Genomic DNA, 144,179 nt, shown 5'->3' with positions numbered 1-144,179 from the left:
ATTTCCTTTAAACAGTATGAAAAGTAATTTTTTTCTGCCTCTTTTAAGTGATAAAAATCTAAAGACAATATGTCCAGTATAATAAGCATTTGGATGTTACTTTTTCCCTGGTTAAGAGAATAAACAACTCCTTAACAAGGTGCTGTTAAATCAAACTACTAACACCAGTGAAATTTGAAACTCAGTAATAATAATAATTGAAATAATGTTACGTTTCCTGGTATTTTTCTGGGCTTCTTTGGTGATTGGAAATTTTATTGCAAAATGAAAGCCTGAATAATAGAATTTTAAAATAGAATAAAATTTATTTAACCAAAACACCTTATTATATACAAAGGAATAAGCTGAAACCCAGAGAGTTTACATTATTTACCCAAAGACACAAAGCTAGTTAATGAAAGACCTGATTTCATAGTTTCTTTTTAATAGTATAAAAATGGCTATTTACTGTCAGCATTGGCTTATGTTGTAAATGTTTATGTTCAGGCAAAACATAAGAAAGAATTTTGCAAACATTGCACACACTACTATGAATATGTACTAAGCCCAGTCTACTTTTTTTGTCACCATTTTTTCACAGCTCCCAAATCCTCTCCTGTTGCTAAAGATAAGAAAGGAAAAGAGAGGTGAGAGTTATAAAGCAAATACAGTGTTAAAGCCTGCATTTAAAAGACAAGTGCCGGGAATCTGTCCAGAAAACAAAACAGGCGTTCTATTTGTAGAGACTCTAAAAGGTCCCATGCTGTTGATCTGATAGATTTGGTGTTTCACACTATCAAACTAGGAGCATTTGAATTCATTCCACCTTCACATCCACAAGTTGCACTTTTTATAGCAGCAGAAGCATTGGTCTCCTTACCAAAGATGGATATTCAATTAAAACCCAAAAGAATCCAAGACTAAGGTAAGGAACAAACGATGATGATAAAAATGGAATGTTACAATGACTATAACAAGCGTGATGACATTTATTTGAGGACATTGTTCTCCAGGGATAGAGATCCATGAATCCTTCCCTTGATATGCCCTCCCCCAATTGAATTGAGTAGTTCCCTAGCGTCCAATGCGTATTTTTTGATTATAGAATGCGGTGTCAGACACCTGTTGTGCGCCACTTCAAATCCTTTCAGCCTCACCTCTTACTCCTGCCGCTGCTGCCGCTATCTGTCCAATAGCTGCTTCAGCCAGTTTTGCACAGGAGGAAACTGATGTTTTTTTTCCTGTGTGCCTCTTACTTCCTGCCTTGCCTGGAGCTTCTCAGATGAGGAACACCTATGGAAACCTGCCCAATACTTGTATCACTCAGGGTTCAATCAGAGAAGCAGAGCCATCAGGAGGTTTTATAGGTACTTATATCTGTTCCAAGGGTTTGACCTTACATGATGGTAGATGCTGGTTGTGCCGTCATCGTAAGGCTGTTGTTGTCCTCAAGTCAGTGGTGGTGTTCTACTGTTCTCTTTCTTCCTCACTAGGCTGTAAGCTCAACAAAGGCAAGATCTTCATCATATTTTTGCTATATTCATTAATGTACCCCCCTCCCCCCACCAAGAAAGGTGTCTGGTAAATAAATAGTTGTTAATTAAATACATTAAAATGTTTGAATTGATAAACTGGTCTAAAGATCACAACCTAGAGTGGAAATAAACACTAACTTAAAAAGTGTATAAACAGTGGTTTTTACAAAGACAAAAGCTGGAAATGCTCTCCCTTGTCATTTTAGGATAAAAATGTTAAGGCTGTGTATGCAAGAAAATCAGCCCTATTTTTCCTCAGGGACAGATGCCAGATGGTGCAATAGAGAAAAATAGTCCAGATATGAAGGATCACTGATCATCAGGGAGGGACACAGAGTTGATCTAGACTGTCCAAACAGACATCATTCTAGTGTATTTTTCTGCCAGAAAGGCAAAATGAATGCTAAACTTGGTTAGGAAGGAAGTAGGAAACCATGATGTCCTTGATAGGTTACTTGAATTGTTCTGCTTTCTCGCCAGAACAAAAGCTTAGTCACTGAGTAGTGGGCTACTAGATACCATTTTCCAGGCCTTGTGGTGCCCTCAGCAGAGAGGTGTGCTTGGCCAGAGAATAAGTCTTCAGATATGGACAGACCTGATTATTGCAGTCTCTTGCATCATCTATATGCTGACTCACCCTCTCTGGGTGATGATCATATATAGTACCTCATTTATGATGTATTTGAAGCAACTTTACCTTGAATTAGGGTGGTCAGGAAAGAGCCTTACAGTTTTCTGTATCGGATATGAATAGACATGACCACTGGCTGAACATAGACATGGGCATAGACATGACCACTGGCTGAAAATTGCCTAGGTGATGACGAAGAAGAAAGAGAAAGAGAATATGGAGGAGGAAGAGGAAGGGGAGGGGAAGGAGAAATTTTACATTTATTGAGTTCTTTCTAGGTGCCGGGAACTATGCTAAAAACTTAACATTTATTATTTCATATTGTTCTCTATGAAGTGAATATGCTATTCTACCCAGTTTACAGATGCAGGAGGTAGAGCTTGGAGGGCTAAAGAAACTTGACTAAGGTGACTCACTGATAATTACGGATCAGAGATTCAAGCACAAGCAGGCTAATTCCAAAACCTCTTTTCTTCAACATTGATCTTTTCTAATATTAAAAGTTTAAAAATTAAATTAAAATATATATTGGTAAAGCAGATGCCTATATGCCACCCCCCACAGTGAAAATGTATTAGTTCATCACATTTGGAAAATTTTAGGCTTCTCTTTCATCAGATATCTTTTGTGTCCCTTTGTCTCTCTCCTCCCTTTCTGGGACACCAATTACACACATGTAAGACCATCTGATATTAGCTCACAATTCCTGATACTTTGTTCGTTTTCTAAAATCACTTTACCTCTCTTCTTCAGTCTAGATAATTTCTATTAACTTTTTTAAAAAAATTCACTATTTTTTTTCTGCAGTGATCTATCTGTTGTTAAACATGTCCAATGAAATTTTAATTTCAAATGTTACACTTTTCAGTTCTAGAAATTCTAGGGATTTGTTTTTGTTTTGAAGTTCACTTGTGATTAGTTCAACTTACATCCTCCTGTGCCTCTCTCTTTTTTATTTTATTGGTAGTTGAGCTGGCAGTCAATGGTGCTGAATTTTAAGATATATTTGGTTCACTTTTTGGACAAAATTGGGCAGATCCCTGGAATCTAATTACCGCAAGAATGCCAAGGACTACACTTTCACCCCCTCAACACCCACTGTGTTCTCAGCCCAAATTCAGAGTGGGGTTATAGAGGACTGTCAGACATAGCAATTTGCTTTGGATATGGGGCTTTTCCAGATGTCATTCTGTTTCATTAGTGCATTCTGTTATTTAAGGCAAAGGCTGAGCTGATTTATCCTCATTCATGCTGTTTCTCCACCTATGACAAGCCAGCTCTTCCGTCTATCTGGACACAGAACAGGCACCTCCTCCACCACCCAGGTATGGAGGCAGCCACAGCTCCCTGACCACACAGGTGTGGCCCATATTGCCCAGTAACTTAGTTCTTAAAGGCTTCCTTATGCCCCTCTTTCTTGTCTAGCCCCATAAAAAAAGTGTGATTTTTTAATTTTGCTTGGGTTTTTTCCTTGTTGTTACTGTAGGAGTGGAGTTCTTTCACATCTACCTATAGTCTAACTGGAAGTGGAAATCTCCATAGAAAGTTTCCTAACACTACATTCTCAGCAGCTACTACAGATTGCTCTTGGCTGGAGCTTGAGATTAAATCCATTTGCCATCTCAGACACCTGTGTGAGAATTGGGACTATAATTCAGAACACTTCCAAGGCACTGATATCAGTAGGTACTGAAAACTTCTCACATAAATTTTTTATCCTACGAACTAATTGAGGCATCTGACTGTTTATTTGTATATATTCAATCTTGTTTCAGAAAGTATATAAGATATTAACATAGTAATAATAATTGCTACCGTTTACTGAATGCGTCAGGCACTTCAACAAGTTTCTTTATAAATTTTTAAGTTTATGTAATCCTTATAACAATTGTTAGAAAAAATATAATAACTATAATATAAAATATATTGTGTCATTTTATATTATTATAGTAGTATTATAACCATTTTACAGATGAGAAAAAAATTTTAATAGATTTCAATGAACTTCTGTAGGCCACACAGAACTCAGATTTTAACTTCCATCTGTTTTAATCACCATGATATTCTAACTCCTAAAACTTTGGAGATTACAGTCGTGTTTTTCCCAGATCACTTCTTCAGGGCTTAAACATGCATCCTCCAGCTGCTGGAACCATCAGCTACTGATGGCTCATAACTGCATCTCTCCCTGGATACTGTCTTGCTCAGGAGTATGTCCCTGAGGGAGCAACCAACAGCCAATGACTACCCCTTTGCCTTAGTTCACTATATCTCTGAAGGTCTATCCCAGCTCCAACATCTCCTTGTCAGATAGGTTGAGGCCTCAGTTGCAACCTCATTCCTGGTCAGTTTCTACTTCTGCCCAGTCCTGACTTTTCATTTTCTTATATCTTCTGAGAACATTCCTCAATAAACCCTCTGCACGGAGCCTGTTATAGACGGAATGTTTGTCTCTCCTCAAAATTCATATGTTGAAGCCCTAACCCCCAATGTGGTAGTATTTGGAGATGGGGACTTTGGGAGATAATTAGGTTTAGACAAGGTCATGAAGGTGGGGCCCTCATAATGGAATTAGTGTCCTTATATAAGACAAGGCACCAGAGAGCTTGCTCTCTCTCTCTCTCTCTCTCTCTGCCGTGTAGAAGGTGGCCATCTGCAAGCCAGGAAGAGAGCTCTCACCGGAAGCTGACACGCTGTCACCCTGATCTTGGACTGCCAGACTCCAGAACTGTGAGAATATAAATTTCATGCCCTGCCCTCTTGGTCCTTTTTAAAAAATCACTGCCATCCTCTTTCTCCCTTCATTAAAAAAACCCAAAAACTTTATGATGTAATATTTGATATGTACAAAAGAAATTATGTCACTCTTACTTAGATTGTAAAGCAAAATAATAAAACAAGCACCTATCAATCCATTACCCAAGCTCATAACCTCAATATCACTGATGTCGTTGAAGCTACTTGTTTGTTCCTTCTTGATCCTATTGATCTGACTCTTCCTTCCCTACAGTCAACCACCATCGTGAGGCTTCTGGTTACTTATAGGCTTTCTATGGTTTCACCGTGAAATAAACAATGTCTATTTTTGTTTTCGAAGTTCATAAAAGTAAACTCTTATTCACAGATTCGTATCACACTATATGAATCACTATCAGCATATCTTCACTAGAATGTTGTCTCTCCACAAGAGCAAGGATTTTCACCTGTTTTGTTCAACATTGTATCCGAAGTGGCGACAACAGGGTCTGGCACCTGGGAGAAGCTCAGAAAATATGTGTAAACTGACTGAATGAAAATCTGAGACTTCTCAATAGTTTTTGTCCTTCTCTTCATATCTGAAGTTTGGCAGTTAAGTGTAGTTGCTTAACTGATTGAGGGCTGATTGTCAGGTGCTATTATTTGTAGCTTTCTATCCTACCTGATATAGATATTTCACGGGCCTAGGCATGAACTAAGCTATTGTAAATAAACCCATTACAGTAAGTATGGATTTCCTTCCTGCTTATCTCCACTGTCTCATTATAACTATCCCAAGCCAGAAATAATTCTGCAATACAATGACTTTTGCCCCAGTCATAAAAGTCCTAGGATAAGACAAAAAAGTGGATTTTCTTCCTTCTGCTGCTAAATCTCAGATTCTTCTATGCAAGAATGCTTATTTAACCCAACAGCTCAGTTGTTCATAGGTCTCACCAATTACTAGAATTATTATGGTCTTGTAATATATATGCTGTTTTTCTCTGTACCATCATTGGCATACTTTATACATCTTTTATGTTTACACTGCATCATTTCCTTGAATCAAATGTTTTGCATACACAGAGAGCTCCTTCAGAGATCATTTATTTATTTTTTACTAATGTGTGTTTTGTGTTTACTATTTCCTTAGTTATTTATTATACATATATCTTTTCTTCTCTATTCTTGGCATAGAATCTTTGTTAGAAGTCCTGTGTGATTAAACTTCCAAGATAGGGAATGTTACTAACATTTGCTAAAGCGTTTAGTTCTAGAGACATTTGGATGCAATGCAAAGTTTTTTCATGAGAGGAAGAGTTGTGCAGTGGAGGAGAAAAGGCTGTTTTGTGATTACAGTGGTTCCTTGACCAAAATGGGAGAGAGAATCGCTGGTGTTTCTGCAGTGTTGCCATGGATTTCTATTCACTGACAAGGCATTCCTCCACATTCTGTTTTGCAAAACTGGAAATTCCCTGAGAAATCTCCAGGAAAGCTGAGTGCCATGTGAAAGAAAAGAAAACTGAAACCAGGGAGCATAATATATGGGGCAAGAACTCAACAAAGTAGAACTGTGCCATTTTCTAAAGGTTAGCATGAATTTGAGAGATATCACAATGTTCACTCGTGGACATAAACATACATATATTTTTTGTCCTCAGTGTTGCTTTTTCTTAGTCTATAATCAATGAGCAAGTATCTATTGAATACCCGTATACACCTAGCATGGCTTAGGACACTGTGGGGTTTCTGAAGAATAATCTATAGAGTCCCTGCCCTTCAAGAGCCTACAGTTGAGTAGGAGGAATAAAATTAACACACTTAAGCCACAAGGCAAAGCAAGATGGTACTTAATTACTATAAGCACTAAATTATGAGGTACAGACTATTAGTTCTGTAAAATTGATTGAGAAGGGACACATAGGAGCAGGGGTGAGCCCCCAGGGTTCCAGAATGTTCTATGTCCCATCTGAGTGGTGGCAACCTGGGTGTTCTCTTTATAACCATGTGTAAAACTGTACACATAAGTTTATCTCCCTTTGTTTATAATTCACAATAAAAATAATAGAGGAGAGAGAGGGAAGGAGATTAATAAAGACTGGAATATTTAGGACAAAAATCCGTGGGGGAAATAGGACTTAAGGGTGGCCTACAGAATTGGCCCAGAGGAGAGAGGAGATCATACACGTGCAAATGTAGCATGGTCGTGAGTGGGTGGGGATGCAGGTGGGCTTCAGGGAGGAAGGGTGCCGACAAGAGTAGACCTGGAGTTGGAAGGGAGGTGAGTAGATGGGCGGTGCAGCAGCTAAAATAAAGCTGGACAGTTTGAGGGATTAGAGGGGTTGAAGAAGGACCTTGAAATGGAGGCAGAAGAGTTTAGCTTCTGATGCAGTAGAACATCAACACATTGTAAGTTTTAAACTAGGTGACATACTGATAACAGAGGATCTTAAGGAAAATTAGTATGGCTGTGGTCTGCCTTTTGGATTAAAATGGGATAGAAGCTGGAGTAAGGAAGGGAAGCAGAAATAAAATCACGTGGCCAGTGAAGGCCATTTGTCAGCATCACTGGAGAGGAAGAAGTAGACATGAGAAACACTACAGAGGAGAAATGTGCATGACTGGGTAGCTGACCGGATAGGGGGAATGAGCAGGATAAATTAAGCCCATATTTTATAAGCCTGAGGGAATAATGGTGTCAATGATAGAGCAATTGGTAGAAGAAGTTGGTTAAGAAAAGAAGGTAATTTTGGTCTTTCAAATGTAGGATTTGAGGTGACAATGACAACTAAGCAGTAGCAATATGGGGACAGAGAAAAAGCACATAGAGAAATGTTAATGAACATTTTCTAATATAAGATATCACAACCAGAAATGAATCGTCATCTCATGCTATATGACATATAAAGTACCTAAGCAATGCTTCTCTCACAACAAGGATAAGGCTAAAACTCAAGGCAATTTCCCATCCTTAAATGTAGTAGCAAAACCTACCACTATTCCTGCCCTATTCCATTTCTGACATTTCTGTGAATACCTTAGTTCAAAAGCAAGACCTGTGTATTTTATTGGAGGAAAAAGCAGACATTCCAGTTGATGGTGATTTCTGTGCAAGATAAACCATCCTTACCACTTTTTAAATCTTTTTGATTTTGTGTCTTTTTAACAAATTTGGAGAATTATACTATAGAAATGCAAATCTATAAAACTCCAAAGGGCAGATAAAACCAAGGAGGCAGATTTTGATTCAGTTTAAAAAAGCACTTTCTAAAAATATGAACTACCCATAAATGGAAAAAGCTAATTATATTCCCTCTTCGGGAAATATTTTAGCAAAAGCTTGACTCTCTGTAGAGATTCTATATATAGGATTTTTACTTTGAGTCAGTGATTGGACTAAAAGACCTCTACAACACTTTTTATACTTATTCTCTTCCTGTCATGTAATGAGGGTAGGTGAGGAAAGGTTTGAATAATATCAGTGAATTTGTTCATTTATTCATCCAAGCAGTTTTTGTACTTTTCCAACGAGCCAGGTACTGGGTCAGGCACTGGGGACGCAACAGTGAAATAGACACTGACCCTGACCTCAGTGAGCTTGTAGTGTAATAAGGGATATAGTGAACAGAGTGTTAAGTGCTATCATAGAATAAATACCTGGAATTCTGGAAAGGCAGGGCTCACTCTTGAGGGGTCAAAGAAGACTTTAGGAAGTAAAGAACATATTATTTAAAGCATCGCATATTATACCAAACCAGGTTATTGAAGACGGAAGAGGCTTATGTTACTTCCGTGAGTTTACTTGCCCAATATTCACTGAACACAAAAATTCTATAGTAAAGTCTACTGACAGAAAAGAAAGCCTAAAAGAATGAAATTCAATATGCCAGCATGAACTGCTGTCTCAGAAATGTACTTTGGGTTTCCAGAAAACCCAGATCCAATGGAGATTGAAGTATTTTAAAATATAAATAAAATCCCTGTCATAGGATGATACAGTGAAGTATTTCCTCTACCGGAACCTCCCCTATCCAGGCCACTAGACTGGATTGTTCCATTGTCCCAAGAAACAGGGTGAGGAAGAAGGGAAGGGGAGGAAGTTGCAGCACAAACCAAAAAATAAAGATATCAAGTTCTTGGCTTTTCAATTAAAAATGCCCAGTTATATGATACAAGGATTAAATCAAGTATTTCCTGGGCATGTTCCCTTCCCAGAGGAGACAGTTTAAATTTTTTTCTGAGGTAAGGAAAGAAAGTGTTTGAATGGGGATGGGAAACAAGATTGTTAAGACCTTGGTGAAGATCTCTAGGAAGGGTTCCCAGACCCTACTTCCTCTTACCTTCCTCAAAATAATTAGCTCCTTAGAGAGGGAAAAGCAATAGAACCCTTAGATAGGTCAGGGTCCTGAGGGCAAGTTGAAACTCTGTCTTGTATCTCAGGGATGAGTGCTTTGCAAATTTTAATGTGTATACGAATCACCTGGAGTTTTTGTGAAAATGAACTTCTGATTGAGTAGTTCTAGAATGGGATCCAAGATTCTGCATTTCTAACAAGTTCCCAAGTGATCCCGATGCTACTGGTCTACAGTCCACACTTTGAATAGCAAGATCATAGAGGATTCTTGAAAGCGACATTGTCCCCAGGAATCCTTTCTACTGTCATGGAGCAGGTTCAGTAGCAGAGGTGGTTGTGGAAATGGATGGGGGCAGTTAGAGCCTGAGATGGTCCTATGGAGCTTCCTGAAGCCCAATAGCAATGTAGGAGAGGAGATAATTTTCTTATGCCCTAGAAAAGGGTGCAGAAACTAGCCAGGAAATTGGTGAGGAACTCACAGTCATAATGAAGAGGATTTGTAATGAGAGGAAAACAGCTGGGATCACACCACTATGGTACAGGAGGGAGCAGGGACATCTCCGCGGATGCCAACATGGAGGGCTGTGCATGGCTCAAAGGGCTATTGCAACTCCGTGGAAACCAATATGAATGACAGCTGTCAATCATGGGCCAGATACCCTTCAACCATCCCCATCTGCTCCCACAATATCACGAGCCTCCGGAAATCAAATTCTACATCAGAGAAAAGATAAATGAGAAAAGACCCTAACTGGACTGGTTTACTCAGAATTGACAAGATTATTTTATTGGCTACTGAGAAAAAAGGGGATTTTTGAGACAGAAACTAAGTTGTTTCAGAAAAATATTTTCTTAAATTCTCAGATTTGTGACCTGAGAACTTCATAGTCACTACTCAATATATATAAGAAATGTGATGGTTAATGCTCCCAAATAGTAATTTACATGAAGGTTATAAATTACAGGTTTGTTTTGAGGGGAAAACTGATGTGTTGTAGAGTTTTATATTCTATATAGGGCCTAGCACTGTCCTTAAAGGAAGCAGGAGGATTCAAAACTATTTCAAGTTCTTTTGGAAAACAAAAATGCAAAATGCTGTGAAAAAGATGGGTCAAAGTCAATTAGAGTTTTCTTTCAACCCTTTAAAGAAATAAAGTAATGCAGAAAAATACAAAATGAGGGAAATCAGTTCATGGAGGGAAGGAACTAGAGTAATATATTTTGATCACTTACTATGTGCCAAGCATTATAATGGGAACACAGCCTATAACTGCCCTAATCCTCTCAATGACCCTGTAAGGTAGATTAAGGACCTTTTTGCAGATGAGCAAATAAAGCCTGAGGAGATCAAGTGGTAGAGCCAAGGTTTAAATTCAGGTTTATGTGATTACAGAGTCAAGGTTTTCTTGTAAATGAACATGAAAGATCCAGAGAATAATAGACGCCTTGAGATCAAAGTTGTGGGATTAACAATGCCAAAAAGTTATTCATAATACAATAATAAGAATAGCAGTTGTCAGAAAGAGACATGAGGTGAAGGACATGGTAGGTCAGGGGAGAAAAAGGGAAGAGGGAAACTAGTATTATTGACGTCTACCATGTGTCAGGAGCTGAACTAGAGCTTAAACATTCATTTAACCCGCACAGCGGTAAGACCCTCCTTGAGCAATCATTCTGTGCAGATCATTTTGGAGTAAAAGTTTTGCAAAATATCTACACACAAAGTGTTAAAATACAAGGCTCCATTTTAACATATCTGTTCTGAACAATAATAACTAATACTAATTGAATGCTTATTATGTGTTGGGTACTGTTTTGAATACTTATATGTATTAATTCATTAATGCTCACAAAAATTTTATGAGGTGAATATAATTATTATCCACAGTTAATGATTGATTGAGAAGCCGGGACTCAGAGAGTTTATATCATTTGCTCAGGGTCACACAGATACGGATTAATGGAGCCAGGATAAGTCTGTAAGCAACTGGCTTCAGAGTCTAGATGCATCGCTGATGCCCACAGCCCCTTTCACTCATGCATCCAAGTATCGATTATCTACTATATTCACAGACCTGCAGTAGGCCCTCTGAGGCATACGGTAAAGCACAAGGTATATTCTCTGCTCCAGCTCATAAATTAAACTACTATATTGGTTTAGTTTACCTTTAAAATATGTGTGTGTATTTGTGTGTGTGTGTGTAATCATTCTGATGTCTGAAAATTCTATTGTTGTGATTACCTAAGACCATTTTAATGATGTTCATGAGATAAGACCAGTGTAGATCCCAACATATGGCTGAATTCATCAGTTATAGCAACTGAGGTGAACTGAATTATTTATTTTGGACTTATTCAATATGATCTTATAAAAAGAATCATGCTAATTACAATAAATGGTTAAACATTTACCTATACTTACAAGTAAACATATTAATGAATAGACACTTGAAAAATAATATTTTCTAAATATTATAAAGTAATAGCAAAGAAAACAATGAGGATGTAACCAGATTCACCAGTCTAACTGCTCTTAATGATAATATATTAAGGGACTTTGGGTACATATTAACTAATCCATTTAAAATGAGTTTTGAAGAATCACTGAGAACTGGGGATAATGCAGATGACTAGAAAAAGTAGTACAGCTTCCTAAAAAAGAAAGAAGATGTCCTTGGTAATTACTATTCTTCCATGGATGATATCGTGTTTGGGATACATCATTGAAAACAAAAACAAATTTAAGCAGCTGACTGGGATGGAAAACATGAACAACACAAGCAAAGTATATCTTTTAAAGCACGTGTCAAAGGATGGTCTAATGGCCTCAGTGTTTTCCAAAAAAAGAGAAAGGGAAATTCTTTTCTGTTACTGAGTGGAGAAGAAATAAACTGAAGGCTTGGGTAGAAAAATGAAGCTACTGGACAGTTTCCAAGGAAAAAAAGAGTAAGACAGCTAATTCTAGCTTCGATAAGAAATAATTTGGTAAGCAGTGCTCAGCGAGCTTACAAAACATAAACTTACAGAGGGGATGACTGTATGATTGGGAAACATTTTTCCTTTAGAATTTAGCTGCCTGAATAGAATAGCAGCAGAAATATTTTTTAAGGTTTCCAAGGTTGGGGCTTTTTCAGGTAGGGTGGGTTCATGGTAAAGAGGCAGAGGAGTTGCATGAGCTATTAAGACTATATTTTAAATAATTAATGATAGACTGAGTATGAAAGATCAAGAGAAAATGGGTAGAATGCAATACAATTGGGGGAGCCTTAAAGACCTGGAAGATGCTATGAAGTCAAACAATAATTCTCTTACCTTTTATTCTTTTCACAGATCAAACATAGAGGTCAAATAAGTTACCTCTAGTACAAAAACTCACCAATGCCTTTCGATATCAAATCAAATTCCTGCCACAAATTACCATAATTTGTAATGGATGCTAAATGAGCTTATCAAAATGGGAATTTATATACAATTCAATAAAACCTTTGATACATAGAGTATCCAGCAAAATTACAGAAATGATCTGGTTAAGGTTCCCATACAAAAAGTACCTAAGTGGGAAAAAAAAACCTGTGAAAGAAAGAAAGTAGAGAATTTCTCTAATTATGGAGAAAAGTGTCTCAGTATGCCATTCCCTACCCCCTCACCCATATCTGGCAGAAAAAGGCTGATCCTTAAAGTCAAATAGAACTCAGCTTAAGTCCCCATAACATTCTGTGCTGGAAACAGTGACCATCAGCCAGTTTCTTCACTCTTTAAGCATAAGTAACCTTATAGGAGTATACAAAGCAATGTTTGTTGAGCATTTTATCTAGTGCCTGTCATATGTTAAGCTCAATAAATATTTTACTTTACTTTATTCCTACTTTAATCTGGCAAAGGAAACTTGATCATAAACTATTCTAGTCACTGAAAAATAAATAAATCACAAGTCCTTCTACACAATTAACAATTTTTTTATTTTAAAATTATGAATTACAAGATAAAAGAATGGAGGAGATGCTGATCACCAAACTTAGTAATCAAATAGTGCCTCTTAAGACTTTTCTTGCATAGTTTGCATGAGTATGTATATAAGAAAATAAAGCCATTCCAGTGGCAGGCTTAGTAAGTGGGATATTTTAAGGACATAACTCAGATATTAAAGTCTAATTTTCTTTCTTTTTCAGTTCCTTCATTCTGCCAGGTGATAAAACAATAGATTAGTCAGAGCCAAGCAAACTTAGAAACTTTGGGTTTAAATTCAAACAACTTATTGTTTTTTGCTTTTCCAAATACTCCTTGGGATAACATCAAATTTCTGAGAAAAAAAAATGTATAAGCTATACCTCCTTTAATCTATTCTTCTGATGACTAACATTCTAGAATTTTCTAAAGTTATATATCTCAGCCTTTTATTCATGAGACAATCCAACTTAATCATGGTGTATCTAATATTTGTTTAGAATTCTTAAATCTACATTCATAAGTAAAATTGGCGAGTAATTATTTTCCTCATATAATCCTTGTCTGGTCATTATCATGGTTATTATTGGACTCGCAGAATATGGTAGGGAATGTTCCCTCTTTTTTCTGTTTTTCTGAAAGAGTTTGCAAAAGATTAGAATAAACATCTTGCAAATTTTGTAGAACACATAAATAAAACCATCTGAGACTGGTGTTTTCTTTATAGGAAGATGTTTAACTACTTTGTTGGTGTTTTTAATAGTTGTTGAACTCCTTTTAAAAGTTTGTATATTTTTTCTAGATTTTCAAATTTATTGGCATAAAATTAACCAAAATATTATTTTATTATGTTTTATAAATTTTGCTGGATATTAAGTTATTTTCCTTTTCCATTGCTAACATTATTTATTTGTGCCATCTCTACCTTTCTTTATCAATCTTGCTAGTGGTTTGTCTCTTAATAGTCTTTTCAAAGAACCAACTTTTGATTTTATAGATCCTATTTATTATATTTTCTATTTTCTAAATCATTAATTTTGCTTTTAACTTATTCTTTCTTAATTTTTTCTGTTCTTTTTCTAATTTTTTAGGTCGCATGTACAGCTCATTTATTCTTTTCTAAAACAAGCATTGAAGGCTATATACTTTTTTCTAAAAACTACTTTTGCTGTTTCCCTCAAGTTTCGATATGTAATATTTTAAATATTTTTGGTTATAAATATTTGTACTATACAATTTAATTACTCCTTTCCAAGTATACAAGAAGTTTTCTGCTTGTCTTTTATTGTTGACTTTTAATTTTAAGTTGTGTTTAGAGAACATGTTTTGTGTGAGAACAGTTTGAAATTTGTCAAGCTTTGTTTCAAGGCCCAGATTGTAGTCAGTTTTTGTAAATAAGCATTGGTAAGTATTTAAACAGATATGTTCAGCAAAGTATAGACTTTTAATATAAAAGTTAAGGTTACTTTACCCTCTAGTAAAGGAAGACAGAGCTAGATAAAATAGACAGGTAAAATATATGGTATAGCAGATACCAATGTCCTAAGGAGAAATATAAAGCAGAGTAAGGGAACAGCAGGATGAAGGATAGCCTCACTGGTAAGATAAACTGAGCAAAGAAGGGATGCCAGCCGTGCCAGTATCTGGGGGAAGAAGGGCCTTCCAGGGAGAGGAAAGAGCCAGGGTCGGAGATAAGAGTCTGCTTGGTGTGTTCAAAGGACAGCCCAGATCCTGTGCTGCTGCAGCAGGGTGAGTGAGGCATGGAAGGGTAGGTCATGAGGTCAGGGAGGGAGGGTGGGACCAGGTTATTTTTGGACTTGTAGGTTGCTCTGAGGACTTTGCCTTTTATTTTGAGTGAGCCAGGAAACCACTGGAGAGCTGTGAGAAGAATTGTGATATGACTGATTTAACTTTTTAAAAGCTCCTTCTGTTAAGGTCATGGTCAAAGATTTGATGAAACAAAAGTGAGAATGCTGCATTTAGTTCATTTAGTTTCATTTGTTGAATTTAGTAAGTGATTATTAGGTGTTAGGAACTGTGCTAGCTATTGTGCACACATTATTTCTTTCAACTTGCTCTATAAGGCAGATATAATAATAATAATATTAATAATGATAGTTAACATTTATTGACCAGTTACAATGTACCAGGCACTATTCTATGCTCTTTAATCATTTAATCCACCCCAAAACCAATGAGATACAAGACATTATTGTCCCCATTTTACAAATGAAGGAAACTGAAAGAGTTTGCAGAAGATTAAGATAATCTTTTCCTTGTAAATCTGAGAGATTAAATAATTTGCCCAAGGTCACCTGGTTGAATCCAGGCAGCCTAGCTGCAAACCTTCACCTCTTAGGCACTTCACAACATTGCCTCCCTTGCAATAAGCTTTATTTTGAGGATAAAGAAATTTGGGTTCAATGAGGTTAAAAAACTTGCCAAGTTCACATCTTACTCAGTGATGGATATGTAATGTGAACGAGGTCTATCTGACTCCTGAGCCCAGGTCTTCTGGTGGCTGATGGTACCAGCCGATATTCTCTCTCCAGAGCCCTGTTGGTCATGAGGGGTCAGAGTGAGAGATGGTCAGTGGCTTCATCTTAGGACAGAAAGGCCAGAACCTTATGTAGGTTGTGTGTTTCTTCCTTTTGTTCCACTCTACCCTTCAGATGAAGCTATTTTACTCTCTGTAACACTTGATATACTTGTCTCTTTCCGTTCCTTGAGAACAAGGACCATTTCTTACCCTTCTTTGTATCTCAAGCGCCTAGCACGGTGCTAGGTAGTAGGTGATTAATCAATGTTTGTGGAATGCTAAATGATTTCTTAAACTCTTTCCAGGAGAGGAAGAACCAAATACATCAGGGCTTAACCTAGTGCATGTATAAGAGAGATGTTAACTCGCCTAGTGTCATGTAGGGTGCTCCGTCCTAGCCGACATGTTTCATCATGACTGATAAAGTGAGAAAGTATGTGATCAAAATATACCAATTGCTTGAAACAAGGCTCAGAGAAAAAATAAATAAATGCTGAGTTTTAACTGATCTTTCATAAATATTTAAACAAAGGTGTCAAAAATGTTATTTTTTAGAAACAACTTTTTGATAATAGGGCAACGTTAGCATGGTTAATGGCAAGTGGTAGGTAAATATGACTGAAACAAAGAGAATAAACCCAACTTTTCATGGGATATACATTTATATCAATAATGCTATATGCAAATTCATCAGATCTAGCAACTGTCCAGTTCTGTCCTCGTCCCCTCTACACCCACTGCAGAAAAAGACAAAAAACAAAAAAAACACAGGCCCTAAAATATTTTAATTGTTGGAGGGAGGGAAATAAAGAGTATGGTTGACAGCTATTTAAGATGAGGGAAACAATGGGGCATTTTGCGTTGGTGGTTCTGACTGAAAGGACCTGTCATATTTTGCACTTAATCTGTAACTGCAGTCATGTCAGGAACCACATCACTGCCAAGAATGTGTAGTGAGCTGGGTGTGCAGCAGGAGTCAAATTACAAAGGAAAATCTCCACTCTCTTCAGAGAATCTCTTGAGGTTTTAGATAACCTCTTTCTCAACCCTCATGTCTCCATTTCAACCAAAGGTGGAGGCACGGGGGAACGTGGAATGTTTCCTTGGTAGAAGTCATTTTAGTCCCTTTTCAGAACTCAAGACTGTCCCACGGGGGGTTGGAGGCTGAGGGCAAATCACACCCTGTGCCCTGTTCCCTCTCCAGTTTCTTTTCCCTCTCCACAGGCTGTCCTGAGCCCATTTGGATAAACAGGACAATTAGATTTAAGTAAGCCTTAAGAAGAATCCTGAAAGAGAAAAATCACAGCAGAGTTTATAATTATAGCATCAATTACATGCATTTCTAATGAACATCAGGTGGTTCTTTTTCAGCATTACCTCCATTTAGTCCCACCCTTCCTCTTTGAGTTCCTAGTATCTTTGGCCTTCTCAAAAGGTAGGGAAATTACAAAGCCCTGCTCAGGGCAGTGGTTTTCATTAACCATAGCCTGAGTAGGATATAAAATACTAGTGAAGAATATGAGCTTTGGAGTCGATGGACCCAGCTTTGAATCCTGTTCTTTTAGTGTGTGGCCTTGAACAAATCACTTAATCTCCCTGAGCTATAGATTCTTTATCAGTAAATTAAATTGCCTATCTCACAGGGTTGTTTGAGAGTATTAAATAAGAGTATTCTGGCACTTCCCTGGTGGCACAGTGGTTAAGAATCCGCCTGCCAATGCAGGGGACACGGGTTCAAGCCCTGGTCCAGGAAGATCTCACATGCCACGGAGCAGCTAAGCCCGTGCGCCACAACTACTGAGCCTGCGCTCTAGAGCCCATGAGCCACAACTACTGAGCCCACGTGCCACAACTACTGAAGCCCGCTCGCCTAGAGCCCATGCTCCGCAACAAGAGAAGCCACCGCAATAAGAAGCCCACACACCACAACGAGGAGTAGCTCCCGCTCGCTGCAACTAGAGAAAGCCCACGCACAGCAGCAAAGACCCAATGCAGCCATAAATAAATAATTAAATAAATAAATAAATAAATAAAAGAGTATTCTGCAAAGGCTGATCCATGCTACATTAGAAACGATCAAGAAACTGTAGATGTTGATGTTATTATTACTATGACACTTTATTCATTTAATAAAAGTTATTAATTATTTTAATCCAGAAGCTATACTGACTAGACTCATTTTAAATTTGTGACTACAAATCTCAGATGGCTCATAACACTATCTGAGAATTCTATCTCATTTCCATGGTGACTTCACTCTCCCTCTCTGCAAGTTAGCTATCTCATAACATCCTCCCTTCTCAAATCTCCAGTATCTCTCTCTCTCCCACACACACACACACACACACACACATTCACACTCACACTCAGCTGATACACTCAGACCTTAGTTCATAAAGACGATAAATTCAGTCAGATGGGCACTACCCTTCTTCCCGTTACCAAATCCACTCACCTGCCTATATACCTATTCATGAACTTTACCTTCCCTCCTTTTCCAGTGGAAGAAGTGTTGCTGCCCCTCAGCCGACCCTCCCCTCAGTTTGGAGCACATCCTCTCTGGCCTTCCCAAGGACCTCATTCTTGTCTCATGTGTTGGCTACTTTTCCTCTAACAGGACTTCCAATGCTGGAGTGTCCAAGGGCTCTGCCTGGCCCTCTTTTCTTCTCTACATTACCCACCTGAATGATTTCACCCAGTCTTATGGCTTTAAATGTCATCTATGCTCTAATAACTAATCCCCAGTATTCTTCATCTCAGTAAGTATTACCAACATCCACCTCATTGCTCAGGCCCCAAACTTAAGAGCCCACATCCAATCTGTCTACAAATCCTGTACAGCTTTCTGCCTACCTCCAAATATATCTTATCCTGTACAGCTTACTGCCTACCTCCAAATGTATCTTAAGTCTAAGTACTTCTTAAAACCTCCATTGCTACCACCTGGGTCAAACCACCACCATTTCTAAATCAGAGTTTCTCAACCTTGGCACTACTGATACTTTGCCCAAAAAATTCTTTGTCATGGGGACTGTCCTGTGCATTGTAGGCTGTTTAACAGCATCCCTGGCCTCTACCCACTACAAGCCAGTAGCACTCCCACTCCGCAGTTGTGGAGGGGGTTTAGGGAGTACAAAATCACCCCCCACTGAGACCTTTGGTCTATTATTGACATCAATCTCTTCTTTAGTCTTCCAGCTCCACCACTGTCCTTCTAAAATCTACACCCCACACAGCAGCCAGAGTAATATTATTAAGGACATAAATCATATCCTCTCCAGCCCTGGTTTAAAACATTTCAGTGGCTCCTTTGCACTTAGAAATCAGCTCAAGCTCCTGACATCATTTCCTTCTGCTCTCACCATCAGTCACTGCCCTACAGTCATTCCGACATTCTTATTGTCCCTCAAACTTGCCAAGTTAATTCCCATCTCAGGGTCTTTGCCTTTGATGTTTCCTGCTTGAAACTCTCTTCTTATAGATCATACATGGTTACATCTCATCATTCAAGCCACATCTCATATGTCTCCTCCAGCTTTCCCTGAACCCCCCAGCCAAAGAAGTCCCCTAAACTGCTCTCCACAAAATTACTCCATTTTATCTTCTTTATCAGTACCAAAATTATACTATTTATTTTTACCTATTTATTGACTTCCTGCTACAATGTTAATTACATGAGAGAAGGAACTTTCTTTGGTCTTGTTCACCACTGAGTCCTTAATTTCTTGAAAAGTGGCAGATCAAAATAAGCTTTCGGAAAATATTAACTAACAAATTGTTAACTGACTAATTGGCTGATTAAATACATATGTGATCCAGGTACTGGGTTTTGGGCTGTGGCTAGAAAAATGAATAATGAGTCACGGTTCCTGCCCTCAAGGAGCTTGGTCCAATGGAGGTGTCAGAGAAGCAAAAAAGTAATTCAATACAAAATGTAAATGCTATAACAGGAAGAAGCTCAAAGGCTGTAATAGTATTAATGTCAGAGGCCTTTAACTCAGACCTGGGGCAGCCAGAGAAGACTTTTCAGAGAGGGTGGCATGAAAGAATGAGTTGAAAGGGGTGAGTCAAAATTAGCTCTGTGAGTGGGTGTTATGGACTGAATTGTGTCCTCCCTGAAATTCATATGGTGAAACCCTAACCCCTAGTAGCTCTGAATGTGATTGTATTTGGAGTTAGGGCCTTTAAAGAGGTAATCAAGTTAAAATGAGGCCATTTGGTTAAGCCTTAATCCAATCTGACTGATGTCCTTACAAGAAAGAAGAGAAAATTTGGACACTCAGAGAGACACCAGGAATGCACGTGCACAGAGGGAAGATCATGTGAGAACACAGTGAGAAGACGGCCATCTGCAAGCCAAGGAGAGAAGCTTCAGAAGAAACAACCCTGCCAACACCTTGATCTCTGGCTTCTAGCCTCTGGAACTGTGATAAAATATATTTCTGTTGTTCAAGCCACCCGGTCTGCGGTACTTTGTTATGGCTGCCTAAACAAACTGATACTATGAGGTGGAAGAGTGAAGTGCGCCTATATGGGAAGAAAAGCATCTGAGTGTGGAGCGCAAGCTGGGTGGCCACAAGACAAGAGGCTGGAGACATAAGCAGGGGTGAGCTCCTGGAACCCAGCTGAGAATTTTGAGCTTTATGGGGAAGGGTCTTGGGAACACTGAAAAGTATAGGCAGCAGAATAAGGTGATCAACTTTGCTTCTGAGAGAGAGAACTTTGGTGATACCATAATGAATAGAGTTTCGAAGGGCAATCCTGGAGACCCTAAGAGCAACAAGAAGGCATATGGCTTTGGAGTCCAACAGACCAATGCTCTGATCCTGGTTCTGCCATGGAAAAGCCTTGTGACCTTGGGCAAGTTTGTCCTCTCCCTTTGCTTCTATTTCCTCATTTGTAATTTTAGGCATAATCATTCTTACCCCGAGGGGCGATATGAGGATTAACTGAAACAGCTATGTAAAACACTGACAGAGTACCTGATCCATCGTAAACAATGAATAGTTGGTAGCTATTAAAATGTCTAAGGCAATAATAGTAAAACTGGAAAAAAGGGATGAGCTTGAGCAATCTTAAAGATAGATACTCTGGAAAATTCAGCAGTTATTGATATTTTTATGTCTGGGGGTAAGGGAGAAGACGAAATCAAAAAGAGCTTCCAGACCTTTGATTTGGGAAGCTTTGGATTGTAGTGTCATTCATCCAAATGGGGAACATAAGAGAAGAAGCAGAGAGGGGAAGAGAATAAATTTAATTTGGGATATATTGAGTTTGCGGGATCCCTGGTATACTTAAGAAGAATTGTGGCATATATAGTTGAATATAGGGACTTAAGATCAGGAAAGAGTCTTGGGCTAGAGACGTAAACTAGATTGATGAGAGACTATCCAGAGAAAGTATGCAGAGTGAGAGAGAAGTATAGGGTAGGTAAAACTTCAGGGACCCATCCAAAGGCAGAAGAGGAACTAGGATAGGAGGCTGAAAAGGAACCAAAGAGATATAAGAAAAAGAAAGAGACCAAGGAGGAAAGAAGTTTTAAAAAGAGAGTAGTCAACAGTACAAAAGCCAAAGAGAAATCAAACAAGGTAAGGACCGAGACACAGTCATTGGTTAATGTCCTGCCTGGACAGCAGGCATGACTTGGGAAAGGATGGTTTCATGGAATGACAGGGGTACAAACCCTACTGTAATGAGGCAAAGAACAGATGAGAGGCTAGGAAGTGAATAATATGAGCTTTCTTAAGGAAAAGAGAGAGAGAAGACCACCTGTAGAAGGAAACTCCTTTTGCTCCCTCTTCCTTTATAATTCCCTATTTTCCATCATGCTAACTTCCCTTTTATCCAGAGGTTCTCAACCTTGGGTCCATAGACCCTGTCAAGTGGTTCATGAATAGAATTTAAGGGGTCTATGTATTTAGAAAGGAGAAACAAATTACAGCTCTAATTTTACTAGCCTGAAACTTAGCATTTTCATCAACTTTGCCTACTTTATGAATGTAGGTAAAAACTGCAAAAGATTAGCAGTGCCTGTGACTGTCAAAAATATATTTTCATATCATATCACAGTTGTCACAGATTTCTCAAAACATCATTTACACTCATCGCTTTTATGAAATTATGGTAGTTATCAAACTTAACTGCTAAATCTTAATAAGTTGTTTAAACCTATTTTGAAAACTGTATTTATATGTAATTAATTTTCTTTGTAATCTTATGTATTTTATTTTATGTTCTTTAAAAACACTTTTCTAAGAAGGGATCTGTAGGCTTCCCCAGATGTCAAAGAATTTTTGGTACTAAACAGTTAGGACTTCCTGGTAGTCCATTACATAAGCCATGTACTACTCCATTATCCCCAATTTTTGGTTTTTATATGCTGCTGCCCTTATTTCAATAAGCCACAATTGTCCTAAACATTCCTCCAGGGAAAATAGCCACGTGCCTCTATGTGCTTTTCTATTGATCTGATTGCCTATTGGTCCTTCCACTTTTCACCTGGTCATTGAAAAGCCACATGTTTGGAAATGGCAAAATCCATTCAAGTATTCATTCACTTATTTGCTTACCATCAACAAACATTATTGAGCACAAGGTTCTACGTTACAACTTGGAGATGCAGCACTGGTACCTCCTAGGAATTTATAATTTGGGGAGTGGTCAAAAGAGAAGAGAGACAGACATACATAAACAGTTATAAGACAATGTGGAGGTTGCTTTACATAGAACATAGAACATTTTATGGTATATGAGATACCAGAGGAAGGCTTCATGCAAGAGGTGACATTGAGAATAAACAGAATGCCATTAAAGGACTGAGTTTGCCAAAACTAGGCAAGTAATGTTCATGAAGCTGTTACTCTGTTTTCTAAAAACCTTTGAAACGTTAAACATAATGGAATAAGAGAGATTTCAAATCTTGATATATAGATTTAATTACCATCCTTGATTAGAACTAAGAAAAAAAATGAGGAAAAGATTGAATATTTCAAACATCCTCCTTCCTTTAAGCATTTATATAGAGAAACAATGTTCATAATCATTACAGATGAAAATATTAGGCAAATATTAAGAAAGCATTTTGATACAAAGAGTTGTCAGTTTTTCACAGATGAGTGCATGACACCTGCTGGCCAAATTATATAATTTCCCTCTCCAAAGGAATGGTGAGTAATAAAGCTGTTATTAATACTGTTCTCCTACCTAGGAATTATATATTAGATTTCCTTTAATCTAATCAGCAGGAGGGAGATTTTTTGGAATGGTGAATCTGGTCCTTTTTTTGTTTTTGTTTCTGTTTTTTTGGCTTGAGAAGTTCAAGAAGGTTTAAATAATTTAGATATTTAATGCAATTTCTTTAACAGTACCTTAACTGAGATTTGGAGAGAAGTAATTCTCACTCAGGATCACACACAAGTGGGTTGGCCAGCTAACACTAGTACCCTGGTTTCTCCTACATTCCCAGACCAGGCTAAGTATTCCAAGGCAAGGTTCAGGCTGTTAACTTCTCTATCTCTTGTTATTTGACTCAACTATTCATAAATTTTTATGAAATTATTAATACTTTGTGTCCAATGTCTTTCAATTTTTTAAAAAGTCTGGTTTACTGAGGTAAAATTTACATAAAATAAATGTCACCAATTTTAAGTTTGTAGTTTTATGAGTTTTGATAAATGTATATAGTCACATTAACACCACCACAATCAAGATCTAGAATATTTTTCCTATATCTCCTCCGCCTACCCCCAGGCTCTGGCACCCACTGATCTGTTTTGTCTCTATGGTTTTGCCTTTTCCAGAATGTTATACACATGGAATCATATGGTATGTAGCCTTGTGTCCGTCTTCTTTTATTTGGCTTAATGATTTGATATTCCGCCATGGTGTTGCATGTGTCAGTAGTTGGTTCCCATTTATTGCTGAGTAGCATTCTATCGCATGGATAAACCACAATATATTTATCCTTTAACTAGATGATGGAAATTTGAGTTGTTTTCGGTTTTTGATGATTATGAATAAAGTTTTGATAAACATTTTTTATGCATGTCTTTGTGTGGGTATACATATATTTTCACATTTCTTGGGTAAATGTCCAGGCATGAAATTGCTAGGTTATATGGTAAGTGCACATTTAATTTTATTAAAAAACTGGCTTTTGCTTTTTAAAAGTGGTTTTACACATATCTCTTTATTTTTCCTTATTTTAGCCTAATTCTAGTTGTGTCCCATACCATTGTTGTAGAAGTCTTTTGTACAAAATATAGCTTGAACTCCAAGTGTGACAAAAATGCAACAAGAGGCCTCTTTAATACAGGGTCATGAAATAGCAGTTTTAGAGGAGCAGAATATTGCATAAAGGAAAGAATATAGCCTTGGAACCATCTGAGTTCTGTCACTTTGACTTTCTGCGTAACTTTTCTTTATTAGGCAAATTACCTGACCTCTCTGAACATCTGTTATTGAATCATCAAAGGTGGGTGATACAAGTATCCACGTTGTAGGCTGTTACAAATTCCCCACATCATAGAGGTTGCTGTTACTGCCATTAGATTAACAACTTTTGCTACAAGCAAAGGCTACATTCTAGAAGACATGGTATCACACTCTAGATATTTTAGGGATTCATTAGGAATTAATGTGTTTCTTCAGGGGCTGTAAATATGTCACCCAGAGACAAATGAGTTTCCTTTGGCTCTAGTGTCTGTGATGTGTGAGTTTTTAAAATACCGTTATTCTTACACTTTACCCCAGATTAGCATTTTGTACTTAAGGTCATGTCTTTTATATGTCACTGAGAAATGCTGTTGTCACATAAATTATGATGATAATAACAATGTGTTATAACTTATGTAATATGATTTACCTAGGCAAGGGCCCATTTTAACTTAATAACTTCTGAAGGATTGATTTTTTTCTATAGCTCCACTTAAGATATTCTTAATCAAACACATTGACAGTAGATTTTTTAACTGCTATTTTAAGACTCTTTTCACTCAGTTTACTGGCAGGTATTTAATCTGTTAAAAAAAAAAAGTGTTACTCAGTTAATTAGGTTGCACTGACATCTGCTGGTAAAATAGAAAATTCCATTAAAATCGTGTTTTATAAATTTCAATAGAATCAAATAGTTTAATTCAGTCTTTAAAACTTGTATTTGCATTCTGGGTTTAACAAATTAGCGGCTTTACCTAATAATTTCTGATTCATAGTTCAATTTGATTCAAGTGGTTTTTTAGCCTGTTGCAACTTTTTTGGGGATCTTCCTAAAGGCCAGTGGCAACAGACGCTTGGTTAAGAAGTAAAATATCTTTTATTTTTTAATTAAAAAAATTTTTTTTGTGTGTTGGAGAATAGCCGACTAACAATGTTGTGATAGCTTCAGGTGCACAGCAAAGTGACTCAGCCATACATGTATATATATATCCATTCTCCCCCAGACTCCCCTCCCATCCAGGCTGCCACATAACACTGAGCAGAGCTCCCTGTGCTATACAGTAGGTCCTTGTTGGTTATCCTTTTAAAATATAGCAATGTGTACATGTCAATCCCAAACTCCCTAACTATCCCTTTCCTTCACCCTTCCCTCCTGGTAACCGTAAGTTCATTCTCTAAGTCTGAGTCCGTTTCTGTAAAACATCTTTTAAATCATAACCTCTTCTAGTCAGTGTTTACCACTGAAGGATGATATCATCAACTTCTTTTTTATCCCATCATCATGATTATGTCTTTTGGTCCTAAAGCAGTACAACAGTAGTGATGTTTATTAAGTTAGTTTTCACTTTGAGAAAGGATTCCTGGAAAGATAGGCTTAGGGTGTAGGGAAGGTTGTAAGCTCCAGCAGAGCTAAACTCTAGGGGATATTTTTTTCTTGTCAGGAAGTATAACATGGCTCCTTTAAAACCTACCAATTCAACACTGATTTAGGGTCACAGAATTTTACAAATGGAAAGAAAGTTACTAATCATTTAGTTTACCCCTCTCCTTTGTAGATGTAGAAACTGAGACCTAGATAAACTTACATAACTCATTACCTAGCTGATACAAGAAAAATGTCTCTTAATTCTCTCATTCCAGGATTCTTTCCTATATAAATTGTCTTCACTGGCTGTTTATTAAGTTTATTGTTTAAACCAAAAATACTTGACCATACATAAATATGATTATTTGAAAATTTGTACTTAGTTTACTTTAACTTAACCATCCTGACTTTCTCTAACTAGAGATGTGTTATGAAAATACACACTATATTATGTAATATTGCTCTGTAGTTCTTCAGAAATATATGTTTATTCATAGGTCCTTCCCAGAAACTGAAGCTCCATTGTCTATTTCTTCAGATGGGAAAATAGAAAAAGGCAAGTGGATCAGAAAAAAAAAAAAAAAATGTCAGAAATAAACCTTAACCAGGGATATTTCTGGCTCTTTGATCAGATTTTGGGTCACAGAATTATGCACCAGATGTCTTAATAGTAATATAAACATGTTTCCCCCCCCCTTAATTTTGTTCCTATAGGCACTGTTATATAAGATAAAACTTTAGGAATGCAACTGGCAGTGTCATAAAGTGTTGGTTATATAGATAAATTACCAATCAAATATTCTATAATATGTCATGCACGTTTTTTCTCAGCTTCAGCACTACTGACATTTTGGGACAGTTAATTGGGGGCAGCAGTGCTGCAGCATCCTCCTTGTATGCCAGTAGACTGCTCCCATTTGTAACAACCAGAAATGTGTCTTCAGACATTGCTGATGACCCCTGGGAGGAAAATCAGCCCAAGTGAAGAACCACTGCTGTAAATTAAAGCTGCTTCCTTCAGATTTATTTTTTTTTAAACCTACTTAAGTATTCTGACCAAAAATTTTGTCCTTTTTCTTTTCAAATAAAAAAAATATTGACATATGGAAAGAGAAAGAGCCTTGAGTCATCTCTAGTTTAAATACTTCATTTAAATATTTCACTCTGAGCCAGAGCTAATAAAGTGGGTTCCTTAAATTGTTTTCAGTACTTGCATATTTATTCTCACTTCTTTTTATGCGCTAAGGTATAATTTTGACACAGCTACTAATTCACAACCAAGTTCTTTTCACTCTCAGCTGAGCTGCTCTTTATTTGTAATGGCTTTTAAAAAATTCTTTCACTTTCCTGATACTGTAAAGTTCTTCCTACACGTTGTGCCCTTTGAAACCAAAAACAACCAGTGAAATTTTAGGGCAGGTATTTTCAACCCCACTCAGCAGATGAGGAAATTTAGTGGAGCCAGGACTCAGTGCATGTTTCCAATGAATCAAATGCTCTTTGTGTTTCATCCACAATAAGTATATTTTTGAAAATATTTGGGTTTTATATCGAGAGAGCCTTCATGAATGGAGAGGAGGTGGAAGGGGGGAGAGAGAGAAAGTTGGAGGAACCTAGCAGAAAAATAAAAACTGGCTTATGAAATAGCATGGGGTAGAGGATGATCAGATCTCACCATTTATGTCCTCGTAGCTACCAATGAGATTTAGCACCTCTGTCTTCCTCTTCCATCACAGCACTTTCCTCCACTCCATCCCCTTCCTTCCCACTCCCTCTACCTCCTACCCTCCCCACTGCCACCACACGTGCACGTAGGCATGCGCGCGCACACACACACACACACACACACACACACATTCACTAATCCACTCCTGACTTTGTGGTCAAGGCCCTAGGTCTTTTTCAGAGGAACCATTGTGAGCATTTTTTGTTGCTTCCAAGTTATTTTTTCCTGGGACCAGCAAAGAGCCAACAATTCATTGCCTACACTCAAGCCTGGGAGAAAAGAATTTCTGGAAGCACTTCAAAAGATTCCTGAAGCTTACACTGTCCTGGAATCTTTCATTTGACAGTTGATTGCCTGCTTTTTCAGCCTTCTCAACATGGAGTTCTGAACACAGCCAGAGTCCTTCCAAATTCTGCAGCGTTTGAGTATTTTGTGCATGGAAAAAGAAATAAAGAAAATTTAAAATAATATGCAATGTTGAGAAGTCTGATGAGAAACAGGTGCTCTCAGATGTGGTAATACTATAGCTATGGCAATGCTTCTTGGGGATATATAGCAATATGTATTAAAAACCCTAAAAATACGAAGACTAGATAGATCCAGGCATTGGACATCCTGGACTTGATTTTAAAGAAATCATTATAGGTAGGCTCGAAGAGATCTGCTCAAGGCAAGGACACTTACCCAAATGTTGTTACAATAATAAGAAATTATCAAACAGAATAGCAATATCATTGATTATATAAACTATGGTTTACCCATCCAATGAAATACCAAACAAATCATGCTTTTAAAATATATGCCTAGAAAAGTCAGGAGGAATAGACACAAAAATGTTTAGCCATTGTTAATGTGGTTGGGGGCTTTTCAATTCTTCTTTGTACTGGTCTGAATATGCCAAAATTGCTAGAATGAATATGTACTGTTTTAACAAGAAAAAGGGCATTTGAAATAAAGCAAATGAGATGAAAATTGCCATAATTATGCAGAAACACTGTTATGTAGAAACATTTGTTACGTGGAAACAATTTCCCAAATATCGCACCTGGTGTGTCCGAGGGCCTTTCTGATGCTTGAGTGGTGAGTTGAGTAGAATTAACTGCCTTTATTGTCAATGACACTCCCCAACATCTTTCCTTTATTGACCATTTAAAATGGGCAAGGCACTGTGTTCATACTTATACAAGCTATCTCCTTTATTCCTTAAAACAAACCCCTACGTAGATATTATTCTCATTTTTGCAGACGAGGAAGTTGAAGCTCCAAGAGGTGAAATAAATATGAGATGCAGGAAGGATTTGAGCCCAGGGACTCCACTGGCACATTTAACCCCTGAGCTATGTTGCTTTTCTGACGTAGCTCTAAGCCTGAGCATCCTCTCTTCTCCAGATCATTTGGAGCAAGAATAAGAGGGTGCAGGGGAAAAGAGTTCTAGTATACGTCTAGCCTCAATCAGTGCAAGAGTTTTTGTAACACAGACTGAACTTCACTTTGCTTTCATATTTGCTCTACAAGGTCTGAAAAATATGATATGAGCAACTTAAGTGATGCTGAAGATAAGTTTAAGAATACAAGATGAGGGCTTCCCTGGTGGCGCAGTGGTTAAGAATCCGCCTGCCGATGCAGGGGACACGGGTTCGAGCCCTGGTCCGGGAAGATCCCACATGCCATGGAGCAACTAAGCCCGTGAGCCACAACTACTGAGCCTGCGCGTCTGGAGCCTGTGCTCCGCAACGGGAGAGGCCGCGACAGTGAGAGGCCCGCGCACCGCGATGAAGAGTGGCCCCCACTTGCCGCAACTAGAGAAAGCCCTCGCACAGAAACGAAGACTCAACACAGCCATAAATCAAAAAAAAAAAAAAAAAAAAAAAGAATACAAGATGAGAAATAAAACCTGAGAATATTTTCCCACTGGAAAGTTTTTGCATGGGCAATGTAGCTAATACCTCTAATCTTACTCTGAACAAAATATGAGAGTATTTGAAAATCTGTGTAAATACCGACCACGAAAGCATGAGTCTGCTTAATTAACATAGAACATCTGGATGGTAAAAGTTTATTTTATTTATCTGCCAATCTGAAGAGGCAAAAAGTCACTACCAAGGTTGGACAAAGCAGGTGATTAACATTATAAATTTTTAGTGAGGCTGCGAGTTCTATTGGTTTTCTCTGATGGCATTAAGATACATACACATGCCCATGTAAAGGAACAATATACACTGAGCTAATTGCACAGAGACCTCATTGTTGGAACATTAACCATGATTATTTTCATAGCTTTGCAATTTTGAGAATATAACGGCATAATGGGAGCAGGAGGGGGCATAGGAAGAGGAGAAGGTGGCAAAAAGAGGCCTGAGTATTCCTTTCCACCAATAGTGAACAAGGACCAAACACAGACACCGTGTGGAACAGATACTAATTCACATAACAGAAAGTGGGCAACTTAACAATCAACTGATGCAGACTCCCTGTGGAATTCCTCTACTATGACTCAGGTCTCTAATTTTTTCCTGTATCTATGTAATTGAAATGATCTCTGGATCTTTTGCGGGTTGGAGGGAAGAAGCTCTGAATGCAAGAGATTGACTTAGTGCGTAATACACACGTTTTAGTATCCAGGAGATAACCTATGCTTTTATAACAATAAAGATCATTTGATAGTAAGGGTTGTAATTTCTGCCAGTTCCTACTTAATCACTCTTTCAAAAGAGTTATTTTATACATGTTCCTTAAACAATACGTACTTTATGTAAAATCTAAGAATTAATGTGCAATCTCAAAGTCAGATTCAGTGACAAAATGCACAACATGAATCTAGTAACACATTTACTCCTCACTGCATATAAGTTGCATATAAGAAACAGAGGCTGCACGTTTTTGTGATCCATGCAGTAAATGTTCACAAAAATCAAGTGAACAACTAGACATCCTTTACCTACTAAAATTAACCCTCCCAGTCACAACAGATAGCCACAGAAATAAAAGCACTGATGGTTGCACTGAAACCATGCTGGGATAAGTTAGTCCTGGAAAGGGCTGGTTGGGAGGACCACAAGGGAAGTACTGATAGTCACAAATTTCCCACTTGTTTTTTTTTTTTAAACATCTTTATTGAAGTATAATTGCTTTACAATGGTGTGTTAGTTTCTGCTTTATAACAAAGTGAATCAGTTATACATATACATATGTTCCCATATCTCTTCCCTCTTGCATCTCCCTCCCTCCCACCCTCCCTATCCCACCCCTCTAGGTGGTCACAAAGCACCGAGCTGATCTCCCTGTGCTATGCGGCTGCTTCCCACTAGCTGAGACTATTCTCTCCTCACATGGCTTTTCCCTATACCACAGGCTTTTGTTGAAGAGGCATTTCAGGCTTCAAATGAAAATAATCATCCTTTAATGAAAAAGCTGAGAAATACTTGTCTTGAGTTTCTGATCCTGCAAACAGTTTGCTACAGGTCCTTAAGGCAAGTGACAGGAGTCAAAAAAAATCGTAGAACATTATCAAAACACTGTAAATCAACTATACTTCAATTTAAAAAAATTTTTTTAAATTGTAGAACAGTCTCAGAATGTAAACAATAAAATTGTTGACCAAGGAATTTTATCTGTGGATGAAAACTTCTCACAAGAAGACCTATCTGGGTAATATCAGCTTCTTGGGTTTTGAAGTGCCTGTAAATTTTATATGCTAGAAGCCCTAAGCACTTTTTCCCCCTTGTAGAGACTTCTGGAGTAGAAAAAAGTTCATGATGTGCTTAAAAATAAATAAATAAATAAACCGACCATAGCATGAAGAAGCTACTCAAATACCAAGCAGTTTTGAGGTTTGTTTTCCTTTCACATTTTACTTTTGTGGTTGGCATATGGAAAACCAAACTGAGAAATCATAATGTTGGAGTATTTTAAGGGCATGCTGTCATAGATGTTAACAAGCTTATTTATACAATAAGACCTCTGCAGAAAGTGCTCAGCTCGATGCCACATTCCAGAATAGCCACCATTGGTTTCTTTTTCTAAATTGTCTATGTTTACAGGTTTCACAAATACCCCCGAAGTCTTCCCAGTGTGCTTGGCAATGATAAAATTCATGGCAATATCATCACAGTTTTGCGTTTCATCTAACAAAGCATGGACAGCTGCAGGTTGCCTCTGAAAGAGTTCAAGGTATTTGCTATGGAAGAATGAGGCTCCAATCAGCACCAGAGAGTAATGGTCACCATTTCCAAACCCCGGTGTTTGCAGTTCAAAACCTCCATAACTGTAGACACCAGAGGAAGTAGACACATGCTTTCTTGGAACAAATCCTACAATTTGATCAGGAAATTGCTGAAAAGATGGAAAAAGAACAATTAAGTGTGGCATTTCTTTAAAGCTGACATGGTGAAAAGGCAATGATTTACTACAGAAAGAATTAAACTGATTTGTCAATGTTATTTTACACCTGGCTTCTACATCTCAATTTCCTTTAACTCCAGACAAATTCATAAATCTATGTCCTGATAAGTTTAAAGGTCAATTCATCATAACCCAAATCTCTAACAAAATTTCTAACCTCACAAATATTCTCCTAATTTACACATTATCCAATATTAATAAATTCGAGTTACCAAAGAGTCTGTTTTTTCAGAGTTTGCTATAAGAGAAGTTGACTGTATGAATGATATTTATTATAGGAGATAAGAAGACATAATGTGATTATTTTGAAAAATTGTTTTAATCTCTTAGGCGTATATAAAATTATGGATTTACATGTATAATTTTACTGTTTTTCCATGTTGATTTCAATGTTTTTGAAAGTCACCATTGATTTTAAACGATGTTATATTTTTATCCCTTTTCAGCTTGGGTGTCTCTTTTTTAAAAACATAAGAAAAAAATATATATATATACACACATATATACACAACACACACATATACAGTCGAGCCTTAAACAATGCAGGGGTTAGAGGCACTGACCCCCCGAGCGTAGTAGAAAACTCGTCTATAACTTTACAGTCAGACCTCCGTATCCACGAATCTGCATCTCCAGATTCAGCCAACCACTGATCATGTAGTACTGTGGTTTGTATTTATTGAAAAAATCCGAGTATAAATGGACCTGTACAGTTCAAACCCATGTTGCTCAAAGATATATATATAGATAGATAGATGGATAGATAGATATAGACATATATATAGATATATGATGAGATGTGTCAGGATCTTTGAAGGATAGTATTAAAACAATAATAGTAGGATGAGAGTGATTAAAAATAAAACAAAAATCAGCAAAGAAAAGCAGTGAATCATGGAAAAGAAGCATGAACTTATAGAATTAAAAGGTTTAGTTCAATCTCACAAATAACTTGAGTTTCATTCATTTACGGAACAGACACTAAACTAGGGACACACGCACACAAGTCAGGCTGGGTTAAATCCCGTTTCAAAGAACGCATAGTCTAGAGAGGGTATGATACAGATATGTGAACCAGGAATTACCACACTGTGAGAAAGCTGTAAATGCAGCTGTGCAATTCTCAGGGGGGCACCGAGGACAGGATGACAACTGTGCTGCTGGGAAGCAAAGGGGAATGTCAAGGGTTGGGGGTAAAGGCTGGGAGGCTTCAGAGAAGATGTGCCGCTTACACAATCTACGCGATGAAAGAGATTTCACGGATGACTGGAGGTGGAAAAGGAAAAGCACGGCAAGTGGAGGTGATGGGTGAGTGCAAAGGCACAGATACCTGTCTGCTCTAATCTTGCTTCTCTCTAGGCCCCAGATCACTACACTATGCAGGGCACTGATGGGACAAAACTTTAGGAGTCAGATTATCTTGCGCAATGGATTGAAACTGTTCTTGACGGTTTTATGAATAAAACCTAAAGTCATATTTATCCATCTTTAATTATGGTTTACTTGGATTGTTCTAATTAACCGCAGCTCTCATATTTCCCCCCACCCTGATATTTTCAGTAAATTGATTTTTTACCTGAAATAGAAATCTCACAGCTGGAGTATTACATTAGAACTTTTTGCCTAGGAAGCTTTTATTTACAGGGCTGGAAAAACTGCTGATATGGAAAAAATCTGTTGATCAGTACACTAGGCATGAAGCTGAAAACTGAAGTTTTGAGAATGATGATATCTGCAGAGTACTGTGACCACTTACCATTAATACCTAATGTTGTTACATCCCAAGTCGCTAATTAAGGAGAGTTACTATAGTGCAAATTAGACCATTTATTGGGTAGCACAGTGTTTAATTACTGGACAGGGCTTCAGAGTATTTGTATGCAGTTCTGGTTTCAGGTACTTGTAGTGCAACTTGTAAAAGCTGTCTACTATTAACACATATTCAGTAGGAAAAAGAAGTTTTTATAGAATACCAGGCAATTTATGCCTGTTTATCCCAGCTTGGGATTTAAGCGGGAAACTGCCACCACAATTGTGCATGCAGAATTATTATTAGTATTATTAATTTTTAAACAACGGTCTCAGAATCAGAATTAAATTTTATGGATGTAATAAATTGTTTCTTTCAAAGGAAGTTCTGTGCAATATTAATACAGAAATACACTTCTCATTTGAGATACAGGCGAAAGTGCCTCTGGATTTTAGTCTTTGCTCTATCATATACCAGATCATTTCCTCATTGTTCTTTGGAAGTCAGTTCTAGCTCTTATTTCCAATATACCAAATATAAATCAAATATAGATAAAAGATATTATAACTTTCAGATTAGCTTAACTGAGCTCAGGAAATCTGATTATGACAAATTCATCTACCTTTTAGATAAAAACTGTCTATGCTGGTTTGGGTGACTCTCACATTAAACCATGCTGCTCTGGTTAAACACTAGATCAGACTTTATACTGATGATTTCATAAAGGATGTAGCAACATTACCTGCCACACGGAGAAAGCAAAAACAAGGTCTTGGGTGCTAATTAGCATGTCATCATCTACCATTAACACCGCTGAAATGAAAGGAAAAAAATTTAAATCAAACAGTTTGGAAATGAAGGCAGAAGTTATAAGATACAGTGGTGTTTTTATAAGTCATTCAAATGAAGTATTTTCTGAATGAAATTCAGTAAATAAAAAATGTATTCTTGGAGAGATCTGTCTAGCAGAAAAAGTTTTTACTTGAAATGTAATTGATTTTTATAATTTCCTGAGGGGGAAATTATCATGTATTTATCATCCATTATCCTAGAAACTAATGAACCTATAAATAAATAAAACCAAGGTTCTTTTAAGCAAATTACAATCTCATGTAACTGCTGTGAGTGGGAGGAAAAGGAGGCGGCAAAAAATACATTAAGCATAAGTTAAATGGCATTTTAATAACTTCTGTGATGCAGTAATACGTAATCATAGCATATCTTCTTTCACAATATTAACCTCTTTGTCATTGTTGCAAGATATATGCGATTTCTTCCCCAGGAGACTGCTTCTTGACATCCTGGAAACTGCCCCTTAAGTTTTTCAAAATGCTTTCTTATGATTAAATTTCCCTATTTTCTCCAAACAATTAAGACAAGTAGAAGGCCCAAAAGCCGCGCACCCACCCCCAGCTCTGGTTAGCTGCAGCCCTGCCAGACTAAGAACCCAGCTGCAACTCACCACTGGTTTCCAGTTCAGGAAAGACCTGGAGTCGATTTCTCATCCTGTTTGTTGTCTGTACTTTGAAGATCACAGGGACAGGGTGAGGCCCTAGGGAGTTCCATAACTCATCTGGTCCCTTCTCCCCAACATTGTTCCACACCACAATCACTTTGTGCAGATATGGTACTGCCTGATAATGATTTAAAAGTCTCAATAAGAGATCTGTTCTGTTGTACGTCTGCATTATGAGAGTAAAGGAATCCTGGGTGGACTTGCCCAGGGATTTTATTTCCCTACGCAAAGTGAGCATCTTGTCTTCTTTGATATTAGGAAGTAAAGTGGTCAAAGCTCCAGCTACCAGCAGTAACACAAGGATTACCACCAAAGAGAAACGAAGTACTCGAATCCCCATCACTCTTCCAGGGAGTTTGCAGATGTGGCAACACCTGGAGTAGAAATGGAAATAAAATGCAGAATCTTAGCATTCTTACTAGTTACCATGTTTTTGTTTTTGCTTTTTTGAGGAGAGAGGTTAATCGTCTTTTAGTGGATTCAAGTTCAGTTCACGCTGCCTCTTTGATAAGGTGACTTGGCCTAAGATAAAAACTACAGTGAATAAACCTTTCCTTCTGGGCCTGCTCGCTTTGCAGCTGCAGACAAAGGGTCATCTACACCCCGAACAGGAAGAATTAAGCAGTGCATTTTATAATTTGCCCTCATTTCACTACTAAACGTTTGGAACTGAGATTATTTTTTTCAGATAGGATTATATTTCCCTTAGTAGTATACTAATTCTTTAAGCAGCTTTATTGAGATATCGTTGACACATAAAAGTTGTATATATGTAAGGTGTACAACTTGATGCTCTGATATATGTATATTTCAATACACTAACTTTAAACTTACATTTTGGTAGCAAACTTTTTTCCAAGTGAAATCATATGCAGAACCCTAATATATGAAATAAATAATAGTAATAGCAGCAGCAGCAAACAATTATAGTGGGTTTATTACATTCTAGGCCCTGTACTACGTGCTTTGCATGTCATAGTACGTGCTTATTTACTCAGTAAATCAAACAAATAATCACTGAGCACTTACTGTACCACGCACTGTTTTAGATTCTGTGAATATAGCAATGAATAAGATAGACAAGGTTTCTGCTGTTAGTAGCAGAGGAAATAGTAGGGCCAAACAGATAACAAAGTAAATAAACTCAAAGCTAATTCAGCATGGTGGTAATGAAGAGAATAAATCAGAATGACATGATAAGCAAGGGCCAGATTACGGGGGATCTTTTTGGCCTGAGTAAGGAGTATGGATTTTATTCTAAGTGAGATGGGAAGCCATTGGAGGGTTTTGATCAGGGGAGTAACAGAATCTTGTTTATATTTTACTATTATTATTATTCCCATTTAATAGTATTTGGATGCTTACAGAGGTTAAATAACTTTCTCAAGGTTACTAAACAACTGAAGTAATGGATCTAGGATTTTTATCCAGGAAAAAACTGCTGCCAGAGCCCAGGCTGTTCATCATCATGGGCTGGGGAGTGTACTGCCAGATTCAAATCCGGGTTGTACTGAGGTAGGGCTCTTGAGCTTCCAAAGCACCCTCTGTCACAGAACATGAGGATCACCAGGTATTGTAATCAGCTCTGGACTCTCCTATTCCTCACTATACCTACAGGATCTGCCTGAGATGGCTACAGAAGAGTAGGTGAACAAAAACCGAGGAATGTGGCCTGGAGATTTATTGGTCAAAATTTTTTGTCTGATCAAAACTCAGTCACAAATGTAAGGAAAGGTTAAATCTCATACTGTTTTACAGATACCCAGAACTCTGATTTCTTGGCTTCCAATACAGTTTCGTTATCACCTCTACTGCCTCGTTTTGGAGCACTGTTGGCTTTCAATTGCTGCTGTTTTTTGATTCTTCTGCTATTTCTGCTTTTGATTTACTTACTTTACTTACTCCTCCACAAGCCTCCACAAGGTTTTGAGGAATGTCCTCGTTTTCTATTCTGGCAGCTGAGCCTTCAAATACATCTCAGCACTTTTCCTAGATCTATTCTACTACTCTATTCAAGTACAAAAGCCTGAAATGAGGAAAAAGCAAGCTTACAGAAATTTACTTATAAAAAGACTGAAAACAAAAATCAACCAGGAGTTTCTAGACATATAAAAAGTATCTTTAAGAAAAAAAAAATAGATCTCTCAGAACCAGAAAGAATGAGATATTATTATTCTTGATGACTTTAATTGACCCATGGTCTATCCACTCTTACTACTTTTAATACAATATTTCCTCTCAGGCTATACAATAAACAGATACTCTTATCTATTCCTTATTACAGATAAATAATAGCAAGTTGGAAAAGACTTCTCACTGCTAACTCACACCTGCGGTGTGCTAACTGTACAAGCCACTGTCACTGTTCTTCCTTGTATAACACTGCTTCTGTACAGTTTATTTTGGTTTCCTTCATGAAAAAGTGCCCTGTGTCTGTATCTAAGCTCTTGATTTTGCACCTTGTGGTTTCAGTTGGGCATCTGCAGCCAGGCCACCATTCTACAGACAATCCTAAGACTGTAGTCTAAATCTTCCTGTCTAACAGATTAGGTTCCAAATGAAATCTCACTTTGCTATTCAAATGATGTCCCATCAGTCTTCTGTTTTTCATCGAGGAAACTTGGCAGTGGTGGAGTTAAAGTGACAGTCACATTCCCCTGATCTTGTTTCATGTTATGAGGTGTGTTTTGTAACTGTAGCAACAGTTTTTCTCTATACAGTTCAGCAAGGACATAGAGAGGCCATATAGACCATGCCTTTAACATCTCTCTTTAAAGTTCACAGAAGTGGGGACTGGAGAATTCCAAGGTTTATAGGGGAACACACCCCATGATGTGATAATGCGCTGAGGCCTGTGCAAGCAAAGGAAGAACTTATTCATAAGGATAAGGGAATGGTCATTGTCATTCAGCGACCCTCACTTTTCAAAAGTCCAGATTTGAAAAGAAATGTTCCCTTGCAGTAATCTTTCTGGAGAGCTTTCAAGGATATTCTCTCCTGGACTTTCTCTGCAGCCTGTTCTGTTAAGAAAAGAAATTTTGTGTTTCTCCTTTTATCATAGCCTCACTCTAAGATACGAATGAAATGAATTATTTTTGAAGTAATTTCAGCTTTACCATGATTACTTTTCAAGGATGGTAATTTAAGGTTTGAGAGCACAAATGTTTTCACTGTATACACCCTTTTACTAAAACAACATATACTGTTAATGTGGTAAACCAAAGAGAAACCATTATGAATTAATAATCTTGGTTCAAAGGCCTTGATAATCCTTCTAATACTGACTCAAAAGCAGGTCTCAGAAAACATATTTTCAGTTCTGCATAAAAATGGCTGGTTATAAGCACTCAGAGTTAAGAATGCCCTGACAACTGCATTAAAGTATACCCTGATTAACATCTTTATGTTCATTTTCTTCAGCTGAGTAGGAATAACATACTGTAAAACCTACATAGCAGTGTCTCTAGTCTCTAAAACAGACACTGATAGCTACCTGGCAGTTTTAGTGGAGAAAAAGTAATGAAGATTCATCTCTATAGCCTACTATAAATATACATTGTCAAAGATAATCGTGAACGACTGTTTCACTTTTATCTATACTTTTAAGTGGAAGTTACCCTCCATATCTGTCATAGAAATTTCCTCTTTCAGATAGCTTCTAATCCCCTATTTTACTTGCATCAAAACTGTTTTGAGAGATATAATTTATATCTTTGGAAAGACAATGTAAATATTTCATGTAGTATTTATTAAATGATATAGCCCGATAAAATTATGTTACATTTGTAGTCTACATAGAAAAGCAAGAAGAACAAAAACTTTATAGACTGCAGTACAAGTGGCATCTCTGTACTTTGAGAATAGCTGAAGCCTGGAACTTTATGGTAGGCCCACTGGAAACAGCCTTAGAACAGTTTGGAGAGTGATGATGACTTCCTAGCTATCTGGATTTCAGTTTATAGCTTTCTTCTGTTCTTTGTCCAGAGAAGAATCTATCACCTAAATCACAGCTTTGAGTTTTGAATGGGGGGATATGAAAGAGAATACATCTGGATAACCTACGTCTTACTTAGAAAAAACCAAGAATTAAAATTATTCAATTTAAAATTATATCTATTGATATATATATTTCCTGGCACCCTGCCTCATTCCAAAAAGGATCTTACAGTTCTTAGTCTATCCCCTTTCTGCCCTTCTCCCATCTATGACTATAGTAGATTAAATGTGACTTCGATAAACACAGTAAATGTCAGCAAAACAAAAATCCTTCTTTTTCTCCTAATCATCTGCAAAATCAAAGATGCCCAGATGATACTTTTTTGCACATATGTTAACTTATTTAGTTCCTCATGAGTAGAGAGCACATCCTTTTAGTTATTTTGATATGGTTACATAGCATCTCCTAGACCAGGGGTTTTCAACCAGGGACGATTTTGCTCTCTAGGGGACATGGGGCAAAGTCGGGAGGCATTTTTGACTGTTGTGACTGGGGCTAGGAGATGGATGTTATTGCTCTCTGGTGGGTAGATGGCAGTGCTGCTGCTAAACATCCTACAATGGACAGGACAGGCCCCACAGCAAGGAATTATCCAGCCTAACATGCCAGTGATGCCAAGGTGGAGAAGCCCTGCTCTACATATATTTTACCTTGAAAACGACCGGGGAGGGACTGCTAGCCAGGTGGCCCCTGAAATCCCTACTGCTATTTATTACGCTCAAACAATGAAGGATAAAGCAATGTCTCCAAAACTGCCCCAATATCTATATGCCTTATGATACAAACACATCATAAACTCAGAAAACTGAAAGAGACCTCAGAGCCCTCCTAAGCCAGCTTCCTTGTTTCATAGATAAAGAACCCAAGGTCCAGGCATAAGGAATTTGCCTGAACTGATGCAGCTGCATACAGTTAACCAGCAGCAGAGCCAGGCCTAGAATCCATATCTCTGAGGGCACAGTCCACGACTCTTTCCACTGTGTTATGGTAAATTCTGCAAGGATGTGTCATAAATTAGTATATGAGACTGTCCCTAAGGTACCTGTAAGATAATATGAATATTAATATTGGTATGTTGGGTTTTTTACAACTTTATTAAGATTTATTTCACATACCATAAATTTCACCTATTTAAAGTATACAGTTCAGTAGCTTTTAGTGTATTCGCAGAATTGTGCAACCAAGTCTAATTCTACAACATTTTTAATACTCTAAAAAGAAACCCCAGACCCATTCGTTAGCAGTCAACTCCTCATTCCCATTTCCTCTCTTTCTCCACCCCAGCACCAGGCAAACACTAATCTACTTTCTATCTCCGTAGACTTGCCTATCCTGGACATTTCATATAAATGGAATCATACAATATATGGCCTTTGTGTCTGGCTTTTTTCACTTAGAATAATGTTTTCAAGGTTCACCCATGTCATAGTATATATCAGTACTTAATTCTTTTTTTTTAATTGCCAAATAACATTCTATTGTATAGATATACCACATTTTGTTTATCTGTTCATCAGTTGCTGGACATTTGGGTTGCTTCCACATTTTGCTATTATGAATAACACTGTTATGAACATTCAAGTACAAATTTTTATGTGAACATGTTTTCATTTCTCTTGGGTATATACCTGGGAGTGGAATGGCTGGGTCATTATATCAGAATTTTTAAATATTTGAGAATTGAGGTAGCTTTTGGAAAAGCATTATTTGAAATGTTAAGAAATTTTCTTAAATGTGGACATAAGATAGAGTAGGAAAGTAAATAATACAATGAAGCAACAGTTACTAATTCTCTAATGTTTGTCTTTAAATGAACGAGGCAATTTGAATTTTCAAAGACCCACTCTGCAGTTATTTACTACATCTATCAAAGTTCCTTAGAAGGAACACTATTGAATGAAGAATTCTTTTCTCCAGGCTAGTTCCTTTGGACTGAAAGCAATAATTATCCAGACAAAAGCTGAAAACAAATAGCCAGAGCATAGCATGAACAAAGATTAGTTATGTCCTCTGACTCATAAGGTAGAAAAGCAATGAACAGCTTCACGTCATACATTGAGAAGCTGTCATTTTCCTTTTAATGCCACCGATGGTGGAAGAATAACTATTCTACCATTTGATTACGAGATTTGCCTCATATTGTATTCTTCTCTGGCTCAGCCTCCAAAATGTGTACTTGCCTAAAAACTGATGATTATAGAAGACAGATGCTCAAAAAGGTGCCCTCAGCTGCCACGAGATAAAAGCATTCCAAGGTGGAACACAGAGGCTAATTCAGAACCTGGGCTTCCCTTCTATGAACATGCAAGAAGAGTCAGAACAGACAGTATACACCTGACGAGCAGTTTCTGGCCAGGTTTATGGCATGTAGATGACAAACACTGTTCCAACTGAGGCAAAGGCACATGTGGTACCCAATTCCAAAAGGACTTTCCTCTTACGATACCTACAGCCAACGTGCTGACCCATGACTCCAAGTGTTGGTACATGCTATCTTCTCTACTACAAAACCCATCCCTCTCTCCACCTGGCACACCCCTGCTCCTTGCCCTCCTACCCCCAAGTCTCTTTCAAACATCCCCTCCCCTGTGGATGTTTCTCTCACCACTCTCCGTCCTCAGTGCTCCTGGGAACTGGGAACACAGGGCTACTAGACTTTGTGTCCAGGTATTACAACTACTGACCCTGCCTCCAGCTCCTTTTTGACTCTGGCTGTACCTTGAGGGCCGTTTCTGTTAGGCTTTGTAATCTAGAACAGTGCCTGGTCAATTTTTGAGTAAGTGCTCACAACTCTCTGTGGCTGAAAGGAGTGAGGGAATCTATGTTTAAATGGTCTTAAATTTCGCCATGAATAAGAAATGCCTGAAATTTTAAAAGAATAAACTCAAATTAAATGCAAATTAAGGCCCAGTTAAGACTCAAGAAACCTTTCCCTCTTTAAAAGACCTGCATTATCCCCCATCTGGGGACCAGGACAACAAGTCATGAGATGTGGTCTCTAGCTCAGGCCACATGAGTCACCTTTCTACCTTTAGTTCTGTGGCCAAACTACTTAATAAAAGATGTCTTAGAACGCTGATTTTTTCCAAGATATTCTGCTCTTGGAGAATAAGCTGATTTGCCTTGGGAGAAAACCATCACTTGTTAGATAATCCCATCCTTGTGATTTCTGGTTAACAATAACCAGAAGCTATATTCTTAATTCGGAAGCATATGTGATTTAAACAAACAGACAATAAAGTCTTGTCTAGGTGAGAAATGAAAATTTAGTTTGGGTTTAGAAACTGACAAAAGCCTATAGAAACCTCAGGACAATTGGGAGAAACAGAAAACTAAGTCAGAACACCGCCCAAGTCAGTTCACTACTGCTTAGAGTAAGCCTCTTCCATTAAAATTTTAACCAGCACACGCTAGAATCTACTTCAGTGCAAAATCCAGAATGCCAGAGATAGTACATGAAAGGTCACTGTTCTTTATTATGAGTCTTTTCCAGGTGCTAAAGAGTATTCTAAGAGTTTTTGCCTTTGTATTTTCCTATATTCAGGAAATTCATTCTTTTCACTGTTATTTTAGAAGTGCCATACAGTTTTTCTCATTTGCAACCAATGCTATCCTCTCCTTTCTAAACGATTTCCCGTCACTTTTCCTTCTAAGGAGCCCATCCATGTTTTATGGTTCTTCTCAACTCCCATTACAAGTCTAAATACATCAAAATAAGTTATCTGTGTTAACAATATTATTTATTTAGGAATAAGAAAGGCAGGAATTGGAATAGACTTAAAATAATAAATAATAAAAGGGCCCACATCGCGTCACAGATTCACCTAGTGATCTCGCTGTGTTTACAACTAATTGTATAGTGATCCAAACAGATCATTTAGATGACTACAATCTGGATCCACAGTGTCATGGACCAGCTCTTAGGGTTAAAGTGATTTTCTATTGACAGTATAACTGGCTACAACAAATACATGATCATCGATAGCCAATCTAAGTCCTGTCATTTAGAAAGCTTAGGACTATAGACTGCATTTTGAGTCTATAGTTCTGAAACAGAGTTGCTAAAACATATTGATAAATAGCTGAATTTCCTACAGTATCACATTTGAAAAACAGAAGTTGCTGCAACAGGTCATTTCTCACTGCAAGCTGTTAAGGAAAGAATTTCTGCACTGGTCACATTAAATTAGAGCAAGTTCTTCTCCTGGCAGCAAGATTGAGTGAGCCATTCCCTTACAGGTAAATCAGGTTCAAATAAACACCGAAGACAGCATTTAAAACAGACAGCAGATACCAAGTACCTGTGTCTCTCCCTAATCTCACCCTGTTATCAGTAGCAAAGGCTGCCTGTCAGTCCTGGCATTTTTTTTTTCCCCCTCCTAAGCATCCTGTACAAAGCATCAAATTGCTTCTCAATACTTCTTCAGGCAGCTACTATCAATTAATTAGATTTGCTTTCTCATCATTGATTTAAGAGGAAATAACATAAATATTATGTATAAAGGCTTCTTAAAGCACTGCGTCCTTCAATCCAGCCATTTGTTACTGAGGCAGTGAGGCCTTCTCTACCCTCAAAGTGCACAGGTCTGAATTATGCTAGATGAAAGTTCCTTCTCGTCTTGCATCTTTCTCCAGGAATTGCCAATTAATTGTATGATAATGATGATGGTGGTGTTTGGAGATGACCAAACTTATGGGCATATATCAGGGCAGGAGAAGGAATGGCCTTATTCTTAAGAGGAACATCCACGACTTATAAGGATCCAAGGAGTCAATGCATCCTAAGAAGAAAGCCTAGAAATAGAAAAACATTTTTAGCTCAGTACAGTGCCATGCAAAATCAGTTCCAGAAATGGGTCAAAAAGAAGCCAAGTACATCTGCAAATACATTACTTTTACCATTCCAGGATACTGAAGCTTTTCACTTGAACTTCTCTCTGTTTTAGTCACAGGAAGATGGAGGGGAGGCAAGATTGCTGGGCAACAGAAACCTGGAATATTCTATGGAACCCTCTCCCTTTTATACAACACTGGTTTTCAGCAATAAACTCACACTGCAAAATCGTTTCTCTAAGAGAAACAGATTTCATACATATGAATTATGATTTGTAAATAGCTTTAGATATTAAACCTAACAAAGACGTAATCCTAATTCATATGAGCTTCCTAACTTTATTAGAGGAAGGTCAGAATATCCATAGTAGTTATGTCAGTCCATAAACATTCCTAGGTGCTTACCATGCACGAGCCCAGCAGTGTCAGGCACTAGGGATGGTAATGAGCAAGACCATCAATTCCTGCCCTCACAGAGCTTAGCAATAGTAATGAAAGTTGTCAGACCTCTTCCCTCTTTATGTTACCTAACAACTCAAATCAGTAATGTTTCAAACCTTCAGAGACACAGGAATTAAAATATATCCACCCCATTTTGTAGATGGGCTAGCTGAGACTGAGAATATTAAATGATGTTTCCTGAGCCACAGAAAGAGTGGTGGGTCCAAACAAACTCCCGACTCTCACACTTGACCTGCTTTGTATTTTCAGTGTCTTTCAAGTAGTCTCTGTTTTCAGCTTTGTTCTAGTCTACAAGAATATTTCAACTTTGTAGGTATTGACTTTATACTATAATCTGGAATACTATTTCAATGGATAAGATCTAAAACAGGCACTACAGTATTTTCTAACAGACCCTGGCTCAAGTAAAAACTCTTATTTCCAAGGAAACAAAAACACCTCTATAGGAAACAATTTTTCTCAGATAAAAATACTGATATTTCACTTATGTCCATAGCAGCATTATTCACAATAGTCAAAAGATGGAAGCAACCCAAATGTCCATTGACAGATGAATGGATAAACAAAACGTGGTATAGACATACAATGGAATATTATTCAGGCTTTAAAAGGAAGGAAATTCTGACACATGCTACAACATGGATGAAACTTCAGGACATCATGCTCAGTGAAATAAGCCAGCACAAAAGGACAAATACTCTATGATTTCACTTACATGAGGAATATAGAGTAGTCAAATTCATAGAAACAGAAAGTAGAATGGTGGTTGCCATGGGCCCGGGGAACAGAGAAATGGAGAGTTGTTGTTTAATGGTTATAGAGTTTCAGTTTTGCAGGTTGAAAAAGTTCTTGAGATTGGCTGCTTAACAATGTCAATACACTTAACACTACTGAGCTGTACACTTAAAAATGGTTAAGATGGCAAATATTATGTGTATTTTACCACAATTTTTAAAAAGTAAAAAAAAAAAAAATACTGGTACTTACCTCATTATGGTAAAGTTTTAATTTTTTAAAAAAATTTTCCTTATGGCTTCAGTAATTGATAGGAACAGGTTCTCTTGGCACTATTAAGGGAAATCAAAGAATTTTCTGTGATGATTTTGTCAATCAGCAGGAAATTTTTTTAAAATGCTTTTTAATGCTATCGTCCATAGGCTTTGAATTATTTTTAGAAATTAAAATTTGCTATACTGTGTTCTAAAAACTACATTTAGGCAATTAGGTAGGTGCTACCTGTTAGGTTGGTGTTAACATTGCCATATTTTTGTTTTCATCTTTCTCTTAGGTATCCAGAAGCAGAATAAACTCACATCATCCTGATGATCTAATGTGTTTACACTTTTGAAACCAGAACATATATGCCATGGAGCAAGACCTCTGAATGCATTAGCAACTTGTATTCAATTTGCACTTGTATTCAATTTCTAGATTTTTAAGTATCTGTAGTTTTATCTACCATCAAAACTCCTTTTTTCACTAAAGGTTCATAGGGCATTCAATTTGAAGTACTAAAAAAACTCAGGGTCTAAAATAGGGTTGCAGGTAAATGTCAGGGTTGATTACTGAGGAATGACAGATGGCATCCTTCCTATTCCTTACTATTGCCCAAAAGGAGCTGGAACCTTGGCTGGAGATGAGCTTCTGCCCCTTAATCTTCTCGGCTTTCATTTCTCACAGTCCTTAATCACATGTCTAAGAAGTTAGGGTTTTTTTCCCCCATATAGTCTGCACAGTTAACCTAATGCAATTAATTAGTAGATGATCTAAACAAATATTTAAAAGTTCAGGGTAGAAATCCATTTATTGGTTTAAAATGTTCATTAATATGTCTACCTATTTTATAATCTTATAAATCCATAACATATGAAGGAATTCAGAACTGATTGGAGACCCACAAGATACTGCATCTGTAATGACCACCTGAATAGACCTGAAGAATCATTTTTGATTTTCCAAACTCATATTCTTTCATGATACAAGTTACTGAAGGGGTAAAGGGATGGCTTAGCATGTATCTGGACTCATCAGGTGACAGTTGTTCCTCCTCGCTACACCAAAAGCACCTCTTGTGCACATCTTAAACATCATTTAGTTCTAAAATCCTGAACTGATTTGCCCTCTCCTCACATCCCGCTTCTTCTTCCCAAAAAATTCCTCCAGGGAAAGAACTTTATCAGGCTTTTTAACCTACCTCCCTTCCCCAACCCCGTGCCCAGCACAGAGCCTAGCACATAGTAGACACTCATTAAATGATTGTGTTTTGTTTTTTTTGTTTTTATTTTTTAACATCTTTATTGGAGTATAATTGTTTTACAATGGTGTGTCAGTTTCTGCTTTATAACAAAGTGAATCAGTTATACATATACATATGTCCCCGTATCTCTTCCCTCTTGCATCTCCCTCCCTCCCTCCCTATCCCACCCCTCTAGGTGGTCGCAAAGTAAATGATTGTTGAATGAATGAAACTAACTTTAATTTTGATATGGCAACATATACTGGTTAACATATATGGGACAAGCATTATTTCAAGATGACAAATCAAGTGAGACATGTCAAACATTTTCCTCTCATAGCACTTTTCCTGATTTAGTGTCCAATTTATATTTCTAATAAAATATTCAGTATTGAAGTCAGTAATTATGTCGTCTAAGAATGAAAGATGTGAAGTGACATTGTCACTTTTTGAAAGAAGGCCCTCACCGGAATAGCTATCTTATCTTCTGGCGAGTGAGCAGTGGGGAATTTAGGAGTTCCAGGACCACTGTAACTGAAATTAAACTTCAATTTCTCCAACTTATTTCAAAACTATTTGAAAAAGGGTATTGCAGATTTCTCCATAACCCAGTTGAACAATTTCTCATCTGCAGCAATATAGGGCAAAATGTAGAATTTATTTTCAAAGGCAGAATTCAAAAACACAGGCTCAAATCGCAGCTGTCCTGGATGAGTTAAGAGAACGCTGGAAATCAGTTGCTGAAATTTAGTTATTTCCATTTATGCACACCCCACCCCCACCCCCAGTTACATCATACTGAAATAAAGCAGCTTTGGAGAAACACTCAATCGCTGTGGAAATATTTATCTTCAACCTAGTTTGTACCCACTTAACGTTTCCCCAGCAGTGCAGTACAGTAAAACTCAGTCTATGGCTAATATAAAAGCTTCCTAAAAATATAAGTAAATGCTACTAATTGAAAATATTTCTATATTTAAATTAAAATAATGAAATATACGCCAAGAAAGACAAAGACAAAATACCCTTTCCAGAACTTAATTTCTGAAATCTAGCTGTTTTTGCACAGCAGTTTAATTAACACGAACATTAAAAAAAAATTGTAGAATAAGTAAATTTTATTTTCAAAAATAAAACCACAGAATCACTACCCCACACACAAAGTTCCAAGAAGGAGTGCAAAACACATATATTCTCACTGCAAAAAGACTTTTAACACGAGAGCATTTTCCTATTTCCTTACCTCGAGTGCAGAAGACTGCAGTGGGACCTAGCCGATTTATTTGCTTCCAGCTTGGTTACGATGAAACGAAAGGGGGGTCTCGCTTGCTCATTTTTCGTTTTTTTCCCCAAACCCAGCAGCGTGCATCACCCGGCATTACTCGCTGGATTGACAACCTGGATGAAACGCTGCCCACAAAAAGAGAGCCTGAAGCAGAGGGCAGTCCCGGGTGGCCGCCCCTCCCTTTAGGTGACGCTCCACTTCCTGTTAGACTAAAAGGCTGTTCCCAAGAAGCTCGGTTTTGTAGTTTCTAGCCCACCTCCAAAAGCCAGTCCTCCTTTGCCCCATTTCTCCCCCAGGGTAACAACTTTTAATCATTCAGGTGATGGACCACCTGACCTTACCCAAACAATTTCCCGGAGAGGCGTTGGAAGAGGAATTCCAACGACCGTGGGTGCCCAGCACTGGCCCGCCGGGCTCGCCCCTGGCGCTCCGCACGCCCTCGCGTCCCACCAACGAGTCAGTTTTCCCTGCACTTCCCTGAAACGGGCTATGGGGTTCTCACGAGAATTAGAGCCACGGCGGCGGCCTCCGGGATGACCTGGAAGTGAAGGGGACGTGTAGGAACTCGAGTTTTGGGTTATCAACGGATTGAGATTGTCGGGGAAGTAATGCCTTAACCAAACCTCAATTTCAACACGGTCTCGTAGGAGCTCCTTTTCAAAGCCTCTTTTAAATACCCTTAACATTCTTTCGGAAGACATTTATTGATTGCCTCCTGCGTGGCAGTACAGAAAGGTCAGGCGCTGTTTTCGGGGGCGGGGTGGATTACTAGGATTTGGGCGCCCATGGAGTTCACCCAGCAAAACCATCATTTGCGCTTCCTGCGGACTGGCGGCGAGAGAATATGTCGCCGCCTGGATTCTTAAGCACTGCTCTCTAATGCACCAGGATTTAATGCTAATAGGGGCAATGGTGAAAGGGCAGGCGCTGGACGCCAGCGCATCCGGGAACAAGAGTGGTAGGCAGTCGGAGTGGGCGTGAGCGGCCTCTCAACCTCCCAGCCAGCCCAGTCTGTGGGTGGCCATCTCAGGATTTTCTTCCTGAGTCCAGGTGGCGGGACTCCACTCCAAGTCAGCCCTTTAGACCACCTAGTAGTTGCCAACTCTTTTTGCCCCCAGCAGAACTCGCGCCAACCGACCCTCGTCGTAAGCCCCGCCCCACCGCGCAAGTCCCGCCCCCGGCCCCGCCTTCCTCCTTTCCCGTCCCAGGACGCGTTGCGCGGCTCGGGCCGGAAGTCGGCGGGTTCTCGGGTGTGTTTCTGAGTCTGTCTGTGTCTCGAAGCGGCGCGCGGCCCGGGGCAAGCGGGATTCCCAGATTCCCATCTGAGGCGTCACCACTGTCACTACCATCACCCACGGAGCCACTACTAGAGGGGAGTAGACCCGGCCCTTCGCCGGGCAGAGAAGATGTTGCCCCTGTCCATCAAGGACGATGAATACAAACCACCTAAGTTCAATCTGTTCGGCAAGATCTCAGGCTGGTTTAGGTGCGGGGTGCCGTATTTGCGGGAAGGGGGTGTCCGGCAGAAGGGGAAAAGGCCCAGACCTAAGGATGGCCCGAGGTCCAGGGAGGGAGCGTCAGGGACACCCTCGTTCGTGTGAGGACAGGAACGGGTGGACTGGGAGGGTCCTGAAAGGGGAACCCAACCTCCTGGTCCGGCACTCCTCTGACTTTCCCGGCTATTCCCTACTTGTGTCATGCTTAGGTCTATCCTGTCGGACAAGACGTCTCGGAACTTGTTTTTCTTCCTGTGCCTGAACCTCTCTTTCGCTTTTGTTGAACTACTCTACGGCATCTGGAGCAACTGGTAATCAAAGGGGAAAAGGGTTGGGGCGGAAGCAGCGGGTGGGGGAGACGAAGTACTGTTTGCTTAGTGCCACGTAGCTCCTCACCAGGAGCTTCAGCTCTTGCCTTTGCCACCACCTCTGCTGCTGAGTTGCTTTCTCATATCCACACCAGTGTGGCACGGTTGCATTTCTTAAGAGCCGAGGCCATCACGTGCAGCAGTTAAGATTTAGGTCCCCTCTTCCTTTTCCCACCGCCCCCCACTCCGTCAAACCGGAGTGACAAGTCCCCTCCTCATTTTGACAGATGGAGAGAGTCTTTTGTCTTTACACACCTTAGCTTTGTCCACTTTCTTGGAATTGGGAGAAACGCGTTTCCTGCCACTCTGTGGGGGAGTGGCATTTGGGATTCACCCTTAAAATTCCGAGAGGGAATATCTGAGATGTTCTACTTAATTTGTTATTAGGTCTTGAAACCAGGAAGAGGTTTGTAAAGGGGATATCCAAAGAAACATGTTTTCATTCTCTTTTAACTTTATGCTGAAACTATCATGATTTTCCTTTGGTCTTGACTGCGGTGGAAGATCCCATATAGTTTTCTAAAAGCCTTACATCTCTTGAGTTGATGGTTTTTGGTGTCACCTTTGGTTGTTTTTGTTTTTGTTTTTAACTGCAATGGAAAGAGGTCTATCCAGTGTAACTGTGAAGATGCAGTACTGTTATCCAGGTGTTTGCTGTTGAATAACTTAAGGTCTTGTAAAATTGTTCAGCTAACGATAAGATCATCTCACTTCTAGGTGTACTGATTCCTCTTTAAATGTCATACTCACTTGAGAATCTCAGCCAACACTTCAAAATTTTATATAAAACTTAAGTTTTTTCTTGGGTTTCTTGAAATAGGTCTTAGACCCCAAAATAAGAACCTATACCATCTATGCTTTATTTCCTATTAATTATATAGACTAAGTCTCTGTCCTTTAAGGTCCATTTTCAGAGAGAATTGCTGTTCTTGATTTTTATCTCTATTGAGATTGAACAATGACATTAGATGATACCACCAGTTTTTGTGACATGTATACTTTCATATGAAAAGGTGGACTTTTAAATTCAAATGTCAATTCAGTTTTATCAAAAATACTCAGCAGATTATGACGGTTATTGGTTTAGTCACCACTTAAGTGTAAAAGGCATATTGAAACAATAAAATATCAATATATGTAATAACCATTTTTAATCCTCTGGGAATCCGATATATGTGTCCTGTAATATTAACACCCTTCGATATATTGTACATGTTAAAAGCACTCTATTGTCTTAGCTTGTACTGAAATAATCATACTTCATTATAAATATGTAATATTTATACTATATTTTATATTTTCTTCTTCCTAAATTATGCCATATTGTGGCATATATGCTGGCTGTATCAAGGCTGTATCTTGGTTTGCCTATGTACAGTTTTGCTACAATGACTTTATATTACAATACATTATATTTCACTATGCTTTCCATTGCATAAATTACTATGTGAAATGTCTTGTTCAAGTGATTCATATTTGAAGCGCCTAAATCATCTCTTTATGGAAAGTAATTCTTTTGATCTGTAGAGATCCATTGAGGAAATTACTAAAACCATTGTTTTCTAAGCCATTAGTCAATATTCATCAGTACATAAGGAAAACATCAGTGATGCATGACTTGTTCTGCCCTCAGGTGGCTTGTTCTTTTAATTTTAGGCCTTTTCTCCTCCAGTTTACTCCCTTTCTTTGTGTTGTATCTTACAGATTTGCAGTCTAGCTCTGAACCACTGTCTGTCATGCCTAGATTAATTAGCAGGTATACATTTTTATGTTAACATCCATGTCCACAATCACTTTTCCCCCAATATTAATTTTTATCAGCTAATTGGGAGTACAAATGTGTTCCTGTTGAAGCATTGGCAGACTTGGAAATTGCTTGGGCCTTTTCATAATCTGGCTTTTTGTCTTATTTAGACACAACAAATTTTGGGCCCCTTTGTTGACTGATCAGCAGTTTCTTTATATGACTAGATTATCTCTGTTCCTGAAGGTTCAATTAGATTTTAAGTTCCTTGAGTAAATTTGTTACCAAAACTTTTTTTTTGTTTTTGTCATAGTCATTTCTGTGTTTCTTTGCATTCTGTAAAAGTTAAGCTTCAAGATGTTATGAAACGTCAAGAGTTTTTTTCCATTATGGAATTAAAAGATAGATAAAACATTCTTTCTCTTCATGAATAAAGGTTCCTAGAAACATTTGATCTAGTTGCAACAAATGTTAAATAGTTTTGGTTCTTATTCAACACCTTCTTTTTAAATAAGAACTTAATTATACTTGGTTTATATTTTTGTTGGTGACAATGTGTCATTAGTGGAGAATAGCTAAGCTCTTTGTATATTTTCCCTCATTAAATATCCAGTGCCATTTACCTTTCTACCAGAATGTAAACTTTATTAAAGTGGTATCTCTTCTGTCTTATTCAGGCACCTTAGTACTTGGTGCATAGTATGCTTAATACATGTTTACAGAATGAAAGAATGAAGGAATAACGAATATATGGAATTAACCTCCCTATACTAACCATGCTAACTACCCCATTTGGGGCAGGGTGAGGGAGACATTAAACCCCTCCTTTCTCTTATTCTTAGTAGGAAAATGGTAGGAATACCATATGTGATCTTTCCTTCTAGGGTTCTTTTCCTTCTAGCATTTTATTTTCATTTACTTATTTATCGTTGAGTGACTAATCTCAAGGTAGAATGGTATATATAAACAATGTGTTTTGTACCATCTAGGATTAAGTTCTTTCTCAAGTTTTAGAAAAACCCCAAATTAGTGATTGCCTAAACAAGATAAAACTTTATTTCCAAAGTGGCTATTAGAGTTCCAGCCATCCCTAGCAGCAAAATGTCCAGAATGAAAAGGTATGCACAGTGTCTTTTAAGGAGATTTATCTGGATGCTAACACACAACACTTTTCACTGATATTTCAGTGGCTAAACCTTTGTCACATGTTCATGTCCAATTGCAAATGCCATATTTGCTCCAGTCAACCAGGTATTCTGCTGAAAGTCAAGGATTTTTCACTAATGAAGAAAGGGAATACATAGGCTCTTAAGGTGAGACTAGAAAGAGAAATAAGCCAGTCGGACCTCTTCTACATGTGGAAAAGTATAGGAGGTCCAGGGAGTTTTTTACTTTCCAGAGTAGCAGAAGAGCCTAGAAGTACCTGTTATCCAAGTATTTTCTACTGTACAGTGATTTTTTCCCTAGTATCTTAATATAGTTTGCTTTTTTTGTTTTTATGCTCTTCTATTTTATGTTTACTTCACTGTCTTAAAATTTTTAATTTCAGTGATATTTTCTACCAAAGCTGTTACAACCATTTTCCCCCTTAGACATAGAGGAAACTCATTTAACTCTAAAGGTAAATGTCTTTGTATTAGCAAAGTAATTATGTGTTAAAGAAATGTTTTAGGCCATACCAGTCACTCATTTGGTCCTACTTCTTATAAAGTATGTCATAGCATATGTTTGTAAAGTACTTCCTTGGTAAAGAAAAAGGCTTCCATTAGTTACGTATTTTTCTATAGCATTAAAAATTTTAAATGTCTTAGACTTTTATCAACTTTTCCCTTCTCGTCCCAAAAGACATTACTTATGGTTATGGTGATGACTTTTGCTTTTCTATAGTTTTTTTTTTTACTTTAAAAATGTAGATTTCTATTCCATTTTGCTGAGAATTTTTCTTTACTAAGTAAAGGGTTATATGGAATGTAGTGGAGTTGTGGGTTTTTCACTGTAACTCTCATTGGTGTAACAACTTATACAAATATCAGGATTCTAAGGATTTTCTAATTCTTGCTAATTAATCGATAGTTGATAGTTTCTTTCCCCCTTTCTATCTCATGGAACCCAAGTTGATGATTCCCTATCTTCGATTTTGAATTAATATCCAACAACCACTGTAAATATGCTGTTAGCCTAGTTACCAATAGACCTTTAAAATTTTTTTTATTGTGGGAAATGTATATAAAAATAGAGAGTTTAGTGGACTTCATGTCTCCATCACCCAGCTTTAATGTTTATTAACATGTGGCCTATTTTATTTCATCTGTTACACTTGTCACCATTGAATTGTTTTAATGCAGATACCAGATATAGTATAATTTCTTCCATAACTGCTTCAGTTGAGTCTAAAACATAAGAGCCCCCCTTTTTAACATAATCTGATGTCATTGTGACCTATAAAAATTAATAATTTATTAATATCAAATGTCCAGTGAGTGTTCAGATGTCCCTTATTAAATAAATTCTTTTTAAAGTTGGTTTTACAAATCAGAATTTAAACAAGATCTATGGTATTTGGTTGATATGTCTCATAACTCTCAATTTATAGGTTCTTTCTCCCTTTCTTTGTTTTTTCCTTCAATAGACCTTAAATAAAATCCATTTCATAAGTTTCTTTTGCCAAATGTTCTGTTCACATTTATTTTATTTTGCTTCAGTGATCAGGTTTCTTTTTTATATCCTAAGAAGTTTTCTTTATTAAAATGTCCTTAGAAAGTGGTCACTTAAAAAAAAATGTTTAAAAATACATTTTAGTATTTAGTGTTTAAAGATAGAAGCCTAAAACGAGTAGGCTGCTTTTAGCAACTAATTTTTTTAATCAAGTCACATTTGATGTGTAAATCATATAACCTTAAATATTCTCTATGCTACCTTTATTTTCTAAGGAATTTTATGCCATGTAATTTAAGTGATAATTCATAATCAGAAACATTTGCTGATATTGAAGATGAGCAGCAAAATTGACATTCCTCATGAATACCATTTTGACATATAATAGGTGAGCAGAGACCTAGAAGTAGACTTTTTTCACATGAGTTTGCCTACATAGTTGTAACTAAGTAATTTTCAAATCATGATACCAGGTTTAAATGAAAAGGTCTCATATCACAATGCTTGAAGAGAACGTGATGTTCTACCACCTCAGAAGAGGAAGTATTTTTTCAGGTAGAATCATGTTTTATGATATGCTAAAAATAAAATAACACTTTAATGACAATTAAATTTACTTAAAGTTTAGATAAAATCAAAATCTCATTTTGATGAGTATTAAAATTGCCATGCTATACCTAAGCCTCTTTAAAAGGGAACTTGATTGCTCTAGTATACAGTAGAGGTTTACCCTTTTCTTGCACTATTGCAGCAGTGTTTGGTGTCTATTGAATGTATATAAAGTAAATCTGTTATAAAAAAGAAAGTGTGTATTAATTTGCTAGGGCTGCTAACAAAGTACCACAAGCTGGGTGACTTAAACAACAAAATTTGTTGTCTTGTAGTTCTGGAGCCTAAAAGTCTGAGATTAAGGTGTTGGCAGGGTTAGTTCCTTCTGAGGTCTGTGAGGTCAGTTGCTTTGCTGGCAATCTTTTGTGTTCCTTGGCTTGTAGAAGCATCACCTAATCTCTGTCTTATCTTCACTTGGTGCTCTCCCTGTGTACATGTCTGCCTTCAAATTTCCCCTTTTTATAAGGACAGCAGACATATTGGATTTGGGCCCACCTTACTGACTTAATTTTAATAAATTATGTCTGCAGTGACCCTATTTCCAAATAAGGTCACATTCTGAGTTACTGGAGATATAGGACTTCAACATAGACATTTTAGGGAGGATACAATTCAACCCATAACAGTTTTTACTAACTATATATGTAGATCAATAAATCAGTAAATTTTAAAATTTATATTTATTTAGCATGAATACTTGCCTTCTTCTACAACTAATTTACAGTTATTTAGAATAAAAGTCATATATATAATAAAACCCTCCAATTAAGAAATAAAACCTTTAAAAACCACATATACAGAGAAAAAAATAAACCTGTTAAATACGTAGACTAATGTCGTTGCTGAAATTTACTTTTAAATTTGGTTATAAAATCTCATGAAATCAAGGCAGGGTGGGTAAAGATTCTCATTGTCAGGTTTTACTGCAACACCACAACTATATTGTTTTATCAGAATAGAGACAGAGTTTTCTGAAACCAAATTTTAAAAATAGCTTACCATATCAGTCCTTTATCAGAGCATAGAAAAAATCATAAACAATGTTTTTATTGGTTTTATAACACATTACAGAGATATTCTTCAAATGGGTCTTTCATACCTCAAAATATAATTAAATTATTATTTTCCGTGTTACAAAGCTATTAAGGGCCAAGTGTGTAGTTTTACGGTGATCTAACTATCCAAGGAAAATCTTAAAATAACTATAAATCTGAGAGGATTGCTTGGATAGCAAGAGCCTTACCTTGTTCTCCTCAGGTTTTGATTTTCTCACTCAGCCTTTTCATTTATTCACCATTTCCTATTCTGCTTTGAGTTGGGTATCAGATAAGTATAGACAGTACTTAAACTATCTTATGCATCTATATATAGTTGAATAAAATATACAAGGTTCATGATAAAACTTAAGACATTTTCAAAATACTTTATAATGATTTTTGAGAAATTTATAAATTTTTGTTCTTTTCTGTGTGGGTGAGTAATGTGCTTTACTTCAGTTTCTAATTTTATAATTATCCTAAATTATAAGGAAATGTAAAAACTGCTTTTTCTACTTCTGTGAAGAATGTTTTTGACTTTTAGTTTGTAGCACTTACAATTGAAGAAAGCTGTAGCATATAACCAAATATTGAGAGCTCTGGATCATGCTGGGAACACTAGATATTATAAGGTATTAATAATAATAGTAACAATGGGAATATCGATGTGGCTTTAATGTGACAAGCACTGTGATAAGTGTTTCACGTATATTAATTCGCTTATAACGTTTATGACATTTTTACTGTTACCTGTTTAAATGATGGCTAAAAAATTGAGGTCCAAAGTAGTTAAACAACTTCACAGTCATAGAATTAGTAAATGGTAGAGCTGGGATTTGAACCCAGGTACTCTGACTTCAGAAGTAGTGCTCTTAACCATTCTGATACTTCTTGCTTTTTAAAGATTGAGCTGCTGATATGCTTGCTTTCAGAATATTTCTGTTGACCTATCCTAAAGTTTCCTGATTTCTTTCCTCAGCTCTGTCCAGTCTGCTGATAAGTCAATTGGAAGAATTCTTCATCTCTGACGCCTTGTTTTTTGTTTCTAGCATTTCCATTTAATCTTTTTTTTTTTGTACTTCCCATTTCTCTGCGGAAATTTCACATTTATTCATGCATTTTTTCCCACCTTTTCCATAGATCCTTTAATGTATTAATTATAGTTCTGATAGTTCCAATATCTGGGCCAGCATCTTGGTCTGGTTCTGTTGACTGCTTTATCTCTTCACAACGAGTTATTTTGCTTGCTGTTTTTTGTGTTTCTTGAAATTTTTGATCAAAGCCTTGACATTGTGAGTAGAGATCAGTAGATATTGAGGTAGTAGTATTTATGACTAGGAATAGGCATGCATCTTCCGACAGGTTATGAGGCCTTTTGCTTCCAGTATTCTTCATATGCACGTGTCGCAGAAGTTGTCTCTTCATGCTCAGTGCGCCCTCCCCCTGCCGAGCTATAGACTGCTATTGATTGTTACTCGGTGTGAGGTTTGTGGTGAGGGCAGAGGGGCATTCATTAACTTGACCAAGCCTCAGTCTTAGGCAGGACCTGTGAGCCTGGGCCTCAAAGGTATGTTTTTTGGTTTGTTTGTTTTTCTTTTGTTTGTTTGTTTGTTCTTAACATTTTTCCCTTCCTTTGGTGACAGCCAAAGTCTGTCACATTTATGGAGGTGGTCTTGGGTGAGAGTGAGTTTCCTGCTCCTTCTTTGGTCAGAGCAGAACATCTGCTTTGTGTTGGTACAGGAGCCTCTGCCCAATAGGATTTCCTGCCCCACCCCCCCTTAGTGGCTTTTTTTTAAAGCATGTATAACACAGATCTTTAACATCTCAAATAATATGTCGCTTCATGTATCTTGTAAGAGCTTTATAATAATACACTTCCATTTCCTTCTATCCTGTGTGCTATTATTATTATTAATTTTTTTTTTTTTTTTGGCTGTGTTGGGTCTTCGTTGCTGTGTGTGGGCTTCTCATTGTGGTGCGTGGGCTTCTCATTGCGGTGGGTGGGCTCCTCATTGCGGTGGCTTCTCCTGTTGCGGAGCATGGGCTCTAGGTGTGCGGGCTTCAGTAGTTGTGGCTTGCGGGCTCTGGAGCGCAGGCTCAGTAGTTGTGGCGCACGGGCTTAGTTGCTCTGCGGCATGTGGGATCCTCCTGGACCAGGGATCAAACCCATGTCCCCTGCATTGGCAAGTGGACTCCCAACCACTGTGCCACCAGGGAAGTCCCTGTGTGCTATTATTGTCATACACTTCACGTTTATGTAAACCCTACAATACAGTGTTCCTATTTTGGCTTTATACCGGAGGTTAGCAAACCTTTTCTGTTGACAGCAGATAGTAAATATTTTAGGCTTTAAGGGTCATAAGGTCTCTGTCACAGTTTCTCCATTCTACTGTTATAGCACAGAAGCAGCCATAGACAGTATATAAGCAGATGAGCATAACTGTGTTTCAGTAAAACTTTATTTACAAAAATGAATGGTGGTCCAGATTTGGCTTGTGGGCCATAGCTTGCTCACCCTGCCTTAGATTGTCGGAAATGTTTTTTTAAAACAGGTTTATTGAGATATAATTCGTATACCTTAAAATTCTCCCATTTATAGTCTACTATTGAATGGCTTTTAGTATAGTATTCACAGAGTTGTAAAACATCACAACAGTCCATATTGGAACATTTTTATTACTGCAAAAGGAAACCTTGCACCCCTAGCCATCACCCTCCAATTCCCTCATCTCCTGATCTGCCCCAATTCTAGGCAATCACTAATCTATTTTCTGTCTCTATATATTTGCCTATTCTGAACATTTCATATAAATGGAATCATTTGCATATGATCTTTTGTGACAGTTTATTTCATTTTGCATAATGGTTTCAAGGGTTATCCATGTTCTACATGTATCAGTATTTCATTTATTTTTGTTACCAAATAATATTCCAGCAGTGTGTGAGGGTTCCAGTTTCTCCACCAACACTTGGGATTATTGAGCTTTTTTATTGTAGTCATCATAGTGGATGTGAAGTTGTTTCTCATTGTTTTGATTTGCATTTCCCTGCATTGTAGTTAATGATGCTGAGTAACTTCTCTTGTGCTGATTGGCCATTTGTACGTCTTCTTTGGAGAAATGTCTATTCAGATCCTTTGTTCATTTAAAAAATTGGATAATTTCTCTTTTTGAAGAGTTTTAAGAATTCTTCATATATTCTGGATACAAGCCCCTTGTCAGATATATGATTAGCAGATATTTCCTCCCACTTGTGCACTGTCACTTCACTTTCTTGATATGTCCTTTGAAGCGTGAAAGTTTTAAAATTTCAATGATGTCCAGTCTGTTACTCTTTTTTTTTTGTTGCTTGTGCTTTTGATATCATATATAAGAAACCATTGCCCAATCCAAGGTTGTGAATACGTTAGCTTTTATGTTTAGGTCTTTGATCCATTTTAGGTTAACCCTTGTGTATAATATGAAGTAAGGGTCAAAAATCATTTCCTGCATGTGGATATCCAGTTGTGTCAGTGTTGCAAACACTATTCTTTCCACCATTGAACTATTTTGGCATCCGTGTCAACAAACAGTTGACCATAAATGTGTGAGGGTTTATTTCTGAACTCTAAATTCTATTCTACTGATCTATACGTTTATTCTTATTCCAGTACCACTTTGTTTTGATTTCTGTAGCTTTATAATAAGTTTTGAAATTGGGAAGTGTGAGTCCTCCAACTTTGCTTTTCTTTTTCAATATTGTTTTGGCTATTCTATATCTCTTGCTTTTCCATATGAGTTTTAAGATCAGCTTGTCAATTTCTCCAAAGGGGTCAGCTGGGATTTTGATGGAGAGTGAGTTGAATCTGTAGATCAATTGAGGAAGTATTGCCATCTTAACAGTATTGTCTTCTGATCCATAAACATGGATGTCTTTCCATTTATTTAGGTCTTCTTTAATTTTTTTCCAACAATATTGTATAGTTTCCAGAGTATAGCTTTTGTACTTTTTTTGGTTAAATTTATTCCTAATTATTTTATTCTTTTTGATGCTATTGTAAATGGAAATTTTTTAAATTTCATTTTTGTGCATCACATTATATAGGAATATAATTCATTTTTGTATGTTGATCTTGTATCCTGCAACCTTCCAGACTCATTTATTAGTTCTAATAGTTTTTTAGTAGAGTCCTTAAGATTTTGTATGTGCAAGATCATGCCATTTGCAAATAGAGGTAGATTTACTCCTTCCCTTCCAGTCTGGGTGCCTAATTTTTTATTTCATTTCCTGCCTAATTGCCCTTGTTACACCCTCTAGTACAATGTTAAATAGAAGTGGTAAGGGGACATTTTTATCTTGTACCTGATCTTAGGGGAAAGCATTCAGTCTTTGGCCACTAGTGATGCTGATGTTAGCTGTGGGGTTTTCGTAGATGCCATTTATCAGTTCAGGAAATTCCCTCTGCTGCAAGTTTGTTGAGTGTTTTCATCGTAAAAGTGTTGGATTTTGTGAAATGCTTTTCTGCATCTATTAAGATGATTATGTGGGTTTTGTCCTTCATTCCATTGATATGATGTAGTATATTGATTGATTTTCGTATAGTTAACCAAGCTTGCATTGTTGGGATAAATCCCACTTGGTTGTGGTGTATACTCTTTTTTTATACATTGCTGAATTTAATTTGCTAGTATTTTGTTGAAGATTCTTGTGTGTGTATTTGCAAAAAATACTTGTCTGTAGTTTCTTTTCTTGTGGTGTCTTTTGTCTGATTTTGGTATCAGGGTAATGCTTATCTTATACAATGAGTTGGGAAGTATTCCTTCATCTTCTGTTTTTTGGAAGAGTTTGTAAGGGATTGTTATTTATTGTTCTTCAAATGTTTGGTAGGATTTACCAGTGAAGCCATCTGGGCCTAGGCTTTTCTTTGTTGAAAGTTTTAAAATTATTAATTTAATCTGTTTACTTGTTATAAATCTATTTAGATTTTTTTTGACCCAGTTTTGCTAGATTGTTTCTAGGAATTTGTTTATTTCATCTAAGTTATCTAATTTATTGGTTTATATTTAGTTGTTCATAGTATTTTCTTATAATCCTTCTTATTTCTATAAAGTCAGTAGTAGTATCTCACTTTCATTGCTGATTTTAGTACTTTGAGCCCTTTCTCTTTTTTCTTGGTCAGTTTATTTAAAGGTTGTGAATTTTACTGATATTTCCAAAGAACCAACTCTTGGGTTATTGTTTTTTCCTCTTTTTTTCTATTCTCAATTATCTTTTAAAGATACTAAAAGTTAGAAAGTTATTTATAATATTTTTACACCTATTTATCATTTTCAGTGATCATCATACAAGGCTAAGTTTCCATCTGGTATCATATTTGGACTTAAAGAACTTTTTATTCTTGTAGTTCAGATCTGCTGGCAGTGAATTCTCTCAGTTTTGGTTGTCTGGAAAAGTCTATTTTATCTTCATTTTTGAAAGATATTTTGCTAGATATAGAATTTTAGGTTGACGCTTTTTTTTTCTTTCAGTACTTTAAAGACATTGCTTCATTGCCTTCTGCCTTGAGTAGTTTCTGATGCAAAATATGCTATTAATCTTACCTTTGTTTTTCTGTATCCAATTTTTCTTTCCTTTTTTTGGCTGTTTTCAAGATTTTCTCTTTCTGTTGGGTGTTCAGCAATTTGTGAGGTATGTAGGGTTTTTCCCTTGCTAGTACTGCATTAAGCTTCTTGGATATGTGATTTGTTTTTTGTTTTTCATTAATTTTGGAAAACTCTTCAAGCATTTTCTCTTTAAATACTCTTTCTACCCTATTCTTTCTTCTCTATTACTGAGAATCCAAATACATGTTATTTTAGTCTGTTTGATGCTTTGATAGGTTTTGAATATTCTGTTCTTTTTTTTTTTTTTTCTTTTTCATTCCTTTTCTTCTTTGTGTTTTACTTTGGATAATTTGTTTTGACCTAACTGATTCTTTCTCTCTGTGTCCTGTCTGCTCAGAAGCCCATGTATGTTATTTTTAATCTTCAATACTATGATATTTTAAAAATTTTTATCATTTCCATTTGATTATTTTATAGTCTCTATCTCTGTGGAAAGTTCCTGTTTGTTCATAAATTTTCTCCAGCTTTGTACCACATCCTTTAACATATTAATCATATTTGTTTTAAAGCCCCTATTACAGTCTAATCTCTGGGACTTTTCTGCTTCTGATTCTGTTGACTGTTTAAGCTCTTAACAATGGGTCTTATTATTTTTTTTCCTTGATCTTGTTATATGCCTTATAAATATTTATTGAGTGCTGGATATTATGTTTAAAAGAATAATAGAGACTGAGGTTAGTAGTATTTATGCCCAGAAATGTGCACGCCCTTTTTGTTTTGTTTTGTTTTGTCAGCGTGGGGGTTTTGAACATATCTGATCAGTAGTCGAGCTGGGCTTTTGTGTTTTGGTATATTGCTAGTTAATGTCAACAAGCCACAGACGTCACATTTTTCCAGAGGCTTCTACCACTTTGTGCTTAGTGTAGGATTTTGAGTACTGGTGGGTTTTTTCAGTGTTCTTGTTTCACTCTCAGCTTTCAGCAAGCCCTGCATACCTGTGCCACAAGGGAGTCTCTCCGTGCTCTTGCTTGACTCTCAGAGGTAGATTGCTGTTGTCTTTTACTTTAGGCAAGGCTTTGGTTGGGGAAGTGGGGGGATGAATATTTCGTTCTCCTGTTGCAGCCTCAATATTAGGTAGGCCCTTTACCCCTGAGTGTCAGAGTGGGTGTTATTAATGTTCCTGCCCCTTTTCCCACCCCTCCCCACAGCCTTGTATCAAGAAAAGGAGCAAGGGTCCTGCTCCTCTTCCAACAGCAGACCTTTGCTTTGTATCAGTGTAAGATCCCGGGCCCAAGCTGGCTTTTAGCCTTGCCCCCGGTAGCAGATGGCTGTTTTTTCTGTTTCTCTTTCAGTGACAGCTGACCTTTGCTAGTCATCAGAGGGCGGGCAGATGCCTATCCTTCTTTCAGTAGCAGCTGGGCTTTTCCTTTGGCAAGGGGTATGAGGGTTTCTTCTTAGATGCTTAAAAATTATCTTTAATATTTTCAATATATCATATTTTAATGTTGTCTTTTTAGAAGATTAGTTCCTGATGAGCAGAGGCTTGATCTTAGATTTTTAGAAAAGGATGACTACTATTTGGTTATTATTATAATATGCCAATGTGTTTGTTCTTTTCCAGCTTAGGTTTGATTTCCGACTCTTTTCACATGTTTTTCGATAGCACTGCCATTTTGGCTGGATTGGCAGCATCTGTTATTTCAAAATGGAGAGATAATGATGCTTTCTCTTACGGGTAAGACTTTTTAGAAACATTTTTATTGAAGTATAAGAAATACAGAAAATAATACATAAAACTCAGGCTCAATGAATTTTCACAATTGAATACACTTGTCTAACTTGAACCCTTGAAAACCCCTCATGCCTCCTTCTAGTTCTTTACACTCACCTTCCCGCTTTCCTAACTCCATAGGTTAGTTTTGCCTGTTTTTGGACAATATATAATTGGAATCTACAATGTGTACTTTTTTTTTTTTTGCATCTGAGTTCTTTTGCATCTTGATTTTACCAAAAATTTTCAGGTGAGATTGTTACTAGATAGGGAAATTTCTCAACTCTTAATCTATTTTTTTTTTTTTTTTTTGAAGAAAGAAGAAAAAGAGAAAGTTTCAGTATATGAAAATGGTCACGTTTCTTTATTTTTCTTTTTTGGTTGATATTTTGTTTACTTATTGTCTTCAGCTCTGCTTTTATGTAAAATACTTCTCCTACTTTTGCTGAATATGCACAATTAACTAAATATTTGGAAAGTGTTTTTATGCAGAAGGGGCTGGTCTCACTTCTGAGCCTAGTAACCTTAGAGGCAGAGTTTGCTTTTTGCCATCTCTGATTGGGGGCAGCAATGGAATTTCCATTATTTGATTTACTCTGCCTGAGTGTTTTCTCTTTTTTTGAGCTCATAGACTATTTTACAATGTAATTATATTTATGTGTAAATAAGTAGCACTCAGAACTAATATCCTCTTTCGCTTTCTCTCTCCCACCCACTTTCTCGTTCCTGCTCCCGCTCTCTCACCTGCTTACTTATTGACTCTTGCCCTGTCTTTTCCCCTCCCCCTCCCTTCCCCTTGTGAGTGCTGTCTTGCACTCCCTCCCTTCTTTGCTGTCTTTCCTGTTTTCACTCCATCTCTCATTCGTCTCCCCATCCTCATACTCATTCTCTCCCTTTTACTTCTAAACTCCCTTCTCTCCTTTCCCGTTCTTTCTTTGTAGTTACTTGCGTCTGTGCTCATGGTCTTTTTTTCTCCCTCTGCCTTCTACTCTCCATTCTCTCTTTCTCCTTCCCTCACATCTTTTCTCTTATTCTTTGCTTTCTCCTACTCTCTCCCTCTATGCTGTAGCACTGTATCCCTAAGACTCTTTCTCATCCCATCTTCCCCACCCCTTAACCTCTTCAGCTGCAATTTTTTTTTTTTTCTCTCCCTTTCCCAGGCTCTCTTTCTTTCTTTCTCTGATTCTCCTTCCCTGTGCACTTTCTTTCCTGTGCAGTTCCTCTCATTCTCTCTCTCTTCCGTTCACATCCACCCTCTTACATGCACTGTCTCTTGTGCCCCTGGTTCTCTCTTCTACTGGTGCTCCCCCACTACTTCCTCTTTCTTTCTAGCTTTGCTTTTGTTCTTGAGTAATTACACACTCTCTGCTTCTTGCACGTGCTCTTGTTCTCTTCAGATGTTTATCGAGGGCCCAATATGATTCGAATACTTTGCTACTTGTAATGATATAAAAATGAATAAGATATGACATCTGCTTCGGAGGAACTTGTGGTCTGATGGGGAAACAGCTCTGTAAAAATCCTGTGATAACTATACATTGTGTGACAAGTGCTAAAAGAGAGATATGTGAAATTCTGTGACAGGACTTGCTGATTTGGGGTATAACCCAAGTGGTATGATTACTTGTAACATTATAAAAAGTGAGACAAAAAATATTATTATGTTATTTTTATAGAGCAAGAGATCCTATTTATTTATAAATCCAAACAGCTCAAAAGCTCAGGAAAGAACCTATTCCATGGCACTGTATAATCAAAAGACTCTTAAGTATATTTTGAATTACTAAAGGTTGTATGTGAAGTTATAATTTTGTGTTGGAAAATTAGTAATTCATACATATTTTACATAAAAAAATCTAATTAGAGTATCTTATTAAGCAGTCTTCCTGGATAAACAGTAATTAACTATAAGAATTCTCCTCAATTCCTTAATTCTTAGGGTATCTATTGTTTTCTATTTAGAATGCATAATCTCCTGGTATAAGACAGTTTTTAGAAATAGCTTTGAATACCTTCAGTACCATAGCAGGTTTTACTGATTCAACTTTAACTAAAATATACGAGAGTAATATTCTTGACATTTTTTAATTTGTTTATCCTGTCTTCTCCTTATTTGCTTTTTTTTCTTTTGAGAAGGGAAAAATTAGGGGAAAAAAGCTGATGTAACATTTGAAACTATTAGTAATTGCTATAGTAGTAAGTAGCAGCAGTAAATGTAGGTGCCAGTATAACAAAATGACACTGAGTATGCTAAGCCAGTGATGAATCCCCAAACCCCTAATTCAGTATGATCAGGATAGCAGGCTGACTGCAATAGTAGAAACCGTAGGCAGAATCTGAAAGGCAGCAAAGACTTTTCAGTATTTTTTTATGTAAAGTCATCTCTGTGTCTTGTCACACTCCTAATTTTGAAATAGCAAAGCTAGAATAAAAGTAATACATATCTGATAGGTAGATAGATGCATATGTGCATGCTTATATACATATGTACATATATTTGTATCTTTTTCACCCTGGCTAAAGAATCCAGATACCATCATACTAAATAGGCAATAGCACATTCATGGATCATATGTTTTAATTCCAAGACTCAGTCTGTTCAGGTAAACACAGTGTGTTTGGAAAAGCAAGTGTGTCTAGATTTCACAAGTTTTTCATTTTAATCCTGCAGTCAAGTTTAGCAAATATATTAAACCTAATTAAAATCACTTTAGCCCAACAATTTATCAGAATTTATGGAGCACCGACTAAGCTAAGCATTAGGGACAAAAAGATGCCTGAAAAACACTCCTGCCTTTGATCTTGAAATCTAATGGAACTCAAGGACAAAAGGCTTTCCATCAAGCGTTAGCTATGGGATTAAAAGGGTGGGTTAAAAGAAAGTGTTTTTTATTTCTTGGGCAGTAACACTGTTGATATATTAGATAAATTCCTAAGTGTGGATTGTGGAAAGCAGGCAGTGAATTCTTTGAATTTAATGAAAAAAAAGTGTTTGCTTTGACAAAGAAGATATTAATTTAATTCACTTATATGTATTAGAAGGTAGACATATGCAGTATTTCTGAGTGTAGAAATATACACTATGTCGCAATGTACTTAACAGACAAGCTTCAACATAACCATATGGAGTATATTTTAAAGAGTTTTTTCTCTTTAAAAATATTTTTTGCAGTGAAAATTGTATTATCTAGAAATTAACATAGAAAGCTAGGAAGTCTAGCTTTTGATGCTCCTGTTACATTGTTCAAGAACCAGAGTGATTAACTGCTGTCAGCACCCTTTGAATAATGTCTGAACATGTAAAACTGCCAAGTTAAAGTTGTTTTAATGACTTTAACTAAGCCAAATATACCTCATGGAAAAATAAAATCTTTCCCCGATGCTTCACACAGGTAGGAAGCAGAAAGCTTCAGAAGTCCATGGAGAAAAAGAGAGGTATTTTAAAAATAGTTTAGTTAGAATTATGTGAAGCTAGAATTGATTCTAAAAATAGGTAATTGAAAAGTTTTTGTTAAATTTATTAATCTTAGAAGAAGAGTGATAGAAATATAAATCTCAAGTTGTCTCTGGGGTAATTCAGAAATAATTATATTTTCCTTCAGTCAAAGCTCCCCTTGCCAAAGGTTTGAAAGCTGAAAGGTACAAAGCAGAAAGCATAAGGAGTTCTTAGAAAAGAAGGAATTAACAAGTTATAAAAACCCCTTTTTCAAGCTCTCTTCTTCTACTTTTTATCTTTGTATCCTTCCTTCTTTGCCCACTTATCTGGTCCTGTACTTCCTTCTCCAGTGGCATCTTGAGATTTATATTTCTGTGAAAGGTCTCTCTAAACCTACTTACTCTAAAAAGGTCTTTTGTAGAAATCTATATATTTTATGGCTTTCTGCTGTTAAATATAACTCATAATAATTAAATTTATTTTCTCAATTTTATGATATATGTACAATAAAACATACTATAAACACTGGGACTTTGTTGGCTGCTTATAACCATATAGTATGGTTTAGGACCTCTGAATATATGTGAATTTGTGATTTGATTTTTAAGAAATAACTTAATTCAGTTGTTTACTTTGCTCTTCTTTAGGTATGTTAGAGCAGAAGTTCTGGCTGGTTTTGTCAACGGCCTGTTTTTGATCTTCACTGCTTTTTTTATTTTCTCAGAAGGAGTTGAGGTATAGTATATAATAATTAGAGTCAGTAAATTATGTTTCTATAATGAAAATGTTTACTAACTAAAGATACTTGTAATAGAGCTATTTTTCACACTATCATTATTTATTGAGGCCAGTCTTGGATTAGATAAAATATTATGTGTGTACAGGAGGAACTTATAAAGTAATTGAAAAAATTATATGTGAAACTACTTCAAATTGAAAACAAATAATAGTGCTTTACAAGCTGTGAATGAAGTGTTGACACTTTATGAAAAGTAAACACACAATCCCTGTAGTGAGGTCTGTTGGCAGAGTTCTTAAGATAGAATGTGAGGATTTTGCCAGTGAATCTTGAATGTTTTGTATATTAAAACAAGTAAAGAGAAAATTTAAAGATTAATCAACTTAAAATTAATGACAGTGTTTTAAGATTCTGAAGAAGGATGGTTTTAGTCCAGATGTTCATGCTTTTAAATGTATTTATTTAAGAATAGTAATTGTTACATTTCCCACAGTATGTGAGCAATGGTTTTATTTTTATTAACTGTTTTGGCAGATAATTTTGGAGTGATTTTAATTCTGAAAATAACTAAAAATTTACCAGTTGATCAGTCAGAAATTATATCAATGCAATTTGTTTGTATTCTGTATTTTCTAGAGAGCATTAGCCCCTCCAGATGTACACCATGAGAGGCTGCTTCTTGTTTCAATTCTTGGGTTTGCGGTAAACCTAGTAGGAATATTTGTTTTCAAGCATGGAGGTCATGGACATTCTCATGGCTCTGGTATGATGGTTAGAACCCTTTGTTTCTTCATTTCTGGTTTCTGTCATAATTAGTCACTTTTGAAAATTGATAATTTTTAAAGGTTAACTTACTATACTGACGTTTAATAAAGAAAGTAATATGTTAATAGACCCATATTAATGTCTTCCTGAACAATCCTTCCCGCTTCTCCATGTCCCTCCCTCTTAGTGGCTTCTCAGAGTTGTACATGTTATCAGCTTGGTGTGGATACTTCCAGACCTCTGGAGCTCATCTGTTTAGTATGATATCATTTATATAAAACAAACAAATATGAAAACCACAGTACAAATCTAGTTACTAAAAAGTTACAGTGTATGGGGGTATGAAATTTATCATACAATCTGTCTTTGAGATCCTTCCACCTGGTATCCATCAGTGTACCTTCTCTTGTTAACAGAAACACAACACTCCATGGTGTGGGTTACCATGGTTTATTTAACCAGTCTTCTATGGATTTGAGTCGTTTCTTGTTTTTCGCACTTCCATATGAAGCATATCCTTGTGAACACATGCAAGTGTTTTTCCAAAGCTGTGCTATCCTGTACAGTAGTCATTAGTCACACGTGACTATTTAAGTTTAAATTATGGTTAATTAAATTTAATAAAATTAAGAATTCAGTTCCTCAGTTATACTAATGACATTTCAAGTGCTCAGTAGCCACATAGGGCTACCATTTGGACAGCAAATATAGAAGATTTCCATCATCACAGAAAGTTCTTTGAATTGCAGTCTGCTGGAATATGAGTAGAATTGCTGGAACACAGGATATCTAGTTTTTAGTTTCAATAGATGTTAGCAATTTGCCCTCCAAATGACTCATTCCCATTTACCCCAGCAAAAAATGCAAGTACTAGTATTCTCTCGCCCATATCAAAACTTAATATTATGGGTTTAAAACCATTTTGGTTATATTTTGATAAAAATGGTATCATTTTATTTGGTATTTCTTTGCCTAGTAGTGTGGTTGAAAATCTTTCTGTATGTTTTTAGGCCATTCAGATTTTTTCCTTTTCTGTAAACCCTTACAAGCATTTTTTAAAGAACCCCTTACAAGCATTTTTAATATATTTTATATACTAATTCTTTGTTTTATGTGTTGCAAATATCTTTTCCCAGTCTATGGCTTGTCTATTTAAGCTTTTATATAGGGGTTTTTAATTTGGATATAGTCTAGTTTTTCTGTCGTATATTTTGTGGTATGTTTTCTGCTTTGTTTAAGGAGTTTTCTGTCCCTGGGTCATAAACATATTCTCTTATTATTTAATACTGTGAAAATTTTGGTTTTATGGTTTTTTCCCATGTACTTTGGTCCTTCATCTGTGTGTAATTTATTTTTGTGATGGGGTGAGTTAGGACTTTTTTTTCTCAGTGTGAATGAATAAGCAGTTTTCTAAGCACCATTTATTAATCTGCTGTTTACATCACTGATATAAAAGGATACTTTTACCCTATATTAAATTGCTTTATGTATCAGATCTGGCCTGTTTATTTTTGGCCACCCCACTATCACACTGGAATAATTGCTGTAAACTTTATGTTTTAATATCTGCTAGGGTTAATCCCATCTCTCTCTCTCTCTCTTTTTTTTCCTCCAAAGTTGTTTGGGCCTGTCTTGCTCATTTGTTATTTTTCATCAGCTAGTCAAGTTTTATGAAAAATCTGTTTGGGATTTGATTGGGAATGCATTGTCTTTATGTTTAATTGTGGAGAATTAACATCTTATATTTTGAGTCCTTTATTAAATTGTCTTAGGCACTTTAATAAAGATCTTTATATTTTTCATTTGGTTCATTTTTAGGTATTTGAAAAGTTTTTCTCACTATTAGGAATGAAAACTATTATTCCTGCTTGTCTTAATTACATAGCCAGGACCTCTAGAACAATGTTCATTAGAAATACTTACAGCTTATATCATTGTGTCAACCTGGATAATCACCTGGGTAGCTTTTAAAGAAATGTTGATGCCCAGGTTTAATCCCAGAATATTTACATCAGAATCTCTGGAGGAAGAGACCCAAACATCAGCATGTTTTGAAGCTCTCCAGTCAACTTCAGTGTGCAGTAAAGGTTCAGAACCATTGCTTTAATAAAAGAACGCTACTAAAGTTTTACCATTGGGTCTGATGTTTGTGGTCTGTTTCTGATAAAACTGCTTTATCAAGTTAAGGATATTTCTTTTTTTTCTGCATCTATTGAAGTAATCATTTTTTTTTCCTGCTTTAGTTAATTTAAAATTAGTAATTACATTGATAGATTTTCTCATGAGGAACCGTCCTTAAATTTGGGGGTTAAAATTTAGGTCTGCGATCCATTTTGTGTATGGTGTGAGGTCTGGGTCCAATGTCATTTTCTTGTATATAAATGTCTGCTTTTCTCAACAGAATTTGCTAAAAAGATTGCTTTTCTTCATTGAATTGTCTTGGCATGCTTGTCAACAATCAATTGAGAGTTTACTTCTGGACTCTCAATTCTATTTCATGGATCTATATGTCTGTCCTTAGGGCTAGAACCACACTGTCTTCATTAAGGTAGCTTTCGGGTACGTTTTGAAATTGGAACATGTGAATTGTCCAACTTTATTCTTTTTTAAGGTTGTTTTGGCTACTCTGGGTCTCTTCTTGCATTTCCATATAAATTTTAGGATCAGTTTGTCAATTTCTGCTCAAAAAAAGGCAGCTGGGGTTTTGATAGGAATTGTACTGAATCTGTAGGTCAATTTGGGAATTATTGTCATCTTAACAATGTTAAGTCTCCTGATCCATGAGCATGGGATGCCTTTCCATTTATTTGTAGCTTCTTTAGTTTCTTGCAACAATGTTTTGTAGTTGTTAGGGTACAAGTCTCACACTTCTTTTGTTAACTTTACTTGTAGGGCTTCTTTTTTTTTGGCTGCCATTATCAGTGGGATTGTTTTCTTTGGATTGCAAAATGGAATAAGGAATACAGCTCATTTTTGTATATTGATATTGTGTCCTGCCACATTGCTGAAATAGCTCATTATTCTAATAGGTTTTTGGTGGATTCTTTAGAATTTTGTAAATACAAGCATACCTTATTTTATTGAACTTTGCAGATTTTGCGTTTTTTACAAATTGAAGGTTTGTGGCAACCTTGCATCAAACCTATCAGCACTATTTTTCCAACAGCATTTGCTCACTTCATGTATCTGTGTCTCATTTTGGTAATTCTTCCAATATATCAAACTTTTTCATTATTATTATGTTTGTTATGATGATCTGTGATCAGTGATCTTTGATGTTACTACTGTGACTTGCTGAAGGCCCAGATGAATGCCAATCTGAATGCCTTTTTTTTAAACTTGTCTGAATGCCCTGGCCAGATCCTACAGTGTTAAACAGAAGTAGTGAGAATGGGCATTCTTTTCTTTTTCCTGATTTTAGGGTGAAAGCATTCAATCTTTCTTTATTAAATATGATTTTAGCTGTGTTAGCTATGGGTTTTTCAGAAATGCCCTTTAGATTGAGAAAGTTTTCTTTTTATTCCTAGTTTACTGGGCGTTTTCATCATGAAAGGGTATTAAATTTTATTAGTGATTTTTTTTCTTCATTTTTGAAGATGATCAGTTGGGTTTTACCCTTTATTCTATTAATATGGTATATTACATTGCTTGATTTTCAGATATTAAAGCACCTTTGCATTCTTAGGATAAATCCCATTTGGCCATGGTTTATAATCCTTTTGACATATTGCTAGGTTTGGTTTGCTAGCATTTTGTTGAGGACTTTCGTGTTTATATTCTTAAGGGATATTTGTCTGTAGTTTTCTTTTGATATCTTTGGCTGGTGTTGGTGTCAGGGTAATACTGGCCTTATATAATGAGTTGGGAAATGTTCCTTTCTCTTCTGTTATTTGGAGGGCATAGTTGGGGGAGAGTTTGTGAAGTACCAGTACTTTTTAAATGTTTGGCAGAATTCACTTGTGAATCCTGGGCTTTTCTTTGTTGGCAGTTCTAAAATTATTAATTCAGTTTTTTTGCTTGTTATAGGTCTATTATGATTTCTGTTTCCTAGTGAGTCAGTTTCAGCAGTTTGGATTTGTCCATTTCATCTAAATGACTTATTCTTGTTTATAGATATGTATTTAAAAGTGTGCCCTTTTTTTTCTCATAAGATCAGTGGTGATTTTAGCAATTTTTGCCTTCTCTCATTTTTTTTCTTGGTCAGTCTAGTTATTTTTCCCTTTGGTTTTATTGGTTTTTCTCCATTGATTTTCTTGTCTTCATTTCATTTTATTTCTGCTGTAATATTTATTATGCACTTTCTTCTCATTGCTTTTGGGTTTAATTTTTTTCTTCTTTTTCTAATTTTTTTAAGGTGGAAGATTAGATTATTGATTTGATTTTTTTTTTTTTTTTTTTTTAGCACAGGCATAATAACTAAAAATTTTTTTCTAAGCATTACTATAATGTAAGTTTGGGTATGTCATGTTTTCATTTTTGTTCATCTCAAAGTATTTTTTTTTTTTTATAAATTTATTTATTTATTTATGGCTGCGTTGGGTCTTTGTTGCTGCGCGCGGGCTTTCTCTAGTTGCGGTAGCGGGGGCTACTCTTTGTTGCGGTGCGCGGGCTTCTCACTGCGGTGGCTTCTCTTGTTACAGAGCACAGGCTCTAGGCGCGTGGGCTTCAGTAGTTGTGGCACTCGGGTTCAGTAGTTGTGGCTCGCGGGCTCTAGAGCGCAGGCTCTGTAGTCGTGGTGCACGGGCTTAGTTGCTCCGCGGCACATGGGATCCTCCCGGACCAGGGCTCGAACCCATCTTCCTTGCACTGGCAGGTGGATTCTTAACCACTGTGCCACCAGGGAAGTCCCTCAAAGTATTTTTAAATTTCCCTGCTGATTTCTTCTTTGATCCATTAGTTATTCAAGGGTGTGTTTTTCGATTTTTTTCATATTTGTGAATTTCCCTAATTTTCTTCTGTTGTTGATTTCTGATTTAATTTCATTGTGATCAGATGACATACTTTTTATTATTTCAGATTTTAGAAGTTTTATTGAGTCTTGTTTTATGACCTAGCACTTGGTCTCTCCTGGAGACTCTTCCATGTGCATGTGAGAAGAATATGTATTCTGCTGTTGTTAGGTGGGGTGTTCTGTAGCTGTCTGTTAGGTCTGATTTGTTCATAGTTGTTCAATCTTCCGTTTCCTTGTTGCTCTTCTGCCTAGTTATGTATCCATTATTGAAAGTAGGGTATTGAAGTCTTCAACTATTATTGTTGTTCATTTTCCCAGTTAAGTTTTTTAGTTTTTGCTTTATGTATTTTGGAGGTATGTTGTTCAGTTCATATATTTCTATAATCATGGGATATCTTCCTGAGGGGTTGAACTTGTTATATAAGATGTTCTTTTTCTCTGACAATAATATCTGGCTTATTTTATTATGATAGCCATTATGGCACGCGAATGCCATAACGCGTGGTATTGGTATACTTTTCTTTCTGTCCTTTTACTTGCAACTTATTTGTGTCTTTGAATCTAGAATTTGCTGACAGAATACAGCTGGATCATTTTTTTTTTTAATCCATTCTGACAACCTCTGCCTTTTGATTGGGGTTTTAAAAAAATTTACGTTTCATGTAATTACTACTAAGGTAGGATTTATATCTGCCATTTTAATATTTGTTGTCTGTATCGTTTGTCCTTTTTGTTACTCTGTTCCTCGATTCTTGTCTTTTAAATTAAATAGATATTTTTTAGTGTACCTTTTTAATTCTCTTGTTTCTTTTACTGTATATTTTTTAGTTATTTTCTTAACTGTTGCCCTGGGGATTACAAGTATCATCTTAACTTAAAACATATTAATAGTAACTTAATAATTCAGATTAATAGTAATTTAATAATACACAAAAACTTTGCTCTAATATACCTCGATTCCCACCTCTCTTCCTTGTACTATTATTGTCAGATGAATTACACGTTTTATGTTATAAGCCCATCGATAGTTTTATAATTATTGCTTTATGCAATTGTCTTTTATTGGGTTGGCCAAAAAGTCTATTCGGGTTTTTCTGTAAGATGTTATGGACAAACCTGAATGAACTTTTTGGCCAACCCAATAAAATGTATAGGAGAAGAAACAAGTTACAAATAAAAAAATATGTTTATCCTCTCTTTCATAATTACCTTTACTGGTGTTCTTTATTTTTTTGCGTGGATTTGAGTTACTGTTTAAGTGTCCTTTCATTTCATTTGTAGGGAATACTTTTGTTTATGTGGAAATGTCTAATTTTTCCTTTATATTTAAAGGAGACTTTAGTTGAATTTAGAATTCTTGGTTGAGTCTTTTTTTATTTTAGTTTTGTCATCCTATTGTCTTTTGGCCTCCATGATTTTGTGGTGAAGTCAGCATTTCATCATGTTCAAGTTCCCTTGTGGGTGATAAGTCATTTTTATCTTGCTATTCAGTTTTCAGGATTTCTTTTTGATGTTCATCCACTTGACTATGATGTCTTTAGATATGGCTCTATTTGAGTTTATTCTACTTGGAGTTTCCTGAGCTTCTTGAATGTGTAGATAATATTTTTCATCAAATTCGGGGAGTTTCCAGCCATTATTTCTTCAGATACTTTTTCTATCTCTTTTTCTTTCTCTTCTCTCTTTGGGACTCCCTTTATACTTAATTTGGTACACTTGATGTTTTCACAGGTCTCTAAGGTTCATTTTTCTTGATTTTCTTTTCTTTCCCTGCTTTTCAGAGTGGATAATCTCTATTGATCCATCTTCAAGTTTGCTGTTGTTGCAGCCCAGATCTGTGGTTGAGCCCTTCTAAAGTGGATATTTTATTTTAGTTATTATTTTTTTTAATTCCAGGGTTTCTGTTTGGTTTTTTCTTTTCTTTTTTTTAAAATTTATTTTATTTATTTACTTTTGGCCGTGTTGGGTCTTCGTTGCTGCACGCGGGCTTTCTCTAGCTGTGGTGAGTGGGGGCTACTCTTCATTGCGGTGTGCGGGCTTCTCATGGTGGTGGCTTCTCTTGTTGTGGAGTACGGGCTCTAGGCATGCAGGCTTCAATAGTTGTGGCACATGGGCTTAGTTGCTCCGCGGCATGTGGGATCTTCCTGGACCAGGGCTCGAACCTGTGTCCCCTGCATCAGCTGGCAGATTCTTAACCACTGCACCACCAGGGAAGTCCTCTGTTTGGTTTTCAAATAGATAGATAATTTCTGTCTCTTTGTTAATTTTCTCTACTTGATGAGTCATCATTATTATACTTTCATCCTTTAGACATGGTTTCCTTTAGTTCTTTGACCATATTTATAAGCTGATCTAAAGTTTTTGTTTATTAAGTTCGAAATCTGAGTCCCCTTCAGGAATATTTTCTGTTGGCTGGTTTTTCTCCTGTATATGTGGCATACTTTCCTCTTTTTTTCCATGTCTTACAATTTTTTTGTTGAAAACTGGACCTTTTATATTAAAATGACACTGATATCAGATTACTTCACCCTCTCAGAGTTTGTTGTTGCTGATATTATTGTAGTTTTTTTTTTCTGTTGTATGACTTCCTTGGATTAATTCATTTCCTGCAGTGTGTGGCCATTGAATCCTCAAAGCTGAACTCTGAGTCTGATAGTTACCACATTGAGAATAGAGATTTTTTTCAGGGAACTGCAAGTTTGGACAAAATATTGACTGTGCTCTGGACATGGTGCTTTTAACAGTGCTTCAGAAGAAATCAGATCTCTCCATTGTCTGCACAGCTGCTGGCTTTTGGCTAATCTCAACTGAGCTGAGGCAGGAAGTGGAATGGCATAGCCCCAAGTTAAAACATCAAGACCCTGCTATCTTACTGAGGTTTGGTAGTTTCTTGGGTAGATGATTTTCAGTTCCTTTTGTGGTTTTGGTTAATTGTCAGAGTTCTGAAATTTTTTAGTTGTGTTCCACATATTTTTGTTGTTTTAGGAGAGCTAGTGTGCCCACATCCTCTGTCCACCATTCTGGAAGTTGATTTCCCCATTATTCATGATTTTTTGTGTAATGCAATGCTGAATTTGATTTTCTGGTATTTAGGATTTTTGTAAATATAAGTGATATTTTTGAATTAGGTAACATCCAGTCTTTTCCTATGCTTTGGAATAGTTTGTAGAAGATGTTTCGATGATGGTTTAGTAGTTTTTAGGTCTGCTATGGAGAAGTGATTCCCCACTATTTTGTGCTTTTTTTCCCCTAAGGATTCTACCTGCTTTAATTTTACTGATCCTTTTACCAAATGCAGCCGCTTCCCTACCTCCGCGTTAATGTGACCATATGCATGCATTGTTTTATCTTTGTTAGTGTGTATAATAGTACTTGGCAAAGTTTTGGCCAAGATTTTTGTCTGTATTGTTCACTGCTTTATCCCCAGTGCCTAGAATGATGCTGTAACATAATGTGTTCCAAACAAGTACTTCTTGAATGAATGAACAACATTGTCTAATCTCTTTAAATATTTCTGTGTACTTCTCACTTATTTTCATCTTCAGTAAAGTCCACCACTTCCTTCCATGCTTTTATTTCCTTCCTGTACTTTATACTAGAAACTCAGTATTGTTTTAATGAATCTGTGGCACTTTCTACAAGTAAATGTTTATAGAATCGAATCTGGTTTTAGAGCTAATTCTTTTCACTAATGTCAGTATTATTGTAACCATTAAATAATATATTTTTACGTAACTTTTGTTCTAACACTCTTTGTTTTTAGGCCATGGACACAGTCATTCCCTCTTTAACGGTGCTCTGGATCAGGCACATGGCCATGGAGATCATTGCCATAGTCATGAATTGAAACATGGTGCTGCACATAGCCATGATCATGCTCATGGACATGGACACTTTCATTCTCATGGTGAGTACAGCCTAAATACTTTCAAGTGGACAGCTTTTTAAATAAACAGAAATTGCATAGATTAATTTTTGTAGTTGAAATAATCTGTTAAAAATATTGCAGTCAAGTTCCTTTCTAATGAGTCAGACTGAATGGTTTGCTGGACTAGTTTATTTTTAGTATATAATGAAATTAACTTGGCATAGGCAGTGAATATAGCTTTTTTCAGTGAGTTTATCATAATAAAATGCCACTATTTTAAATGAGTGTCAGTGAATGAGGAACTATTGCATTTTAGCAAGTGATTTTTTTGAAGTATAATGAGGCCTTTTGTGCCATATATAGGCTTATAAAAATATGACAGGAGTTTTCAATTTTTCACATTTTTCTTGTAATTTTGATAGCTATCACCTGATATTTACCTCCATGTTTCCTTAGAAATCTTTATATGCTAACTTATATAGTATTGGGTACTAAGTTATAAGGTATTTATCAACTTAATTAACATTGTATTTTAAAATTATATTTAAATAGTTTATTCACGAAATTTTAGGATATAGATTAATAGATAGAAGCTGCTTAGGTGATACCGTTTGATTAATCTTTAAATAAATTATATGCTTAAAAATTGTCTGTACTTGGCACACAGACCAAATCCTAAAGCTTTCAATTTGAAAATATGAAATGGGCCTTATAGATTGAATGCTAAGCCCCTAATTTTTTCAGTCTCTAACATTTGCTATATTTTTGTAACTATTACACTGGTATGTTTTAAAACCTGCTTTTCTAAGTTTTTTGCTCACATGCATCCCAAAATAATTTTGAAAAACAGTATATTGCTCACATTTTTAAGATGATTTCTAAACAAATTTGTTTGTTTAAATAATTGCAAAGAATGTAATTTCTGATACCTTATAGATTATATTTTAGAATGAAACTTCCATATTACTCTATTGAATATAGTCAGTCAGTGGACTCTAAATACCTTAGTGATTTGAGACCCACTGTCACCCATTCAAAAATGCATAAACAGTTATAAATTTTACAGCATCCTGTTTCTCCTCAAATTCTTATATCTATTCCACTTCCTTTCCAGAATTTTATAAAATGGAGTATATTTAAGTCCTTAGTTGACCATCTGTTATATTTCTTTGCAATAAAATATGTATATAAATTAAAATATTTTATTTCTTAGGAACATAAGACAACATTTAAACATTTCTTTTGGATGGAGTTATTGTAGCTTTTACTAGTATAAAGTCAATAAAAATAATTCTATTTTGATTTTTGATATGTATATAAACAAAAAAGCAACATTTTATTTGAAATACATATCTTTTTTTTTTTTTTATTTGGCTGTGTTGGGTCTTCGTTGCTGCGCACGGGCTTTCTCTAGTTGTGGCAAGCGGGGGCTACTCTTTGTTGCGGTGCGCGGACTTCTCATTGCAGTGGCTTCTCTTGTTGTGGAGCATGGGCTCTCAGCACATGGGCTTCAGTAGTTGTGGCACGCGTGCTTAGTAGTTGTGGCTTGCGGGCTCTAGAGTGCAGGCTCAGTAGTTGTGGCACACGGGCTTAGTTGCTCTGTGGCATGTGGGATCTTCCCAGACCAGGGCTCGAACCCATGTCCCCTGCATTGGCAGGCGGATTCTTAACCACTGCACCACCAGGGAAGTCCCTGAAATGCATATCTTAATGATATGACTGGAAGTCTTTTTTTCTCAATTAGTTTATGGATAAATAACACTTATTAGCATAAAACAGGTTTGGCATCAATTCTGTTCCTATTTTCCATCCTTATAAGTATCAATACTAAGAAACTTTAAATATAAGGAATTCTGTTATAGCAGTTTCAGTTAATTCTTTGAACACCTTCAGAATTACATTCCAAAAATTACATAACCTATCACCAAATGTTATTTTTATGACTTAAATATAAGACGTGACACCATAAAACTCCTAGAAGAGAACACAGGCAAAACATTCTCTGACATAAATCGTACCAATGTTTTCTTAGGTCAGACTCCCAAGGCAATAGAAATAAAGGCAAAAATAAACAAATGGGACCTAATCAAATTTATAAGCTTTTGCACAGCAAAGGAAACCATAAACAAAACAAGACAACCTACAGACTGGAAGAAAATATTTGCAAACTATGAGACCGACAAGGGTTTAATTTCCAAAATATACAAACAGCTCATACAACTCAATACAAAAAAACAAACAACCCAATTAAAAAAAAGGGCAGAAAACCTAAATAGACATTTCTCCAAAGACATACAGATAGCCAATAGGCACATGAAAAGATGCTCAACATCGCTAATTATTGGAGAAATGCAAATCAGAACTACAATGAGGTATCACCTCACACCACTCAGAATGACCATCATTAAAAAGTCTACAAATAACAAATGCTGGAGAGGGTGTGGAGAAAAGGTAACCCTCCTGCATTGTTGGCAGGAATGTAAATTGGTACAGCCACTGTGGAAAACAGTATGGAAGTTCCTTAAAAAACTAAAAATAGAGTTGCCATATGATCAGCAGTCCCACTCCTGGGCATATATCCAGAGAAAACTCTAACTCAAAAAGATACATGCACCCCAGTGTTCATAGCAGCACTGTTTACAATAGCCAAGACATGGAAGCACCCTAAATGTCCATCAACAGATGAATAGATAAGAAAGATGTGGTATATATACACAATGGAATACTACTCAGCCATAAGAAATAATGAAATAATGCCATTTGCAGCAATGTGGACGGACCTAGAGATTATCATACTAAGTGAAGTAAGTCAGAAAGAGAAAGACAAATACCATATGATATCACTTATATGTGGAATCTAAAATATGACACAAATGAACTTATTTACAAAACAGAAACAGACTCACAGACATAGAAAACAGACTTATGGTTACCAAAGGGGAAAGGGGGTGGGGGAGGGATAAATTAGGAGTTTGGGATTAGCAGATACAAACTACTACATATAAAATAGATAAACAATAAAGTCCTACTGTATAGCACGGGAAACTGTATTCAATATCTTATAATAAACCATAATGGAAAAGGCAAAAAAAAAGACTGTCTTTATCTCGACCAACTATGTATAGACAGAAATCTCATGCTCTGATCAGGAGCTGGATTTTTAGAAGAGTTACACTTTTGACTATCAGGATTTTCAAGGTAGCTCCATCTTTCTCCCCACGCAGCAGTGCCATATTAAGACAGAAGTCATTGTGTAGCCTTATGCTTTTATACTTCTTCTGGCATTGTTACAGTGTTCCATCAAAGATGTAGTAACAAGGGTGTGTCCACTGTTTGGTGCTGTGGGCCAAGAGCCATGACTCTGTTAGTCATCATCAGAAAGCTCATCAGTCCACCTGATGATCCCATAACAAATATTGCTGATCTTTTACATTGTTTACCTGTATTTTCTGCTTTGATGTTAAAGCTGATTAGTAATCTTCCAAGTATTTAAGTATAAAAATTGCAGTATTTTTTTCATTTCATCATTATAAAAGCAATATGAAAAAGTATTTTTATCTCTTCTGTATGAAAAGCTTGCCGCATTCACCTAGAAGCTATTGGGAAACTGTTTGCCATAGTCCAGTTTTCCTGGATGCTGTCCTGGCTTCATTTCTTGGTCTTCTTATAATATCAAGCAGTAGTTTTCTTTTTTCTGGATTTTCCAATTGTAAAATTGGTGCAGCAGGCTCTGTAAGGTATGTTATGAATATTAGAAGATTCACAATGTTTTTAATTTACTGTTTTTTTTTACCAGATTGCTTAATATAATAATTTCCTAAATACTCTGTACTGTTGATGCAATTTGAAATTTCCTATGTCTATCTTCATTTAATTACCATATTAAATTTTAAAAATAATTTTGTAGGTCTGATGTGGCTATATAGTCATGCATCCTTCATGATACATTTGAATGAAAAGTACTCTGAATTGCAAAAATTGAATCAGGAATGAAGACATGTTTTAAAATAATTTAACTTAACTCTCTACAGATGGCCCCTCCTTAAAAGAAACAACAGGACCCAGTAGACAGATTTTACAAGGTATGACAAGCAATTTGTATATTTCTCAGTTATATGAAACTGGTTTCGTAGTTTTGAGCTATCTGAAGTTTTCCTTTAAGAAAAATGTATAACACAGTATTTGTGTTTAAAATGTTAGCCTTCCTAGTCGATTTTTTAATATATACTATTAGGTATATTAGCAGATGTTCTTTTAACTGTCACTAGGCTGTTTTCTCAGATTTAATAAGAAGATTAAAATATTCAGAAACTATACTGCTTAAATCTAAATAAATACTCATGCCAGTGACTTAACACCATAATATTTAGTAATAAATATATTAGTAATAAATAGTAATAAATAATAGTATGTTTGCCTTTGTAGAATTATTAAATAATTTTTCCAAGAATAATATTCAACATGTATTTATGTTGTGGAAAAATTTAATGGTAAAAATGTAATGCATCCAAACTCAAAAAATGTACAGAGCTAAGAGTGAATCCTAATGTAAACTATGAACTTGGGTCATAATGATGTGTCAGTTGTAACAAATATACTACTCTGGTGGGGGAGGTTGACAATGAGGGAGGCTATGCCTGAGTTGGAACAGTGGGCGTAAGGGAAATCTCTATCTTCCACTTAGTTTTGCTGTGAACCTAAAACTGCTCTCAAAAGTAAAGTCTGTTATATTTTTTAAAAATGTAATGCAAAGGGAGATCTTTCTCATATCCATAGGCATCAAATGATGACAGCTAAAGAGGAGCTTACATATTATGTAAAATTATATATTACAGAATTTTACAAGCTAGAGAAAATCAGTCTTGTCTATGAAATATGGTAGTTTCTTTTTTGGGATGTGAACCAATCTTTGGCTCTGGATTTCCATATAAACTTCACTGTCACAGTTCCTAATCTGCAGCTCCCCATTTTCCTGCCTTTATTAACTTTTGACTGCAGTCTGACTTTCTCACTAGCTTGTGATCCAACTTCAACTGTACTTATTTTCTCCTCTTTTCTTTGATATAGTTCTTGCTTTTTATTTTTTCACTGTGAATATGTTCCTCCGTACTGAAGAGCTTATTTCAGGAGGCTTAAATGTGTCTTGTAGTCACTAGTTTTCCATTTGTGAAATACACAGAATTGTTTTAGGACAGCATTTGCTGAAATAGCTTGTAATCATGCATATGTAATGCATCTGTATCCAATGCTACAAATTTAGCCTTGATAATAAGAATTTAGTTTTAGTCTTGTAAATCATCACAAGTTGAGGGAAGGGAGGTCAGATTTGCCTTCCTAATTATGTTTTATACAAGCTGTTGTGAAAATTAGCTTATATTTTCAGAGTATCCATTAATTTATGGTGGCTGAAGCAGCCCAATAGAAAGCTGAAGGTTAGGATAACTGCCAGGTACTAAAACTTTTTCGTATAGATACTCATACATGAAAAACTGACTTTACTGAATTTTTCAGTTATTTGCTGCATTTTCAACATGACCCCTGGCTTTGTAGGTTCTTGGCAGTTAAAATATCAGTATCCTACCAAGTCTTTTAAGGGTTTTAACTTTTATATAAGTTAAACATGTTAGTTTAGATTTCTTTCTGTAGTGATTTTCTTCTTGAAACAGTTACTGGAAAGTAAGAAGGGCTTAGTTAGTTAATGACACTTGCTAGTAAAGCCAGTTTTCAGGTCAACAAATGAGATGTAGCCAGGGACTTGCCAATCAAAGGAAAATCAAGAACAAAGGATTCTTTTCTTTTTCCTTTCAGTGTTTAGAGCTGTTTTCAATTCTGGTCCTACCAAAACATTGATTAAAGAATGTATAAAAATTTAAGATCACATATCACTTAAGAGTTTTGAAGGTTAGGGACCCTCAATCCACTTCCATGTGTATCTTCCTCCAATTTTAATTTTAAAACTTAAAGTGGTCCCAACATTTATTAACCTATTTAATTCTTTGTTATTTGAAACACCATAGAGAAATAGAATATTTTTTTAATAAGTGTGCTTCTAACATGTTTTTTATTACAGAAAAAAGAGCTGTTAACTTTTTGAGGAGTTGTTGTAAAGGTCAATACTCTGTACAAATGAAAAAGCATATTAGGTACTGAGGAATCAATTACATTTGGTATTAATACATGATATAAAATTCCACATTAGCAGATTGATTGAAGCATATTTTCGTAGAGTGTGTTAAGATTCAATTCAAGTGTATTAAGATTCGATTAACAACTTGTTAATAGTCCATTTTTAAATTATTAGAAAGTGTTTTCAAGTTTAAATAAATCTGTTTTATACCTAAAACATAATTGGGTTACCTTTAATTGCTTATTGAATAATAATAAAGAAAAATAAGTATTTCTAAAGTAGACACATGGTTTCACACATTAGATATTTCTTTTCAGATAGAGTAAGTAGTTGATGCTATTGAAGAATGTTCTACTTCTAGCAACATGTGGTTGAGGTTTAAGATACAGTGTTTTGCTATACAGTAAATTTTACCTCTTACAGATCTAAATGTTGAATAATTTGTCTTAGTTAAAATTTTTTAAAATAATGTATACTAAACTTAATTTTTGACATTTTTTAATGGTTTTCCTGTCAAGTATCAATTATTAAATGTTAATATATCTAGGTTCTTGGGCAGTTAGAGTATCAGTATCCTACTAATGTAATATTTAATTATTAAAAGTTCAAAATATATTTACATCCACTTTAAAATATTCAAATCTCTACTTTCTTTCATATCAGGTTTGAGTTTAGTGTGTAACTTTAGGTAACAATACCTTCAGGATAATTACTTTAGCAGGATTAGCAGTATGGTCCGTAGGAAATTCTAGTCTCAAATGGTAATAATTTTAATTACCAGAAGAGGGCTCTGTGTGTACATATATTTGTAGTTATAAACAATGTTTTCTTGACTGATTCTTTCAGCCTAATGCAGTTTTCTTCTAACAAATTATTAATTAACTTCTGGACTCTTAACCAGAGATGAATGTGCACAAAAAATTTTTTAAATCAGTTATTTCTCTACTTCTTCATTTATATTATAGCAAAATACTAAGGATCATTAAGAGTAAGTGTAACTTATGAGTCAAATATTTTAACCCCTGCTGTTTTTTAAAAGGAAAGATTATTTCAATTCCCAAAGATACTATCAGTATTACTTCTTTACTAAACAGTGAATCTGCATTCTTACTGATTTTCAAATTGGTATTTAGTTTTATATATATAATAACAAGAATATAGTTTTAAGAAATATTTGCATTTTCAGTTGATCAGAAAATGTTATTTTGATTTTCATTATGCTTTATTTCTAGGTGTATTTTTACACATTCTAGCAGATACACTTGGGAGTATTGGTGTAATTGTCTCTGCCATCATGATGCAGAATTTTGGTCTAATGATAGCAGATCCTATCTGTTCAATCCTGATAGCCATGCTCATAGTTTTAAGGTAAGTGTTGGTATGTTACTTTCAGGTATTAAAATGAGAGGTGATAAATATACTACTTAAATTACAGATCTAAATTATTATTATGTTGGGGGGTTTTTGGTCTTTAACAAATTCCTACATAGATTATTTCTCTTTTCATCTTACTATTTTTTTCTGTGTTTACCTAGGGTTTGATATTTCTTTTTGGTACTTAGTAATTGATCTTCTGTAAATCAAATCAGTAGTAATTTTCTTAAATCCAACACTATATCTGTAGAGTAGAACATTGGAAATATAAAATGTATTAATGTTAGAATACTATTCCTTTGACATCTGTATTTTGCACTATCAAATGCAAAAGAATATTAAAATCTCTTCTAGAACTATTTTTAATTTATAAAGTTATATTATCATTGCAGAAGTCTTACAAAATTGCTTACTGAAGTACATTTATGTCCTTCTCCCTATCTAGATTATAAATTCTTGAGGAAGGATCTGTCTTTTAGCTCTTTGGCTCTCTCTTGCCTGTCATAGTACCAATGTGTATGTAAAAGTGTGTGTGAGTGTGTATAAATTCTCAATAAATATTTTCTGAATTAGTGTATGGTTACTATCTCTTAAATTTGTGTCAATTTATTATTATTTTAATTTTTATCAGAATAATGGAATATTATGTGCCTTTATTTCACAATCTTGAATTATTTATATAGATATGTCTTGATTGGACTGTTTTTGTCTAATTTATCCATATGATTTTACTGTTAGTAAAGCTATCTTTGTAATGATAACAAAGACCTATTAGAGGGCAGACTGTGATGATTTTTGTAGCTTGTAGTTGAATAGAATAGACTTTAAAAATTACAATGAAATTATAATCTTATAAATTATAAATTAGTCATAAACGTAGGTTTTTAAGTTTTTGCTTAAAAAATAGGATACAGTATACATTTTAAACATGCAGATTATTTTAAAATATTCTTTAAATTATTTGTACTAGGAAGCATCTCTGCTATGTAAAAATCTTTTATAAAACTTGGAATCTCTTTTCTTCATCTTTGGAAATCTTATATACTTCCTTGAAAGTTCAGCTTGGATTCACATATTCTATGAAACTTAATTCCTGATAGATTTGGTAACTTACATCTGTACCTCTTTATTTGCATGTTCATTTTTTTGTGTGTTATAATTTGTGGTTGCTTCTAATACTTCTTAGAGTAGGATCTTAATCTTTATTTTCCTTTGTCTCCATTCTTATTATCCTAATTCTATCATTTGTTGCTTGGAAGAGACTGACCTTTCTGTCTCCCTCTAATTTCTTTTCCACATTGTGGCCAAAGTGATCTTTCTTTAATGAAGATTATGGTACATGGAAAAATAATCTTGCTTTAAATCCTGCCATGGCTTTCTTGCCCTCAGGCGGAAGTCTGAACTCCTTAGTAGGCCTTCACATTGGTACTCATTTATCTCTTCAGTCTTTCTCTCACCCTGTCTCAATTTCTATTCTGCTCTCCAGCCACAGTAAATAACTCTCAGTTGCCTGAAAACATGTTATGAGCTTTCTGGATTCTGAGCTTTGCTCGTGTTTCCTCTCTCCAAAATAAAATACTCTTACACTGAGTGCCCTTCTCCTTTCCCCTTCATCCCCACAAGTGCATAGATCACAATTCTCATCCTTGAGATTAGACTTCAGTTTAAATGGCACTTTCTTGAGGAAGCGTTTCCTGATCGTCTACCTCCCAGGAGGGGTTAAGTATACCTATAGCACCGCCTGCTACTCCTCTTGTGGCATTTACTAACTATATTGAAATAGCCTGTTTTATTGTCTTCCTTAAGCTCCATGAGGTCAAATTGTTTTTTCATTGTTGTGAAGTCAGCACCTAACTCTGCCAGGCAAAAGTTGGTGCATTTTCGATTTGAATCAAAATAAATTTGTGTTTTTTCAGTCTCAGAGAATTATTTTCTCTAATCCTAAATCGGGAATTCTTACTTAGTTCTAGTCCCATTCAATTGTTCCACAAATATGAATAAATAAATAAACACACACACAGAGGACAAGAGAACTTTTTTTTTTTTTGCTGAAATATAACACATTAAAAAGCTACACAAATTATTTTCAGCAAATATTTATCAAGTAGACCCTCTCACCAGGGTGGTGAAAGGACAAGATAACTTACTGTTTTGATCTTACATTATAGTAAAAGAGAGAGACACAAACAAATTAATCAATAAACCACTCAAGTATCTAGCAGTTAATTGTGCAGAGAGTTAAGATGGGATGTTAGTAACTGAGGTACCATTTTAGATTGAGTCATAAGGGAAGACTTCTGAAGAGGGAGGATTTAAATTGAGATCAGAGTGTCGAAGAGAGCATTCTAGTCTAAGGAACAGCTAGTATAAAAGCCCTGTAGTGAAAAGAACGTTAGCACTGAAAGTAGGTCATTATGGTAGAAGTATAGGGAGTGAGGGGAGAGTGCTTTGAAATAAAGCTGGAGGGATAGGCCTGGGAAAATTAGCCAGGGTTAGGAGTTTGGATTTTATTTTAGGTGGAGGAGGAAACCATAGGGGGTGACATTATTTGATTTGTATCATTAAAAATAATTTTGGCTGCTTTGTAGGTAATAAGATTAAAAGGGGGTAAGAGGGCACACAGGCAGACCAACTAGAAAGCTATTAGGGTGGACCAAATAAGAGGCCAGGGTTCCTTGGTCTAAGGTACTAATAATCTAGGAGGTAGAAAGACATAGCTAAAGTTAGAAAATGCTTTGGGCCTAGAATTAATAAGATTTGCTCCTAGATATGAATGTTTAGGTGAAGGGTTGAGTGAAAGGGGGGAAATTAAGGATAATTCCTAGAGTTTTTACATGAGCAACTGAGTGAATGAAGGTTCCTCTACTGAAAGAGGGAAGACTAGGGGAAGAGTTGTTTTATCTGATTCAAAGGGCATTGCTGATCAGAAGTTCTGTTTTCGTTGTTGCTAGGTTTGAGGTCTCTCATAGGACATTTATGTGGTGATCTCGAGTAGGTGGTGCAAGTACAAGTACAGAATTCTTGGGAGCACTCAGCTGAATATAAAGGATTGGAAATAGTTCACATATAGATTTAAAGTCATGGAGTAGCATTTATCTGTCATGAATACCACAATTCCTACCCCTTCCATTTTCCTGGAAAGCAACCCTCTTTTCTGCTGAACCCAGTTTAGCTAAAGGGAATAATGCTTCAGGCAGCCACAACCAACTACAGTTGGCTTTCAAGATAAACCTATAATACTTAGGTGTCATCCTCGTCTAAGTCCTATTGACCTGTTTATAAAACTTTTTCTCAGTAGTTTACATAAATATATATTCTCAAATTCATATAATTTGATTCTTTTTCATTTTTGTTAAGCTTTAACATTTTTACTTGTTCTTTTCCTTTGTTCTTATATCAAAAGTAATACATGTTGATTGTAAAAAACTCAAACGTTATTGAAATGTGCAACTTGTCTATTGAAATGTCCTTTCAATCCCACCACTTGGAGATAAAGCAGAAAACTTTAACAAATCTTTAAATCATTTAACAAATGTTTTAGTGCCCACTCTGTGCTAGTCAGTAAACAATATAGCAAATACCCTACCCTCATGGAGCTTATATTCTAATAGGGGGTATAGTCAATAAAGCAGATGAACATGCAAATAGATAATGTAACGTCATATGGTGATAAATGCTATGAAGTAGGGGAAGGGGCTGTATTTTAGAAGGGCTTGGAAAGTCCTCTGCATGAGGTGACATTTGAGCAGAGACCTTAATATTGAAGGAGAGTGGCTTGGGACTGGTCAAAGGAAGAGCATTCCTGATAGAAGGAACTTCAAGTAAACACACTGAGGTGGGTGCATGCTTGACGTGTGAGGAATGGCGAGAGGGGAGTGCAGTGAGTAGGGCAGAGAGTGGCAGGTATGTGTATCTAGAGTTTGGGGAAGGGGTTGAGGTGAAAGATAGAAATTTGGGTGTCATCAGCTTATGCATGGTATTTAAAGCCATGAGATTGGATGAGTTTGCCCAGAGAATGAGCACTGATAGAGAGAAGTGGCCGGAGGACTGAACCCTAGGGGAGGTGGGGAACAGAGGCAACTCCAGCAGAGGAGAGGAAAGTGGAGTGGCCAGTGAGGAGCGAGGAGAGACGTGGGCGTGCCTTGTTTTAGGAGCCGTGTAAAGCAAGTGTTTTAAACAAGAAGGAATAATTAAGCCTATTAAATGCTTTTGGGCTGATAATTGGTAACTTAGATAACATGCGCAGAGGAGTGATGAGAATGAAAGCCTGATCAGAGGAGCTTCAAGAGAGAATGGGAGGGGAGGAAATGGAAGTAACTGTAGTCAACTCCTTTTCAAGGCCCTTTGCTGTAAAGGGGAGCAGTGACTGCTGGTGACATTGAGGGCTCACTTTGAGGTTTGTGGTCATGAAATTAAAGTGAAAACAACCAGCACAGTTGTGTTTTTTTTTTCTTTTTCTTTTTTTCTAGTCTTGTTCAGCTACTTGGTAAAAGGTATGGAATAGGCAGAGAGCTGGATTTAAAAGGTTTGAGGTTTTGTTGGGTGAGTACTGGCAGAGTGAGAAAGGAGCAAGGCAGGGATTATAGACATGGGAAACTAAGATTTAAAGGTAATAATAGATTCTGAAAATGAAAGTGATGGGAGTGGATTGGATTGGAATTCTGGGAAAAGTGTTAAAGATGGATTGGGGGAAGAAATCCAGAAGTAGGAAGGTTTATTGAGATGCTTGAAATTGAGCTCTTAAGGTCTAAGGTCTGATCATAGGGGTGGATCCAGGAAAAGATCATCATATAGAGGCCAAATGTTGGCTGGATTGTTCACGTGGATATTTCAATTAAGAGTAATGAAAAAAGTAGAGATGGAAAGAGAATAAGCCTCTTGCTAAACTATTCAGTGACTGAAGGGGAGCTATCAAGAATTGTATCACTAGTAATTAGGATGGGTAGAAGGTGGCATAATCTGATGGCATGGGCCTTAAAGGAGCTGTGTTGGGGAGAAGTAGGAGGAACAGTAGTAGTGATAAGTGAGGAGGATATTTACCTCCCGATAAGTCCCAGTAGTACAGGGAGGGTGGGAGAGAAAGTGCTGTAAGGAAAAGCGTCCTCAGGTGATAGCCAGTTTTCAGGTAGAGCATGAACATGCTGTGGCTATTTAGAAGAGAGGCTGAAGATTTAATGAAAATTACATATTTAAAAGTAGTTTTTTTAAATTATGGAAATAGTTACATTGATAAAGAAACTTGGTAAAATATGAAAAAGAATAAGGAAAAAAATTACCCATAGTTCTACCAGCCAAGAGAGCTATGTTAACATTTTTATGGGTTTGGCTTTTTCTTTTATTCTGAGTCTCTTTTTATTTATTTATTTATATATATATATATATAATATATAGTATTTTTATCTGTATCATGTATACAAGATTATATTCTGAGTAAGAAAAATTTTTTAGCTTTTTCTGATAATAAATATGTAGTCATTATAGAAAACTTGGGAAATGATGAAAATATAAAGAAGTCAAGAAAGATCAGTCAGGATCACAACACGCAGGGGTCACATTATCACTTTAACAGTATTTCTTTAGTCATTTTTAGGCCTTTTCTTTTTTTCCATTATTGAGTTTCTACTACATGTGCTGATTTATTAAGTTTGGTCAGTAGTAGAGCATTCACAGGTTCTAGATGAAAGATAATAGTACAGTTATTGTTTTAAGTCAATAAAGTTTTGGGATGGTTTATTAGGTAGCAAGGTCTTATTAATTCAATGACAATAAATGACAAGATACAGGGCAATGCATAAGTATGAGTCATTATTGTAAACAGTCCATATCTGAAGTATATATTTCTCTTTACATGTAGGATGGGGGGAAAAAAAAAAATATATATATATATATATATATCCCTGAATGTTAATTGGATCGCTCTGGGTGATGTAATTTTAAAATTATGCTTCTTTCCTAATTTTTCTAAAGTAAATCAATAATTGTGACTTTGCCTTTTAAAAGCATATATATATATGTATATATATATATATATTTTTAATGTCAAGCAGTAAAAACCAAGGTAGCTCCAAAGTACAAAATTAAGACATTCCAATTCAGTCTGTTTTTCTGTTAAGAAAGCAAACTTATTTTACTTAAATATTTACATGATAATGAAATATTTGCAAGCAGATAACTTTGAGACACTTCTCAAATTGATTAAGAGTTTGCCTAATTAGTCAAAGCTAATTTTAGGAAGTATATTAAAACTTTTAAGCACTCAACAAAATGGAGTATAGAGAAGTAATTTTCCTTACCGTTAATTTTTTCATATATTCTCAATTCACTATAAACAAGAGAAATAGTGGTACTCTTTATATATTCTCTAGATCTAAATGTTCCTCAATTGAGAACGTGCCATGGAAATAGACATCTGTCCCTTCTAGGCTGCCCAGTGTTGCAGTATCACTTTCAAGTGAAAGTGATTTCCTAGAAAAAGACATTTTTTCTCTAAACATTTCCTAACACGCAAAGGGTAATTTAAACTTCTGTGTGAAACTCGGTTGTACTGTGATGGATTTTTTTTTTCCCAATGAAAAGCAGGAGATTGAGTATAATAGCAAGAGTATAATCTTTTATCATCTGAAAATATAGGAGATTTCAGTGTGATTTCACTTTTTTTTCCCCCTTAGTAAGTTGAATTGGAATGGAAAGTAGATTCATAACTTAGAGAACAGAAATCTGAACAATTAGTTGTAGCTTTGAATTGCACTGTGATTTAAAAGCTACATAAATCTGTAGCTTGATTTTTGATTCACTTAAATAAAAAGGGTACCTGTGCATGATGGGAAAAAATATATAAACAGGATGCAGAAAAAAGCTTCATTACTGGTGTGGTATTTCTGAAGCCTTTTTTTTTTTTTTTATCAGTTTTCTGCAACTCACAAGTTACTATCTTGTGGTGCTCTGTGACTTTCACTAATCATTTGTAAATACAAAGAAAAGTTTTCTTAAAAAAAGAAATTGTCTTTTTGTTAGGGGCAAAAGTATTTCAAATAATATATTTATTTATTATCATATAGAAGAAAAAAATAGCCCAACTTTTAGAAGCAAACCAAGGTACAGGCTTTAGAAATAACAGGTAGTGGTCATAAGCTGCAGTATGAAATGGAAAGAATATACAGTAATGAAACAAAATTTATAAAGTTGAAATTCTAAATGATTATCTAGATGGTTATCATTGTTCAAGAATACAGGATTTGGATCAGATACTGATTTTGATAAACCTTGTTGATTTTGTGGTTAAATAGATAATTATTTATAGCCTATATTAAGTCAAAAAAACATTTTTTTAAACAAGTAAGATGCTACCATATCTTCAAATAGTTATATATATATGAGAAATTACGGATTTTTTTTTTCGAGAATGGTTTTGGGTGTTGCCTAACAATTTCCTTTGCGGTTTGTCTTTCAAGTGGTTATAATTTGTGCACTATACTTTTGGAGACTAAGATAAAGATAAACAGTTTCCCAAGATTTTAACTTGGTGTTTGTACCCATATTGTAAAATCAAACGTATGGGAATATTATTGTATGGTAATTGTATTTTTTAATCATATGTAAAACCATCATAGTTAGTAAGAGCATTTATAAATACTGAATAGTGTAACAGCTGTTCTCAACCAGCATTCTGGGAGAGAATACCCTAATGCCGTAAAGTATCCATTTGTATGCAATTATTAACTTCACCTCTGCATCTAGAAAAGTACTGGTTATGTACTATTCTTGTGGGCATTGAGAAATAGTCACTGAAATCATTTTGTGTTCAATGGTTCAGAAGAGGGATCCCAATTAAGAAAGGCTGGCAGACAGTCTTATAAATATTAGAAGTAACAGAGCAAGTGTGGTAATGTATTAGTGATCATAAGCCAATAACATTAGATAAGAGAAAGTATTTGAGACTTAAAAATTGGAAAGAAGAGATTATTCTTTTATGTAAAATATATGACTATATTTCTTTAAACCCTCTAAGAATCAATGGAAAAACTATGACAAACAGGTAATTTAGTAAAGTTACAGATGTAAAACTAATGTATAAAATTAGTACCCTTTATATATAAGCAAAATCCAGTTGAATGTTACAATTAAAGAGAAGACACCTTTTCAGTAGCAATAACAAAGACAATCTAGAGATAAAATGTGTAAAACTTGTAGGAGAAAAAATTTAAACACTTCTGAAAAACAAAAGTAGACTTGAACAGAGCCTTTTTTTGTCAATTATGGTGTTTTTGAAGAATCAACATTATAAACATGTTAACTCTTATTTATAAATTTTAAAATATTCTAATAAAAATACCAACAGGTTTTTTTTTCTAGAGAGGAGGTAATAAAAGTTAAATTTAAAGTTTATAAGGAAAAACGAAGAAGCAGGAGGAATAGCCAAGAAAACCTTGGGAAAGAAGATGTAAAGTGTAAAGCCTTCACATTTTTTTTTTTTAATATTTATTTATTTGGCTGCACTGGATCTTAGTTGTGGCACGTGGATCTTTGTGCCACGTGCGGGATCTTCCTTTTGGCATGCAGGATCTTTAGTTGCAACATGCGGGATCTAGTTCCCTGACCAGGGATCGAACCCAGGCCCCCTGCATTGGGAGCATGGAGGCTTAACCACTGGACCACCAGGGAAGTCCCAAGCCTTTACAATTAAAATAGTGAGATGCCTAAAAAAAGCAAACAGACTAATGGAGCAGATTAGAAATTCCAGAAATAGATTTATATGCAAATAGAAATTTTATAGGGATAAAGGCAGCATTTTGAGTCAGTGGGGAAAAGATGAGCTTTCTACTAACTGGATAACCAACCATGTGGAGAAAGATAAATTTGGAACTGTACCTCATACTATATACCTGGATAAATTCTAAATGGATTGGAGCTCTAAAAGTAAAACTCGAACCCATGCTAATACTAGAAAAAAAGCATGTCTGAATTATTTTTACAACATGGGAATATTAGGGGAACAGCTATGGCTCAAAACCTAGAATCAGTGAGAGAAAAGATTGATGAATTAAGTTACATTTTTAAAAAAAAGAACTTTGGCATAGAAAAAAGAGCACCGTAAGGGAAGTCAAAAAGCATAATCAATTGGGATAAATATTTGCCACTTAGATCATAAAGGGCTAACCTCCCTAATATAGAGAATGCTCTTAAAAATAAAAATTAAATTTAAAAAATTAAAAGCCTGATAGAAAAATGGGCAAAAGTATAAGGTCATTTAGTTCAAAGGAAAAGAAATACAGATGACTTTTAAACATGTAAAAGTAGTTAAGCCTCACTCATAAAAAAAGAAATGCAAATTAAAACTATATTGTAACACCACTTCTCACCAATCAGGTGGATAAATATCCAAAAATTTGCATAATCTTTTGGCAAGGCTGTAGGTAAAATAAGTACTCTCCTACATTGCGGATAGAAATGAGAGTGGTACTCTGTGGAGAGAACTTTGACAAACATCTAGCATAATTAAATGTATGTTTACCTTTGATTAAGCAGTTCCACTTCTAGGAATATATCCTAAAGATAAATTGGCAAAAATACATAAAGATATATTTTAAGGCCATTCTTTGTGGCTTTATGTGTTTGTGCCAAAGATTGGAAAGAACACATATGTACATCAGTAAGGGACTTCTATGTATCCCTAAAAAAAAAAGAATAAAGGGAGACAGGAAGTGAAATCAGCAAGATGGCAGAATAGGAAGCCCTAGACTCTCTTTCCTCCATGGAGACAGATTTAACACAACAAACTGACAAAATGCCTCTGTGAGAAATCCAGAAACTAGTTAAAAGGTTCCTGCACACCAGTCTAATGGAAAGCCAACCACATGGAAACTTGACAGGAAATTCATGACACTCCCCACTTTCTCTCCTCATAACCACTCCCACCACCCAAGCCTGCACATGGTGGACTGTTCGGGAGGAAACCCCCAATTCCCATCTTCCTGCGGGAGGAAAGGAGTTTAACATTAACTGACTTTTAGGGGGGTGATGCCTGAGAGATTTGTCTTCCTTGTATCCAAGTACTGACAAAAATGGGTGCCTGGTTGGGCATCCCTGGGAACAGACGTCGGTTGTGCATTACAGTCTGCAGTACCACAGACAGACACTAGGCGGAACCCCAGGACTGTGACTTACTACAGCTCCAGGAGGCAGCAGTATTGCAGATAGACACGAGGAGGAGCTCTTGAATAGGAGCCAGCATCCTTTTTCAAATAGGAGATTACATGCACAAGCTCAGAGAGGGCATGTACCAGAAAAGACTTGAGAGGTCTCCCGAATCTCCAGCCAGGCTATATAGAGTAAGTCCTCCCTGCATGAAACCAGACCACAAAATCTGGAGAGTTGACTGATTCTTCAGGTGCTGAAATCCCAACAATGAAAAATAAGACATACAAAGAAACAGCCAACCATGGAAACAATTAGATATCCAGAAACCAAACCTGAAAAAAGGTGACATATGAATTGCCAGGTAAAGAATTCAAAATTACCATCATAAAGATGCCCAATTAATTAAAAGAAAGCACAGGTAGACACTAAACAAAATCAGGAAAATGGTGCATGAACAAAATGGGAATATCATCAAAGACATAGAAACTGTGGAGAAGAGCCAAACAAAAGAACAACAATAACTGAATTGAAAATTTCACTGGAGGGACTCAACAGCAGATTTGACCAGGCAGAAGAAAGAATCAGTGAGATTGAAGGCAGGACTTAACAAAAATTATTCAGGCAGAGGAGCAAAAAAAAAGAAGAAAAAAAATGAGGAGAGCCTGAGGGATTTATGGACAAGCAGAACAACAAATGCATTATGGAGTCTCAGAAAGTAAAGAAAGAGAGAAAGGTGCAGAATACCTAGCTAAAGAAACAGTGGCTGAAACTTTCCCAAATCTGAGAAGAAAAACAGATATACAAATTCAAGAAATGTAAAGAACTTCAACTTGGGTAAATATAATATAAAGAAACCTACACTGAGACACATCATAATCAAGCTGTCAAAAGTTACATATAATGTGAGAATCTTGAAAGCAGCAAAAGAAGAGCAACTTGTCACATGCAGTGATAACCACAAGGGAAATATTAATAGTATATACACAAAGGGAAAATGAGAAGGGAACCAGAACATGTCACTACAAGAAAATCAATGAAACACAAAGGAAGAAGTAAAGGAGGGAAAAAAGGTGAAAGATGAAAAAGCTACAAGATAGACAGAAAACTGAACAAAATGGTAGTAGTAAGTCCTTCCATGCCAGTAATTATATGTAAAGGGATTAAACATACCATTTCAAAAACATTGGCTGAATGGATTTAAAAAAAAAAAGATTCATCTTTATTCTGCCTACAAGAGATTCACTTTAGATATAAGGACTCACATAGACTAAAAGTGAAAGGGTAGCAAAAGATACTTCATACAAACAGGAACCTGAAGAGAGCAGTGGTAGCCATACTTAGCCAAAATAGACAACAAAAACTGTCACAAGAGACAAAGAAGAAACATTGTAAGGATAAAAGGGTCAATTCACCAGGAAGATATAACAATTGTAAATACATATGCTGCTAACATGAGAGCAGCCAAATATATAAAGCAAACATTGACAAAAAGGGAGAAATAGACAGCAACATAGTAATAGTAGGAGACTTCAGTACCTTAGAGGAACTAGGAAATCAAGCAGTCATTCATTAGAGACTCAATAGGGAAAGAGAAGACTTGAACACTATAGACCAGTTGGGCCTAACAGGTTGTTGTTGAGCCTGACCCAACACAAGTGCACATGGAACATTCTCCCAGAAAGATGATATGTCATGTCACAAAAAAGGTCCTAACAAAGTTTAGAACATTGAAATTATATAAAATATTTTCTCTGACCACAGTGGAATGAAACTAGAAATCAGTAGCAGAAGGAAAACTTGAAAATCCAAAAATATGTGGAAATTAAACAACAGGCTCTTTAACAACCAATGGATCAAGGAAGAAATCACAAGAGAATTTAGAAAATATATGGAGACAAATGAAAACAAACAAAAACACAACATACCAAAACATATGGGATTCAGCAAAAGCAGTACAAAGAGGGAAGTTCATAGCTATAAACACATACATTTTTTTAAAATTAATTAATTTATTTATTTTTGGCTGTGTTGGGTCTTCGTTTCTGTGCGAGGGCTTTCTCTAGTTGCGGCGAGCGAGGGCCACTCTTCATCGCGGTGCGCGGGCCTCTCACTATCGTGGCCTCTATTGTTGCGGAGCAAAGGCTCCAGACGCGCAGGCTCAGTAGTTGTGGCACACAGGCTTAGTTGCTCCGCGGCATGTGGAATCTTCCCAGACCAGGGCTCGAACCTGTGTCCCCTGCATTGGCAGGCAGATTCTCAACCACTGCGCCACCAGGGAAGCCCCACATTTTTAAAAAAGGAAAGAAAGATCTCAGGTCAACAACCTAACCTTACAACTCAAGGAGCTAGAAAAAGAAGAACAAACTAAACTCGAAGTCAGCAGAAGGAAGGAAATGCTAAAGGTTAGAGCAGAGATAAATGAAATGAGAATAGAAAAACAATAGAAAAAAGTCAACAAAACCTAGAGTTGGTTTTTTGAAAAGATAACAAAATTGATAAAACTTTGCTAGACCAACTAAGAAAAAGAAAGAGAAGACTCAAATATCTAAAATAGGAAATGAAATAGATATTACAACTGATACCACAGAAATAAAAAGAATTATAGGGGACTACTATGAACAGTTGTATGCCAACAAATTGGATAACCTAGAAGAAATTGATAAATTTCTAGAAACATACAACCTACCACGGCTGAATCATGAAGAAATTTTAAAGATCTGAACAAACCTATTACTAGTGAGGAGATTGAAGCAGTAATCGAAAACCTCTCAACAAAGAAAAGCCCAGGATCAGATGGTTTCACTGGTGAATCTTACCAAAAATTTAAAGAAGTATTAGTACCAGTTCTTTTCAGACTTTTCCAAAGAATTGAAGAGGAGAGGAGAATCCCAAACTCATGAGGCCAGCATTAACTGGATATCAAAACCAGACAAATACACAACAGGAAAACTATAGACCAGTATCCCTGATGAGTGTTGATTTAAGAATCCTAAGCAAAACAGTAGCAAACCAAGTTCAGTAGCACATTAAAAGCATCATACACCATGACTAGGGGAGATTTATACTTGGAACGTAAGGATGGTTCAACATAATGAAAATCAATCAGTATTATACACCATATGAACAAAATGAAGGAAGAAAAGATGTGGTCATCTCAAACAATGCAGAAAAGTGACAAAATTCAACACCCTTTCATGATTAAAAACACTTAACAAACCAAGACTAGAAGGAAACTACTTCAACATAATAAAAGCCATATGTGAAAAACCCACACCTGGGGAGGAATGAAAACTTTTCCTCTAAGATCAAGAATAAGGCAAGGATGCCCAATTTTCCCAGTACTATTCGCCATAGTACTGAAAGTTCTAGCTAGAGCAATCAGGCAAGAAAAAGAAAAGGCATACAAATTGGAAAAGAAATATTACAATTATCCCTGTTCACACATGGCATGATCTTATATGTGGAAAATCCTAAATATTACACATACACACAAAAACTGTTAGAACTAGTAAAAGAATTCAGCAAAGTTGCAGAATACAAAATCAGCACTCAAAACCCAGTTGCATTCTTATATAATAACAATGATCAATCAGAAAAGGAAATTTTAAAAACAATCCCATTTACCATAGCACCAAAAAGGATAAAATACTTAAGAATAAATTTCACCAAGGAGGTGAAACATGTGTACATTGAAAACTATAAAGCATTGCTAAAAGAAATCAAAGATATAAATAAATGGAAAGACATCTCATGCATGGATCAGAAGACTTCAATATCGTTAAAATGTGTATGCTGCCCAAAGTCACCTACAGATTGAGTGCAATCCCTATCAAAATCCTAATGACATTTTTTTTTCAGAAATAAATTTTTTAAAAATCCTAAAACTTGTATGGAATGTGAAGAGACTATGATAGCCAAAACAATCTTAAGAAAGAAGAACAAAGTTGGAGGCCTTACACTCTCTGATTTCAAAATATAACAACAAAGAAACAGTGATTTATATGGTGTGGTCCTGGCATAAAGACAGATATATAGACCAGTAAACTGAATAAAGAGCCCAGAAGTAAACATTTGCATATATATAGCCAAATGATTTTTGACAGGGATGCCTGGACTACACAATGGGGATAAAGCAGTCTCCTCAACAAATGGTTTTGAGAAAATGGATATCCACATGCAAAATAATGAAGTTGGGCCCTTACTTTACATCACATAAAAAAATTAACTCAAAATGGATTAAAGACCTTTAACATAGGATGTAAAACTATTAAACTCCTAGACAAAAACTTTTCTCCTAGGAGAAAAGTTTCAGAATATTGGTTTTGGGAATGATTTCTTGGATACTAACCAAAGAAGACAGGCAAAAAAAATAAAAAATAGACAAATTGGACTTTACCAAGCTTAAGAACTTCTGCTCATCAAAAGGAGCAATCAGCAGAGTGAAAAGGCAACCTATGGAATTGGAGCAAATAATTGCAAGTCATATGTATCTTGTAAGATGTTAATATTCAGAATATATAAGGAAGGTCTACAACTCAACAACAACAACAAAACAAACCAATATAAAAATAAGCAAAGGATTTTAATAAACATTTCTCCAAAGAAGATTTACACCTGGCCAATAGGCACGTAAAAAGATGCTCAGCGTTACTAATCACTAGGGAAATGCAAATCAAAATGACAAGACATCACCTCACACCCATCAGGATGTCTGCTATCAAAAGAATAGGTAATAAGTGCTGGCAAGGATGTGGAGAATTTGGAGCCTTTGTGCACTGTTAATAGGAATGTAAAATGATGCCACCATTATGGAAAGTTAAAAATAGAGTACCATATGATCTAGCAATTCCACTTCTGGGTACATGTCCAGAAGAACTCAGAGCAGGTTTGCAAAAATATTTTCATATATCCATGTTCATTGCAGCATTATTCACAGTAGCCAAGAGGTAGAAGTAACCCAGATATCTGTCAACAAATGAATGGATAAAGAAAATGTATATGCATACAATGGAATATTATGTAGCCTTTAAGAAGAAGGAAGTTCTGTCACACACTACATCATGGATGAAACTCGAAGACATTATGCTAAGCTAAATAATCCAATCCCAAAGAGCAAATATTGTATGAGTCTACTCATATGAAATATATAAAGTAGTCAAAATTGTGGAAACAAAGTAGAAAGGTGGTTGCCAAGGGCTGGGGGCAGGAGGGATGGGAATTATAGTGTTTAATGGGTAAAGAGTTTCAGTGTTGCAGTGTGAAAAAGGTCTAGAGATCTTTTGCACAACAATGTTACTTAACACTACTGAACTATACATTTAAAAATGGTTAAGATGATAAATTTAGTGTTACATGTTTTTTTTTTTACCGTAATAATAATAATAATAAAAGAATAAGGAATATCTCTATATGGTAATGTGATGTTATTTTCAATATGTATTGTTAAGAAAACAAAATGGCACTTGATATGTAGCAAATGATATATAGGAGTATAGCATAAGATAGGCAAAAAGTAGTACTATTACCTTTTCCATAAGGAGAAGAGATACACATATAATCTGCATGTTTTCTTATAATTTTGAAAAGAAACACAAAGAATAAACCAAAAACAAATATAATAAATATAGTTACCTCTAGGCAGAGGGAAGGGATTAGAAGTGAGACTTTGAATGTATATCTTAAATATACTTTTGACTTCGGAATCATAGACATTTTTAGCCTTTAAAAAAATAAAAGTAAAATTTAAAAGGTTGAAAGCACATTTTTTTTCTACTCTTAATTTACTCCTGCCGAAAGAAAAACTATTAGTCCCTTTGATTATTCATTGTTCATTGTTAATTTGTGTGTAATTAATTTGAAATTCTCCACCACTAGGTATAGTTTGCACTTGTTACTCTGTTCTCTTGCTTAATTTATCCTTTGAAAACATGATTTCTACTCCTACCTCATTAACTAAATATTTTAATGTAGTCAGCATCCAATGTAGCACTGTAGCAATTAGAAACCTACTTTGAGATATTTAATAAAAATTATACTCTCACAGTGATATATATATTTTTTTAATTTTATTTTTATTTATTTATTTATTTATTTATTTTTGGCTGTGTTGGGTCTTCATTTCTGTGCAAGGGCTTTCTCTAGTTGTGGCAAGCGAGGGCCATTCTTCATCGCGGTGCGTGGGCCTCTCACTATCGCAGCCTCTCTTGTTGCGGAGCACAGGCTCCAGACATGCAGGCTCAGTAGTTGTGGCTCACGGGCCTAGTTGCTCCGTGGCATGTGGGATCTTCCCAGACCAGGGCTCGAACCCGTGTCCCCTGCATTAGCAGGCAGATTCTCAACCACTGCGCCACCAGGGAAGCCCTCACAGTGATATTTTAAGTTTCATTTGGGTAAGCAAATAAGGGTACTTTTTCCTTTGCTTTTCATTTCCTACATTAGGTTTGCTTCTCAGACGTGTGACTTTGGAAGTTATCATTGAGGATGGGCCCAGAACAGAAACGAGGTGTCAGGGGTTTGTTTCTGTTCAACTTTTGACTATACCAGTCAGCTCTCAGATGGCAGAAAACTTTCATATTGTTATTACTGATCATCTTTTCCAGAGCTTTTAAATTTCTTTTTGTGGTCCAGGCCTCCTATACACTTTGAAGGTCAGCATCTCCTAATGTCAGAATTCTCCTTTAGGTAAAGGTGCTTTGGGAGCACTAGCAAAGCAACACTGATGACTTAATTGGAAGAAGTCTTGCAGAGAAGTTAAGAGCATTTACTGTGGAGCAGAACTGCCTGGGTTCAAATCCTGTTTTTACCTTTTATCTGTGTGACCTTGGACAAGCCATTTAGCCTCAATTTTTCATCTTTAAAGTGGCAATGATAGTTATATCTTCCTCATAATTTGTTATATGTGGATTAAATAGGTTAAGATATACCAAGCCTAGAACAGACCTGCCACTTGGCAAGCATTGTGTGTTAATTGCTTAACCTAAAACCAGATAGACACTGTTTAGCTCAGATTCCTAATAGCCTTGTTGAACCTATTTCATTTGATCAGCACTCTGGTCCCATTCCTCTTGGATTTTTCGTGCTGATCTTAAGGCCTTTTTGTTCTGAGTTAAAACTTGTGATCACTGAAGTGATTAATAAATATTTCTTGCCCTCTTATCTGGTTTTCCTAAATAAATTCCTGTTTCTTCACTTCTGTACTTTTTAAAATGCAGCTTTCCTTAAAGAGCTTCATCTCCTGCCTTTGTCCATCTTAGCCTCGCCACTGCTTTCAGTGAGTTGCAGAGGTAATGGGGAGGTACCTCCAAGTCTCATGATCTTTTCAATACAAATGTTACCATATTTAATAAGAGTAAGAAGAAGATTTATTCCAGTCTTCTCTCAAAACTATGTATATCTTGTGGTGCTCTTTGTCCTCGTCTTTTTCTTTTTTTTAAATCCTTTCACCTTTTTCTCTGCTTTTCCTTTTTTAAAAAAAAATATTTATTTATTTTTGGCTGCCTTGGGTCTTCGTTGCTGTGCGCGGGCTTTCTCTGGTTGCGGCGAGTGGGGGCTACTTTTCATTGCAGTGCATGGGCTTCTCATTGCGGTGGCTTCTCTTAGAAGCCTTAGCCTGTGTGCCTAGAGCAGAGCACAGGCTCTAGGCACACAGGCTTCAGTAGTTGTGGCACATGGTTTCAGTAGTTGTGGCTCGTGGGCTCTAGAGCGCAAGCTCAGTAGTTGTGGCACATGGGCTTAGTTGCTCCGCGGCATGTGGGATCTTCCCGGACCAGGGCTCGAACCCGTGTCCCCTGCATTGGCAGGTGGATTCTTAACCACTGCGCCACCAGGGAAGTCCTCTCTTCTTACTTCTTTTATTCCATTGTTTTTCCCCATGTCCCTCCCTCTTGACAGGGTATTATGAATTCTCATTCATTTTTCTTATTTATTTGCACCTTTGCTCTTCATGGATACATATGTATCACTTAGTAATTTTTTTTTACTTATATTGTTGGTGTGATTTTAGTTTCTTATTTATGAGAATATTCTTATTCATGAGAATAAAGAGGCTTTATTAAGATAACAAATTGCACATCAAGAGCTGGGAATGTTGATTGCTTCTGCCTAAATGTGATTAATTCTTTCTCACCTATACTTGAATAGAGGATAAGATACTTTTGCTTCTATTTATTGGAGATTCTTTTGGGGAAATGACTAAATTGAGGGGCTTTTTTCTTGTTTTGTTATTTAGCTGTTATTGTGAAGGGTTGAAAGTCATGTCAAACAAGGGATGTTTTACATTTTAATAATCTTCCACTAGTGTTTGAAATTTTAAAATAGACTATGCATTCAGCAGACATATGTCAAGCACTTATTATATTCCATACACTGTGCTGGGCACTGGGAATTAAAAGAATATAATATGGTCTCTGACTTCAGAGGACTCAATCATGATGAGACTCTGCAGTGTAGTGCAGGGAGCTTTAGTCTTGGAGTTATCCCACCCAACTCTGCCACACTGGTGTGTGTAACAAAGAACAAGTTGTCTTAATCTCTCTGAGATGGTTTTCTTTTCTGTAAAATGAGGGGGTTGGCCTAAATGATCTCTTATGATCTTGCTTACATCTGTGATTCCAACATTTTCTGAAAGTTACTTAAGGTTGTTGTGAGGATCAAATTGGAAAAAATTTATTAAATACTTTAAAAACTATTAAGTGTTGTCTAAACAAAGACATTACTATTTACTAACTTGACATTATTTACTAATGCTTTTAGTCCAAAGACCAGATGCATTAAGTGTTATAACTAAGTTCCAGAAGTTTAAGGAAAAGAGTGACCTTTTCATGACTTTGGCTCTAAGTTCTAAGGGTATTTTAGGATATCTTACTCTCTCCGTTATTGAGTAAAGTAGGTACTCTGTAAATATGCGTTGATTTAAACCATAGGTTTCAGAAACTCGGAATAATTATAAGGCAAACCACAATTCCTGTGGTTCTGGGTTTTCTGTTCTATATTAGGCTCATGAAATTCTGGGTTAATGGGTAATTGTTTTTTACTACGGAATCATTGTATTTGTGTAAATATGACTGCATATTTACAGCTTGTCATAGGACCACCATATCTGAATGCAGAATACATTGCTTTTGGGGGCCAATTTTCTTTGGTTTTTTTGTCCACTAAGCATTTTCGAGTATATGATATATACTACACCTTCAAATTTATGGGTTCTTTTATAAAGTACAGCTATCTATATGCTTGTAGATTATAAGAACCACTGGTAATATGCAGGAGGACTTAAGCCCATTAACCAATTCAAAAAAGGTGAATCAGTAATTATGTTTTAATTATTATTAATAGATATTTATTCTCAGATCTAAGTAATAGTTTCAACTCTCTGAAATTTTTTATTGTTAATGATTATGATTATCACCAGTCTGATTGTTCTTCAAAAGTTTTCATAATATATACCCTTTTCTTTGGTTTGGTTTGCTTATAATTATTGCTAGATAATTTTATGTACTGTTGAAATGGTGAGACTCACTAAATATGCTGCTTTTGAAGTAAGATTTGAATATTTTTGCATTTACAAAGTTACTGGCAATAAAGAGTAATAACTGTTGCTTATTTAATCTGCTAGCATTTAAGCTTTCATATTAATTTTAAGTTTCTGATTGTATGATTGTAAATTTGATTTATCTTCAGCTTTTGAGGAATAAAACTATTACCATGTTTTACTGGTAAACTCATGTACCTAATGACTCATTCTTTTTATATATGCTAGGAAAATGCTATTTCACTGTTAAAGCTAGAATTGAGTTAGTCAACCAGAAGTGAACCTCTAATTGTTTCCAAATGCTTACTTTTGGGGTTTGGATGCAGCTCTAAGTCTTAGCTCAGTCAGGAATTTGCTAAGTTTGTCTTTTTCCCCGTATCCTTTCATTATGGCTAGATAGAGCCATGCTAAAATCTATTTTATGATTCCCTATTACAATAGTTAATCAGAAAAATATGGGCGCAAACTCCTGAGCTAAACACAATTTTAAAAAAGTAAAAATAGAGGTTCTACAGGTTTCTTTTACATTTTTATGACCTCTGAGATTGTTATAGAAATTGGCTTTGGTTCTAAATTGCTTATCACCATGTGATTTAGCAAGCATCTTTTTCTCCCCGCCCCAGTTTCATAACCTAGTTATATAGCTCCTACATCTGAAATTTTTAACAATATTTTAAAATTATTATTGGAGAAAATTAGTGTGATGCTTCCATGTGTTTTGGTGAAATGCTTGCTGCTGTTGAATGTAAACATTTTATTAAAATTCTACCTAAGTAGGCAACCATTCCAAATTTTATAGTATAACAAAATCAGTAAGAACCTGTTGGTACACTCTCTATATATTATTTCCTTATATGTATCAGTTATATCTTTTATTTAGTTATTTTAAAATAGATGCTTGCTTCTAACATTAATTTTATTATTAAAATATTTATCTGCATTATGGTTCTTGAATTGTGTTAAAATGAGTGATTTCTAAATTCTCTGTTAATTCTTTTTTTATAAATGTATTTGTTTATTTTTGGCTGCATTGGGTCTTCTTTGCTGCTCCTGGGCTTCTCTAGTTGCGGCGAGCGGAGGCTATTCTTCGTTGTGGTGTGCTGGCTTCTCATTGCGGTGGCTTCTCTTGTTGCAGAGCACGGGCTCTAGGCGCACGGGCTTCAGTAGTTGTGGCATACGGGCTCAGTAGTTGTGGCTCGTGGGCTCTAGAGCACAGGCTCAGTAGTTGTGGTGCATGGGTTTAGTTGCTCCGCGACACATGGGATCTTCCCAGACCAGGGCTCAAACATGTCCCCTGCATTGGCAGGCGGATTCTTAACCACTGTGCCACCAGTGAAGTCCCCTCTGTTAATTCTAATAGTGTGTAATCTGTGATCATGGAACTTCACCAGTTCTAGAATCCTCAAACTAAGGGCCACAGGTGAAAGTAAATTTTAGGAGAAAAAGGGCCGTACTAGTTGTTGTTATTGTTGTTGTTCTTACAAGGGAGTAGCAGTCTTTGAGAGGCAACACACGTGGGTTAACACATAAAAATTTGAACAAAGGTTTGGATAAATTTGTAGATGGTTATTTTGGGTGACTTATTAAGAGACTGTATTAAGGGAATGTCTTTAATGTTTTAAAGCTGATCTCCTTAAGGATTATTTTAGATTGGACTCAACTCTTTTGTATTAATTGTGTTTTAGCTCTTTGCAGGGAAAGCTAGACTAGCCCTAGGTATTCTAAGACAATAAATATTTTAAAAGTTGTTTGCAAGGTGATATTTTGCAACTATTGCTTAAGTGACATCATTGCTCATATTGCATGCCTTCTGTTACAGTAGAGTCCATGTTCTCTTCTATTCCTTTTTCCCCCACTTTATTTTGAAAGTTATACTTTTTATTTTTAAAGATATATTCAAAAGTAAGTTGTCAACATACTAATAAAAAAAAGTTCACCAAAAGTTCATGGGAAATGAAATTGGATACAGGCTTTTAATCTACAGTTGTTTTGAATTCATATGTGCCTTCCTCCAAATGGTGGGTCCTAAATAAGTGTTTGTTGCCTGATTTCCATTGATCTCTACAGGCTTTTTCAATAGTTGTGAATTCCTTTGAGGTAAGGCATTGTGTATTATTTATCTTTTTATTTCTGGTGCCTAACATGTGTCTGGCACATGGTAGGCATATAGTAAATGTTGACTTGAACTTTTCAAAATTGAGTTTGGAGTCAAAAGACCTGTTCTTATAATTCTAGCTCTCCCATTCACTAGCTATGTCCTTGGGCAAGTTACTTTGGTGCACTAGGTCTCCATTACCACAACTCTAGAGTAAGATTCCATCTGATTTGAGAAAATCTGAATGCAAGCAAAGCATGTAGTGCTTAATTATTGCTTATTTGTATTGATTGCGTAATAAAATCCATTTGCAGGATTACCTAATTAGTAATAGATTAAATTCGTTTGCGAAGTGTATCTCATTTGATGATGCTGTTGTGCATTGTTGTTGTTGCTATTTAGAATATAAAGGCAACTTATATTTTCTTTCATTTCCAAATATATTTTCTCTTAGTATTCCTTGTAGATTGACCTTTTTTTTTCTTATTGAATGAAAATAAATTAAAGATGGAAGAAATTGCCTAGATATTTAATCTACTTCTTCATTTTATAGATGAGAAAACTGATGCTCTGGAATGTTATACTATTTGCCTGAAGCTATTTAATGGCAGAATTAGAACCCAAGTCTCATGATTTTTACATTTGAGTGATTTTTCCACCTCAGATATCTCCAGATTATTAGGAGTTTCTTGAGATAAAGATTGGAGAAGAAATTATCAAAATAGCTAAATTTAGTGGGCACATGGAAAAACTTTTCTTATTTTCTGGTGGGGGTGGTGTGATGATTTGGGAGATTGGGATTGACATATATATACTAATATGTATAAAATAGATAACTAATAAGAACCTGCTGTATAAAAATTTTTTAAAAATTGCTTATTCTCAAACAGTTATTCTAGGGGAACCATTTTTGTGCCTCATTTTCTGAGAAGTACAATAAGGAAAGTAGGAAAACATAAACATTGTGTAAATTAGATATATAGAAACATTTAGTGACTGGTCCTTTCTTTTTCCTGAGAAATGAGGATGGAGAGAGGAAAGAAAAAACGTAATGGTTGAATTATGCCTTATTATTCTATTGTGTTGTTTTTCTTTGCCTGTTTGGTAAATCCAGGGAGTCCTCACCTATTTAATCACAGCACAGTAGATAGAAACAGACACTACTCTTCAGGTTAGATGAAGGAATAACAGATGTTCTTTCACTGTCAAAATCCTTAACCCCAATTCCAGTTGCTTTCCACCCATTTTTCCTCCAATGTTACTATAGGTATCACAGATGTTTTACAGGAGCACAGAGAGGACATTTATACAGTTTGGAGGACAGTTTGGGATCAGGGAATATACCCTAAAAGGGGTGACACTTGAGATTTTAAAGAAGGAATAGAAGCCAGATTACAGGGCAGTTTAGGGACATTCTAGAGAGGTTACAGCATGAGCCAAAGCATGAAAGGAAAAACAGCAGAAAGTGAAAGTACAAACATGCTTACGTTTTAGAGAGCTTAAAATGTGAAGCAAAAATGATAGGAGGTGGAGATCAAAAGAGGAGGGCAGATCAAAAAATACACCATGTGAAAGAGCTTACACTTAATCCCCTAGGCAGTAGGGAGCTCTTAATGGATTTTTTTGAAAGGGGGAAGGGATAGAGTCAGATACTGATTTTAGGTAGATTAGTCTAATGGCTTTGTAAAGAATGGTTATATTAGTTATCTATGAATGCATAAGAACTTAACACAAAAACCTCGTAGCTGAGATAACACACATTATTATCTTTGCCTTGGTTCAGGAACCTGAGCGTGGCTAACTGGGCTCTGGCTCAGGGTCTCTAACAAGGTGACAGTCAAGCTGTCAGCCAGGGCTGCAGTCATTCCAGTGCTCGTCTGGAAGAGAATCCACTTCCAAGCTCACTGAAGTGGCTGTTGACAGTATTGAGTTTCTTTTGGGCTGTTGGACTGAGGGTCTCAGTTCCTCTCCAGAGGCATCTCTCAGTTCCTTGCCCTGGGCCTCTCCACAGGACAGCTCACAGCGTGGCAGCTTTGAGCAAGCAAGTGAGAGAGCAAGAGAGGAGGGTGAACAAGATGGAAGCCAGACTACTTTAATTTAGAATTGACATCTTGTCACTTTTGCCATACTTAACTCATTAGGAGCAAGTCACTAGATCCAGCCCACACTCAAGGGGAAGGGATTACACAAGAGCATGAACGCTAGGGAGGCAGGGGTCATTGGGATCCATCTTTAAAGCTGCCTGTCACAGCAGACTTAAGGAAATAAGACTAGAGGTAAAGGGACCATTTAGGAGGCTATTATAATAATCCAAGTGAAGTGATATGGAGATTATTGTAGACATATGTAATAGAGTGACGGGGAGGGGATGGAGTTTAGAAATGTTTAGAATGTTAAGTCATGAGAACTTGGTGATTTAGAGGATGAGGGTTTTAAGGGAGAAGAAGCAATTAAAGGTGGCATCTAATTATTCTTGGCTCGTAAATCACTATCTGACTGAAGAATATTTTCATTTGAATGTGACTTAAACTCCTGTCTACGTTGAGCTTTTATATTCATTACTGCTATTCTCTCCACACTTTCAGTTTTCTAAGCTTGCCCTTGGTGTTGCTTCCCTGGACACCAGTTTCTCAATATCTCAATATCTCTCAGTATCTGTTTAATTTTCCTATTTGTTTCTGTTCCTGTTTTTACCTTCCCTATCCAAGTACTTATCACTGAACACAAAGTATGGAACAGTCTCCTAATTTCTTCCCTGGGGCCTTTCCTTTCTTTAATCTAGATTCTAAAACATCTAATATCTATGCATTCATCATTCATTTAACCAACAAGTATTTATTGTGGGCCCACTTTGTGACCAGCACTTTACTAGGCCTCCTTGGGAATATAACAGTGAACAAGACAAGCATTGTCCCTGTTCCTTTGCGTCTTCATTAATATCTTCTCTTTCTTTTCTATCTGTCAGAAGTACTACTAATCTTTTAAGGTACACTTCACCTTCTACCTTCCTTAAAAGGTATATGTTTTGTTTTGTTTTGTTTTTATCTCTATCTCCTATAGCTATAATCAGGAGGGGTTTTACTCTAGAAACATTGAGATTCTACAAGTTTAAAAGAAAGAACTGGCTTAAGCTATTAAGTGTAATGAAGCTATTCTTGACCTTCCCTCTCAGTCTGCTTCAAGAAATAGAGCAGTGCCTCACCCCCTGACTCATTGGACTCCCCCTGGAGAGCTTTTTAAAAACATAGATGCCTCAACTCTCCCTCAGAGATTCTCATTCAATATGTTAGAAATGACAACAAACAAGACTCTAAGGTGAATTTGCTATGTAGCTGGTTTAGAAAACTACTGCATTAGAGTCACCCTCACCATTACACTATTAATTGCTTTCTGTGCATTTAACCATCCAAGTAGCCTAAAGCCATAATTTCCAAATACTGGTTGAGGACTAATTACATCAATTCATACAGGCTTTGGGGCCCTATCACTAGAGGTGCTGATTCACTAGATCTGTGGCTGTATCCAGGCTTTGATTTTTTTTAAATAATCAAAGAAGACTGATATATAATCGGGTTGGAAAAACACTGGACGAATGAACTTAATATACTGTATTAATTTGCTTGTATTTTCCTTAACAGTACTGTTCAAATAAATGAATGTAAATATTTGATAAACGTTAAGGACCAGTTGGCCATGATATGCTTTATAGATTATCCTTGAAGATTCTAGCCATTTGAAGTCATATTTTAAATGACAGTTGAACGACTGCTGTGTTTAAATTTTAGATGCTCCAGTACTATTCAGTAATATGTTTATTGTTTCATACATTGATGTATTTCATTTAGCTCTTTTACTTTTACTTTAAATAACTTATTTGTCCCATGAAAAATTTGGAGCAATGGCTGGATTCTTTTTCCTCATATTATTCTGACAAATCTTTGTTATATTCTATTGGGAGGTATATTATTACTTTCTTGCAGGATGGGATTGTCAGAATGTGGCTTTAATAAGTTTGATGTCTTCCTTTTCTATAGTGTTATTCCTCTTTTAAGAGAGTCTGTTGGAATATTAATGCAGAGAACTCCTCCCCTTTTGGAAAATACTCTCCCTCAGTGCTATCAGAGGGTAAGTTTCAAAGCTTCCAAACCATTGGGTTTTGGTTGTTTCCAAGCTGTTAGGGGTTATAACTTTTATAAATATGGGTAGCATGTGTGTATAATTTAGTATTTCTGCCAAGACTGAATGCTGACCATGAATGCCATTTATACAAACCAGAATAAAATCATTGGAAAATATTGAGCGTTACTAAAGAAAATGTGGTAGAAGTTGTCCTCATCTAGAAATCAAGCAGCTCTTTTAAAATATACATATGAATAGCAGATGATATAAGCATTTCTTCAGCATAGATTTTGTGAGCTCCCCTTTTATGCCATATATTCTTCTAAGGTACTGGTAATGGTAAATAAGGTAGTCAGGGTCTATCAAAGAATTTATGGTCTGGTGGGGAAACACAGGCACTAAACAATAAATAAATAAGAAAATATCAGTGATGATTACTATAACAGAAATAAAACAAAGTCATGTGAGACATGGATGGCTACGTCAGATTTATCCAGGAAGTCATATTCAAGGAAATTGAAATCTTGTTGACAAGAAGGAGCCAGACATGAAAATCTTGGAGAAGAGTATTCCAAGCAAAGGAAAATGCTAATGCGAAAAGTTCTATGACTGGACCTAATTTAGTGTGTTTGAAAAACAGGAAAAAAAAAGCCATTGTGGCTGAAGCATAATAAAGGGAAGAGTGGCTGGAAAGGCTGGGGAGAATGGCAGAGGACAGATCATATAGAGGGTTTGGTCTTACTAAGAGGTTTAGATTTAATTCTATTCAGTGGGAAGCATTAGAAAGCTTTTAGGCAGGTAGAGTGTCACAAAATGTAAGTTTCTAAAAGCTTATTCTGCTTACTATTAGAGAATAAACTCTAGGGAGAATGAAAGCAAAGAAAACCAGTTAAGAGACTGTTATCTTCTAATCTGAAAAATCGTGGCCTGGACTACAGTGGTAGAAGTGAAAATGGAGCTAAGTAGATATTTTGGATAAGTTTTTGGAGATGGATTATATTAGCAGAGGGGAGAAAAAGTGTTGAATCGCAACTAGGTAGATGCTAATACCATTTGTTGAGGTTGATGCAGGTGTGAGGGTGGAAGATCCTCCCAAATCAAGAGTTCTATTCTGGATATGTTAAAAATGAAATGCCTGGGCTTCCCTGGTGGCGCAGTGGTTAAGAATCTGCCTGCCAATGCAGGGGACACGGGTTCGAGCCCTGGTCTGGGAAGATCCCACATGCCACGGAGCAACTAAGCCCGTGAGCCACAAGTACTGGGCGTCTGGAGCCTGTGCCCCGCAACGGGAGAGGCCGCGACAGTGAGAGGTCCGCGCGTGGCGATGAAGAGTGGCCCTCGCTCGCCCCAACTGGAGAAAGCCCTCGCACAGAAACGAAGACCCAACACAGCCAAAAATAAATAAATAAATTAATTAATTAATTTAAAAAAAAATTTTTTTAAACTTCCTATTTAAAAAAAAAAAAAAAAGAAATGCCTACTGTACATCTAGGGGAAATGTCACTTAAGTGGTTGGATATGCACATCTGGAATTTTAGGGACTGATTAGAACTAGGAGGAGTTTTGAGTCATCAGTATATGACTAGCATTTAAAATATTAGGATTATGTGAGATTACCTTGGGAGGATTAAGCTCTAATCTTTAGGTCAAGTTTCAACTCCAGATTTAGAGCACAGGTGGGAAAGCCAGGAATGGGAGCTGGAAAACCCAGAAGAAGTTGAAGAAGGACGAAGTAATCAACGGTGCCAAATATTTCTGTGAGACAATTACAGTAGGAACAGAGAAGTGACCATTGATTGGGATCATGAACAGCATTAATGGCCTTGATAAAAGCATTTTCAGTAGAGTTTGGAGAAAGCATGATAATAGTAGATTAAGGAGAAAATGAATTGGGGAGGTAGAGATAGTGGTTACAGTCAACTTTTTTTAAGAAATGTTGTTAAAGGGAACAAAGAAATGAGCTGATAGCTTGGCTGTAGATATAGTAACAATGGTGAGGGAATTTGTTTTTAAAATAAGATATTTTAAAACAGCATCCCAGGGACTTCCCTGGTGGCGCAGTGGTTGAGAATCTGCCTGCCAATGCAGGGGACATGGGTTCGAGCCCTGGTCTGGGAGGATCCCACATGCCACGGAGCAACTAGGCCCGTGAGCCACAGTTGCTGAGCCTGCGCATCTGGAGCCTGTGCTCCGCAACAAGAGAGGCCGCGATAGTGAGAGGCCCGCGCACCGCGATGAAGAGTGGCCCCCACTTGCCGCAACTAGAGAAAGCCCTCGCACAGAAACGAAGACCCAACACAGCCATAAATAAATAAAAAACTAAAAAAAAAAAAAAAAAAAAAAAAAACAGCATCCCATAGAACTTTCCCCAATAATGGAGAAGTTCAATAATCTACATTGTCCAGTATGGAAGTCACAAGGAACACGTGGCTGTTGAGCGCTTGAAGCTTAATAATTTGAGCTAGCGCAACTAATTTTTAAATTTCATTTCATTTTCATATATTTAGTCACATGTGTCTAGTGACTTCGGTATTGCACAGTGCAGTTCTGGAGCCTGTGTGTTACTGATGGGAACAGTCCGACTGACAGGAAGAAATTGATGGTATGATAGTGAAGCAGGTTACTTCACTACCTGCTGAAGGAATGAAGTTCTTGAGAAGGTGAAAAAGGATAGAACCCAAAGCACTATGGAGGAATTAATTGTAGATAGGAGCCAGGGGTACTGTATCCCCCAAGGGAAGACAGAAAGTGCTGAAAGAGATGAGGGCTGACTGGTGGATTTGGTGGTGCAGGATAAGGGATTTTCTGTGTGCTTCTATTTTCTCTTTGATTTACAGGGCAGAGTAATCATGCAGAGAAATTAGAAGACCAGAGGAGAAAAGAAAAGGTATAGAATAGTTCTTTTTGAGATAGGGAAAGTGAAGTGCTGCCCATTTGACATTTGTGGTTTTATGATTTTAAGGTAGGACCAGTCAGCATAGTTGTGGAAGAGAAAGGGGCAATTTATTGAACGCCTACTCTAAGCTGGTCCCTATATTAAGTGATTTATATATATTGTCTCTTTTCTTCACATTAACCATACAGGGTAAGTTTCATCTTCCTTTCCCTAGGAAAATTGAGTAAAATTGAGGTTCAAGGATTTAAGTAACTCATCTAAAGTCACAGATGGTAGTGGCTGAATCTGGATTCGAATCCATATCATTCTGGCTTTAAGAGCGCATGCTCTTTCTGTTAAACCACACTGTCAGAGCAGGAAGAGCAACACAGATTTTCATCTGTAGCTACACTTTCCCCACTTTTTTTAATTTGAGTAAAGTTAATGCCAGTTTCTGTAAGAATCATTCCTTACCTTATGCTTTAGGATAACTGCAGGAATGTGCTTGTACTGCTCTATCTATGGAGGTAGAAGAAATCTGTTCAGTCAGGGTGTCGTTTCCCTAGCAGTATACCATTTCCATTTAGAAAAGTGTGGAGGGATATCAGGTTCAAACCACTGTGTCATCAGAGTCCTGAAAGAGGAAGAGGAAGTCCACCTTGACCTCTTTCCCTAGTAAAAGCAGATTTTCTAAAGGGCACAATGGTTATTGTCTCACATTTCCCACCAAGTGTCTTGGAGCTTATAGAAAGTAATCCTACATGCATCAAATTCTGATAAAAATAAATATTTTTGATAGGTATAAGTTCAACTTTTTCTTAATTGACATCCCAAATAGATAACTTAAAAATCAGGGAATCTCAGAATTCAAAAAGATCTTATTATTCATTTGGCCCAGACTTCTATCTGTTGGAAGAATCTCCTTTGCGACATTCAGTTGGTCATTCAGCTTCTTGACTATTTCCAGGAATCGGTAGTTAACCCCTTCACAGAGTAACCGCTTTCTCTTTTAAATTGCTGTAATTGTTATAAAGATCTTTTTACATTGAGCCTTTGTTTTAACTTCTGGGTTCTGATCTTAGTTCATCTCCTCCAGATCTATACAGAGCTATTAAACAATAGTGGTGATATGGACATCTTTGTAAAGATTTTCCTGATCTTCAAGAGAATACATCTAACGTTTTTTCCTTAAGTGTTTTCTGTACGTTTTGGGTAGATAGCTTTTATTAAGTTAAGGAAGTGTCCTTCTAATCATAAATAGGGGTTGAGTTTTATTAAATAATTGTAATGCTTTTATTGAAATGACTATGTGATTTTTCTCCTTTGCTTCACTAATTGAAGAATAACAGTAATAGAGTTTCTGGTGCTTAATCTTTCCCTCTTGGGATAAACCTAACTTAGTCATGATATGTTATTTTTTAATATACTGTTGGAGTTAGCTTATTTAATTCATAAGAGAAATTAGCTTATGATTTATTGTCTTTATCTGGTTGGGGATCAAGATTATTTCTTACTTATATGAGATAGCACCTCTTTTTTATTTTCTGGCAAAACTAAGAGGTTATGTTAAGTTTCTTGAAAGTCTGCCCTCTGGGACTGGGGTTGGGGGGGTGCTTTATGAAAGAGAACTTTTATTACCTTTTCAGTTTTTAATGGCCCTTTTATATTTTCTGGTTTTTTTCTTATATTACCGCATTTTCTGTATTTCCAGAAATTTATTCATTTTTGTCTGGATTTTTGAAATTGTGTTTTTTGTTGTTGCTTTTCTGATTTTATTATTTATTTATTTATTCCAGCTTTAGTGAGGTAAAATTGATAAATGAAAATTATGTATATTTAAAGTGTACAATGTGTTGTTTTGATATACATGTACATTGTGAAATGACCATGGAACACTTCATGAATTTGCATGTCATTCTTGCACAAGGGCCATGTTAATCTTCTCTGATCATTCTAATTTTAGTATATGTGCTACCAAAGCAAACACCAAAATTGAATTTATATTCATTTTATATACATACATGTACTATTTACTGAGCATTTACTTGGGCCAGGCTTAGGTCCTTACAGTTTTAGGTGCTGAGGATACAAAACATAAAAATCGAAAATAAATCCCTGCCTTTATTGAGCTTGAGTTCTGCCAGAGGAGACAGGCAAGAAACAATATAAATAACATAAGTAATGTAGTGTGCGACATTATATGCCGAAAAGTAAAACAAAGCAGAGAAATGTAAAAATAAAAGCATTGTAGTTTTAGATGGAACAACAGTAGAAGGGCCTCCTGAGAAGATGGCATTTGAGTCAAGACCCAAACAAAGTAGGCCAGGCAGAAATCTGGAAGGAAAGACACTCCAGGCCGAGGGAATAGCAAATACCCTGAGACAGGAGTGTGCCTGACTTTTCAGAGTGGTAAGGAGGCTGCTGTAGCTGAGGAAGAGGGAGCAAGGGGAGGAGTAATAGGAGATGAGGTAAATAAGGTAAATAACAAGGGGCCACATGACGTGGGTCCATGTAAGTCATTGTGAAAGCACTGGTTTTTGTTCAGAGTAAGATGGGAATCTACTGGAGGATTCTGAGCAGAGGTGAAAGCATCTGATCTAAAGTAACAGATTCTTACTTGGGCTACTGTTTTGAGAATAGATGAAGAGGTGCAAGGCTAGAAATAGAGAGACCAGTTAATAAGGTATTATAATAATCCAAACTAAAGTGGCTTCAACTAGCCTGACAGCAGTAGAGGTGGTGAGAAGTGTTTGGATTCTACTCAGCTGTAGTATTTTGTACACTCACATATTGATACATTCATATAGTATTCCGTTTTATGGTTTTTAAAATCTGTTGTTTGTAGTTCTTTTCCTTTTTCATTTTGTACTTTGTTTAATTGCATGTTCATGTATTTTATTTTTTTACCACCATCAGAGTTTGTCTTGCCAGTGGTTGTCAACCTAAGGGTGTGGAACACTTAAGGAGCCACTGGAAAAACTTTTGAGACATCCCTCCCTTTTTTGGTTGTCACATGAGTTGGGGAAGGGTATATGTTGGCATGTAGTTCCCTGGGTCCTGGGGATGCAAAGATCCTGTAGTTCCTGACACTTGTACACGATGAAGAATCATCCTGTCTAAAACATGCCCCCATTACGAACGAAACACTGACTCTCTAGCTCGTTAATCTTTTCAGAGAACTAGTTTTTTGATATTGTGAACTCTGTCATTTCTAAATTTGTGGATCATTGATTTCCATCCTTTATTTCCTTCCTTTTTATTTCTTAAGTTGACTTTGCTTTTTTCCTAATTTCTTAGCTCATTTGTATTTATATTTGTCTTCTGATCGATGTACAGTTGACCCTTGAACAACACAGGTTTGAACTGCACGTTCTACTTATACATGGATATTTTTCAATAGTAAATAACCACAGTACTGCATGATCCATGGTTGGTTGCATCCTCAGATTTTCGACTGAGAAGAGGGCTGGCGTCCCTAACCCCTGTTCTGTTCTCGGGTCAACTGTATTTGAAAATGTAAATTTCACTTAGGCACTCTCTCAGCTGTGCCCTACAAATTTTGATATGTGTTTATTTATATTTCCCAAACACCTGTCATGGTACCAGCACATAGTAAGTACTCAGTAGGTATTTGTTAATCAATTCAAACCGCTCCCCCTGCCACCAGCCCACTTTTTTCATTAGAGAGTAGAATCCATGTTTACTGATGTGTTGCATAATTTAAGTTGGGTGTACTTATACTTGAGTTCATGTTAATATGTGCTCTTTATATTTTAGGTGCAGCAGTTGCAAGGAGTTTACAGTTTACAAGAACAGCATTTCTGGACCTTATGTTCTGATGTTTATGTTGGGGCCTTGAAATTAGTAGTAGCACCTGATGCTGATGCCAGGTGGATTTTAAGCCAAACGCATAATATTTTTACTCAGGTATGATTTTTTTACTAACTTCTTTTAAGGGTCTAGGAATTTATGGTCTCTACTAGTCTTAAAAATATTTACTATTTAACATATTGAATATATATATACTACACTGTGAGGTAAGTGAAAGTTTTTTTCAACCACAGAGTCAAATTTGGGAGATGCTTACTTTAGTGAATACTGTTAATGAAGATAGTCCTGTTTACTCATTGTTGTACTGATTTGAGCTCCTTTAAGAAAAAGTAGATTCTCCCTTACTGTACACTCCTTGTAAGACATGTTATATGATGTTTGAAGCTAGGAATTCTAAGATAGCATTTGGAATAAGAATAATGTCTGGTCAGTGGCGTTAGCTAAAAGCAAACTATGTTACCATTTTTGTTGATAGCAAAGCCATCTCTACTTCTGTGTCATTTAATGGCTTAATATGCTGTTGAGTTTTTCTTAATTCTGTATATGGAATCATGAATTAGTCAGTGCATGACTGCAACCAAATTATATCAGGTAATGTTTATGCCATCATGAGTTGACATAGTCGGTGACTGATAAAGTAAAAGTGATTACTAGGTTATTGTGTGTATACTGGGAGAATAAGAACATCATGTCAAGAATGTCTGAGGAGAGAGACCACAGATTTTTTTTTTTTTTGGTCTAGTTTGCTGGAAATATTTGGCAAAAAATCTAGATGTTGACACTGCTTCCAAAATTATCTAACACATAAATCTAATGAGGAAACTGATTCCATGCCTTAAAAATCTGTGCTTCAGTGTTCATTGCAGCACTGTTTACAATAGCCAGGACATGGAAGCTACCTAAGTATCCATCGACAGATGAATGGATAAAGAAGATGTGGCACATATATACAATGGAATATTACTCAGCCATAAAAAGAAACAAAATTGAGTTATTTGTAGTGAGGTGGATGGACCTAGAATCTGTTAATACAGAGTGAAGTAAGTCAGAAAGAGAAAAACAAATACTGTAGGCTAACACATATTTATGGAATCTAAAAAAAAAATGGTTCTGAAGAACCTAGGGGCAGGACAGGAATAAAGACACAGACGTAGAGAATGGACTTGAGGACACGGGGAGGGGGAAGGGTAAGCTGGGACAAAGTGAGAGAGTGGCATGGACATGTATACACTACCAAACGTAAAATAGACAGCTAGTGGGAAGCAGCCGCATAGCACAGGGAGATCAGCTCGGTGCTTTGTGACCACCTAGAGGAGTGGGATAGGGAGGGTGGGAGGGAGACGCAAGAGGGAGGAGATATGGTGATATATGTATACGTATAGCTGATTCACTTTGTTATACAGCAGAAACTAACACACCATTGTAAAGCAATTATACTCCAATAAAGACGTTAAAAAAAAAAAATCTGTGCTTAAAAACGGACCCAGCCCTCCTGATGTGATGCAGTGGGACCTGCATGACCTGTGTGGCACTCTTGCCAGAAATGGTTAATGTGAATCCCATCACTAATAAACAACCAGACAGACCCACCTTGTGGACTGTTACCCTGGATTCTTAAAAAGTGTCAGTGTCATGAAAGGAAAAAAAGGAACAACGGGGGATTCTTCTAGATTAGAGGAGACTTCACAGTTAAATGCAATGTGTGGTCCTTGATTGGATCTTGGACTGGGGAGAAACAGCCACGAAGGGAACTATTGGGTAATTAGAATATGGACTACATAATAGCTCATATAATTGTGTAGGTGTTAAACTTCTTGGGTACGATAATGGGATTGTTATAGAAGGATGCTTGTATTCTTAGGAGATACATGCTGAAGGCTTTAGTGGCAAAGTATCAGGATGTCTAACTAATTTTCAAATGTTTCAGCAAAAGTAAAAAGGATTATAAATAAATACATATATAGAGAAATAAGGCAAATGTGGCAAAATGTTTGCGATTGGTTTACATAGGTGATGGGTAGATATGCATTTATTGTGCTATTCTTTTGACTTTAAGGCTTTTCAAAATAAAAAGTTAAAAAATAAAAGTTTGGTGGCTCCTCATTGCCACCAGGATAAAGCCCAAACTTTCTAGCATGACACAATTAACTTTTCAAGCCTCTCTCCTACTATTACTCATTGCCATGTTCTTCATACGCCAGCCCCACCAGACTATTTACTTATCTGTGTGAGACAAAATTCCTACTCTAATGTAAAGGTCCAATTCAATTGTTACTTTCTCTTTGAAGCCTTAAAGACCCTTCTAAGCATCATATATATAGAGAAAGAGAGAGGGACAGACTGACAGTTTAAATTCAGGACCTTAGCATAAATTAAACTATCTCTCTTCTCTAATAGAAATGTATGGTTATGTTCCTTTGGAATAATTAATGAAATAATCTTACAATGTAGGCAACAGCCAGACTTCCTCTACTACAAAACAATATGCTGGTACCACTTATTTACTCTAGACTTTTAAGAACTGTCTTTTCTTAACAGACATTATAAGAAGTCTGTACCACCATGAATTTCATAATGCAGCATGCAAAACCTTCACAATATGTCTGAATCCTTCTCACACCTCCTCCCTTTTTCAGAGGCAAAAGGGAGAACATGACTAGTAACAACCTTGCTTTTCACTGCCATTTCTAGATCATTATTCTCTCCTTCAGTCTCGATTTTCTCCTAGTTGTACCATGTCCTTCCACCCTCACAGTCTGAGCTTCTGCCCACCTCTAGGATACCTCATACCATCCTAAGACTTTGGCACTTAAGTCACTTAATTTTCCCTCTGAGAAGGAATGCAATTTATAGGTTTAGAAATGCGCGAGCAGCTGTGCTTAGAACTGCTGAAGTTGTAATTGAAGTAGGTGGAGGGAGGTTCTTCTGGTAACCTTAGAAATCTTGGCTTTTACAATGGCTGAAGTTGAAAGTTTACTCAGCTGCTTCTTTGGTTTTGGAAACTGTATTTGGGTTTTGAAAATTTTAAGCTCTAAAACATATTTTAAGCCTTTTTATCAGCTAAGGTCAAGCCCACTTGATTTCATTCCTTGCAGAGACTAGGGACTCTCTTAGGCTTGCAGTGAAAATGGTTCAACACATTTTTCCCAGCAGGCAGAGGGAAGTCATCCTTCTCATGATTTCCATTCCATACATTTAATGATTGTAAAGTTGTTTTGTGATAGTTGTTTTGGTTCTGACATATGCAAAATTGAAGTTTTTTATTAATTTATTTTCCTTTTCTGCTTATGCCCTAGTCATGCATATTCATTATGCTATGAGTATATCCAAGGCCTTGCAGTAACATTTGCAATTCATGAAATGAAATTTAAATTTTTTTACATTTTTAAAAAATTTTCAATTATATCTTAATCATAGATTTTACTTATCAAAAGTAATAAAACTCAAATTGCTCCATTTTTGAGAAAAAAATTACACTAATCCTTTAAGTACATTTCTTGTAGAAAGACTTGAAATACTGGTGGCCTTAGTTCCAAAAGACCAAAAGAAGGATTTTCTCAATACTTTGTGGTTCTATGACATTTTAATGTATTTTTCTTATAGCTGATCTTAAATTGGAATTTAAATTTTTTTTTTTTTTTTGGTTAAAAAGCTGTTCTCGTTAAAATTTATATGGGGATAGCTTTGAAAAGGTTAACATAAGTTTGAGAATTATAACATTTTGTTTTGTTTATAAAACTATAAGCTTTGCGACTGTTTTGGAACTGTACATTAAACATGTCTTTTTATTCTCATGTTCCATAGTTGTCACTTAATCATGAATGGCTAAGGCAGTTGGCTTGCTATCACGAATATAGAGCAATACTAGTGAATTGGTAGAAGTCTCTTCAGTACTTTGATTCCTTTGGGATTATTAGTTAAGTGACAATCCAGCTTTTAAACTACAGGGTTTTTTGTTGACATAGAAGAAGTCCCTCTCCTTTCCACCGTGTGCACTAACTTTTTAAAAATGATTTATCATTTGGGAACAGATGAAATAGAAAACTTATTATTTATGTTTAGTGTATGAACAGGAAGTGGATGTGGGATACTGGATGAGGAAGGCAATTTATCATTTATGTTTCTTGTTTTAAACTGGCTGATATCATCTGTTAATTTTTTTAATATACTTTTGTTAGAAATAAAGTTTGAAGAAAAATCTAGAATATGCTTGGGTTCATTACCCTCGTCAGTTCCACAAAGCAGAAAAGACAATCAAGGCTAATGCGTATTATTTACTCCTTGATAGAAATTGTACCTTGATATCTTCCATCTTCTCTTCTGCCTGTTTCTGTTATACCTATTAAGTCCTAAACCCCTAGCTTCCTGCTTCAGCTTTCTGTGCTCTATTTTGTAGCCTCAAAGTAGAAGTTAACACTGATAGCCAGGAAGGAACCAAAAAGCCTCCTCACTAACCCAAATGGGAGTTCCCCAAGATTCAGAGCCTCCCACCTCCACCGCTGTCCTGCGGGCGTGATCCCTTCCTGTCTCTGACAGTAGGGAGTAGGAGAAGCTATCTGTGCCTTTCCAGGTGGCTAATTGGTTTTCCACCCTTCCTGTTTGTAGGGGGTTTTAATCTTTTATAATTATTGATTGTTTTTAATTAACCCACAGGGGTTAAGTGTTCATTGGTTGATGGTGGTGGAAATAATAACGGCAGCAGCAGCAGCTAGCCTTACTGAGAGCCCGCCACATGCCAGGCACTGCATAGGCATCTAACGTATTAATCTACCTGCCAGACAGGTGGGGTATTATCCCCAGTTTACAGGAAAAGGAACCCAGACCCAAGTTATTGTTCATGACTTGTAATTTCATCACATTAAGTCACTATTTCACGAATTCTGAGATGATTCAGTTTTCACATGGAAGAGTAAGGCAGTTTTTCAAGAATTCATTTTTAAGGGATAAAGACTAATATTCTACATTGAGTCAAAAATTAGAAAGTTTCTGCAGTTTTTGAGACTTGGTAGAGAAATACAAACAACTCAGTCATTTTCTTTAGCCATATTCTTGTTTATTTTTCTAAATTTTTACTGCTGATTTGTTTTCCTTTCCACAACAATGAGTATTTATGGAGAGTATTCCAAGTCTATGATTTCAGGTTAACACTTATTTCTTAGACGCATGGATGTTAAAAATAACTAGCTGTCTTTCCAACTTAAAAAAGTGTTAACTGAATTATGGTTTATACATGATTCTCAGGATATAAGACACAACAAGTATTCTATGGTTTTCACTTTTTTTGAGGACAACCCTCAGCCGGCCTTAGTGTCATCCCAGTGGTAGGTAGAATATTTAATGGAACGGAGCACTGTTTTGATCTGCTGGAGTATTTGTCATGTCTTTGTCGTGTGGATAAACTGTACAGAAAACCTAGTTTGCGTTCAGGAAGTAGGTGACTTACTAAAGGAGTCTTTGGAAATTCCACTTTTTCTCTCTACATTGAAGGAAATTGGGAAAGGAAAACGGGAAGCTGGAAGACTTAAAGGTGTTCCCATCCAGCCAGACGGATGAAACAAAATGACTTTTTCTGTTAGACTGGGCTTCTGTGTAAAGCAGTAGGCCCTCTGGGGAAAGATATCAGCTTGAGTAATTAACTTGTGATTATGCAAAGATCAATTTACCTAGCCTCTTTGTTTTTCCTCTTTCTTTTTTATTGCCTTGGGCTACCTCATTTCTTATTACCATCTTCACTGTATATGGGGGGGGTGGTTAGGAAAGTGGCAGAGATAATAATGGGAGCCCAACTTATTTTGTCCATTTTTCTTTCATTAGCAATTTTGTTAAAGAGAAAAGAAATTAAGCCAGTTTATTTGGGCAATAGTTGTTTTCTCCTAAGGTTAGATACACCAGAATTTTGCAGAAGGGCTCCTAAGTATAGTTATTATGGGGCCCATCTGGGTTGAGTAAATCAAATATAATCAATCATAATAATTTGTTTTTTATAGCATGTAAGAATCCTTTCTTGTATATTCACATATGATCCTTACAATAGCGCCTGATATGTAGCAAGGATTTATTAAATGTTTGTCAAATACTGGATGAATATATAACAATTTTGTGAGATAAGTAGGATTGGTATTTATCAACACTTTTAAAATTAGGAAAACTGAGATTCTCTTTCAATTTTTAGCTTAAAATCATACAGATGTTAAGTTCTATCTTTTTTCTGCCACAAAACTCTTTGAGTGCATGCAATTCAATGTATTTTGAGAGAACTTTAACTTTACCACAGCAAGGATTTTTCTTTTTTCTTTCTTTTTCTTTTTTTTTAACGAGGCAAAAACGCTAGCATGCTTTCTGTGCCGGAAAGCTCCTGGGGTCTTTTCCAGCTTTTTATTCCACTAGAGCAGCTCCTGACTCCTTAGACATTCATTAGTGCTGGGCAGAGCCCTCCGACTGGAATGCTAGAAAAAAAGCCATGCTAGAAAGTAATGCTTTCAGGAGCCCAGAAATTCCTGGGAGAAGGTAGCATTATTATTTTATCCCCCACTCCGGCTTTTCTTTCTCTTAGATGTTCCACTTTACATTCTATGTTGCTGACAAGAAAGTGCTTATTGTAACTGATTGTATGCTTTAATCTTTAAAAATTGTTTTTTTATTTGAAAGAAGGAAATTAATAGAATTTCAGTTCATCCAACAGGTATTTATTGATCATTTACTGTGTGCTGGGCACTACTTGAGGTTCTGGGAGTCAGCAGTAAAAGACAGACAAAGTCCTTTTATCTCGGACATTATCATTGGAGAGTGACAATCAACAGCATCACAGCAAATAAGTTTTATGATATATTAGAAAGTGATAAGTGTTATAGATAGGGAGAGCAGGGTAGGGAGACTGGGGGTGCTGAGGCATTTACCATGTCTTGCACCAAGCTTTGTTTTTGTTTTTTGTTCTTTTGATGGGTAGATAGAGATAGATAGATAATATCTATCTCATCATCTCATCTGACATACTGTATTTCCTTGCTTGTTTATCATCTCCCCTCCTTCCTAGTTCCCAACATCTTATAAACTCCAGGAGGGCAAGGGTATTTTTTACCTATTTTGTTGGCTGTTGTATTCCCGGGGGACAGAAGAGTGCCTGGATTCCAATAGATGTACAAAATGCATTTGTTGGATGAATGAATTGAATGCATTTTTTAATAGAGTGGTCAGGGTAAGCCTCACTGACATCTGAGTAGAGATATGACAGGAAAGGGAGTATGTCATGTGGCAATCTCAAGGAACATTGTTCCAGGCAGAGGGCCCAGTGTGGCTGGAACAAAGTCAACAAAGGGAGAGAAGTAAGAGATGAGATCAGAGAGGTAATAGGGGCCAGATCATGGGAAAGCTTTGAAGGCCATTGTAGGACTCTGGGCTAAGGACTGAGGAAGGTAAGCTGTTGTAGGGTTTGAGTGATGGAGTGACATCACTATAGTTGCTCTGCTGGAAACAGACCAAAGGAGGGCAAAGGTAAAAGAGTGAAAACGAGATCAGAGGCCGTTACAAAATGTAGGCAAGAGATGATAGTGACTTGGGCCAGGGGATAGCAATGGAGGTGATGTAAAGTGATCAGATTCTGTATTTGCATTATTTTGAAGGTAAGGCAAACAGGTTTTGCTAATGGGTTGGGTATGAGAGAAAGAAAGGTCTTTAAGTTGCAACATTGAGGAAGGAATTGAGCCCGAGAAGATACAGGATCAACAGTTTTGAGGGGAGGAAATAGGGATCAATTTGGCTGTGTTTCGATGCTTGTCAGACATCCAAGTAGAACTATCAGGTAGATGGTAGGTAGGTTCCAGTCTACAAAAGGTATGAGCATGTAGACGGTACTGAAAGTCTGGATACTGGGTGAGACCATCTAGGGGACAAGTGTCAAAAAAGAAGGGATCTGAGGACTGAGCCTTTGGGTATTTGAGTGTTTAGTATTCAAAGACAGGAGGAAGAACCCGCAAAGGAGACTGAGAAAGATTGATAAGTGAGGTAAAAGGGCAACCAGCGAGTATTCTCTGGAAGCCAAGAGCAGGAGAAGTGTTTCAGTAGGAGGAAGTGATCGTCCGTGTCCTTGCTGCTAGATTAATTACTAAGATGAGGACTGAGAATTGAGCACTGGTCTAAGCAATTTAGAGGTGACCTTGACAGTTTTGGGAAGTGGTTGGCAGCAAAAGTTTGGTTGAAATGAGTTCAAGAGAGAAGAGAGTAAAGGAATTATAGACAGCAAATACAGAAAAATTGATAAAACAGGAGAGATGGGGGCAAGTTTGAGAGCAGTGTCCTTGAATAGCAAGTTTATATCCAAAATTGAAAAGAGGAGTTGGAGTGTAAAGTAATTCAATAACAATTAGATGGTTATGCTTATTTCAGTGTTTAAAATCATTTATCATAGGAAGATTTAGACTGGATAGATTTATGATTTTAGTAGCCAACTAGTCAAGCACTGTGGTGTTTTCTAGCAGAATAATGGTAGCTGGGTAACCTCCTTTTTCCAGAATTCACTTGAGCAGGGCATGTAATTAGTAGCATAGCTTTCTTTTGTAGGGCTAAATGGAGGATCTTTTTTGCAACTTATTAACATATTTGTTTCTAAAATAAAATTATTGGCACTTTATGATGAAAAATGGAGAATTCTTTCCCAAAGACAGAAAAGAAAAATAATTCTTCCCTTTTTCAAAAAAAAAAAAAAAAAAGGAAATTTTTTTTCCTACTACTTTTCTGAAATGTATAGTCTATTATTGGTTTGTTTGATTTTCTAATTTTTTTTTTTTTTTTTAACTTTTCAGGCCGGAGTGAGACAGCTTTATGTACAGATTGACTTTGCGGCCATGTAAATGAATGAAAAGAAATTATGCTTTTTGGGGGACCTAAGTTTTTCTGGTACTGTACAATCCTAATCATTGTACCTAGCTTTTTAAAAAGAGAAATCATCACTACGACTCCCCAGCACCAAGTAGACCAGGTAGAGTCAGCCGATTGTGCTCTGCCAGGAGTTTACAACTAAGGGATCAGAATTAAGAGGATCTCTCCTGGACTTGTGGTCTTCTGTGCTTCTTCCCTCCAAACCATTTTGATTTCTGAGGTTTCTAGTTTTGTTCCAGGGTATTGTTTTCTGTTTGTTTGTTTCCTTTGTTTTTCATTTCAAATGCCCTCACTCCCACCCCTCATCCTAGCCAGTAAGAAATTCAGACAGTGGGCCTCTAATCATCTGGAATGTCTTCACTGAAGCTGCTGGAAACCACTGCTTTCATTCCCAGAAAACCAGTGTTATTTTAAAAAAAAGAAAGAAAAAGAAAAATGGAAATCTGCTTTATATGTAATGTCACAATTGTTGACGTTCTTCAATATAATCACGTTTGTAAAATTGTTTGTACCTTGCAAACTTATGAACCAAACCATATTGGGTTTTCAAAGTGCCTTTGTATCAGAAAATGTATTTGCCAGCATAGAAATGTACCATCAAAGGTCATGTATATGTTTTTTTTTTTAATGGGTATTCTGTATTCTGTACAAAATAAGACTCTTGTTAGTAATGTATACAGATGTCTTTTTGTGTACTTGCAGAATAGGTTTAGATATATAAAAATCTGCCTTTTATTGCTTTATCCCATCAAAAAATAAAAGGTGTTATTTTGCTTTTTAAATCAAATTCAGTTATTACATTAAATTATTTTGTGTACTGTGTTTTCAAAACTTTGCAAATGCTTCTGTTATACAGATGGGTGTTTTGACTTACTTAAAACATCTGCTAAATTCCAAATTTCTATAAAAGCTACTGTGTCTGTGATAAACTTTCGTGTATCTCTCCTTGCTGTTTTTATAGATTCTATTAATGAAAGGACAAGGCATGTAGAGTGAAGGCAGAAATGGTTGTGACAATGTTATTTTTCTTTTTCATTCTTCAAACGCCAAGTCATACGTTTTCCTGTGCAAGTGTTACACAAATACAGTTGCTTTCAGGAATCCTAAAGCAGCATTTTACTGACTTTGAAGTATTAAAGGTACGGAGTAAATGTGGTAACATAGAACTCTTCCTAACACAGGTATCTTGGAAGTTAATAAATAAGTTGATTTCTAGGCTCTTGTGTGTTTGAAAAATAAAATTGCAATTTGAGATAAGTGCTTGAATGTTCTACTTAAATATTCTCTGTGTTTTATGAAGAAATTGTTCTGGATAGACATTTTCCCATTGTACTTCATTTTATTACAGTGTATATTCCCTTTTAACTGAAAGGGAAAAATTAAAATTGTTGGGGGGAAAACCCTGCAGGATGGAAATGAATGTTTAGAATGTAGATCAGTAATAAGCACTTTTTCACTGATGTGGCAGAAATCACTGTTGATTTTGTCTAAGTTTCAGAGTATCTGTTTCCCTATTTCTGACCTACAATTTATGAAATATACTGTGTTAGGAAAACTATAGACTGCTTTCTTCATGCTTTTCTAAACCACTGCAGATTGCCATGAACTGTCGATAGTCCCCTTTTTGCAGATTAAGTAGTATTTTCAAAACATTTTTACTTACTGCCAGGCAGTTCTAAAGCTAAGAATTCCTGCAATAGAATGCATTTAACTGAAACAATTGTTAAGATGTTTCAGGAGGGAAATATAAAAGGAAATGTCCTGATAATGGTACTGCTTTTTCATTATAAGTAGTCACTTGGAAGTTTGCATCCACTACCAAGCCTGATAGAAGCCTGCGATAATCTATAGGTTTTGGCATATTGTGGAAAATGACAGATCTAGATGAAGGCGGGGATTTTAGAGGTGTGCCTTTAAAAACTAATTATGTGAAATTGTACTGATATTTCACATACAGAGATAATATTTGCACTGGCCTGTAAAATTTACAGTGCACATTGAAGATCCAATTCTGCCTTTCACTGAGGCCTCCATTCCAAGTGAAGTTTCTTGTCAAAATATGCATCACTTTATTTAACTATGCTCTCAATACACAAGTGCATGAGTATGGTTTTTTTGTTTGATAGGGAACAGAGTATATATATAGGACATTTGAGATGAAACTCTTAGTTTTGCACCTGTTACAAGAGATCTCCAGTTCATATCATTTAGCAGGTTGGCATTAACATTTATGCTTTAATGAAATGTTCTTAAACCTGTGTGTGCAGCAGGACAAAAAGGAATTTTTTTCTCCCTCTTAGGAAATACTTTGTCTTCTCAATGTTCTTGGCACAGATGTATTGCTGAAGTAGATAATTTCACTGAGAAATACTCCTTGATTATTCTTATAAATTTAGAATTCAATGTTCTTGGCACAGATGTATTGCTAAAGTAGATAATTTCCCTGAGAAATACTCCTTGATTATTCTTATAAATTTAGAATTCAGTGTTCTTGGCACAGATGTATTGCTAAAGTAGATAATTTCACTGAGAAATACTCCTTGATTATTCTTATAAATTTAGAATGTCCCTATTGTTGGCCTAATTCTTGGGGAAAAAAATCTGAGTATAACTTTGCTAATATTTTAAAAACCAAATATTCTCTGGAGAAAAAAATTGTATTGCTCAGGGAATGTTTACCTTGCCAAGTAAACTTCCCCAAAGAGAAATATACCTATACTAGTTTTGTGTTTTTAAATCTAGATTATATTGATTGAGATGAAGGGCTTAACCTATGTACGGCTCCCTTATTTTGCTTACTCCTTGTGCACTTTGTGAAGGACAGTATCTAGTTTATCTGTAGCTCAGTGTTCCTCACACATCCCCACGGCATCTTCTGCAGAGGCATAAGGAAGTGGTAACAGATGTTACTGGCATTTTCCATGTACCTGGAATGCTCCAGCGTTCTTCAAAGCCTACTGGTAAACACCAATAACCAAAATACTGTGACTTTTGTGCACCTTTGTAAAGCAGCCAAATCGTTGACTCCAGATGCAGGTGACCAGAGTTCTATAATGTTTTTACCTACCATGGTATAATCAATTTTACAGAATTATTAATATGGTAGCATCCTCTTATATAATGCTGGGATTTAAGAACAAAAATAATTCATTGCTTAACATAGAATTTTACATCCAAGGAGACTGTCCTTAGAAGCAGTCTCATTCTACCTCTCACTTTACAGATGAGAAAATTGAAGCGCAGAAATGCTGTCATTTATTCAAGGTCACAGAGATAATGAGTGACAAAGCCAAGACCAGAATCCAGGTTTTCTGACTTACTGTGCTTTGTCTCCAGTGTAATTCTGTAAATGTGTTGAAGAGGCATTTTTAAATAAAGGACATCTGACCTCCATTTTTGGTACATTAAGGCACTTTATAAATGGAGTTTTTTTATTGTCTTATTTTTCATAGCTAATTATGAGAGTTAGAATATTATTTCCATAGTATTCTTTATGAAAGATACGATTAATTTTTTTACTCTTTTTCACTTTTTTACTCTTCTGGAACCAGTTTCTGATTTTTTTTTTAAAAATAGTGACAGGTGTGCATTGGATACTTTTAACTTGTGAGTAAATTTTTCTGTTAATTGCCCAAGACTAAATCCAATTTAAGGATTGTTTAATTTCTTTATTTTGTTTAAATTCTGTGAATTGGTGCTTTTTAGAAACCAGGCTAATTCATAGGTCATATCATTTCATCCTTGTTAAGTTTTCAGTCACCGGAGAGCTCTTGAATTCTTAATGTTATTCTCAGAGCCGCACAAAACTGGGCATTAAATGTTGTATAGAATAAAACAAAATTTTTAATAGGGTAAAATTTTGAAGTCTTATCAGAATCCCAAATGCTAAACTGCTACTTTCAACTCTTCATTAAAAGCATTACCTTGAGAAGTTAAAAAAAATAAAAGAGAAAGTTAAACTTTTTTTCTTTCTGTCACTATCTTCGAAACAAATTATTTTCCACTTCACCAGAACTTTGACAAAAAAGGAAATTATTTTATTCTTTAAAGAACATTCAATAAAAGTTGTATTCATAGAAGATTCTTTCAAGACACAATCCCCAAAAGCCTTAGTGATCCAGACTTCTATCATAGAATCAAGACAATGAACAATTATGTATCAAAAAAAGTATTTGCAGAGAAGTATAGTTCTATTTAAAGGTCAAATCGATGTCTTTGAGGGTGTCTTTGGTTTATGTTTAACCATTTCCTAACTACAAATTATACAGAAAGGGTGGGGTTACTTTTATTAAGTGTTTATGTATCAGGCTCTTTGGCCTTTTTCATGTTATCACATTTAAAATCCTCATATTTTTATAAAGAAGGATTTTTCCATGATTTTGATCCATAGATCTTTTTCAGATATATTTTACCTTCTGATTCTCCTAACATTCTTGTGAGGAAGGAATTAATTCATAACTCCATTTTACAGATAAGGAAGCTGTTGCGAGAGAATGTAAATGACCGAACTGGGGGATAGCCAGTGGTAGAGCGCTGATTCTAGATCCAGTACTTCTTGGTGACAACTACTCTGTTTTGTATCTCATTCTACAATGATTTAAAGGTCCAAGAAGTTGTAGCAGATCTAAACACACTCTCCTATAAAATCATGAACCATCACCATGAAAAAATTGATATAGGGGAATAGTTGTTATATATATACATTGGTTAGACTCATTCCTTCTTTGGATGCTCTCTTATGCTTATTACCTTTGCCATTTAACTTAAACTGTGCAGGCTAAAAAGAGCAATCAGAGCTCTTTTAAGCACTTTTAAGAACTTTTTTTAAAAAAAGAAAGTAAAAAGTTTTCTTGACACTCACAGAGTAAGCTGCTTAAAAGGGACTGATTCAATAGTGTCAGCGCCAGTGTGTGAAGAGAAACTGAACTCCTGGCCAAGAGACATTAACCTAGTTAGTAGGAAGTTGTCTTCCAAGAAGTACAAATAATTTTGCACTGCATGAGAGGGATACATAGGATTTGATTTACAACGTTACATTTTATAGACACCTTTTCAAAAGGAAGAAATATATTTCACAATTAGTAGTAATCTATGCTTAAACTTAATAATATTTAACTTTGAACTCTTCCCATGGCTTTAAAAATTTAATATTTGTAATTTTGATCCTGATGGAAAGTCTGTAAAAAAGAATGTCTTTGTCTCATACATCCTATTGTCACCAAACTTAGCATGAATTTACACTTACGCACTTAGTAAATGTTTGGATAACCAGTGAGTAAATATTGTAGACAGCAGTGGATACACAAGTAAGGACTGGGGACAGGTAAACCAGTAATTTATTGTTTATTACAGAAGACATCTCAGCTTTTCTTTGGCATTTTTGCACAAATAAGTCACTTTATATTCACTTTGGCCATTTTTTTTTTTTTCAAGTAGCCCTGTAAGCTAGCTGCTCCTTCATTTTAATACAGGAACAGTGGAAATATCGAGATGTTTTCCATTTTGCGTGCTGTGTTGGACAGGAATATTGTAGAACTGGGACTGTGGAACCTGGGTCACTTGAATTTTTATATTTTGTATAGCCAAATGAGAAACCACACTCTCCTTTGTTTTTATAGAAAATTGCCATATTCCTATTACTTTAAGGACCTGTGTATAACAGTCTATTTCACTTATCCCAGGTGTATTTTCATCCAAAACTCTTTCAAAGGTATATCTTGAAGGTACTTCTATAAAAACAACACTACGTGTATTCATTAAGTGATTTAAACATTCCTAAGATAGTTTTTATCTTCTCTTTTTCCCCTCTAAATACTAAATTTCAGTAGAACTTCTCTGTATTTCTTTACTTATTTTCCATCATCTCTTTTCATTGCTGCTTCCAATGTAAAACTTCCCTTTTTCACTAGTGGGGAAAAAAAAAAGCTTTATTTTGAATTTTAGTATTTGAGTTTTATGTATCATATATCATGCATCTATTAGGCTTAATGAAGATTCTATTCTGAACTAGACATATCCTGTCAAGAGCTTGCCAAGTAATCATCTCATTGCTTCCTCTAAGAGCAAATTCAGTGATATTTCTGCCCAAGTGATATTTTGCCCCAACATTTGTGACTTTGATCAATACACAGAATGGGTCTTTTATATCAGAAATACTGTGAATGAAAAATTGCCAAATCCTATTCTAAACACCCCTGCAACTCTTTACCTCCCTGTCTTTAATGGTTTCTAAACATATGGCCAAGTTTGAAGTTGGGTTTGATTCCTATGGTGAAGAGTATGGCATCAAAACATTTCTAAATAAACGTTTGAGTACAAGGCTAGGTTGGAATGTCAAAGACTATGTTGTAATTTGGTTTGAATATGCTAAAGTGAGCAATTATGATTTGCCTAAGAACAACACAACAAATTCATAATGCATATTTCACTTTTTTCTACTTGAAGACATTCATGTATATATTTTGTTTAACCTCAGATGTATTTAAAAAGAATGATAAACAACTGTATCAAAATTCTTCCAATAAAATTTCTGTTTAAAAATCTTTACCTGAATTGTGTCTATTAGTTTGATGAACTGAAAAGAACACTGTGAATTTAACAGTTATTGGAACAGATTCTGGAGGACTTAAGGAACGGAAGGGAAAGAATGATTCTCGGGGCCCAGAAACAGCAAAATTGATCAGGAAAGAGGAGATGGTAGGAGACTTGGAAATGTCTTGACATTGTGAAGATCCTCATTGTGGATCCTCCTACTCATTATTTTACCTCATAAACAAGTCTTAAAGTATTTCCAGACATTACCATTAACCCCAAATTGTTCTCTCACCTCATTCCCTATGATCTCAGCTTATAGGAAATGAAGACCAAAAACATCTGACATGAGCCTCCATTATCCTTCCAAATGTTTTCCCTCTAATCAGAAGAAATTCTTTTTTTTAAGTAACTTCTCCACAAAACCCCAGATCCCACTCATCCCACCTTCTGAGACATACTCTTACAAGGCAGCCTCTTCCTACTATCAATCTTTGCCACACAATGAGGGCTTCATCCTCAGTGTGTCTGTTGTCAAGCATCTTACATGTGGTCTACACGTGCTTCTTCCACTTCCTTTCTAACCATTTCTGTAGCTCCTAGTAATATTGTTTCACTCCTTCCTAGTTTGTGGAGTTAATCAAAGGCCATCGGTGGCTTGATTCTTGTCACAACTGTGGCAGAACTACCAGCATCTCAAATTCAACAAAAAGAAAAGAATACATTTACCTTTCCCACTCAGATCTCTTTTGAACTACCATTTCTGTCAGAATTCCTTACAGAATTCTTAGAAATCTAAACGTCGCCTTTGCCACACCCCCGTTTCCTGAATCCCCTATCACAAAGTCCTCCTCGTTCTGTTAGGGGAACCACTGACTGAAACCACCCGCCCTGCCCAGGCATCACAGTAACCACTTGCATGAGTTCTCCTACGACAGGAGGTCCTGGTAAGGAACGCGGAACTAACAAGCTACCACCAACTGGAAGAATTCGGGAAGGGTCAAAAGGAGAGAGGAGACGCCAGTCCGTATGTCCTACCACCCTCCCAGAATCCTCCTCGCTGGAATCCATCTTGGCTGAGCAATGCACGCGCCACCAGGAAGGACCCTGAGGACCCTCAGGCTGGACCCTGAGGTTGGCTGAGACAACCCGGAAACTAAACCAATGACCATAAAACCCGAGACGGCAAGCCACGTGGCAGAGCAGGTCTCCTGGGTTCCCTTACCCTCCTGCTCTCCACCCAGGCGCCCCTTCCCAACAAAGTCTCTTGCTTTGTCAGCACATGTGTCTCCTTGGACAATTCATTTCTGAGTATTAGACAGCAGCCCACTCTCGGGCCCCGGAAGGGGTCCCCCTCCCTGCAACAATTCTTTGCAAATCTTTTAAATTCCCCTTTCCATTCCCACTGCCCTACTCTAGTACTTCATTGATAACTGTACGCAGAGTCACTCTGAGGAACTGTCTGACTTCCCATCTCGTCCATGCCCAGCTCTAGCCACCTCCATTTCAGCACACACAACACACCACAAAAACAATTCTGGCCTGAGGCAGGAAGTACAAGGAATTTCTGCTGAATCAGACTCCTGTCCAGGCCCTTTGAAAACATTTCCCCTAACCTGGTTTCCTGATTACCTTCTGCTTGCCCTTCTGCATAGTGGACTTTGACCTGCTAGAGCTAGAGCACCTGCCAGGGACTCCCTGCCCTGCCTTTCCTGTGTTCTCTGGAATTAGCCTCTGGCCTAGTGGAAGTCCACAGTGGCCTATCAACACCCCTTTAGAGCAGCCTCTTCTGTTTACATACAGGTTTAGGCAAGTTATTTACTAAAATAGTTCACTACCCAATCTTTCTTTATCTAGAGTTTTTGGCTTCCTTCCCCCCAGAAGCCACCCTGTGTTATACTAACAAAGTAAGCTTCCCAGTTTCCATTTTTATTCCTTCAGCTCAGGAATCGAGTGGCTCTCTAAATGCTCATCAAATACAAATTCCTCTGAACAACTTTAGCAACTCATAATGCTTTGCCTTCCCTCCTTATTCAATCTCATTTCCCATGACATGGCAATAAGCAAACTTTTCATTACTCTAGACCAGAGAAACAGCAAAGACAGAGAGAAGCAAGCAGGTCTAACAGATGTAGATAAAATGACAGCAATTTAGTATTTTTCATTCTGTATGCAAAAAAGAAAGAGAAAACATCATTTTAATAGGATTCAAGCTCATTCAAACAATCTGTCAGCTCATCCAGCTCTACTTCCAGACTTAAAAAAAAATCTACCATGAAGTTCAGGCTTAGCACAAGCTACCAACATGTAAATGAATAATTCAACTTTATCTAATAAATTCCTATAACCAAGAGGAGTAATAATGGTAACAGTGTGACAATACTCAAAGGCATCAAGTCTGGCACAGTTCAAACAATCAAAATTTATTGAAAACAATGGATGAATTATGCTTACAATATAAAGTTTAGCACCTCTTTGAAAAATGGTTCTGTATGGATTGTTAAAGTGAATTGTACTCTTTGAAAGACAGTCCCTGCTAAAGTCAAAGGACTGAAAACAAAATAATATGAAAACAAAAGCATTCCCCAAAGTATTTTCTGACTTTAGGTACGTATAATATTTTAAAAGGGTGACACTCACTGTACAAGTAAACAAGAAGTTAAGATTCACATCTAAGCACAGGTATAGTCTCACAGCAATTAGAACCCTGCCATTTGGCCTGGACTTTTGAAAACATTGTAACTGCTTCTAAAATTATAAATAAGGTCTGTCTGATTAGCCATCACTGTTTTTCCACCCTAGGCTTTAAGTTAGATCAGACTGTTGTTCAACTTTACAGGGGTTATCTGTCCTGTATATGCATCATACTACTTCCCCTTGAGCAATGATTTGTACACAGGTCATACTGATTTCCTCATAACTTCAAATCAAGACAAAGTTACTACATTTGTAGTTACATCATTTGGAGCAAAGGCTTCCCATTGGCTTCCAAAGACTTCCCCTAGACAATCCTGTAGTAGTGGCCAGCAACTATGGAAACCCACAAGAACTACAACTGAGAGAGGAGAATTTTTCTCTGTTTGACAGAGTTATGATTTCAAGAGGGTAGCGAAAACCTCTCTTGCTTTTTTCCTCTATCCCCCCTCCATATAGGTCAGGATGTAGGCCCAATCATGAAGGTATGAGACACAGAGCAACAGAGTAAACAGAACTCCAAGTTTCTGGCCAGAGGACTAACGAAAGGGAGCCTAGGGAACCAGGAAGTAGTGAGGAGATGATAGAGAGGGAGGAAAGCAACGTTGTAAAGTTGATTATGAACCCCAAAGTTCACTCTCAAGTCACTAATGCTTGGATCTGATCCTATTTAGCATACCAAAAGAACTTCAGAACTAAACTATCCAATTGACTAGGTCCCAGATTGCCTAGGTTCCAGACCAGGTCACATAAGTCTTAGGTCACAAGGACTGCAGTTCTTGAAAACTGAACTGACACTGGAACCACAGTCCACAGAAGGTGGGCTGGTGACGGCATTCTGCATCTAATCAGGTTCATTGCCTGTTAAAACAGAAAGAATGCCATTCACCATAGAATCTAAACGACCCAGAATCTCATGATAGAATATTCAAAATGTCCAAGCTACAATCCAAATTACTTGGTAAAGTGCCACAAAACTTTCAACTTCCAGATGAAAAACAATCAACAGATACCAAGGCTGAAATGACATCAATGTTGGAATTATCCAACAAAGATGTTAAAGCAGCTACTACAAAAATGCTTGAACAGTCATTTACCTTGCAACAAATGTTAAAATGGAAAATTGAAGGTATAAAAAAGAACCAAATGGAAATTTTAGAACAGTAACCAAAATAAAAATGTACAAAATGAACTCAACAGCAGAATGGAGAAGACAGAGGCAAGAGTGAGTGAATGGTACTGGCACAAAACCAGAAATATAGATCAATGGAACAGGATAGAAAGCACAGAGATAAATCCATGCACATATGGTCACCTTATCTTTGATAAAGGAGGCAAGAATATACAATGGAGAAAAGACAGCCTCTTCAATAAGTGGAGCTGGGAAAACTGGACAGCTACATGTAAAAGAATGAAATTAGAACACTCCCTAACACCATACACAAAAATAAACTCAAAATGAATTAGAGACCTAAATGTAAGACCAGACGCTATAAAACTCTTAGAGGAAAACATAGGCAGAACACTCTTATGACATAAATCACAGCAAGATCCTTTTTGACCCATCTCCTAGAGTAATAGAAATAAAAACAAAAACATATGGGAACTAACGAAACTTAAAAGCTTTTGCACAGCAAAGGAAATCATAAAAAAGATGAAAAGACAACCCTCAGAATGGGAGAAAATATTTGCAAAAGAAGCAACTGACAAAGGATTAATCTCCAAAATATACAAGCAGCTCATGCAGCTCAATATCAAAAAAACAAACAACCCAATCCAAAAATGGGCAGAAGACCTAAATAGACATTTCTCCAAAGAAGATATACAGATTGCCAACAAACACATGATAGGATGCTCAACATCACTAATCATTAGAGAAATGCAAATCAAAACTACAATGAGGTATCACCTCACACCGGTCAGAATGACCATCATCAAAAAATCTACAAACAGTAAATACTGGAGAGGGTGTGGAGAAAAGGGAACCCTCTTGCACTGCTGGTGGGAATGTAAATTGACACAGCCACTATGGAGAACAGTATGGAGGTTACTTAAAAAACTAAAAATAGAACTACCATATGACACAGCAATCCCACTACTGGGCATAGACCCTGAGAAAACCATAATTCAAAAAGAGTCATGTACCACAATGTTCATTGCCTCTCTATTTACAATAGCCAGGACATGGAAGCAACCTAAGTGTCCATCGACAGATGAATGGATAAAGATGTGGCACATATATACAATGGAATATTACTCAGCCATAAAAAGAAACGAAATTGAGTTATTTGTAGTGAGGTGGATGGACCTAGAGTCTGTCATACAGAGTAAAGTAAGTCAGAAAGAGAAAAATAAATACCATACGCTAACACATATATATGGAATCTAAAAAAAAGAAAAATGGTTCTGAAGAACCTAGGGGCAGGACAGGAATAAAGACGTAGACGTAGAGAATGGACTTGAGGACATGGGGAGGGGGAAGGGTAAGCTGGGACGAAGTGAGAGAGTGGCATGGACTTATATACACTACCAAATGTAAAACAGATAGCTAGCAGGAAGCAGCCACATAGCACAGGGAGATCAGCTCGGACCTCTGTGACCACCTAGAGGGGTGGGATAGGGAGGGTGGGAGGGAGACGCAAGAGGGAGGGGATATGGGGATATATGTATATGTATAGTTGATTCACTTTGTTATACAGCAGAAACTAACACAACAATGTAAAGCAATTATACCCCAACAAAGATGTTTAAAAAAATAAATAAATGAAAATAAAGAAAGAAAATACATCAATAAAAATTATCCACACTAAATAACAGAGAAAACAGATTGAAAAAAAAAAAAAAAAAAAGAACAGAGCTCAGAGACCTGTGGGACAATAAGAAATGTCTTAACATTTTGTTCTCAGAGGCCCAGAAAGAAAGGACTCTGCATAGAGTGATGAAGCATACATACACTGCTGAAAAAATATTTGAAGAAATAATGGCTGGTAACTTCCTGAATTTGGTGCCATAAAACTACAGATTCAAGAAGCTGAGAAACCCCCAAAGGATAAACCCTAAAATATCCACATGAAATGCAACATAATCTAATAATTACAATCAAAATTCGCAAGCTTTATATAGATGTCAAGAAGCTAATTCTAACATTTATATAGAAAGGCAAAGGAACTGAACCAGATGCAATTTTGAAAAAAGAAAAAAACTAGAGGAATTACACTAGCTGTTTTTAAGGTTTACCATAAAAGTAAGAAATCAAGACAGTGTAGTATTATAGAAGGGAAAGAGACATATACTGACAGAATAGCAAAGAGTCCAGAAATAGAGTCACACAAATATGGTCAAAACAAATATGGCCAACTGATTTTTGACAACAGGGCAGAAACAATTCAATAGAGATGGTCTTTTTAAACAAATGGTGTTGGAGCAATTGAGTATCTATACGCAAAACAAAAACAAAAACAAACAAAGGACGAACCTTCATCTAAAACTCACACTTCATAAAAAAATTAACAAAATGTATTACAGATCTAAATGTAAACTGCAAAACTGTAAAAATTTTAGAAGAAAACAAAGGATAAAATCTACATGTCCTTGAGTTTGGTGATAGGTTCTTATACATGGTAATAGCAACATGATCTATACAAGAAAAAGTAATAAACCGGATTTCATCAAAATGAAAAACTTTTGCTTTGCCAAAGACATGGTTAAGGGAATCAAAGGACAAGCCAGAGATTGGGAGGAAATATTTGCAAATCACAATCTGACAAAGAACTTGTATCCAGAATTTATAAAGTACTGAAAACTTGGGACTTCCCTGGTGGTCCAGTGGCTAAGACCCCACGCTCCCAGTGGAGGGGGCCTGGGTTCTATCCCCGGTCGGGGAACTAGGATCCCACATACTGCAACTAAGCCGGCACACCGCAACTACTGAGTCCACATGCTCTAGAGCCCATGCCGCAACTAGAGAAAGCCCGCACGCTGCAACTTGAGAGCCTGTGCGCCGCAACGAAGAGCCCATGTGCTGCGACGAAGACCCAACACAGCCTAAAGCGAGAAAGAACACTCAAACCTGAACCATAAGAAAACAATTCAAATTAAAAGAGGGCAGAAGGCATGAACAGATGCTTCATTAAATAGGATATAAAATGGTAGATAAGCACATGAAAAGATGTTCAACATCATTAGCCATTAGGAAAATGCAAATTAAAACTATGATGACATACCACAACACACCTATCAGAATAGCTAAAATAAAAATATTGCCAATATGAAGTGCTGACAAAAATAAAGAGCAATGGGCACTCACACTGCTTGCAGCAATACAAAATGACAGCCACTCTGGAAATCATTTTGGCAGTTTCTTATAAACTTAAATGTACAGTTACCATATGCCCCAGCAATTGCACTCCTGCCTATCTTCTCTAGAGAAATAAAAACTTACGTTCACACAAAAGCCTGTATGTGAATATTTTAACAACTCTATATGTAATTGCTAAAAATTGGAAAAATCCAAATCTCGTTCAAATAGTGAATGGATAAACAAACTACAGTGTATCTAAACATGAGACTACTACTTAGCAATAAAAAAGAATGAACTTTTGATACATGCAATAACTTGGATGAATTATAAAAGCATTTTGTTTTGAAAGAAGCCGGTTTCATTTATATGACACGCTCAAAAAGACAAAACTATAGAGAAAGATCAGCTCAATGGTTACAAGGGATTATAGGTGGGTAGAGGGGTGAATATGAAGGGATAAGGCGAGGGAGTTTTTCTGGGTGATAGAACTATTCTGTGTCTGGATTATGAGAGTGATTTCACTGTATGATAGTTTAAAATAGCATTAAAAATAATAGTATTAATAGTATTAAAGGGCTAACAACTATTAAACAAACAAATGAATGTAGTGTTTAGGTGTTTCAACTTTAATGGCCAAGACACTGGGATTCCACAATAGTAGACCAAAACCAATATCATTCATCCTTTTTCTGCTGATGAATAGTGCACATTTTTCATTTTACAATTTCATTTAAATTGAGGTTAAATTACATACAGATTAGAGTTACCAGATTTAGCAAATAAAAGCACAGGCACTCAATTCAATTTCAATTTCAAATAAATAATCTTTTTTTTTTTTTTTAGTATAAATGTGTCCCAAATATTGAATGGGACATATTTGTATTTAAAAAAATTACTCATTGTTTATCTGAAATTCAATTTAAATGTGTACCCTGTTTTATCTGGTAATTCTAACACAGAAAAATGCACAGATCCTATATCTATATAACTGAGTGAATTCTGATAAATGTTTATACTCATACAACCAAAACCCCATCAAGATACAGAAACTTTCCATGACCCTGGTTCCTTTCTGTCCCCTTCCAGTCACTCTTCACTCTCTCCAGAAGTAACCACTGTTTTCTTTTAATTAGTTTTGCCTGTTGCTGTACTTCATATAAATGGAAGTGTACAGTACTATTTTGTGTCTGGTTTCTTTCACCTAACGTGTTTTTGAAATTCACTCACGTCTGTGTGTGAGTCAATAGCTCATTCTGTTTTATGGCCAAGTAATATTCCATCGTAAAACACAATTTTTAAATGCATTCTCTTGTAATGGACACATGGCTTGGTTCCAGTTTGGGGCTGTAAATGAATAAATATACAAAGTTATAAACATTCCCAGACTATTTTTTGTCATATGTTTTCATTTCTTTTGAGTCAATACGTAGGACTGGTTTTGCTAGTTCAGGGGGCAGTTGTATGTTTAATTTATAAGAAACTGCCAGTTATTTTCCAAAGTAGTTGTGCCGATCTATATTCCTACCAATGATGAGATTTTCAGTTACTCCATATCCTGGTAGCTTTTACTGTTAGCCTTTAAAAATTCTGACATTCTACTGGCTTTAATTTTCTTTACTGTTTGTCCGTTTCCTATTTCACCAATTTCTGCTCTTATGTTCAGTATTTGCTTCCTTCTAGTTAGTGCTTAATACGCTTTTCTTTTTCTGGCTTTCTAAAATGAAAACAGATCGTTGATTTTAAAACTTTCTTTTCTATTCTAAAGCAATAAATTTCTAAGAACTGCATCTGCATAAATTTCTAAGGTCTGCATCCCACAAATTTTCACATTTTACGTTTCTGTTTTTATTCAGTTAAAAATAAATACTGTTTTATCTCCAAGTATTTGGGACTTTTATAGACATCTTTTTGTCAGCAATTTAAAATTCAATTCCATTGTGGTCAATGGCCAAGTATATGGTCTACTTTGGTGAATGTTTCATATGTGCTTGAAAATAATGTCTAGTCTACCACTGTCAGCTGTAGTGATCAGTTTGACCCAAATTGTTGGTGTTGTCCAATCAATATTTTCACTGGTTTTGTTTACTTCTATCAGTTGCTGAGAGAAGATTGTTAAAATCCCCAACTTTGTAGATTTGTCTATATCGTCCTTCAGTTTTGTCAATTTTTGCCTCATGTATTTTCAAGCTGGTATTCAATGCATACACATTTAGGATATGTCTTCATGAACTGCCCCTTTCCTCTTTATGAAAAGTCTTTATCTCCAGTATACTCCTTCTTTTGAAGTCCATTTTGTTTTATGTTAATAGAGCCCCTTGTTTTCTGATGCTTACTGTTTGTATGGTCTATTTTTTCCCCATTCTTCTACTTTCATCCTGTATCTTTATATTTAAAGTTTAACGCCTATAGACATTTAGTTGAGCCTTTAAAAAAAAAAATCTAGTCCTTTTCATCAGACTACCTAATTTACATTTAAGCAATTATTGGTTTGTTTGAATTTAACTCTACCATTCTATTTGTTTTCTCTTTGTCCTATGTTTTTTGACCTTTATTTCCTCCTTTCCTGCCCTCTTTTGGTTAACCATATATCTTTCAGTATTCAATTTTAATTCCTTAATTTTTTTACTTCTGCCATGTGTGTTTTTTTGATAGTAGTTGACAAGGGATTACAATACATACCCTTACCTTATCAGTCTACTTACAGTTAGTATTCTACTACTTCAAATAAAATGTAACAACCTGCATAATTATAATTATGCAACTGTATAATTCCCTTTACCCCCTGGAACTTGTGTTACTGTTTGCATATACTTTACAGCTACATATATGCCACAATGCCATGTTAAATTGTCAGTTGTCTTTTAAAAACATGAAGCAAAGAAAACCTGATAGTCATTTATACTTACATACTTATTATTTCCTTCCTTCTAGCTGATGCCATTTACCTTCAGCCCAAAAATTCTCCCTCGGCTTTCCTCGCAGTGCAGGTCTGCTAGTGACAAATTCTGTTTTCATGAAGATTGCTTGATTTTGCCTTTATTTTTGAAGGATATTTTTACTGGATATAGAACACTGGATTGATAAGAGTTTTGTTTTGCTTTTGAATTTGTGTAAAGATTTTGTCTTTCCAGTGTCTTATGACCTCCACCATTTCTGATGAGAAGTAGTCAATTTTTGTTATTCCCTGGTGGGTTCCCCAATACCACTTTTGGTGGCTTTTAAGATTCTCTCTTGTCTTTGGTTTTCATCAGTTTTAACTATGATGTGTTAGGTGTGGTTTTCTCTACATTTATTCTGCTTGGAGTTCACTAAATTTATTGGATCTGTATATTCATAGTTTCACCAAACTTGGGTAAACTTTGGCCTTTACTTACTCGTATTTTTTCTACCCTATTTCCTTTCTGTTCTTCTTCTGGGGATCCAGTTACATCTTTGTTGGACTGCTTGATATTGCCCCACATGGCACTGAGGTTCTGTGCTTTTTTTTTCTTCCCTCCGACCTTTTTTCTTTATTCCTCAGATAGATATCAATAATTTCTATTCATCTATCATCTGCACTCTGTTGTTAAGTCCAACCGTTTGGGGTTTTTTGTTTGTTTGTTTCCAATTCTCTGCTGAGAGTACCATTTATATTAATTCATTACAACCACTTTTCCTTTTCATCCTCAAACATAGTTCTAATAGCTGCTTTGAAATCCTTGTCTGCGAATTCCAATATCTGGATTATGTTGGGATCTCTTCTTACTGTGTGCTTTTCTCTTTTTGACCGTAAGTCATAGTTTTCTGTTTCACTGCATGCTTCATAATATTTTATAGTATTCTAGGCATTGTTGACAGATTGATTCATTTTGTTATGCTCCAGAAGTAATAAGCTTTGTTCTAGCAGGCAGTTAAATTATTGGCTAATCACCTTGATTTTATGGAAGCTTGATTTTACATTATGTTAAAGATTTTGTCTTTAGTTTTAGCACAAATCCTTAGTGCTGGGCACAGCCTTTACTGATAATACACAACCATTCTAGGGATTTGAGGGAAAGCCTAAGGTACTTACCAAGCCTTCTAGCTTGTTGGGATTCAAACTCTGTTTTCTTGCAACTGAGAGCAACAATCTCAGCTTTTTCAGCCTTCCAGCTATGGCTTTCCACCTGGTTCACTAGAATCTTCCCTGCACATGCACAATGCAGGAGTTAGTCAAAGACTTAAGAGGAAATCATATGCAGATTGGAAGTCTCCTCCATCAGTGCCACCTTCATTTCTAGAATTTCCTCCTTCAATTTACAGCTCCTCAAGCAGCCCCCAATTCCTCCAATACCTCAAGTCATTAAGACTGCAACTTTCTCTTCAGTTCTAGCCACCCCCTCACCAGACAGACTGGTGAATGCCTTGAGGGAAAAGTCATATAAGCATAGTTCTCAGGCTGCTTCTGGTCACTCCCCAGTGCCTTTAGACACTTATTTATTATATTTTTCCAAGTTTATAATTGGGAGGGTTTGTACATTACAAGCTATTCCACCACTACCAAAACCAGAAGGCCTTCACTTTGTAATTCTTCATTGTTTAATTTAACACCTTAGAAAAAAACAATACAGAACTGGTACTTAAATGTCCTTGTCTCTCTCCTCTTTTTCATCCAACAGAGTGAAAATAGAATGTTTCACATATATTAAAATATCTTTTATCTCAAATGAAATGAAATAACTCAAAATAATCTCTTCTTAATTGATGCTTCCAGAAAGTAGGGAAGTAGTTGCTCAACTTCCTATGAATCTACTGAACAGAGTTCAGATAAGTTGATTAGGCCATGAAAACACAGTTGATTGACCTTGAACAATGTCGGGGTTAGGGACACTGACCCTCCATGCAGTTGAAAACATCCCTGGTTCCACATCCATGGATTTAACCATCCGAGGATTCAACCAACCATGGATTGTGTAGTACTGTAGTATGT

General features: G+C 36.3%; 2 protein-coding genes and 1 non-coding gene across 6 annotated transcripts; 1 reads left to right on the top strand and 2 right to left on the bottom strand.

Moving 5' to 3' along the window:
* Nucleotides 1-30,481: 30,481 nt before the first annotated feature.
* Nucleotides 30,482-48,261, bottom strand: EXTL2 (exostosin like glycosyltransferase 2). Of its 2 annotated transcripts, XM_061186265.1 has the most exons (6): nucleotides 48,066-48,261; nucleotides 47,683-47,849; nucleotides 45,191-45,270; nucleotides 34,858-35,285; nucleotides 34,138-34,208; nucleotides 30,482-31,576 (listed from the first exon to the last, which is right to left on the bottom strand). In XM_061186265.1, exons 3-6 carry the CDS (start codon nucleotides 45,193-45,195, stop codon nucleotides 31,088-31,090), a joined length of 993 nt encoding a protein of 330 aa, XP_061042248.1. In that variant the 5' UTR covers nucleotides 45,196-45,270; nucleotides 47,683-47,849; nucleotides 48,066-48,261; the 3' UTR covers nucleotides 30,482-31,087. The 2 variants fall into 2 exon arrangements, with proteins under 2 accessions (XP_061042248.1, XP_061042249.1); XM_061186266.1 differs by lacking the exons at nucleotides 45,191-45,270; nucleotides 47,683-47,849 and having other exon boundaries at nucleotides 48,066-48,177.
* Nucleotides 48,262-48,960: 699 nt separating this feature from the next.
* SLC30A7 (solute carrier family 30 member 7) lies at nucleotides 48,961-126,332 on the top strand. Of its 3 annotated transcripts, XM_061186263.1 has the most exons (11): nucleotides 48,961-49,210; nucleotides 49,430-49,531; nucleotides 62,837-62,950; nucleotides 67,070-67,157; nucleotides 67,798-67,924; nucleotides 76,641-76,784; nucleotides 80,777-80,827; nucleotides 84,105-84,240; nucleotides 110,042-110,132; nucleotides 116,779-116,928; nucleotides 125,631-126,332. In XM_061186263.1, exons 1-11 carry the CDS (start codon nucleotides 49,131-49,133, stop codon nucleotides 125,676-125,678), a joined length of 1,131 nt encoding a protein of 376 aa, XP_061042246.1. In that variant the 5' UTR covers nucleotides 48,961-49,130; the 3' UTR covers nucleotides 125,679-126,332. The 3 variants fall into 3 exon arrangements, 2 of the variants coding, with proteins under 2 accessions (XP_061042246.1, XP_061042247.1); XR_009700513.1 differs by lacking the exon at nucleotides 110,042-110,132; XM_061186264.1 differs by lacking the exon at nucleotides 49,430-49,531.
* Nucleotides 114,883-114,988, bottom strand: LOC133089230 (U6 spliceosomal RNA). Its single transcript, XR_009700611.1, has one exon. It is a non-coding gene; the product is annotated as a U6 spliceosomal RNA (small nuclear RNA).
* Nucleotides 126,333-144,179: the final 17,847 nt, after the last annotated feature.

The sequence above is a fragment of the Eubalaena glacialis genome, chromosome 3, assembly GCF_028564815.1.
Source record: "Eubalaena glacialis isolate mEubGla1 chromosome 3, mEubGla1.1.hap2.+ XY, whole genome shotgun sequence".
Lineage (NCBI taxonomy): Eukaryota > Metazoa > Chordata > Mammalia > Artiodactyla > Balaenidae > Eubalaena > Eubalaena glacialis.
Note: the sequence above shows the minus strand (reverse complement) of the source record. Positions and strands in the feature narration are given on the sequence as shown.

Bases quoted from the DNA above. Each gene is read 5' to 3' on its own strand.
- EXTL2 (XM_061186265.1), bottom strand. The intron at 34,209-34,857 runs GTGAGTTGCAGC...CTTTCATTTCAG, and splicing joins TCCTGAACTGGAAACCAGTG to CGGTGTTAATGGTAGATGAT. The intron at 31,577-34,137 runs GTAATGTTGCTA...CCATCTTTTCAG, and splicing joins TTGCTTTCTCCGTGTGGCAG to CAATTTCCTGATCAAATTGT.
- SLC30A7 (XM_061186263.1), top strand. From the start codon at position 49,131: ATGTTGCCCCTGTCCATCAAGGACGATGAATACAAACCACCTAAGTTC. The intron at 49,211-49,429 runs GTGCGGGGTGCC...TGTCATGCTTAG, and splicing joins AAGATCTCAGGCTGGTTTAG to GTCTATCCTGTCGGACAAGA. The intron at 76,785-80,776 runs GTGAGTACAGCC...AACTCTCTACAG, and splicing joins TGGACACTTTCATTCTCATG to ATGGCCCCTCCTTAAAAGAA.